Source organism: Hyperolius riggenbachi, chromosome 6, assembly GCF_040937935.1.
Source record: "Hyperolius riggenbachi isolate aHypRig1 chromosome 6, aHypRig1.pri, whole genome shotgun sequence".
In the NCBI taxonomy this organism is placed as follows: domain Eukaryota; kingdom Metazoa; phylum Chordata; class Amphibia; order Anura; family Hyperoliidae; genus Hyperolius; species Hyperolius riggenbachi.
In genome coordinates, this window is record NC_090651.1 from 315,028,993 (window position 1) to 315,173,171 (window position 144,179).

Below are 144,179 nucleotides of genomic sequence, written 5' to 3' on the forward strand. Positions count from 1 at the left end.
TAATTGGCTTCCCCAAAATTGGCCCTAGGCTACAATACATAGACATATGACTATGGTAGGTATTAGATTGTGAGCTCCTCTGAGGGACAGTTAGTGACGAGCCTATACATCAGGGCTGGGCCGAGGCGAGAGAGGCTCCAGGCTCAGGGTGCAGTGTAGGAGGGGAGCGCACAACTCACTCAGCTATCATTCCCCTATTGTGTTTGAAGCAGAGATAAATAAGAAAAAAGGGGATACATGGCAGTGATTGCAAGCCAGATAACTAGAGATTAAGGTGTTGGGGGCCATGGGGCGCCTCTTAGTCTAATAGCTATCAGTGTGTGGGAGGGGTGCACTCTGGTGTCTCAGCCTTGGGTGCTGGCAGACATAATAGCTCTGTAATACTAAAAGGTACTTATCCGTTAGCCGGGCGCATCCAGCAGGTGGCGCTAATTCCATTCATACTTAACGTAACAAAAGGGTTAATGTAAACGATGGTATTTGTCAGGAACCGACCCCGCGGCAAGCCTTCAGATACGGTTCCCGACTGCGGGTTTGACCAGATCGAGAGGGGAAGCAGCCTTAGTCGCGCTAACACAAGGCTGTAACCCCTCAAACACTTCTCACTGCCACCACTAGCTGTAGCTAGACACTTCCACTCTGCTGTCGAGCGATCTGCACGCAATCCGCGTTTTCGTATTCGGATCAGCTTTGCGCTTTAGGCCGAATACGGGAACGCCACGCACACACACTCACAGTACAATCATACAGTAGCAAGGCACAGTCCGGCACTAACTTTTTCACGCAAGTTACACTGCAGACTCTTCTAGGCTATGAGCGTTAGCTTAGTACGGCAGAAGTCAAACTTAATAACGATTTAATATTCCAGAAAAAAAGTGGAACAATGCAGAAAGTAATACATACAAAAGATTTACAAAAACAAAGTAAAAATTACAAAATAAAAAAGTTACACAAGACAAGTTGCATAAAATAAAAACCGGGAACAAACAGAAATTGAAGTTTTATCAGCGCAAATGTCCAACTGTGGAGGGACACAAATTTTCTGATTCTCTCAGGATCATCTGTAGCGATGCACTACCCTCAGGAGAAGATGATTTTTAGGCATCTGGCCCTGCCTTTTATACTGGGAGATATGCCTGGAGGCTGCAATTTCAGTGGGAAATAGAGGAACTAGTTTTAATTAACTTTCCAAACATTTCCCATCTCTCCATAGAGCTAATTTCCACAGGTAAAATTATATTTACATACATCAAAAGACTTTTTGAGTAAGGCTTCCAACTTCCTCAACATTCCAGCCAGCTGTCATATGTAATCTTCAAACATTCCTGTGTTAGCTTCCAACTGTCCAGACTCATTTAATCTGGATTGCATTTTGGCTTGTTTACATATACACAAAGTTCAAAGCAATGTAAGAACCAGGACAGAATAGAGGGTCGTTACCTAATTACCTGTATCCAGAGGAACTGAATGCAAATGTAGGGTCATTGACATACAGGCAATCACATTAGCAGGTCCTGCTCTACTGTTCACAAGCGTTCACCTTCAGATGCAAATGTACTATTCTGGCCTACAGGAGATTAGCAGAGTCCAACTTCCAGAGGAACTGAATACAGAAGCTCAAAGTAGCAGCTTCCTTCAGCCCTACACATGACACAAAATGAAAAATATGGCTTCTATGTTCTGCATATTACCGTACATATCACAAATATCCTCACAGTACTGTCGGTACTTATCCGTTAGCCGGGCGCATCCGGCAGGTGGCGACAAAACTCCACCAGGAGTTACATCTTTCCCTACTATCCATGTCGGCCTGGAAGGGGAATAGTAATTAGCGCCACCTGCCGGATGCGCCCGGCTAACGGATAAGTACCGTATTGTGTTTTAAGTGGCCGTCTCGCTGCGGCCAAATGTATTGTAAACAGTGAGTTAATGGAATTAAAATGAAGCCTCATTTCTGCCTTTCTCCTACAGAACACTGGCAGCCGGGGGGGGGTTTGGGGACACGCATGTCCCCCTACAGTTGTTCGTCGCAAGCAAACAACCAGAACACCCTGCTGCTGCGACGAACGACTCGGGGGGGGGGGGGGGGGGGGGGGGAGAGACGCATGTCTTCACCGGCTGCCAGTATTGTATAGGAGAGAGGCAGGGGGAGGAGAACGAGAGCCGAAACCGGTGACTTCATCTGTTACCTTGCCGCCATTTTCATTTTAATTCCATTAACTCACCGTTTACAATACATTTGGCCACAGCGAGACGGCCTACTTAAAACACAATACCATCGTTTACATTAACACTTTTGTTACGTGAAGTATGAATGGAATTAGCGCAACCTGCCGGATGCGCCCGGCTAACGGATAAGTACCATACTAAATGTTAGTCAATGGGCCGCAGAAAAAAGCCGCATGGGTATGCGTTTTGATTATGGTGATTTTAAAAATCGCTAGTTTTGTTGCATATTATGCATGAACGCATGAAAAACGCACATACTGAAAGTCAATGGAAACGCAATGGTATGCGTTTTTCATGCATTTTTTGGTTAATATTGTTTTGTGATGCATTTCCGCTTCCTGTTGTCTTCCTAGTGATTTGCATAAGACTATAGAAAAACACATGAAAACCGCATAAGCATTTTGTATATGCAAACCGCAAACATTACAACGCATGCAAAACACTTGAAAAATGCATCTGCGGTGAAAAAAAAACGCAAACGCACATAAAACAGGACAAAAATGCAGCCGGTTATGTTATGTGTGTACCTATCCTCAGTGTGTTTGCAGCAGCATCAAGACAAAGCTGGAGGAAATGTATTTGATAATACAAAGACAAGAAATATGTTTACAACTGTATAAAGTACCAAAATGGAATTATTAATCTGTGCAGGGAAACTGCTCAGCCCCACAAAGTTTTATCACTTCAATACTAAGTTTATAAAGCTGCTCTGCCAACTCACCTGAAATCACCTTGACTTTTCCTGAACAATCAGATAATGAGGCAGCAGCTGTTTTTGTTTCAAAATATGTTCCTGGTTAGAACAAGGTCTGTTGCCACCCTTTTTTAAAGAGCAACCATTCAAATAACTCTAAATGCAAATAGTCAGTGGGCGTACACTCACATAACACTTTGCTGTCATAATTGCCATAAATACAGAAACCCGAGGTGGAGGTAAGGCCTCTTTTCCACGGACTGTTGATAGGTAGTGAAATGCCTCTCAAACTCTTGCAACTGCTTGCTGCTGCCTGGTAACTGCTCACTGCTGCCTGGTAACTGCTCACTGCTGCCTAGTAACTGCTTGCTGAGCACGCAGTTCAACAGTCCGTGGAAAAGAGGACAAAACTGCCTGTTCTGACGGATCCCTCTGAAAATGGCACCTGCGAATAATGGCGCACGGTGTTGCCGCTAATCCGTCTGTCGCTTATCGCTATTTAACGTTAAAGCCTTATCGTTATTTAGCGTTAACACACAGAACCCTCTTTGTACCTGTCACTAACCCCCCCCCCCCCCCCCCCCGGTGGTGCTTAACCCTAACCACCGCCCTGGTGGTGCCTAACCCTAACCACCCCCCTGGTGGTGCCTAACCCTAACCACCCCCCTGGTGGTGCCTAAACCTAACCACCCCCCTGGTGGTGCCTAACCCTAACCAATCCCCTGGTGGTGCCTAACCCTAACCACCCCCCTAGAGGTGCCTAACCCTAAGCACCCCCCTGGTGGTTCCTAACCACCACTCTGGTGGTGCCTAACCCTAACCACCCCCCTGGTGGTGCCTTACCCTAACCAACCCCCTGGTGGTGCCTAACCCTAACCACCCCTCTGGAGGTGCCTAACCCTAAGCACCCCCCTGGTGGTGCCTAACCCTAAGCACCCCCCTGGGGGTGCCTAACCCTTAGACTCCCCTGGTGGTGCCTAACCCTAAGACCTCCTTTGTGGTGCCTAACCCTAAGACCTCCTTTGTGGTGCCTAGCCCTAAATCTCCCCTGGTGGTGCCTAACCCTAACCTTGACGTGTTACATTAAATCCATTCACGGTTTTGCAGTTAAATAATGTCTGCAGTCTGTCATAAGTCTGTGGCTTATGTAGGGCGCTATTGATAAATAACGTTACTGTGCGCAATAACGTCTGCTGTTTGGCATATGAATGGCACTATTGATAAATAGCGTTACTGTGTGCCGTTTTTCTTCTTTTTTCCCTGTGCGCCATTATTATGCAGTACTATTGCTAAATAGCGATAAGCGTATCTTTTTAATGCGGCACCATTTTTATGCATAGGCGCTGTGCGCCATTATTCACTGATCCGGTTCTGACTGTCTCCAATGTACATTCATGCAAAGGTTACCCATCCTGAGGTACAGCCAGTACAGATGCTTGCTCAAAAACACAGACATCACATTGCTTATTTGCCAAAAAAGCTGCATAAAGGCCCATTCACACTTTAAGCGCCACCGTTTTGCGCGGGTGATTTTACAGCGATTAGTGCGGTAAAATCACTGTACACTTCCTCGATTCCCAACGATCACGGACAACGCTTGTAAAAGCACTGGGTACTTTTCCATTAACCGGGTGCATCCTCTAGGTGGCGATAAAACTCCACCAGAATTACATCTTACGCTACTATCCATGGCGGCCTGGAGGGGGAATAGTAATTAACGCCACCTAGTGGATGCGCCCGGCTAACGGAAAAGTACCAAGCACTATACCGTGATCACTTGAGAATCGCGGCAAAATGCTGCAGGTAACACTTTTTCGCGATTGCAGTTAATCGTGAAACGCTTGCGTTCAGCGGCAATCGCAAAACGTGTTGCCTGCAGCATTTTGCTGTGATTCCCGAGCGATTGCGGAACAGTGCTTTTACAAGTGATTTTGCGTGGATGCAAACGCTATCGTGGTAAAGCGCCCAATATGAACCAGCCCTAATAGTCCTTCATCTGCAATGCAATTTGATGTCTCAGCTGTGCTATGGCAGAGCAGCTAAGGCCTTGTTCACACTAGGTACGTTTTTGTGCACTTTTCACAGCGCATTGCCCTGTGCGTTCTGCAAGGTATTGAATTTCCCATGTAATTAAATGTGCCTGGTTCACATCTATGCGCTGCGCTGAGCTGCGTTACAAAAAAGTAGTGTTGCATGCATTTCTGAGCTGTAAAGCGCACATCAATGTAAGTGAATGGTGCGCTTTTTTTAGCGCATACAAGCGCATAGATGTGCATGCATTTTTTTACCCCTATTTGGAAAAAATATACATTTACATATGAAAACAAGGCTTTATTGACAACTGCTACAATAAGCAAAACATGATTAGAAAAAGCACAGCACAATCCACTGAAACGTGCAATAAAGTGCACACAAGCGCATGCATTTTTTATCATGCACTTTTAGACGCTTTTCAGCACATCAAATGTGAACGAGGCCTAATGTGTAAACAAAGAATGTTAACAAAATGGCTTCCATGAAAGCAGGAAGTAGACACACAGCAGATTTATTGCAGGACTTGTGTCATCTATAACAAAGAAATGTTTTTCTTTAAAGGAAACCTGTAAGGTTAGGAAAAACCTGCAGACGTCCTGTACCCGCAGCGGGACAAAACGATCCTCCGGTCTCTCACTGCGGAACACTTTAGGTTTGTAAGTCAGCAGGCCACTGCGCATGCACAGACCTGGCCGTGCGCATCGTCACTCCTGCTTGCATCGCTGAGAGCATCCTGCACAGACGCAGTACGGGGCTTGCTCATACTGCGCCTGTGCAGGACGCTCCCAGTGACGGGAGCGAGAATGCGTGAGGCCAGGGCCGTGCAGACGCAGTGTTCACCGGTAACAAAAGTGAACCGCGGCGAGGGACTGGAGAATTGTTTTGCACAGGACGTCTGCAGGGGGCCGGTAGAAGCCCTAGGTAAGTTGAAGGGCTGGTGCACACCAAGAGCGTTTTGAAAACCGCTTGAAAAATGCACAGTATTTCAATGGGATGGTGCACACCAGAGAGATTTGTTTTTTCCCCAAACACAAAGTTGGGTCCTGCAGCATTTTTGTTAATTTCTGAGGCGATTCAGCCTCAATGTTAAGTATAGGAAAGTGGAAAATCGCTTTGAAAAGCTCTAGATCAGTGATTTTTCCATGCGTTTTTGTTACAGAAGCTGTTCAGTTACAGCTGTACTGTAACAAAAAAATCAAAAATACTACACGAAAACGCTCCAAAAATCACTAGGCATGTGTAGAAAGTCGCACCAAACATACCTAGAAGCGCTCTGAAAAATTACTTCAAAAAAGCGATGAGAGTTTGCGATTATGCTGGCGCTTTTTGGTGTGCACTGGGCCGAATGTTTTTGTTTTTTTTCCTTCACCCTACAGGTTTCTTTCAAAGGACAACTGTAACGAGAGAGATATGGAGGCTGCCATATTTATTTCCTTTTAAACAATACCAGGTGACTGGCAGCCCTGATGAACTATTGGGCTGCATTAATTTCTGAATAACACCAGGAACAAGCATGCAGCTAATCTTGTCAGATCTGACAATAATGTCAGAAACAGCTGATCTGCTGCATGCTTGTTCAGGGTCTATGGCTATAAATATTAGAGGAAGCGGATCAGCAGGATAGCCAGGCAACTGGCATTGTTTAAAAGGAAATATATATCAAACACTGTTAATCCAGCGCAGGAGACTTGGGCGCAGCCGGCGCCACCATAGGCCGTAATAGAAATTACGGCTATAGCAGTGCACAGGGAGTAACTTCGGCGCCGTCAGAAAAAAGAGCTGAAGTTGCTTTAAAACACAATAATTTGGCTTCCAGCAATCGCTGGAGGCCAAATTATTTCATTCCCCACCGTCCATGGCGGCCTGGAGGGGGAATAGTATTTAACACGGCCGGGACTTGTGCAGCAGCAGGATCAGCCATATACCGGCTGTACAGGGGCGTAGCAATAGGGGTTGCAGAGGTTGCGACTAGAGTTGGGCCGAACCTCCGATTTTAGGTTCGCGAACCGGGTTCGCGAACTTTCGCGGAAGGTTCGGTTCGCGTTAAAGTTCGCGAACCGCAATAGACTTCAATGGGGATGCGAACTTTGAAAAAAAAAAAAAATTATGCTGGCCACAAAAGTGATGGAAAAGATGTTTCAAGGGGTCTAACACCTGGAGGGGGGCATGGCGGAGTGGGATACACGCCAAAAGTCACCGGGAAAAATCTGGATTTGACGCAAAGCAGCGTTTTAAGGGCAGAAATCACATTGAATGCTAAATGACAGGCCTAAAGTGCTTTAAAACATCTTGCATGTGTATACATCAATCAGGGAGTGTAATTAAGGTACTGCTTCACACTGACACACCAAACTCCACTGAACAGAACAGGTATGCAGTGGCGGGTTCACTGAACAGAACAGGTATGCAGTGGCGGGTCCACTGAACAGGTATACAGTGGCGGGTCCACTGAACAGAACAGGTATGCAGTGGCGGGTTCACTAAACAGGTATACAGTGGCGGGTCCACTGAACAGAACAGGTATGCAGTGGTGGGTTCACAGAACAGGTATGCAGTGGCAGGATCAATGAACAGGTATGCAGTGGCAGGATCACTGAACAGGTATGCAGTGGCAGGATCAATGAACAGGTATGCAGTGGCAGGATCAATGAACAGGTATGCAGTGGCAGGATCAATGAACAGGTATGCAGTGGCAGGATCAATGAACAGGTATGCAGTGGCAGGATCAATGAACAGGTATGCAGCCAGGGACAAGCTAAGGCTAACTAATCTTTCCCTATGAGAGACTGCAGTAGCTCGCCCTACTCTAACTAATGCAGGCACACGAGTGGCCACGGCCGCCGCTGCCTGCCTATATAAGGGGGGGTGGGGCTCCAGGGGCTAGTGTAGCCTAATTGGCTACACTGGGCCTGCTGACTGTGATGTAGAGGGTCAAAGTTGACCCTCAGTGCATTATGGGGCGAACCGCAATGGGGCGAACTTTTCCGCAATAAAGTTCGCGTGCGGTACCCGCACGCGAACCACCTAGGTTCGCGCGAACCAGGTTCGCCGGCGAACCGTTCGGCCCAACTCTAGTTGCGACCGCATCGGGGCCCTTGGGCCAGAGGGGCTCCGAAGGGCCATGCCTCAACTACAGTATTAGCTCTCTATTGGGCCTGTGCTGGTAATAATCACTTCTATAGATACTTTGAATAGTGATAATCATTAACACACTGTTCCCCATCACCTTCTTGCACCTCTGACACTGTAGTTGCCAATGGCAGGTTTTGGTGCGCCGTATCAATTGTTATGTATAGAGTGCTTGGGGGGGCCCCATTGTAAAACTTGCATCGGGGCCCACAGCTCCTTAGCTACGCCACTGCGGCTGTATCCTGCGCCCGGCGCCGATACCTCTTGTACGCACTATATATGGCAGCCTCAATATCCCTTAGTTGTCCTTTAAAGATTATTATTCTGTTGTGAATCTTTTAGAGCAGAGTGGAAGTTCTGAGTTCAGGTCTGCTTTAAAATAACGCAATCCATTACAACACAGTACTTTGAACAGGTCCATAGAATTGTATGGTCACTGAGTTGACATTCAGAATTATTCTGCAACGGAACTGGGATTGTGAATAGAGCAGAAAATAAAGTACCCTGCATGGCAAAGGGTAATCAGACGTTTTTAGAAAAGATCTTAAGGGCTCTTTCACATCTAACAGCACGCGCAGGAGCCGTTCCCCTGCATGCTTTGATCAGCCGGCGACGTGTCGTCGGGATGCTGCAGTGCGACGCAATCAGCGGCGGTAGCTATTAATTCACCTGATGGGAAAACGCCGGCTCCCGACGAATAAAAGCTCCTGGGTGCATTGAACCGCAACGTACCGAAACGCAGCGTCGGGTGTGACAAGTCAAATGAAAGTCTATGGACTTTCATCTTACCTTGGTTAAGGCAAAGTTTCGACTTCGCATCAAAACACAGGAAGCGGGCTGTAATGTGAAAGAGCCCTTATAGCCACCTAGTTACTGTATATAGTCTCCTGGCCCTCGAGTGCAGTAATTATCCACCCTTACAGCCTCACCCCACCCAACACCTTAGTAAACAGTGTGGTCAGTAGTACCTGTAAACTCCCTCCCCCTCCCTTTTCCCAAGTAAGCAGTGAGGACAATATCTGGTACAACTTAGCAAACACTGAGGCTAGCGTCTGTAACATCTCCCTACTCCTTAGTAAGCTGTGCAACCATTTTCTTTGTTCCCTCCTCCCCCTTAGTAAGCAGTCTGGCCAGCCCCTTTGCTCCCCCTCCCCCTCATTAGGAAGCAGTGCTGCCAATCCCTGCCCCCCCCACCTTAGAAAGCAGTGTGACCATTATCTGTAAACTCCCCCCCCCCATCCCCCTTAAGCAGTGAGGACATATCTGTTCCCCCCTAGCAAGCACTGAGGCTAGTATCTGTACCACCAGACCCCCCCCCCCCCCGCCCCCATCCCCTACTCCTTAGTAAACTGTGCAAGCATTTCCTCCCCCGTGTAGCCAGCCTCTGTACCCCCCACCTCCTCATTAGTAAGCAGTGCTGCCAGTCTCTGCACCCCCCCCAGTAACCAGTGCGACCTGTATCTGTAAACTACCCCCCCCCCCCCCAAGTAAGCAGTGTGGACAATCTGTGCCCCCTTTTGCATGCTATTGCTACACAACCATTTTCAGTGTTGTCCCCTATCCCCCCTCCGCCCCTTAGTAAGCAGTGTGGCCGGCCTCTGTGCTCCCCACCCCCATCTCATTAGTAAGCAGTGCTGCTAGCCTCTGCCCCCCCCCCACCCCCAACCTTAGAAAGCAGCGCAGCCAGTGTCTGTAACAACCCCCCATCACCCTTAAATTTAGCATGGGCATTTTGTAATATAGCAAAGAGACCCACCGCTCTCCCTCTATGGCCCAGTGCACACTGAGCGGTTTTAGGTGCGATCCGCCGTCCGCATCCGCTTTGCTAATGTATTTCAATGGGATGATGCACACCGGCGGTTTGAGGTTTGTAGCAAACCGCAAATGTGCCTCCTGCTGCACTTTTGCGGTTTGCAGAAGCGTTTCTGCCTCAATGTATATGTCTATATAAGTAAAGGAAAAACGCAAACAGCTCTGAAAAACGCTACTTCAGAGCGGTTTGCCAGGCGTTTTTGTTACAGAAGCTGTTCAGTAACAGCTTTACTGTAACAATATATGAAATCTGCTACACAAAAACGCTCCCAAAACCGCTAGGTATGTTTAGAAAACCTCTCTAAACATACCTAGAATCGCTCTGAATCTGCTTCAAAAACCTCTAGCATATTGCAGATCTGCTAACGGTTTTGGTGTGCACTGGGCCCATGTGAGTATGCAGAGTGGCTGCAGCAGAACACATATACTTAATATAGCAATGGGTCCTCTTGTTTCTTCTTTACTATGCCTGTTCAGCATGCAGTAGAACCCATTCAGCTCCTGATGCATATCTTGCGAGCTTGGCTATCATTCATAAAAGTGTGTTCGGTAAAAAAATCTGGGCTGGAAAATACCGCATTCGGTATTTTAGACCTTTGTGTGCTAATTAATAAACATTTTCACAGCTGCCTTTGAAGTTTGGTAAATCACCGCAGCCCATTGAGCGGTACAGCAGAAGTGTGACGTTATCTCTCTTTTGTTACAAGCTGTAATTATGGTTCCCTGCACAGACTCGCACAGGCGGACTCGCACAGACTTCGGCTCCCTGCACAGACTCGCACAGACTTCGGCTCCCTGCACAGAGTCGAACAGACTGACTCACACAGACTTCGGCTCCCTGCACAGACTCGCAGAGACTTTGGCTCCCTGCACAGCCTACTTTGCTCTTATCCGCATGCTTATTGCCTCCTCCAAGTAAGCAGTATTCTCTGTCCCAGTACCGCCTGCTCTAATCTTTATGAATTGACATTTAGTGACATGTGTTGAGATAATCACCGCACAAGGCGGTAATTTACCTCACTGCTCGGTAATTTGAGCTTTTCATGCGGTAACAGCTTTTATGAATTTACATTTTGCTAAGTGGTCGGTAAAGTCAGCTGTTTTCAGCATTACCGCATGCGGTAATGCTTTATGAATGATAGCCATTGAGGGCCTTCTGAGAGACACTTATGCATGCTAACTGGCTGCTTTGGAGTGTAGGAGAGGACACAGTGCTGGTATATATACTCCGCTCCGCTGCAGCCACTTTGCATATTCATGTAGAGCGAGAGGTGGTTATAAGTCAGAAATGTAGGTCTAACTCAGGGGTGTAACTAGGTGGGATCAGCCCTGCAGGGATGCCCAGAGTTGTGTCACTGTCAGCATCACAGATTTATGAGACGTTGTATCTCTTGAAATCATTTGTATGTATTATTTAAAATGCCCCTGAGGAAGTGGCTTCTAGCCATGCAACAACTCTGCATTCTGCATACGGAGCTTACATACCATTTCTCGTGTTGTACATATTCAGAAAAATTTGTGAAACAATAAATGTTATGCATTCTGTAAAGTAAAGGGGCCCACACATTTGCCTACCAACCAATCGACCATCCATTTCGATTATTATAATCGATTTGGATGAAAATTGGAGCTGCCAAGTGCATGCCCGACCGACAAAGTGACCTATTTCGGGACCGAAATTGGCATGCTGGAAAATTTCGGGCTGAAGTTGGAGGGTAGGGTGCGCAGCGGTACGGCGGCCGAATTGCGAACGAGCGACGCGACGACAAAACCCCCGCCACTGCCGCCGCAATGTATAAATGTATGTAGTGTGTGTGCATTTATACATTACCTGTCCGGTGTCGGCCTCCACGCGTTTTCCGTCCATCTCGCCGGGTTCCGCATACACGCCGGCGGCACATAGCATCTGACGTCAGAAGCTATGTGCCGCTAGCGTGTATGCGGCTTACCCGGCGAGATGGACGGTCACCGCATGGAGGCCGACACCGGACAGGTAATGTATAAATGCATACACACTGCATACATTTCTACATTGCAGCGGGGCGGACGCGGCAGCTCAGCCGATTCCCTGATGATTTCATGCTGAAATCGGACGGGAATCAGCCTGTAGTGTATTGGCAGATTCGATTAGAGAAAAATGTATCTCTAATCAGATTCGATTAGAGATAAATTTGTCTCTTGGTCGAATCTGCCCATAATCTTCTATAGCAGGGGTCAGGAACTTTTTTGGCTGAGAGAGCCATAAACGCCACATATTTTAAAATGTATTTCGGTGAGAGCCATACAATATGTTTCAAACTGGGACAGTGCGCTTGCGCAGCAGAGGGCCATGTAGCCCTGTTGCCATGGTGATGTGCAAACAGTGGATCCACCGGGCAGCGGAAGTGTCAGACACGTCTTCAGCTTCTCTTGGGTTTCAGCAACATCAGCAATTTCCCCGAGAGCCAGAGTGGAGAAATATCGACTAACAGCTTGTACAATTAGCTATCTGACTTGGGGGTTGATTCACTTTGTAGGACGAGATCCCTGAACTTTAGCCCTATAGGCTGCTTGTCAAGTGACAGCCAGCCTATTGGGCCAATTAAAGTGCGGGGATCTCGTCCTACAAAGTCACTGGACCTGACAGGATCCTGAGTGGGACAATTGGAGCGGCCGTTAGTTTTGGGGTGAGCGCAAGTAAGTTAGTAGTGCATGCTACAGCAGTATTATGCCTACTTTGAAAATGTTACTTGCGCTGCCACACTAAGCTGTGCTGCTTGAACAGTGAAGCTTAGTGAATGAACCCCTAACTGTGAGCCAGATGTAGCCATCAAAAGAGCCACATCTGGCTCCCGAGCCATAGGTTCCCTACTACTGTTCTAATGTATGGGCACCTTAAAGAGAATCTGTACTCTAAAATTTTTACAGCAAAAAGCATACCATTCTATTCATTATGTTCTCCTGGGCCCCTCTGTGCTGTTTCTGCCACTCTCTGCTGCAAACCTGGCTTGCAATTGCCAGTTTTAGGCAGTGTTTACAAAACAAACTAACCAGCTTGTGATAGGCTCACATAAGCAAAGTGTGTGAGTCATACAGAGCCTGCAGGGGGCCTGGAGGGTGTGTGTATAGCTTCTACCAATCACAAGCAGCCCTGCACATTCCACACACTCCAGCCTGAGCCCGACTGTGCTGACAGAAGAAAACAGATTAGATCAGATAACAGAGATAACACAGCCATTGTGTAATTAGTAAAGGCAGCAGTAAGCCAGAGCACATTAGAACAGGCAAAGGAACTTATAGGATAGAAGAACTAAGGCTGAAAATTTTGTTACAGAGTCTCTTTAAAGCGGAATATAACCCTGCATTTCAACTTTGCTCTAAAACATTATTTACAGCATATTATATGCAAAAAGCATTTTTTTTTTACTAGACCAGCATTGGAAGGGTTAAACACAGAGGTTTAAAGTTCCGTGGAGAGATATGCAGAAGTTCAGATTGCTACATTCTATTTAGTTAAATGTATCTATTGAGAAATGTTACACACTCTTTGGCTGTCGTCCAGCTCCTTCTCAGTCAGAGAGAGTGAGTCACATTCAACACTTAGATACATTTATGTAAACAAAATGTATCTATGTCAGCTTCGGATGCGTCTGCAGAAATCTCCAGGAACTTTAAAGCCCTGTGTAACCCTTCCAATGCTGGTCTAGTAAAAAAAACATGCTGGTTGCATATAAAATACTGTAAATAATGTTTTAGAGCAAAGTTGAAATGCAGGGTTATATTCCGCTTTAACCACCTGAGCGGTCTGGACGAGCTCAGCTCGTCCAACACCGCCGGAGGCTGCCGCTCAGGCCCTGCTGGGCCGATTTTAAAGAAATAAAAAGCAGCACACGCAGCCGGCACTTTGCCAGCCACGTGTGCTACCTGATCGCCGCCACAGCGCGGCGATCCGCCGCGTGCAGCGGCGAAAGAGGGTCCCCCCAGCCGCCCAAGCCCAGCGTAGCCGGAACAAACAGTTCTGGCCAGCGCTAAGGGCTGGATCGGAGGCGGCTGCTGTCAGGACGTCGGCTGACGTCCATGACGTCACTCCGCTCGTCGCCATGGTGACGAGGTAAGCGAAACACGGAAGGCCGCTCATTGCGGCCTTCCGTGTTACTTCTGGCCGCCGGAGGCGATCAGAAGAACGCATCCGGAACGCCCTCTAGTGGGCTTTCATGCAGCCAACTTTCAGTTGGCTGCATGGAATAGTTTTTTTTTTATTTAAAAAAAACCCTCCCGCAGCCGCCCTGGCGATCTTATCAGAACGCCAGGGTGGTTAAAGGGAACCATAACTGAACGGGGGGTAAAGAGTTTTACTTACCTGGGGCTATTACCAGCCCCCTGCAGCAGTCCAGCGCCCTCGGCGCCGCTCTGGAATCCTCTGGTCCCCCGCTGTCACTTAGTTTCGTTTTTGACGACTCACCAGTCGCCGGCCGCCATGCGTATTATTGGACGCATTCACCAATGCAATTAGCGCTATTGCGGACCACAACGCGTACAAAAATACGCATTGCCGCATATCTACGTGTGCGGAATGTGGCAACGCGTATTTTTGTACGTGTTGCGGTCCGCAATAGCGCTACTTGCATTTGTGAATGCGTCCAATAATACGCATGGTGGCCGGCGACTGGTGAGTCGTCAAAAATGAAACTAAGTGACAGCGGGGGACCAGAGGATTCAGGACTGCTGCAGGGGGCTGGTAATAGCCCCAGGTAAGTAAAACTCTTTACCCCCCGTTCAGTTAAGGTTCCCTTTAAGGCTATAAAGAAACAAAAAGATAATTGTGCATTCTCACATAAGGCCACTAGATGTCAATGTTGCCCTATAATTACTGAAAGAGAAACCATTTCATTTTTTTCTACTGGAGTTACAGAGTATTATTATTATTTATTATTATTATTTGTTGTATTTTTAAAGCGCCAACATATTACGCAGTGCTGAACATTAATTTAGGTTACAGACAATATTTAGGGGTGACATACAGCAAAATGACAATACCTGAATACAAGAAAGACCAGATCACACAGCACAGTATGAGTAGTACAAGGTAATGCTTAGTCAGTCACTGGATGGAGCATGGAGATTAGGCAAGTTAGGTTCACTCAAGTGCATAGCATGGGTTCACAGTAATAGAGGTGCATGATCAGGTAGGACACAAAAGGAGGAGGACCCTGCCCAAAGGCTTACAATCTAGAAGGAGAGGTAGAGACAAGAAAGGTAGGGACCAGAGTTCAGCTGTGGGTTTAGAGCAATTGTGAGGGGTGGTAGGCCAGAGTGAAAAGGTGAGTTTTGAGGGCCTTCTTGAAGATGTTGAAGGAGGGGGCTGCCCTAATGGGTGGAGGTAGAGTACCCAGCAAGCTCATGGTAAACCAGAACTCCTAGGAGTGCGTAAGGGGCTACAATGACCAAAAAGCCTTGTTACTAAAATACTATGCTTCCTTGAAACATAAAGTATTTGCAATAATTCAGGTTGGAGTGAACTCTCAGTGCATCTCTGCTGAAATATGCAAATCACCCAGTGTTGTCCAGATCCGCTGAATTGCAGTTATGTGTCAGCTTATTCCAGCGGATCTAATATTTTGTACATGAAGACAACTTTGTACCCCTGAAACATTAAAACTCAAGTCATTTGTAAGTAGGAGACTGTCTATACCTAAAATAAATCTTTCAGTTTAGATTGTTTCTGGACACTAGATGGAAGCAATGTATTACTTATGAGTGGGCTTCATCTTTTTTAATGATAATAGAAGAATCATATTAGTTTTGTGCACTAGATAGTGTTGAGTCTAAATTCATTTAATGTGCTTTTTCGGTGTAAATATTCAACTCTGTGTACATTTGTGTAAATGTTATTCATATTTTAAAGCATCTTTATTTCAAAATAATAGTAAATAACTCTGAGTATGAGATCAATAGGCAAGTGAACAAAATTAGTAAATACACCGACTATTAGTCTATGAGAAATAATGATAGTAAATGAAAATCTCCTCATGCACTTTGCCAACAACAATTAATAATTCAGCAACAAAGAAGAGAATTGGCTCTTGGGTGCATGAAAAGATAAATATGGCTTTATTACAAAAAAACATCAAATATATCAAAACCTATAAATACTCAAATAAATAAAAAAAATCCCCCCTTCAAACGCTAAAAACGAGAAGCTACCCCAGCCGGGCATAATGACTTCACCAGATCAAAAAGGGGGCTGCAGTCCTCCAAAAAACTTCCAATGTAGTTCAAAGGCAGTTCAGAAGCCAAATGCTACTAAGGCCAAGTGATGCGACATTCATGAATTGATATCCTTATGGTAAATTCAGCATGTGCAAAGCAAGCCTGTGGCAATTACAGTGGTCATAATGGATTCTTGCAGTATTGGATCATAGATCTATCATAATAAGGATCATCCCATCACAGGGTTACCTAGCCAAAGTTCATAAATTCACACTGCACCAATCTAAATGATACTTTTTGCAAGCACAAAATGGCGTAGTCTGGTTGAAGCAAAGCAATGCCAGCTGTGATGTTTAAGCAACGCCAGCTGAAGGTCCCCCAATCGCAGGGCAAGGATGGTGATCAGCACAGCCACAATGCAGATAAGGTGCAGCAAGCATATGAAGCAAGTCCATGTGAATGGTTAAAGTCACTGTCCATGCAGCTCTATGCCAAACAGGTCCATGCATCAAGATTGTAGTCAAAAGCAATGGAGTCGCATAGTTACCAATCCGGTTAATGAAGTCTTGCCTTAAGGAAGTGAGGAGAATCCGGTGAAGACTCATGTAAAGTGCCCGGAGAAGTGAGCCGGCTGTCAGTCACTGCCTGACATGTTTCGCCGCTCTAGCGGCCTTTTCAAAGGCTAGACAGCAGTAGGATAAACTATGGAGATGCCGTCCATGCGTCTTTTGAATGCCGAGGGTCCCGCCCACCTCGCCGACGCCCGCCCAATACGTCACCACGCACACCCGTCCGAAGCCATAGACGGGCGCGTGCGCAGCGCGTCACTGGAACGCAAATGCGCTCCATACAAGCGGCCCCCGGATGCGCAACCTGCGCTGACTGGGGATGCCGCACGTGACCCAATGCGCAATGGCGAAGGCGCAAGGGGAGGACCCGGCGAGGAAGGGCGGGCCAAGGCATCCAGACATATTTTATAAAAAAGTCAAAAAATGAAAAAAACTAAATAAATGATAAACTAAAACATCCTAAATAAATGATTAAATAAAATATATGAGAAAAAGAAAACAGAAACAAAAACTAAAGAGGGCATAGGTCGATTGCCCGTCCCCACGGGAACCACAGCCAGTAAACAAAGCCAGCCAGGGGCTCCCAGACAGACGGGCAGACGAACATCATGCCCTACAAAAATCATTTGAAATATAAATGGGAAAGGAATGTGTACGTGGCTCCCAATACAATAAATGAACCATAAAGTGGGGTATATAAAACTACAACCCCACATAGTCAAAAAAGGGCCAGAAAATTGCCAACAGTAGAAGGAAGACCCCCTGGTGCAGCAGGGGGAGGAGGAGGAAAGAGGGGGGGGGGGAAGAGGGGGGGAAGAGGGGGGAAGGGGGGGGACGGGAGGGGAGGGAAGGGAGGAACTTGGGAAAAGAGAGGGCAGGGAGGTAGACGCAAGCGGGGGAAGTGGGGAGAGGGGAGGAGGGGGGGAGGGACGGAAGAGTGAAATGGGAGGGGGGGATGGGAAAAGGAGCGAAAAAGTGGGGGGCCCAGGAAGCGGAAAATTATTGGGGTAAGAAAACTCGATAATGAATACTATCATTCAACCCCTTGTCCTCTGTGGCCCTTAAATTATAGATCCACCGAGACTCAAGCTGTAAGAGTGATCTATCCAGATCACCACCTCTCGGATGTAGATGGACCCTATCCAGGCCTATAAACCTAACAAAACTGGCATCCCCTCTGTGTTCCAAATGGACATGTCTAGCAATCGGAGACCTGAAGTTGCAGCCCGTGATGTCGCCCACATGGTTTTTTATTCTTTCTTTGAACGCTCGTGATGTCTTGCCTACATAAAAGCAGCCGCATCGACAATACAGCAGATATATTACACCAGTGGTGTTGCAATTGACAAAATGTTGCAACAGCCATCTTTTGCCATTGGGCAACACCACCGACTTGCCTATCTCCAGGTATCGGCAGTAGACACATCCTCCACAGCTGTACGTGCCAGTTGTGATACAATGTTTATGGGGACCATCTTTACCCCAAAAATGACTAGAAGTAATGGAATTACGTAAAGATTTACTACGTCTATAAGTAACCTGAGGAGTGGGGGAAATAAACTGATTGATCTTAGTATCACTTGTTAACTTAAGACATGGCAATGACGATGGAGAATCCTGTCCACCTCATTTTTCTGATCACTGAATCTAGTAATCAATCGTGATGTCTTTTGACCATCTGAGACCTTACAACTATTCGCAAGTAGCTCCGAACGTTGTGTGGATTTTGCCCGTTTATATGCACTCTTCAACCACAGATCTTTATATCCCCTTTCTCTGAAACGAGAGCATAGTAGCTTTGCCTCTTTCTCAAAGGTAATTTCATCCGTGCAATTTCAACGTACCCTTAAATTTCAAAATGTTATTATTTTTAGAGCAGGGATGCCGAACTTTATTCCACAAAGGCCGTATCTATGCCAGGGTTTAGGATGGACTGAGAAATGGAGAAATGTGCTCTACTTGGTGTACCACACCTATCCTGATTCAGTCACATCAATTCATTTGAGCTGTGCCAAAAATGTGTGAGGACTTGAGGACTGGAGTTTGATATCCCTGCTTTAGAGCAGGGGTGTAAAACTAAATCAGGTAAGGGGCCAAAATCTAAAACATAGTCTAAGTGGAGGACAACATTGTTAATTTAACATTTATTGAACAGTCTCAAATAAAGTGGTGCAACTTAAAGTGAACCAGAGACGAAGCACCCTCATGTATTTCACCATATATATGAGTGGGAACATTAGAGAAAACACCTACCCTGCTCTCTGTTTCATTCTTCACTGCTCAGTCTGCCTGTTATCAGCCCTGATAAAATCCCAGACTGAGCATTCAGTCTGGCTTTGCTCAGGAATCATTATAGCTGAGTCTGTCTTTTCTGATGTCTTTTCAAGCCCAAGCCTGCCCCCTTCTGGCTCTGCTATAATGACTCAGCTATAATGATTCCTGAGCAAAGCCAGACTGAATGCTCAGTGGGGGATTTTATCAGGGCTGATAACAAGCAGGTTGAGCAGTGAAGGTTGAAGCAGAGAGCAGGGTAGGTGTTTTCTCTAATATTCCCACTGATATATATGGTAAAATACATGAGGGTGCTTCGCCTCTGGTTCACTTCGCCTCTGGTAAAACGTATCCGAGATGAAAAACTAACTATAACAAGTACCTTGTCTATATATCTTATCTAAAGTTTAGATTGTTTACACAGCAAATCTAGCTGCAAACAGCTTTAATAGAATATGATTATTTCTTCATGTGATACAATGACAGCAGCCATGTTGTTTGTAAACATTATACAGAGGCAGGCTTATCTGCATCTTGAGCAAAAAAAATCTAATACCTCCTCCCTCCTCCCCTCTGCCTCTGAAATCTCTGGCTAGTAATACCTCCCCCTCCTCCTGCCCAGACTGAGCTCCCATGAGCCCTTGCTACTGTCGGAAAGTGTCTTGGCTCTCTGAAAACCTGTGGGCTTGGCTTGTTTAGTTTATAGGGAATTCGAGTAGTAAAACAAAAACAAAAAAGTATTTGGCTTGAGGAATGCCCTATAAACAATAGGAAACGAACACAATTATGCAATGTGTAAAAGTTAATCTCGGATCCACTTTAAGGGACTGGGGGTAGGGGCTGATCCCCGCTCCTCCCCCTTCTGCAGAGTAGCCCAGTGAAGAATTGTTATGTTTGCCTGCATCAGTGCTGCTTCAGGTCTCCTCTTATCTTCCTGACAGACGCATACTTTACCATGCATACCTCAGGCTCTGGGAAAGGTGTGTGTGTGTGGGGGGGGGGGGGGGGAGGAGGTTGGATCATGCTAATTTCATGGTGGGGGACCCGTGGATTGTTTCTGTACCCAGGCTCCAACTGACTTGTCTCAACCAGAAACACTGTCATCCTCTGGACAGGACAGCAGTGAGTGCTGTTAGTTTACTGCTTGCAATGATGCACGTTTGAAGCTCTTGAGGGCCTCATGAAATGATAAAGAGGGCCACAATCGACCCACGGGCCTTGAGTTTGACACCTGTGTTTTAGAGGAATTAATTTATAGAAATATTTTAAACTCCTTCCACTCAGCATTATTTAATTACTAGCTGGTGGCCCGGCGTTGCCCGGGTATGTATTTGGCTGGTGTTGGCTCCGCCCTGTTTTTTCTAACCCTAACACACAAACACTCAATGACCTAGTGAGTGAGCTTTGCGGTCTTTGGCATCAACAATTTGCATTGAAATATAACACATCTGATTGGCTGTGGCCCCACCTCCTTTTCTGAATTTGAACCCCGTCACCCAATGACCAACTGTAGGTTTAAGGCTTGTGCCATTAACAGTGTAATTGGATATTCCCCTTGAAAATCAATAGGTGAATTTTGATTGGCTTTTGTAGGCCCCACCCACTTTTCTGGATATTAATCCCAGTCACCCAGTGACCAACTGTGCAATGTTTGAGAACCTTGCCATTACCAGTGTAAGAATGGCTGCAGTTTACATTTTCCCAATGAAATTTGTATTTGTCTCCACCCACTTTTTGGTTATGGGAATAAAAAGTATCCTATATGTTATTCCAGGTAATATACTATGTGTGTGCCAAATGTCATTCAAATCTGTTCAGCCATTCTTGCGTGATTGAGTAACAAACATCCAAACTTTCGCATTTATAATATTAGTAAGATAAGATCTTATTGTTTCTGGATCATCTAGCAAATGTGAGGGTGTAGGACAGTACACAAATTTTGGTGCTAATCTACTTTAGGGGAACCAGCAGAAATCCCCCTTGCACCGCACAATCACCAAAATGCACCAATACGACACAATGGAATTGAAAAAAAATTACACCAGCTTGCAGCTGACACATTTCCCTAACAAAATATATATAAAAAAGATACTTACATAGAACGGACTGTCAGAACGGCACAGTTACCTCTTCATCAACCATCTTGCCTTGTCGTTCTGAGCTGTTCCTGCCTCGTGATTGGTTACTTTGTTCCTGAGTTTAAAAAAAGGGGGCGTGGCTTGCGTGGAGACCAAGACGGCAGCCAGATAATGGAGCTCCGTGACCCCCTGCCTAAAGTGGCTCAAAGCAGTGCTATTTAGCAGCCCAACTCGCTCACAGACTTGGAGGAGATGCCCATGGATAAAAAGGTGTCCAAAAAGAGAAAGAAGTCTGACCTGAAGGCACCTGAAGACAGACTTCTTTTCCCTGCGTGCAGGATCAGCTCCCCAAGATCCCACCGGCGCTTCCCACGCATTACCACTACCACCCGAGCAGCAGAACACAGACCACACACAGCTCTCAGAGGAGAGAAACGGCTCTTCAGCCTCACCAGACTCGGCTTCCCCATTCCAGAGCCCAGCTAAGTCTAAGCTGAGAAGGAACGACAGCGACCATCCAGACCACGAGGTATGCCTCTCCCCTCAGCTACACACAGGACATTAAGAGAAAAATGACTTTTCTTAATGTAAGAGGCCTAAACTCGTCATCTAAGAGACATATATTCTGGAGGGAGGTTAAAAGACATGATCCACATATAATATTTGCCCAAGAGACTCATCTGCTTGAAAAAAATATGCACAGATGTAGTAATCCCCTGTACTCTAATATATACTTCAGTTCTTTCACAAAAAAGAAAAGAGGTGTCCTATTGGCCTTTCATAAGGATCTCAAGGTTATACCCAAAGAAGTAACTCTAGACCCATTAGGTCAATTTATTATTTTCGTTGGATCCGTTAATGACCAACTCCTTACCTTAGTCGTAGTATATGCACCTAACACCGGCCCAAAAACTTTTTTTCAGAAAATTTGTGTGAAAATTGAAGCTCTCAAGCAAGGTCTATTAATGTTGGGTGGTGATTTTAATGCGTGCCTTTCTAAACTCGATTCCACTTCCAAAAACCCACGTCACCTCACCCTGATAGATAGGCAGGTCAAGTGGAATAACCTATTTGATCCGTGGAGAATCTTGCATACTAACAAAAGGGATTATTCGCATTGGTCAGCGATCCATAAAACCCATTCTAGAATAGACTATTTCCTGACAGACAAAATACTTCTTCAAGAAGTTGAGAGCACTGAAATAGACACTGCTACATGGTCGGACCATGCTCCGATTCATATCACCATCAGAAACTCAGCTACTATTACTAAGCCTAACCATTGGAGGCTTAAAGAACAAGCGACACCCATGCTAACCTAGAAATAAAAACCACATATATAAAAAGATAAATACTACCTCTACTTACATAACAGATGTATTGTGCTATCCACGTAATGATTCCTGTGAATTTTACAAAGGAAAAGCAGAAAATCCTTTTCTAGGCAGTATTATGCAGGAGAACAAAGGTGCCAAAAGGATAAAAGGAAGCTAAATGAGCTTAAAAACCAAATTCTTGGCAAATAGAGGAGGTAGTGGTGGACTTACCTCCTCCAAGTAGACACACAACGACTGTAGTAAGGACAGTCAATATATTTTATTTATGAATTCCAAATATGCAACGCGTTCCGCAGGTTTGATCCCGCTTCATCAGGCAATAACAACGGAGCAATAACATATGTGGTCAGTAGAAGAGCCAGGCACAGAGTAACCATTTACCAGTACATATTACACTATTGGGGCTCTTGGTGTTCCTTGTTTTTATCTTTTCTAGGCAGTGGCCATCTTGCCAAGCTAATGCTGACATCACATCCTTCCTGACTCTTGTTTTCCCCCCTCCCTTATCTTGTTCATTGTGTATTCATTAGCTGCCCTCCTCCCAGAGTCTTTTCTTATTTATTTACACATCCAATCACTGAGTCACCTCAGCCTTGCTTGTAAACACAAGTGATCAGCTAGGCAGGGAAATAAATGGAAGAGGAGGAATATATTATAGATAAAAAGAACTCCCAACATTCAAAAGAACTCCCAGCATTCAACTTTTTGGCACTGTTTGGCATTAGGGCCAGTGCTCCTATAGTATGTAATAACTCCAAACCATAACAGCAGAAAAAAGTTTTGAATGCAGGATTAGCATCTTTATCGCTTAATACACTCAGATCAGTTGCTGTTGAAATTTGATTTTTATGGTGACAATACCGCTTTAACACAGCGCTCCTAGCAGATACTAAATTCACTGATAAAGCAGAAGCGGAACTAAAAGAATTCTTTAACATCAACTATGGGTCTGTGATTGGCATATCTAGTGTATGGGCTACTCATAAAGTCTTTGTCAGAGGCATTTTGATTGGTCAAGGAGCATATAAAAATAGAGAAAAAAAATAAAGCTTTCAATACACTACTGGAGCAAATCCAGTGTAAAGAACAACTCTATAAACAAAACCAGTGCACAGGAACTCTTCTTTCTTAAGAAAGACTTAAGCGACCTGCTAAGCCACCAATACGATTTCCTTCTATAAAAATGCAATCTAAATTCTTACTCGCAAAATAACAAAGCTAGTAAACATCTGGCAAATCTTATCAAGCACAGACAGAATAAGACAAGAATAGCCGCCCTATTACAAAAAAATCAGTCTCTAACCCCAAATCCATAGCGGACATTTTTAGTGACTACTATAATAAACTCTATAACCTTAAAGTGAACCCGAGGTGAAAATAAACTGATGAGATAAACAATTATATTTATCCTCCTACTCCTAAAAATGACTTTTTAAGACATCCCAGGATTTTATTTTATATTTAAACATTTAGAAAGTCGATTGAATGTTTTGTTGTCTCTGCTCAGTTGCAGTCTATTAAGTGTCCCTAAATGAAAATACATGAACTATATTGACCCTTTCTCTCTCCATCTGCTCTCAGAAATATGTAGAAAATGTGTTTTGTTACAAAAAACTTTTATGGCTGCAATGTGCTTATCAGTGATGTTTACTATATTCCTGACAAGCTTCTGACAAGACAGAAGCTGTCATTTCCAGCCTTAAAAATTAACTATTTCAGGTAGCAAAATAAAACAAGTAAAACTCCCTGGTTATTAATATGTTTAGTACTGTACATACACATGTTTATCTCATCATGTCACATGTCACCTCGGGTACACTTTAAAACAGACCCATCCACTCCCCAACCCTCTGAATCTTTAATTAATCAATTTTTAGAATCCATACAACTACCAAAACTCTCACAAACACATCTATCTGAGCTCAACACGCCCTTCTCAGAAGAAGAAATTCTTAAAACCATAAAAGTCCTCAAACGCAACAAAGCCCCCGGCCCAGACAGGTTTAGCAATGAATATTTAATGTACTTTTCTAAAATATTTACCCCTTTCCTCTCACTACTTTTCAACAATTTTGCATCTACAGGTGTAATTCCACAGGAATTCTTAGCCGCAAACATCACAGTCATTCCCAAAGTAGGGAAAGACCAAAGGGATCCGGCCAACTACAGACCCATCTCGTTATTAAATGCAGATGTTAAACTTTATGCTAAATTAATAGTTAACAGACTAATGCGATTTACCCGCAATTTACTCTCCTAGGATCAAGTAGGTTTCACCAAAGGCAGACAAGCCTCAGACGCACTGGTTAAGTTCGGCTTTTCTTGCTCTATACTATCGGGAATTATGGCCTTATATACTGCTCCTTCTGCCAGAGTCAATGCAGCTGGTTTCCTTTCCAAATCATTCTCCATATCCAATGGCACCAGACAAGGCTGCCCCTATCACCAATTATTTTCGTATTAATAATGGAGACGCTAGCCCAAAAAAATTTGTTCTCACCCTTTCATTTCTGGAATTAAGGTTAAAGATTCATCCCACGTAATAAGCTTATTTGCTGATGACGTAGCTTTAAAGGTGGCCATACACTGGTCGATTTGCCATCAGATTCGACCAACAGATAGATCCCTCTCTGATCGAATCTGATCAGAGAGGGATCGTATGGCCACCTTTACAGCAAACAGATTGTGAACCGATTTCAGCCTGAAACCGTTCACAATCTGTTGTGGTGGTGCTGCTGCTGCTGCCCCCGCCCGCCCGCATACATTACCTGCTCCGCCGGCGCGACTCCAGTCCCCCGGTCACCGCTGCTCTGTCTGCGCTCTGGTCTCCAGGTCCGGCATGCCTCACTTCTTCTAGCCCGGCAGGAAGTTTAAACAGTAGAGGGCGCTCTACTGTTTAAACTTCCTGCCGGGCTAGAAGAAGTGAGGCATGCCGGACCTGGAGACCAGAGCGCAGACAGAGCAGCGGTGCCCGGGAGACTGCAGTCGCGCCGGCGGAGCAGGTAATGTATGCGGGCTCTATTGCGTCGGTCGTCGGGCACTCGAACGCCGCTAGCGACGCGCTCTTTACCCGCGGGCGATCGACGGTTATTTTCCGCACGGCACGATCGACGGGATCGGACGAAATGGATCGAAATTCGGCGTGTAGCGTGAACGATTGGCAGCAGATTCGATCCCAGTGATCGAATCTGCTGTCGAAACGGGCGCAAATCGGGCCAGTGTATGGCCTGCTTAATCATCACAAAACCAGAAATTTCTCCACCTAATCTAGTCAATGAGATAAACCTTCCTTCCCTCCTCCCCTCCGTTCACTGAATTTGAACAGGACGGTAGAGATGGCCTGAACTGTTCGCCGGCGAACGGTTCCCGGCGAATTTGGTGGTTAGCGGTGAACCGCGAACTTTTCCGGAAGTTCAGTTCGCCCCCATAGTGCATCATTAGGGTCAGCTTCGACCCTCTACATCACAGTCAGCAGGCACATTGTAGCCAATCAGGCTACACTCCCTCCTGGAGCCCCCCCACCCCCTTATAAAAGGCAGGCAGTGTCAAGCATTGGACTCACTCGTGCACCTGCAGTAATTAGAGAAGGGAGAGCTGCTGTGCAGAGACCTATAGGGAAAGCTTAGTTAGGCTCTTGTAGGCTTCTTAGCTTGCTCCTTGCTGATTCTTATTGCTAAAAAAGCACCCCTCAACAGCTCTTTTGAGAGCTAATCTTGTTCTTGTGATCTTTTTTTTTTTTGTGTGTGTGTGTGTCCCACAGACACTTGTGTTGCATAGACAACCTTGGTAATTCTTACTGTGTGTGCCACTGCCAGGTCCAGCACATTCAGTGACTACCTGTGTGTGTGACAGGTGCACATTAAAATACCCATCACTGCATATACCTACCTGTTGTTCACTTCAGTGCACCCATCTACCTACGTGAGCAGACACAGTGTCACTGTGCCTATCCGGTACCTGTCTGTGTGTGACAGGTGCACATTGTAATACCCATCACTGCATATATCTACCTGTTGTGTTCAATGCACCCACCTACCTACGTGAGTGCATGCAGTGTGATATACCACTCTGTGCATACCTGTTAACTGCACCTGTGTGACTGCACACTTTATTAGTCAAGTCAGTGCATACCTTTCACTTCATCCCCCAATATGGACAAAACAAAAGGCAGAGGCAGGCCACCTGGCAGGTCTGTTCGATGTCGCGTCGTGATTTCGTGCGGCCCTCGACCAAAGTACAGTGTTCAGAAGAAGGCACGTGCGATCAACCCCCAATATTGTCAGGACGTAGTTAACTAATAACACAGAACACCATATCTTTCTCAGCTTCTGCACGGAAGCGTGACATATCTTCCTCCTCCTGCTCTGATTCTGGCACCCCACTTAACACTCAGTCGGCCGCCACCACCAAAGTGCCATCACCCCAAGGCTCAGCAGTGTGAAAAAAAATGTGTGTGTCTGCCTCAGATGAGAGCAATGCCATCTGTACTCTCTGCCACCGAAAATTGAGTCGTGGAAAGACCAAGACAACTACCTTACGAAGGCACATGATTACAAAGCACAAACTGCAATGGGATGACCACGAGGAAAAGCAGCACACAAAAGCAAAGCCACACACCGCAGTGGAAGATACCAGGCCGCAATTTTTTCTCAAAAAAGGCGATACCTAAACTGTACCATAATGTTGAAAGGCAAGTGGTGACATCCTGGCACACAGCGTTGGGTCAAGAGTCCATCTGACCACGGATGCCTGGTCTGCAAAGCACGCTCAGGCCTGCCCGAAGACTAAGTCAGTCCCCACACACAACATCTCTGCCTGCACGCCGTGTGACTGCCTGCCCCAGAGACGTCTCTGTCATTAGGCAACTATAAATTTTGGCCTAGAGCGCCGTGGGTGAAAGTGGGCGGTCTTTCGCCGCGCTGTGTGGGTGTTTATTTTTTATTTTTTTCACTATCAGGTCGGCGCCGGCTGTGACAGGCAGCTCAGCCTGTGCCTGGTGCCGTCTACTGGTCCGCCCCCTTCCTCTTCCTTCAGAGCGAGCAGCCAGCTGTGACAGGCAGCTCAGCCTGTGCCTGGTGCGGCCTACTGGTCCGCCCCCTTCCTCTCCCTTCAGAGCGAGCAGCCGGCTGTGACAAGCAGCTCAGCCTGTGCCTGGTGCCGCCTACTGGTCCGCCCCCTCTCCCTCTCTGTGCAGAGCGAGCGGCCGCACGCTAGTTTGTCTATACGTGCGGCGCCGCCCTTAACCCTGCCCTCCGCCTGTCACACGTGCTTGAAGGCACCGTGTGACGCACCAGGGACCAGTGCCACCGCCGGCTGGCTACAGGAGTCTTCTGCAGGTGAGTAAATGCTGCCCACATTAGCATAATTTTCTGGTGACCGCTGGCCACATTACGATTATTTCCTGGTGAACGCTGGCCGCATTACGATTATTTCCTGGTGAACGCTGGCCGCATTACGATTATTTCCTGGTGAACGCTGGCCGCATTACGATTATTTCCTGGTGAACGCTGGCCGCATTACGATTATCTCCTGGTGAACGCTGGCCGCATTACGATTATCTCCTGGTGAACGCTGGCTGCATTACGATTATCTCCTGGTAAACGCTGGCCGCATTGCGATTATTTCCTGGTGAACGCTGGCCGCATTACGATTATTTCCTGGTGAATGCTGGCCGCATTACGATTATTTTCTGGTGAACGCTGGCCGCATTACGATTGGCCGCATTACGATTATTTCCTGGTGAATGCTGGCCGCATTACGATTATTTTCTGGTGAACGCTGGCCGCATTACGATTGGCCGCATTACGATTATTTTCTGGTGAACGCTGGTCACATTACAATTATTTTCTGGTGAACGCTGGCCACATTACAATTATTTTCTGGTGAACGCTGGCCACATTACGATTATATTCTGGTGAACGCTGGCCACATTACAATTATTTTCTGGTGAACGCTGGCCACATTACAATTATTTTCTGGTGAACGCAGGCCACATTACGATTATTTTCTGGTGAATGCTGGCCACATTACGATTATTTTCTGGTGAACGCTGGCCACATTACAATTATTTTCTGGTGAACGCTGGCCACATTACGATTATTTTCTGGGGAACGCTGGCCACATTACGATCATTTCCTGGGGAACGCAGGCCACATTACGATCATTTCCTGGGGAACGCTGGCCACATTACGATTATTTCCTGGGGAACGCTGGCCACATTACGATTATTTCCTGGTGAACGCTGGCCACATTACGATTATTTCCTGGGGAACGCTGGCCGCATTACGATTATTTCCTGGTGAACGCTGGCCGCATTACGATTATTTCCTGGGGAACACTGGCCACATTACGATTATTTCCTGGGGAACGCTGGCCACATTACCATTTTTTTATGGTGAATCATTGCTGCATTATAATTATTTTAGGGTGAATCATTGCTGCATTATAATTATTTTAGGGTGAATCATTGCTGCATTATAATTATTTTAGGGTGAATCATTGCTCCGTTATGGTTATTTTCTGGTGAAAGATTGCCGCATTATGATTATTTTAAGTGAATCATTGCTGCGTTATGAATATTTTCTGTTGAAAGACTGCCGCATTACTTTTATCTTATGGTGAAACTTTGCTGCGTTACGATTATTTTCATCAGGGAGGCACCACACAGGGAGGGGGGGTTGCGCCACAGGCTTTCTCGCCTGGAGTGCCAAAATGGCTAGAGACGCCCCTGGCCTGCCCCAAGACTAAGTCGCTCCCCACACAGTATCTCTGCCTGCAGGCCGGTTGACTGCCTTCTTCGCCACCACCAACAGGGTCCGGGACTCCAGGTGGATTCCTGAATTTTTAACGTGCCTGCCTAATTTTTCTGGCTGCACTGCAGCTGCAACAACAAAACAAAAGGCATGCACATGTGCCAATTCCCCTTCGTGATCATTACCTTGCCGCGGTGAAGGGGCTTGCCTATCACAAAGAAGCAATGACCGACGGCTATATGAGTGTCTCGGCGGGGGGGGGGGGGGGGTAATGTCACCCCCAAGATAATAAGGTCATTGCTTCATTGTGGACAGACCAAATTTGATCAGCTGGACAGTCACTATTGTTCTATCATTGAGATACCACAGACCAGCGACCATATGGGCTTGAAAACCGCCACGGCCTGCACTCTCGCCATGGTGCACACCAGTCCAGCACGGCTGTCACTACACAAAAAGCTGTTTGCGGTGCGTTACACATTGAGTTTGGTGTGTCAGTGTGAAGCAGTACTCTAATTACACTCCCTGATTGATGTATACAAATGCAAGATGTTTTAAAGCACTTTAGGCCTGCAATTTAGCATTCAATGTGATTTCTGCCCTTAAAACGATGTCACCCCCAAGATAATAAGGTCATTGCTTCATTGTGGACAGACCAAATTTGATCAGCTGGACAGTCACTGTTGTTCTATCATTGAGCTACCACAGACCAGCGACCATATGGGCTTGAAAACCGCCACGGCCTGCACTCTCGCCATGGTGCGCACCAGTCCAGCACGGCTGTCACTACACAAACAGCTGTTTGCGGTGCATTACACATTGAGTTTGGTGTGTCAGTGTGAAGCAGTACTCTAATTACACTCCCTGATTGATGTATACAAATGCAAAATGTTTTAAAGCACTTTAGGCCTGCAATTTAGCATTCAATGTGATTTCTGCCCTTAAAACGATGCTTTGCGTCAAATCCAGATTTTTCCCCGGGAATTTTGCCGTCTATCCCACTCATCCATGCAAAAACTCAGATGTTCGACCCCTTGAAACATCTTTTCCATCACTTTTGTGGCCAGCATAAGTGTTTCTAGTTTTCAAAGTTCGCCTCCCCATTGAAGTTCGCACGAACCAAACTTTTGCGGAAGTTCGCGAACACGGTTCGCAAACCTAAAATCGGAGGTTTGGGCCATCTCTACAGAATGGCGATCCGTCCTGTTCCGGCCTCTCATAGGCATCAGCCTATGAGAGGATGGCGATCACCGGCCAATAAGAGGCCGGGGATCGCCGATCTCGTACAGCGCTGCCAGAGACCGCAGCGCTGCCAGAGACCTAATCACGGAGCTACGCTCTATAAACGGGCAGGGAACGATCGCGCATGCGCAGCCGTTCCCTGGGAAACTGCAGCTCCAGGAATTGACGCCAATTGGCGTTAGTCGGTCCTGGGGCTGCCGCCGCATTCACGCCCATTGGCGTGACGCAGTCGTTAGGTAGTTATACAATACTAGTGTCCTGCTGATCATTCTGGCTGCAGTACTTTCTGAATCACACACCTGAATCAATCATGCAGCTAATCTTGTCAGATTTGTCATAGACATCTGATCTGCATGCTTGTTCAGGGACTATGGCTTAAAGTATTAACAGGCAGAGGATCAGCAGGAGAGCCAGGCAATTATTTAAAATAAACATGTCTGCCTCCGTATTACTCTCATCTCAGGTTCCCTTTAACACAATATGCAGATATGGAATAAATATAGTTTCCTGTAAGGAATCATTACAGAGTTTTATGGCAATCCATAAAACATTGTATTTATAATATTGCATTCATAACCTTCCATGTTTCAGTTTTGCACATTATATCATTTGCAGTAAAATCAGAACTACAATATATAAAGAGAGATTGCAGGAGCTGTAGTAAACTTGTGGCAAAGAAGGAGTAGCAGCAGCAGCCACATATAGGCCTGGAACCCACTGAAAACAGCAAACGCGAAACGCTACCGCTAGAGCTTTGTCTGAGCGGTTTGCAAGCGGATTCATGCGCGTTTGCGGTCGCGTTTTGCAACATTGTATTTTTTTGCTCAGCGGTTGCGTAGCGTTTTGCGTTTTGCGTTTTTATCCTGATTGGTCCTGTGAATTATTTTTACATTTGTTACAGTGTGCTGAACCGCAAAACGCTAGCAAAACCGCTCAGTTTAGGTTTTGCTGAGCGTTTCCGCTAGCGTTTCAATACTTTACATTGAAGCGCTAACGCTCCCAAAATGTTTCACGTCCTGCGTTTGCGTTTCTGGGAAACGCAAACGCTCCTGTGGAAGTTGCCCCATCCATTAACATTGGCCCAGCGTTTTGGCAAAGTGCTAGCGTATCGCAACGCTGCCAAAACGCTGCCAAAAGCGCTCCTGTGGGTTCCAGCCCAATATGTTTGTTTTCAGTAAGGATCTACTTAGCAAAGCCAATGTAGCAAGACTGAAGAGACAAATGTACTAAGGTTGAAAATGGCAATAATCACCTGACTTTGGGTCAAGTGTTCAATATAAAACAGCAGTACCTGTGCACGGCAGACGCTCCCTTCTTCAACAAAAGCTGCCAAGTTGTGCGCAGTGTTATAAGATACAGGGTGACTGTGGCTGGCAGTAACAAGTTATAATGCTCTTATAAAACTGTATAGGGAGCCTGCCAACATATCAGAGTTCAGCTCTAAAGTGATATCGTAGTGCTGTGCTCCCTCCCCTCCATCAGCACCTGCCAAGTCTTACAACATAGCAAGCATAAACACACACTGAAGCCTCCATTCATTCCACATGGTTCTGCGGACAACTGCTTAGACAGAACATGCTGGTTTTCCCTGACTTACTATCTACAGACAAGTAACACGCTCCTTGATTCCAAATGTGATGATTTGGACACCTGGGAGCTTGCAATATAAATGAGAGACATACAAATATTGAGATCTACTTTTGAATCCATGGGATACCAGCCTACAGTGTATTTGTGCCTTTAACCATTTCAGCCTATCTGAACAAGTATTCTCATCCAAGATAGGCGGCGCTAAAGTCTAACTGGACAAGTATTCTCATATGCAGGCAGAGAAAAGGATGAGAAATGCCGGCACTGCTGTAAACTGCTTATTTATTCATAACACATGGTACAACATCGTGGATTCAATTGTATGCATATTGAGACGTAACATATTGAGACGTAACAGGCAGCCTCCGTAGAAGCGCATTTGCGTGAAACGGCCGTAAGGCTCTCATCCCCCAGCACCCACCGCACAGCTTTACCAGCAAACCGGTATGTTACGTCTCAATATGCATACAATTGAATCCACGATGTTGCACCATGTGTTATGAATAAACAAGCAGTTTACAGCAGTGCCGGCATTTCTCATCCTTTTCTCTGCCTGCATATGATGTCTATCTGAGCCTGGGCACGCTGGTCTATCTGCATCTCACCGGATACCTGGTCTGCACCCCTGCAACGCTCCCTGAACCCCTAGCTGCAGTGCCAGCACCCTTCTATCCTACCTTACAAGTATTCTCATCCAGCGTTTAAGCAGTGGTACCTGCAGGGTCCCCAGCGGTTTTCCACTTCGGCTATTGGCGAAGGGAAGCAAAGCTTCCTGGAACCAATTGCAGTGCCTGGAATGAATGGACATGACCCCGATCAGGGGCCATGTCCATTCATAATAAAGTATGTGAATAAACTACAGAGAAAGAGAAACAGAAACACTTCCTAGTAAACTAGCTAAATTACAATCCAGAGATTATTTTCATTAAAATAAATATGATTATCCCCTTCCAAAGTCCCCCCTTAACCCACTCCCCAGTTACCATGCAGATTAATGAAGGGGGAAAATAAACACAGTAAAAAAAACATGTATAGTTGCCTTAGGGACTCAGCTTTCTTTCTTTCTTTTTTTTTTATATATATGTATGTCATGAGGGTATATTAGTGTTATTTTTGGACATAAGGGTTAACACTTGATGGGACACAAAAAAACTGAAAAAAAAATACACCTTTATTTCCACATAATATATTGATGCCATACATTGTACTAGAACATAATTTAAATGTTGTGCTAGCCGGGACTAATGGGCAAATAAAATGGGTGGGTTATAATTTATTTATAGTAGCATTGCCTATTTTAAAACTATAGGGGATGGAATCAGAGAAATAGTGTGTTTTTCATTTTTTTGTGTGTATTTGCCTATAAAATGCATAGAAAATAAAGTAATTACTGAAAACAAGTATTGCCCACAAAAAACTTAAAACAAGATATAGATTATTTACATGTGATGAGTAGTGATAAAGCTATTGGTGAATAAATGGGAAAAGCACTGACAGGGGAAAATTGCTTCCATCCTGAAGGTGAAAACACCTGTAGGCTGAAATGGTTAAGCCAGGAATAATACATTACTCCTGAAAATGTGAATTATACAACTTTATTCACGAAACGCATCAACATCTAGTATATCTCGGCCACTGTGCATCTATTGCTATTTAAGTACATATGGACACTCTAATCCCAGTGTGACCCCAGAGCCGGGACAAGGTCCTCCAGCACCCAAGGCTGAGACACCAAAGTGCGCCCCTCCATCCCTGCCACCCCAGCCGTCACACACAGATTATTAGACTAAGAGGGCCACAGGGCCCCCAATCCTCCCCAACACCTTAATATCTAGTTATCTGGCTTGCAGTCACTGCCATGTATCCACTTTTCTTATTTCTTTCTGCTTCAAACACAATTAGGAATTACAGCTGAATGAATTCTGCGCCCCTTCCTACACTGCGCCCTGAGGCTGGAGCCTCTCCAGCCTATGCCTCGGCCCGGCCCTGTGTGACCCCACTTTAGTTTATATAGTGGGGGTCACTACTTGGGAGTGAACTCCGTTTGAAAGCCCCCCCATACAGGGCAGCAACCAAAAGATTGTATGATGAACTATTGTTATTGCATGTAACACTTATTACTGTAATAGCTATATCAGATTGTGTCTGTTCTAGCTGTATGTGAATTCTCTTAAATATGTTTTATGTGTTTATAATAAAATATACGTTTTAATTATTAGATGATTAGACTCAAAACTTGTCTCAGTATCTCTGAATACTTTGAAAAGCTGATTGTCCCCAAAAGCCCTATATGCCCATATCAAGATTTGCATTTAAAAGGAACATACCAAGGGGCGTAACAATAGACCCTGCAAGGGATGCAGCCACAGGGGGCCTAGAAGCCACAGGGGGCTCTGTGGGGGGGAGAAGTTTATTTTCCCTGTCCTGAGAGACTGACAACTAAGGGCATGGAGAGAACAGACATTCTGCTCTCTGCACAATTGTTCAAATGACTGCATCTGCTCAGCCACTGATAAGGAATCAAAGTTTTGCAGACAAAGATTTGTAGACAGTCCCTATTCAATGTGCAGCAGACTTTTGTGTACAATGCCCTGCCCCCAACCTCTCTAGCCCTGCCCAAGTGCTCTGTACTGTAGTGATGCTGGAGAAATCTGCAGAGGCAGTTCGGCTCCATCAAAGGTGGACTGAGTAAGTGTAATATGAGGCTGGGGCACACTTGTCTGTCAGTTTTCTGCAAACCATGTGTGTATGCGTGAAACATGCACATTTTATTACAGAAGCTAATGTAATTGATAGAGAAAATGCTCCCAGTGCTTCACTGTTGTCTGTTTTTATCTGCATGGGGAAAACACATTCAAGTGTGCACTAGCCAAATGAATAATATTGGTTCTCAGTTTACCTATTCAGAAAATGAGGGGGGAGGGGATTCATCCAAAGTTTCGCAGGGGGGCCCAGAAATTTCTAATTACGCCCCTGGACATACCTACATGTAACTTCTTTGGATAATATTATTAACCTTGACCTGTTTGGTCCATCTGTACTTAGGGCATTTGAATCAAAGCATAAAGCCAAAATGTGTATGCATTTGTACAGGATCTTCTCAAAAAATTAGCATATTGTGATAAAGTTCATTATTTTCTGTAATGTACTGATAAACATTAGACTGACCATGGTCAGTAAACCATTTACCAGTGGCTTTGGCACTGTGAGCAGGTGCCAGGTCGTGCTGAAAAATGAAATCTTCATCTCCATAAAGCTTTTCAGCAGATGGAAGCATGAACCCACTTTTGAAACAGAAACAGCGGCAGAAGCGCCTGACCTGGGCTACACAGAAGCAGCACTGGACTGTTGATCAGTGGTCCAAAGTACTTTTTTCAGATGAAAGCAACTTTTACATGTCATTCGGAAATCAAGGTGCCAGAGTCTGGAGGAAGACTGGGGAGAGGGAAATGCCAAAATGCCTGAAGTCCAGTGTCAAGAACCCACAGTCAGTGATGGTCTGAGGTGCCATGTCAGCTGCTGGTGTTGGTCCACTGTGTTTTATCAAGGGCAGGGTCAATGCAGCAAGTTATCAGGAGATTTTGGAGCACTTCATGCTTTATGAGCTGTATGCCAAAATCATCAATATTAAAACAATAAAAGGCTTGAACTACTTCAGTTGTGTGTATTTGAATCTAAAATATATGAAAGTCTAATGTTTATCAGTACATTACAGAAAATAATGAACTTTATCACAATATGCTAATTTTTGGAGAAGATCCTGTATATATAAATGCAATAAAAGGCAAACAAACACTTAGGGTCCATTCACACTGGGCATCGCAAAACGCTAAGGAGTATGGCTAGAATTTTGTGCTGGAAATTTTTCATGGTAAATATGTATTTTTTACTGTACAGATTCACGATCAGCGCTTTTTTTTTTTTTTTTTTTTAATAAATTCTCTCAAAAATCACGAAAATCACTGCATGCACCGAGTTTGCGTGTATCGCGAATCGTGGGATCACTGCCATATACTTTACATTACATTAGCGCTTTTAAAAGCACTAGTGATTGCCGGCGATTTGGCGATCGACCTCAGTGTGAATGGGCCCAAAAGGGCAATATTTTAACCATATCTCTCATAAATATGACAAACTAAGAAAAAATGGTAATTTACTACTGCAGTGAGAAAAAGGAATCACCGGTTTGCACATGGAGAGAATAATTTATTTCTCAAGAAAAGTAAACTTGATGTTTAATCTGGCAGCTAAACACAGGCAGACAAGGGTGTAACTATGGGGAGTTGCAGGGGGCACAGACCTGTAGTCAAGGACGGATTTATACTTTTTCCACCTCTAGGCCAAGTATGTTGTAGCCAGGGCTGTGGAGTCGGAGTCGTGGAGTCGGAGTCGTGGAGTCGGGCAATTTTGGGTGCCTGGAGTCGGAGTCGGGAAAAAAATGCACCAACTCCGACTCCTAATGAATTTGTAACTGTAATTAAAATAGAAAATATGATAAAATGTTCTATTTCTCAGATAATAGTCACAGTGGCGTTTCTACCACAGGGCGCAGGGGGGCAGGGCGCACCGGGTGCCAGACAGCCAGGGGGGTGTCGCCACGACCCCCCATAGATGCCGGACTCAGGAGGGGAAGAGCAGCGCTAGGAGGAGGGGTGACAGCAGGGATAGCGGTGGGGAGGGGGGACATATCCCCCCCTCCCTCACCTGGGTACCCTCCTTCTGCCTCTCTTCTCCCCCCTCAAAATGCGGGCAGCGGGCCGGGGGCAGTGGTCAGCGAGCAGGCGAGCGCGGAGAATACTCACTTTACTTCCGCGTATCAGCCTGGAACGCTCCGTCGCCGTCACGTGCCTCTTCTGCGCCTCCAATCATTGGAGGCGCAGTAGAGGCACGTGACGGCGACGCATGTTCCAGGCTGATACGCGGAAGTAACGTGAGTATTCTCCGCGCCTGCCTGCTCGCCCTGTTTGCTGCCCGCTGCCCACATTTTGGGGGGGGGGGGAGAGGCAGAAGCAGAAGGAGGGGACCCAGGTGAGGGAGGGGGGAGATATGTCCCCCCCTCCCCACCGCTATCCCTGCTGTCACCCCTCCTTCTAGCTACACGGGGGGGGGGGTACTACCTAAACTGGGGGCCACTATACTGGGAGCAGCTAAACTGGGGGCCACTATACTACCTAAACTGGGGGCCACTATACTGGGGGCAGCTAAACTGGGGGCCACTATACTACCTAAACTGGGGGCAGCTAAACGGGGGGGCCACTATACTACCTAAACTGGGGCCACTATACTGGGGGCAGCTAAACGGGGGGGGGGGGGGTACTATACTACCTAAACTGGGGGCCACTATACTGGGGGCCACTATACTACCTAAACTGGGGGCCACTATACTGGGGGCCACTATACTACCTAAACTGGGGGCCACTATACTGGGGGCAGCTAAACGGGGGGCCACTATACTACCTAAACTGGGGGCCACTATACTGGGGGCCACTATACTACCTAAACTGGGGGCCACTATACTGGAGGCAGATAAACGGGGGGCCACTATACTACCTAAACTGGGGCCACTATACTACCTAAACTGGGGGCCACTATACTACCTAAACTGGGGGCCACTATACTACCTAAACTGAGGGCCACTATACTACCTAAACTTGGGGCCACTATACTAGCTATACTGGGGCCACTATACTGGGGGCAGCTAAACGGGGGGCCACTATACTAGCTACACTGGGCCTGGGGGGTCACTATACTAGCTATACTGGGGGCCACTATATTACCTATACTGGGGGGGGGGGCACCATACCAGCTACAATGGAGGCTACACTGGGGGCAACTATACTATCTAAACTGTGGGCCACTATACTACCTATACTGGAGGGCAGCTGTACGGGGGGCACTATACTAGCTACACTGGGGGCAGCAACACTACCTACATTGGGGGCAGCAGCTATGCTGCCTATCCTGGGGGCAACTATACTAGCTATATTGGGGCAACTATACTACCTTCACTGGGGGCAACTAGCTACCTATACTGGGGGCAACTGCTAGCTACCTATACTGGGGGCAGTGGCGGCACCGGGGGGGGGGGTGCTTTGGGTGCTGAAGCACCCCCTAAAATTCTCCAAGCACCCCCCAGCGTGAACTGACTTTCGGCATCTAATAGATGCTGTGTCAGTTCACCGCAGTGGCAGAGCAGGGCTATAGTAAAATGTCTGAAGCCCTGCTCTGGAGACTTTAGGAGTTTCAGTTGTTGGCTGCAGAGGATCGTGGGAGCTGCGCACCAGACGGAGGCCGGAACAGGAGCTCTGCTGCAGGTGAGTAAATGTGTTTTGTTTTGTTTTTTATTTATATTAGCAGCCAGGTGTAGCGTTTATGTTCTGGCCAGGTCTGCTACACGATTGAACTGTTTTCTGGACTGGTCTGCCACACGTTTGCATGTATTTTCTGGTCAAATCTGCTACATGATTGCATGTATTTTCTGGTCAAATCTGCTACATGATTGCATGTATTTTCTGGGCAAATCTGCCGACATGATTGCATGTATTTTCTGGGCAAATCTGCCGACATGATTGCATGTATTTTCTGGGCAAATCTGCCGACATGATTCCATGTATTTTCTGGGCAAATCTGCCGACATGATTGAACTTATTCTCTGGGCAAATCTGCCGACATGATTGAACGTATTCTCTGGGCAAATCTGCACACATTACGTTTATTTTCTTGAGAAAACCTGCACAAGTATGTGAATTTTCTGGGGAAAGGGTCACCAAAACTTGGGTCCACTGTCTTTGCGTTGCACTTTTAAAGGGAACCCGAGGTGAGAATAATATTGAGGCTGCCATATTTATCTCCTTTTAAGCAATATCAGTTGCCTGGCTGCCGTGCTGGTCCTCTGCCTCTAATTCCTTTAACCATAGACCCTGAACAAGCATGCTTGTTTCTGGTGTGATTCAGTTCGCTACTGCAGCCAAATAGATCAGCAGGGCAACTAGTATTGTTTAAAAGGAAATAAATATGGCAGCCTCCATATCACTCTCACCCGGGTTCACGTTAAATTACAGTTAGCTCCGCCCTCATCCGGTCATGGCCATTCGCTTCGCACGCCGCATGTTATAGCGCCACCCATTTTTTGCCCCTTTACTTTTTTTTTGGGGGGGGGGGGGGGTCGTATAATACCCAGCACCGGGTGTCAAATGCCTTAGGTACGCCACTGAATAGTCATTAAAAATAATGTATATATACAGTATATATACAGTAATAGCTGTGCTTAGTCCACAAAAATGAAATAAACCAATCAAAATTAGTTACTTGTGCTGCTTCAATAAAGCAGTCCCCATATTTTTAAGGTCAGATATACACATCTGATTGTGACTGTATAGATGATGTGTACACAGCAATCTCTTATATATACTAAATAACATCTATGCTGTAAGAATAAAGCCTGATGTGTAGCTGTGTCACTAATAGAGATGGTCAATGAGATGGAAATAATTCTGTGTTGATGCTGATTTATGCAAATGTATGCACTCCCTTTGCTGATGAAATCAAATAATTTGATATGTTGTTAAAATTTAGTTTGGTGACTACAAATTAAAGGGTACCTGAGATGGATGAAAAGAAGAGTGTTATACATACCTGGGGCTTCCTCCAGCCCCCTTCAGGCTAATCAGTCCCTCGCTGTCCTCCTCCGCCACATGGATCTTCTGCTATGAGTCCTGATAATTCAGCCAGTCAGAGCAGTCTGGCCACATGCCGCTTCCACAGCCAGGAGCATTCTGCACCTGCGCAATAGTGCTGCACAGGTGTAGTATGCTCCTGGCGGTGGAGTGTGTGCATGCGCACTACACCAGACTGGCTCAAGTACCTGGACTCATAGCAGAAGATCCAGGTGGCGAAGGAGGACAGCGAGGAACTGATTAGCCTGAAGGGGGCTGGAGGAAGCCCCAGGTATGTATAAAACTTTAATTTCATCTGTCTCAGGTTTCCTTTGTTACACAGTAGTACTATACTCTACATATGCACTCCCCACAGAGCTGCAGGGAATCCACTGAGAATGTTGTGCACATTGAGCACAGAGGTGTTGTCTATCACCCATAAACCTTGTTCAGATTGTGCATGAAGAATGTGTAATAGAGGAAGAATCTCCTCATTCTCCTGCAGAGTACCTGCACATCACTCTTACATGTACCCACAGTTACATTGCCTAGGGCCTGATCCATGTTCAGATTGTACATGAAGAATGTGTAATAGAGGAAGAATCTCCTCATTCCCCTGCAGAGTACCTGCACATCATTCTTACATGTACCCACACTTACATTGCCTAGGGCCTGATAGATGTTCTTTGTTCCAGTCTGTACCTTTTACAAGTACTCTTACCAAGGACTAGTTTTAGTCTAAAGGGAATAAATATAGTAGTCTACATATTCTTCTCACTTCAGTTGTCTTGTAAAATTCCTAAGCGTTGGCAGTTAAGAGACGAATTTCATGTTACATACTTTTAATCAACAAAATTGTAATATGCAAATTAGAGGAGTCGGAGTCGAGGTCGGTGGAATCCTAAACTGAGGAGTCAGGGTCGGAGTCGGTGGATTTTTGGACCGACTCCAGAGCCCTGGTTGTAGCACCCTTCCATGTACAGCAGCGCCTCCCCCCCTTCATGTGCCGCCCCCTCTTCCATGTGTATCATCCATATACAGCAGCCCATCTTTTTTATGCACGGCTCGCTTGGGCATCAGCTTCCATTTTCAGGTGTTGCTCCCGATTTGCAGCCTTCTCTTTCATATGTAGCAACCCCTATTTCATGTTCAAGTGCCCCCTTAGGCTGCAGTCACCCAAGGCCCAGTCTTTTGTGGCCTTCCCAGAAATCCTGCCCTGGCTGTAGTGGGTTTGCTCCCTACAGGACAGGAGTCAAGCATCCAGATCAGGTGTTGTTGTTATGAACAATTGGTGGAGACCCATCAAAGTGTTGTTGTGGGGGCTCATGATTTCTAGTTATGCCACTGCACACAAACTCAATACAAGAGCCTCAAAGAAAAAAAGACCAGTGTACGGTACATGATAGGGGAAAGAGAAGATGGCAATTGTCAGGTTTATCAGCATGGCTGATGGGTGGAGTTATCTCTAAAGTAAGTTCCCCAGGTTAGAGTAGTCAGCCAGCAGTGTTTGTGGGCATCTATTGGGAGATAATTTGTACTGCTGTCTCACGTCGGTGGGCACCATTAAATTATTTATTATTATTATTGATTTATATAGCACCAGTATCTTCAGGGCCAGGTTTAAGGGGGCCCTTGGCCCTGGGGCAAACTGAAGCGTGGGGGCCCCCTGCCTGAGACGCAACAACCCCCCCCCCCCCCATTACACGACTGCTCCCTGGGTACCTGTGAGTGTAATAGCTCCAGTAATTACTTATCCGTCCCGGCAGGCGGGCGGCGGCTGCACAGTACGTGCTCTCTGAGACACGCTGTCTCCCTCCCACTCTATGACCCGGCATGTGTTTACACATAACGCACCGGGTCATAGTGAAGGAGGCAGACAGCTTTAGAGTGCACGGATTGTGTAACCGCTGCCCACCCGCCAGGACGGATAAGTAATTACTGGAGCTATTACACTCACAGGGACCCGGGGAGCAGTGCCACTGTGAGGGTAGAAGATAATACATTTCAAACGATAATTTACTAAATTACAATTCTCAGAATTAATTTCAATATGTTAAAACAGTTAAAAATTGTAATTTACATTTTAGAGTAGTAATAAATAAAATTATAATTCTCAAAATGAATTTCAAAATGTTAAAACAGTTAAACTGATAATTTACAAAAAAGGATAACTGTGAAAATGAATTTGAAACAATATTTTATAAAGCACTAATTCTCAAAACAAAAAATTCCCCACTATTTAATGGGCGCCCGAATCGTCCAGTTTTGCACCCAATATGAATGGCGGAACCTGATTTGTCCACTTCTTATATGCGCCCGATTTTCCTGCTCCCGTAGGTTGCTATCTCGAAATAAGTTTATTTAGATAGGAAGGACCTAGGATGTGGAGTGCTTTGTAGGCAAGAGTAAGGATTTTAAATTGTAGCTTTTATGTAACCGGCAGCCAGTGAAGGGACTGACAGAGGAGGATTGGCCTGGAGAAGCGGGAGGAGAGGTGGTTGTCCTGCAGCAGAGTTCATAATGGACTGTAGCCGGGCTAAACAGTTCCCAGGTAGGCTAAATGATTGGCAGGGAGGCCACAGAGCAGAGAGTTGCAATAGTCTACTCGTGAAATAATCAGGGCATGCACCAGCTGTTTGGTAGTGTCCTGTGTGAGAAAAGGGCGGAAGCGGGAAATGATTTTCAGGTGGAGGCGACAACAGGAGGATAGTTTGTCAATGTGTGGTTTGAATGAGAGACTTGAGTCCGGTATTACACCTAGGCAGTGAGCCTAGGGGAAAGGTGTTATTGAAGTTGGCTGGCGGTGCATGTGGTGTACAGGCATGCAGGGAGCTGAGTTACAGCACTTCAAATAGACTCAAAGACGTATTCACGTTTAACAGAAAAATTTATTGATACTCTCCACGAATCTTTGCAATGCATTTAGCAGGCATGGCCCTGCTTCATCAAGCAGTGAGATAGGAGCATACAGCAATAGCCATCTAGGTCTGTGCTAAGAACTTGTGCCAAGCACCTCAACAGTACGCCATACAGTACTTTTTCACCTACTTGTTGGTGCTTTTTCAGTTGCAAAGTGCTGAAAAGTTTTTTTAAACAGAAGATGATATGATCTCCTAGGATAAAAAGTGAATTAAATAAAAGCCTGTTTCTATTTATTTTGTATTTTATCAACCCGTTTACTGTTACATTGTGCCTTGCTCAAATTTTAGTCTGGCTTTTAAGACTTAATTTGTGCTACTCCCTAGTGGTTTTGGATGGACAGCTGGATTCTGGATTTTAAAGGAAGGGTTTGCCTGGAAGAGTAATACTTTTTTCGGGATATGTGCTGGAAATGATGACCTGCAAATACCATGTAAATCCTTAATTTTCTGTAAGTGTGGCTTTAACAACAAAACAATAATGCAACTATACAAGGTATGCACGTAGGAAAATTTCATGAATCCAATTCCAAACCCCTTAAGATGCAATACAAATTGAATTTTAATTTATATCTTAATATACAGTAAACATATGCATAGTGGGAAAAATATTGCTGCACATAATCAAATGACATACTAGAGTCATAGAGCAAACTAAGCATAACCTTTATTTAACCTGTTGGCTAATGCCAAGGACCAAAGTCCCACACTTGTATCAGTTACAGAACAATTTAAGAACACTCTAGTAAAAGAGAGGCCCAAATAAATAGGTTGAATGGTAAATAATATTGTGAACATGGGGCAAACTTATAGAGTCTGCTTTTAAAGACAGAATGGAATAGATAAACAATTCTACAATACATTAATACAGCATTTGTGTGTGCTACCGTTGAGGGGAATGTTGGCCCATGCTGACATAATGGCAGCTCTAAGTTTGGTCACATTGGATGGTGGTGTTTCCAAACTTTTAAGTTTATCTTTCAAATTCTTTCTACAAAGGCTCAATAATTGAGGTCAGGGGACTGAGTTGTCCATGGAAGCAGGTTAATCTCTGATTGATGTTCCTTGACCCAATTTGAGACCAATCGAGCACGGTGTCAAGGGCCCACAACAGGCATCTTTTCCTACTTTTCTGTGATACCAAAGACACTCTTGATGGTCTCTTGCTGCTAAAGCCCATCCTTTGTGAAGTCCCTCTTGTTGTGCATTGGGATATGCTTTGTGATGGACCTGCATTGAATTTAGCTGTAATTTGTTGTGTGTTGCCCTTCTGTTGCTGTAGACTATGAGCGCTACTTGTCTTTCACCTCAATTGTTCACCAGCCTTTTTCTAGTCCTTATCGCTTAAAGTTATTTCTTCCCAACCACTCTCTGAACACCCGAGATACTGTTGGAAGAAAAAATCCTAAAAGAGTCGTCCTTTCAGAGATGCTGGCACCAGCTCTTCTTGCACCAACAGTCATCCCACGTTCAAAGAAAACTGAAATCTTTAATCTTACCCATTTTGAAATTAACCTCTGTGATAACTAGTTGTCTGAAGCATTCATTTTGTAAGCAACACACACACACACACACACACACACACACACACACACACACACACACACACACACACACACACACACACACACACACACACACACACACACTTATGAAACATTATAAACAGACTCACCAGATCCTTTGACTCTTAACCACTTCACCTCGAAGGGTTTTTCACCTGTCAGAGTTCCTTCCATTCATTCGCCTATAGCTTTATTACTACTTATCACAACTAAACAATCTATATCTTGGTGTTTTTTTTTGCCACTGATTAGGCTTTCTTTGGGGGTATGTTTTGCTAAGAATTATTTTATTCTAACTCGGTTTTAATAGGAATAATAAGAAAAAAATTTAAACCATAATTAAAACCCACACATTTTATTTGCCCATTCATCCTGGTTATTGCAACGTTTAAAATTTGCATTTTTCAGTTTTGCGTCTATCCCTAATTACAAGACCATAATTTATAAAGTAATTGTAGTATACAGTCTTTACATACATATTACAAAAGTTCAGTCCCTAAGGTAACTATTAATGAATTTTTATTTTATTTTATTTTTGTAAGAAAAAGGTAATTTTAGGGGAGTGTGGGAGGTCAGGGGTAGTGTTGGGCGAACAGTGTTCGCCACTGTTCGGGTTCTGCAGAACATCACCCTGTTCGGGTGATGTTCGAGTTCGGCCGAACACCTGACGGTGCTCGGCCAAACCGTTCGGCCATATGGCCGAACTAAGAGCGCATGGCCGAACGTTCCCCGAACGTTCGGCTAGCGCTGTGATTGGCCGAACGGGTCACGTGGTTCGGACCCGAACGCGCTCTGATTGGCCGAACTGTCACGTGGTTCGGGTAAATAAATACCCGAACCACGTCATATCTCCGCCATTTGTCTGTGGGTTTAGCTTTGGGTAGGCAGGCAGGGTAGTTCGCGCTCCAGCCACGCTAGCCAGGGTCCCCCCCAGTCATTGTGTGTCGCTGCTGGGAATAGTAGTACACCGCTCGCTCAGCATTCTGTTTACTGCCACTCTGTGTACCTCGCTCAGCCACACTATATAGCATTCTGTTTACTGCCACTCTGTGTCTGCTGGGAATAGTAGTACACCGCTTGCACAGCCACACTATATAGCATTCTGTTTACTGCCACTCTGTGTACCTCGCTCAGCCACACTATATAGCATTCTGTTTACTGCCACTCTGTGTCTGCTGGGAATAGTGGTACACCGCTCGCTCAGCCACACTATATAGCATTCTGTTCACTGTTCTGTGTCTGCTTGGAATAGTGGTACACCGCTCGTTCAGCCACACTATATAGCATTCTGTGTACTGTTCTGTGTCTGCTGGGAACAGTAGTACACCGCTCGTTCAGCCACACTATATAGCATTCTGTGTACTGTTCTGTGTCTGCTGGGAACAGTAGTACACCGCTCGCTCAGCCACACTATATAGCATTCTGTTCACTGTTCTGTGTCTGCTGGGAATAGTGGTACACCGCTCGCTCAGCCACACTATATAGCATTCTGTTCACTGTTCTGTGTCTGCTGGGAATAGTGGTACACCGCTCGCTCAGCCACACTATATAGCATTCTGTTCACTGTTCTGTGTCTGCTGGGAATAGTGGTACACCGCTCGCTCAGCCACACTATATAGCATTCTGTTCACTGTTCTGTGTCTGCTGGGAATAGTGGTACACCGCTCGCTCAGCCACACTATATAGCATTCTGTTTACTGTTCTGTGTCTGCTGGGAATAGTGGTACACCGCTCGCTCAGCCACACTATATAGCATTCTGTTCACTGTTCTGTGTCTGCTGGGAATAGTGGTACACCGCTCGCTCAGCCACACTATATAGCATTCTGTTCACTGTTCTGTGTCTGCTGGGAACAGTAGTACACCGCTCGTTCAGCCACACTATATAGCATTCTGTGTACTGTTCTGTGTCTGCTGGGAACAGTAGTACACCGCTCGTTCAGCCACACTATATAGCATTCTGTGTACTGTTCTGTGTCTGCTGGGAACAGTAGTACACCGCTCGTTCAGCCACACTATATAGCATTCTGTTCACTGTTCTGTGTCTGCTGGGAATAGTGGTACACCGCTCGCTCAGCCACACTATATAGCATTCTGTTCACTGTTCTGTGTCTGCTGGGAATAGTGGTACACCGCTCACCCGTCACTGTATAGCATTGTGCTCTGTGTCGCTGCTGGGAATAGTGGTACTGTATAGCATTTCTGTACTGCCACTGTACTGCTGCCAGTCAGCGTGTACTGTAAGGATAAGTGAAATGAGGAAGAAATCCGGTGAAAGAGGGAGGGGCAAGGGAAGAGGTGTTTCCCCTGACGGTTCACGTACAGGCCACAGGGGAGCACCCAAGAAAACCCACTCAATACCACCCATGTTGTCCAGGACAACAACCCTCACAAATCCAAAAGAACAGGACCAGATAATTACTTGGATGACCTCTCAAGCGTCCAGCAGTGGGTTAAGCAGCACCAGCACATCACGCACGAGGTCCGAGTCCTCAGCCAGTTACAAGGAGCCAGTGGGCACAAAGCTGACACAACCGGCAGCGACACCACGCACACAACTGCCAGATAACCAGTCCGATGAATTACCTCAGGACACAATGGGGTATTCGCAGGAGCTATTCCCAGCCCAACAAACTTCCACCTTTCAAAGGTCAATGGAGGAACAGCCAGAAATGTTGTGCCTGGATTCACAACCGTTAACTGTGGGAAATGTACCGCGCACTGAAATACGAGGCGAGTCCGAAGAGGACTCGGAAACCCAAATCCCAGAGCAATTTGGGCAGGAGGGGTTGCAATTGCAGGAGGTCGGCCGACAAGATCTGGAAGACGACGTTGGAGTGTGCTGCGCAGAGGTTGTTGTGGGGAGCTCTACTCCACGGCGGTGGCCCACAATGACATATGACGAGTTTGAGGAGATGGAAGAGGAGGGTATGGACAATGTGGACAGAGACCCAGATTTTGTTTGTGAACGAGAACATCGCCGTCGTAGCAGCAGCACAGATGAGTCTGTTGAAGAACACACTGCTGCACGAGTTCGCCTTGTGCCACAAGGTAGGCGGCGCGCAATTTCAGGCACCACAAGCGTGGAAGTTCAAGTGAGAGGCAAAAGAGGAGCAAACAGAAATCGCCAGCAAGGAGGCAGGTGCTCCAAAGTCTGGGCTTTCTTTGAAGACTGCACTGAGGATGTTACCATGGCGATTTGCAAGGTGTGCAAGACCCGCCTGAGCAGGGGGAAAAATATTAACAACCTCTCCACCACCAGCATGAGCCGTCACATGCTATCCAAACATCCCACTCTTTGGGCAAACGCGTCAGGACAGGGTACCAGAAACAACACTGCCTCCCTTGGGTTCACCAGACCCGCCTCAGCAGCAGCAGTAGCCCAGCCATTGCGTGGTTCACAACATTCACAAACATCAGACGACGCTGACACTGTCACTTTCCGGAGTAGTGCTCTTGAGGTCTCCCAGTGTTCATCAAACACAACAACCAACAGCCCTTCCGTGTGCAGCGCTACGGTTCAGTTGTCTGTGTCGGAGATGTTTGAGCGCAAGAGGAAATTGCCAGCAAATGACCCCCGGGCCGTGGCAGTAACAGCCAGCATAGCCAAGCTTCTGGCCTGCGAAATGCTGCCATATCGATTGGTGGAGACAAACAGCTTCAAGGGCATGATGTCAGTGGCCATCCCACGTTACGTGGTTCCCAGCCGCTACCACTTTGCACGCTCTGCAGTGCCTGAGTTGCATGAGCACGTGGTCAGCAAAATAACCCGAAGCTTGAAGAATGCCGTTGCCTGCAAGGTTCACCTCACCACTGACACCTGGACGAGTGCGTTCGGCCAGGGTCGATACATCTCCCTTACCGCGCACTGGGTGAACCTTGTGGAGCCTGGCAGCGATTCCTCACCTGCTACGGCACGGGTGTTGCCCACGCCACAAACAGCTGCACCGCCGTCCCTCCCACTGGATAACAGCAGCACCTACCTCTCTGACTCCTTCTCCTCCAACGCATCTCAAAGCTGTACCTCATCCGGAAACGCTAACCCAGCAGCAGTAGGATCGTGGAAGCAGTGCAGCACAGCTGTTGGCATGCGTCAGCAAGCGTTGCTGAAGCTAATCTGCCTTGGGGATAAGCAGCACACAGGGGAGGAAATTTGGAGGGGAATAAAGGAACAGACGGATTTGTGGCTGGCACCGCTGGACCTGAAACCGGGCATGGTTGTGTGTGATAATGGGAGTAATCTCATTCGCGCTTTAAGGTTGGCTAAGCTGACACACATCCCTTGCCTGGCGCACGTGATGAACCTAGTAGTTCAGCGGTTCCTGAGGACATACCCAGGCGTGCCCGATCTGCTGTTGAAGGTGCGTCGAGTGTCCAAACATTGTAGAAATTCCAGTACTGCTTCGGGGGCACTCGCCAAGATGCAGGAGCGCTTCAATCTCCCCCACCATCGCTTGCTGTGTGATGTCCCTACGCGCTGGAATTCTACGCTGCACATGCTAGCCCGCTTTTGCGAGCAGAAGAGTGCAGTGGTCCAGTACATGACGGCGCAGTACCGAGGCGCATCCGGCCAGCTGCCAAGCTTCTGTGGATCCGATTGGGCCAACATGTTGGACCTCTGCCAAGTCCTCCAAAATTTTGAGCAATCCACGTTGCTTGTGAGCAGTGACAACTCTTCAGTCAGCATTACCATACCACTGCTGTGTTTACTGAAGAGGTCGATGTTAAAAATCAAGGAAACAGCTGTCATGATGCAACTGGGGGAATCTGAAGGAGAAAACGATCAGCGTGATGGTACCAACATCAGGCCATCCGCCTCAGGGAACGCTGGCCCCAGCAGCTATGACGAAGAAGAGGAGGAGGAACAGCTGGAGTTGGAGCAGGAATTTCATGCCACCACTGACGAGGGCCAGAGCGGTGCACGTTGGACTTCCACAATTCAACGCGAATGGTCAGCAGAAGCAGACCAGGAGGAAGGTGACGACTATGATGCATCACAACAACTATCACAACGCTCACAAGAGGATGATGAGGATTCTGGTAGGACTCTGGCACACATGGCTCAATTCATGCTAGACTGCATTGAACGTGACCCACGCATTGTGCGCATTCTGGACAACACCAATTACTGGGTTTATACCCTTCTGGATCCACGGTACAAACACAATGTTCCAAAACTGCTTGAAGAAAGAGTCAGACAGGTCAAAATGGAAGAATACCAGCAGGCCCTTGTGGAGACTTTAGAGAGGAGATTGACATCCTCCCCCTCCTCTAGCCAGTTGTACGCAGACAGACTGACTTCCGCAAACCCAGGACGACCAGGAGGGCAGCAAACAACGCAAGCCGCAGCTAGTACCCAAAAGGGAATGGTATCGGCAGTGTCCTTGGAGTGGGAAAATTTTCTGACACCCATGCAGCCGCAGCCCACTGAACAGCAAGCGTGCAGATCCACCTCCAACACCGATCGCCTGGAGAAGATGGTCAAGGACTACATGTCAGATGGCGTAGCTGTGTCGAACCATCCATCTGCACCCTTCAACTATTGGGTATCGAAGCTAGACACCTGGCACGAACTGGCAATGTACGCAATAGAGGTGCTGGCTTGCCCGGCAGCCAGCGTTATGTCGGAACGCTGTTTCAGTGCTGCCGGAGGCATCGTCACAGATCGGCGTATCCGCCTCTCTACAGACAATGCAGACCGTCTGACTCAAATTAAAATGAATCAATCCTGGATTGGAAATGACTACGCAACACTCCAGGACCCCAACCAAGTAACATGACCAATGAACATCTGGGATGGTGTTGCGTTTCCGGGCCCTGTTTATTGAACCTCTCATCTGTATTACATTTATGACTGCATGGCGGCAAAAAGCATTGCTGCTATATCCGCACGCTTTTTGTCCACATGCAAGGCCTGGGTTGTTGTGTCTCACAAAGCGTGGCCTTCTCCTCCTGCGCCTGCTCCTGTTCCATCACGTCTGCTGCTGCTGGGTTAGCGTTGCCGCGTGGTCCCTGTTTATTGAACCACTTATCTTTATTACATTTATGACTGCATGGCGGTACAAAGCATGCTATCCGCACGCTTCTTGCCCTCATGCAAGGCCTGGGTTGTTGTGTCTCACAAAGCGTGGCCTTCTCCTCCTGCGCCTGCTCCTGTTCCATCACGTCTGCTGCTGCTGGGTTAGCGTTGCCGCGTGGTCCCTGTTTATTGAACCACTTATCTTTATTACATTTATGACTGCATGGCGGTACAAAGCCTGCTATCCGCACGCTTCTTGCCCTCATGCAAGGCCTGGGTTGTTGTGTCTCACAAAGCGTGGCCTTCTCCTCCTGCGCCTGCTCCTGTTCCATCACGTCTGCTGCTGCTGGGTTAGCGTTGCCGCGTGGTCCCTGTTTATTGAACCACTTATCTTTATTACATTTATGACTGCATGGCGGTACAAAGCCTGCTATCCGCACGCTTCTTGCCCTCATGCAAGGCCGGGGTTGTTGTGTCTCACAAAGCGTGGCCTTCTTCTCCTCCTGCGCCACCCTCCTCCTGTTCCATCACGTGTGCTGCTGCTGGGTTAGCGTTACCGGTCCCTTTTCCTGGAACCTCTTATATGTATTACATTTATGACTGCATGCCGACAAAAAACATGTTACCTGTGCAAAGAAAACAGACATTTCCCGCATTTAAAAGACAGTTTTCCCTTTGAAACTTTAAAATCGATTTTCTCAAAAACTATAAGCTCTTTTTGCTAATTTTTTTTTCCTCTTGTACCCACTCCCAAGGTGCACATACCCTGCAAATTTGGGGTATGTAGCATGTAAGGAGGCTTTACAAACCACAAAAGTTCGGGTCCCCATTGACTTCCATTATGTTCGGAGTTCGGGTCGAACACCCGAACATCGCGGCCATGTTCGGCCTGTTCGGCCCGAACCCGAACATCTAGATGTTCGCCCAACACTAGTCAGGGGTTAATTAAAAAAAACAGGTAACTAGGGATCATTTACTGAAAAAAAAAGGGGGATGTCATATTACAATTTGGCCACAAGATGTCCTCAGTGGTGACTTCAGCTTACCTTACTATAGGTACGGAAACGGAAGCACTGCGTGGACAGGATTTGTGAACGTGCGGCCATTCACAGGGGGACTTAGAATAATTCATGGGATTTGTGTTCCCATTAATTGATCTAGCGGCTAACCATCGGCGGTAATGAGCGGGCGGTACCGAGCGCGGGGAAAGGGGGGTGAGCGGGGGGTTGCGACGGGAGGGACGTAGTAGCTACGCCCCTGCACAGATTTGTGGCATTTTGCAGGGGCGTAGTTATTCATCCTGGGGGAGGGGAAGTGGTTAAGCTAGAGCCAAATCATTTTAACATTGACTTTATTAAAAGGTGTTGTACTATGAGGAGTGTTATTCTCACTTGAGGTATAACGGGTCTATGGGAATGACATATTGTTCCTCTGTAGTGGGGAACACAGTTCATTGTTACACAGGAAGAGGAAGCTTTGGTTCTTGTAAAATACAACGTGACTACAGGGAGACAACCGGACAGCCGAGAAGGGGGCTAAAACCTTTCACAGCACGATTTGGCTCTAGCGTAAGAGTCAAAGGATCTGGTGAGTCTGTTTATAAACATAAGTACATGTGGAGCTGTTCTGAAGTAATCTGAACTACTGGATGCTGTTATAGTATTACGACAGAGTACCCAAGCAGCTCGGGGTGACCCAAACCACTAGGAATGTATAGGGGGATAAAAGAGACCGTAAAGCCCTCCGACTAATAAGCAATGCTTGGTGAAATTTGCCTTCTTAAAACAGAAGGAAATTTGCAATAATTCAGCTATAAGTGAACATTTGTAGTTACCCACAATGCACCACTACTGAATATGCAAATTATCTCTTTTCACCCTCAGAGACTGTTTGTCATCGTGTGGACTGTATGCTGGCGGCACTGTTGCGCGCGCACACACACACGCACGCACACACACACACACACACACTCACACACACACAGTACACACACACACACTACACACGCACACACACAATTTTTTTTTATACAGCACCAAAAAATGGTGCTGTGTAGAGAGAAATAAATCAGAGGAGTTCAATAGCTTCATTTGACTATGAAAGAGCACCTGGCAGAACATAAAAAATATTTAGTATATCCATCTTTTTGCATAAAGAATCCTGGTTTCAGCATCATAAACACTTCTTATTACTATATATCGCTTAAAATAGGTGCATAAATCTGTCCTCCTAGTGATGTTTAGCCTAGGCAATTATCTGTACTCATTCTATTTCAGAAGTTAAGTGTCATCATTGTCTGCCATTATTCATATAGAGAACATATATGCTAATATTTATTACAGGTAATAATCATTATAAATTCTCATCCCAGGGAAACTTCATACAAAAGCCTTGCATTTTGTCTTTGTAGATCTTGTCAAAATACTCATTTAAGGCGATAGTAAAATGGTTCTTCCAGTCTCCAGTAGTTCCTGTTGGGAGGGAAGTAAAGAATTGGAACAGTGTGTAAGTCTTTTTATGTTAGTACATACTGTCCAAAAAATAAAGGCGTCGAATAAGTGAAGAAGAAAAAATATTGCGAATTTCAAGAATTCTTGTAAGTGTCAAATCTAGATTTACAGGCCTTAAAACTCCTGATATCACCCTCCTTTTATTTCTAACCAAAACTCACGTAGTTTGAAACACTGTGTATACCAAGATTCACATGAATTATTTGTATGCTGTATTCACACTTGTCACCCAAAACAAAATTGGTGATCATATTGTGTGACAGTTTAATCTGCTTCATTGCAGGGGCGCCTCTAGGCATAGGCAGTACAGGCCATTGCATCGAGTGCCATTGGTCCTGGGGGGCGCCATGTTGCTGGATTAAGCCCCGCCCCCAACTTAAGCATTAAACTCCATCCCCGTGGGTGTTCTATTACTTGCTTCTGCTGCATCTACTTAGCGTAAGTTGCAGGCAGCTGCTACCTCTGTGCCTTGCGCATCCTTCTTTACCCCTTTGTGCCTTCTTCTATCCCTTTTGTGCCTCCTTCTGTCTCCTTATGCCTCCTTCAGTTCTTTGTGCCATGTCTGACCCACTGTTTTATTCTTCACTCTCCATGTTTATACTTCTATATCCTTCTATCTCCATCCCTTTGTGCCTTCTTCTATCTCCATGTGCCTCCTTCAGTCACCCTGTGCCACCTCTGCCTCCTTCTGTACCCCTTTGTGCCTGATGTGGTGAACATTACGGAAAGTCGTGTGTAATCGCCAACGATTTTCGTATGGTCCAGCACCCTTACTGTCAGTTCTGTGTAAATGTACAATAGATGCCTTTTATCTCTTCTCTTAAAAGCAGAGCCCCTCACCCCCTCCACTTCCTCCAGCTTTTCACACGTAGCTGGTGACACATAGGTGTTACAAGCTAGGACCAAATGTGGCCATGGAGTAGCTTCAGCAGACTCAGCAGATAACAATTAGCCTCTCTCCCAAAAAGCCAGATCGAACTGGCAAGATAAGAGCTCCCTCCTAAACCTTACACTCAGACAAAAGAAACTTTAATGTATTTGTATTTCAAAATAGGCTTGTCACAGAAAGACAAAAATTACATTTTCGGATAACCATAAATCAGTTCTATCATTCACCTGAATAACAGTTCCCCAACTGTCAGGGGTCAGTCAGGAGAATGCTTTATTCAGCCTACGTAGAGTGAATGCGATAGAATAGGCATGTGTAGCCTCATTTGATACAGGGTCGCAGGCTGCTTATGAATATAGCCTCGGATTTGCGATGCGCCAATCTGGGGCGAGGTCACACAGATTATTAATAAATGCTACATTTTCTTGCTCTGAGTCTGGGGGTGGCAACCTAGCTGCCAGGAGATAACCCTGGCCTCCCTCCACCTAGTTTGGAGGTAACCCAGCCACAATTCTAAGATTGTATAAATATGAGGCCAGCAGAGCCCGCCCCTGTCTTTCATAATTTCATCTGCTAAAGAAGAGCTTGGAGCATGGGTTCAAGGAGGACCGAACTCATCCTGTGTTTCAAGGACTCTTAACATTAATGCCTACTTTAAACTGGACTGCTCAGCCATAACTAAGTAAGAACTTTCCGATTTTATTCCTTTTACTTTTAAGCTCTGTGTGTATATGTTAACTGGTGTATATAACTGTATGTAATGCATTTTTGTTATTAAACGTTTTAAAAATCGTTTAGCGGTTATGACCTGTTGCTGAACATACTCAATCATGCCTATTCTCCTGAAACCGCTACCCTGTGTTTAATAGAAGTGTACATTTATAACCCGTATGCGTGAATCCGGCTCAAATAGTCAGAGCTGACCCAGATTCCTGCATACTGCAAAGGGTTAACAGAGCGTTCTCAAAGTATTAGCATAATTACAGTAGCGGGCTGTGTAACCCGCTTGGTGGCAGATCTTTGAATTGTATGTGTGTGGTGAATCCTTTGACGTCCGAACGCTCCCTCCATTAGTCAGTTCATCAAACTGCGAAGTCAGGTTTATGCTTCGTGATGGACAAAATGACAGTGTGAAAGGATTTCTGACTCTGATCGATTGACCCGCCCGCAGACCGGCCTTGCGGTCTGTGACACGTCCTTCTGTCCCCCTATGCCTCCTTATGTCCCCTTTGCCTTTATTTGCCCCCTTGTGCTACCTCTGCCCCCCTGTTCCTCCTTCAGTCCCACTCTGCCTCCTTCTGTCCTCCTGTGCCTCCTTCTGTCTCCATGTGCTTCTTCAGTCCCCATGTACCATTTCTCTCCCCATGCCTTCCTCTGTCCCCCGTGCCTCTGTCCCCCTGTGCCTCTTTGTGCCTTTTTCTGTCTCCCTGTGGCTCTTTCTGTCCCCCTATGCCTCCTGTCTCCATTTATGCCTCCTGTCTCCATGTGCCTCTTCAGTCCGTCATAGCTTCCTCTGTCCCCTTGTGCCTCCTTCTGTGCCATTTGTGCCTTCTTCTGTCTTCCTGCGGCTCTTTCTGTCCCCCTCTGCCTCCTTCTGTCTCCATTTATGCCTCCTGTCTCCATGTGCCTCTTCAGTCCATCATAGCTTCCTCTGTCCCCTTGTGCCTCCTTCTGTGCCATTTGTGCCTTCTTCTGTCTTCCTGCGGCTCTTTCTGTCCCCCTCTGCCTCCTTCTGTCTTCCTGTGCCTCCTTATATCCCCCTCTGCTGTCTTCTGTCCCCCTTTTGTGCCTCCTTCTGTCCTCCTTTGTGCCTCCTTCTGTCCCTTGTGTGCCCCTTCAATCCCCCTGTGCATCCTTCTTTCCTCCTGTGCAACCTTTTTGCGTTTTTATGTACCCCATTTTGCCTTCTTCTGTCCCATTGGTGCTTCCTTCTGTCCCCTGTGTGCCTCCTTCAATCCCCTTGTGCCTCCTTTTGTCCCCCTTTGTTCCTCAATCTGTCCCCATTGTGCCGCCTCCGGACCCACTTTGTGCCTCCTTCTGTCCCCCTGTGTGCCTCCTTCAGTCCCCCTGTGCCACCTTCTGTCCTCTTTTGTGTCTCCTTCTGGTCCCCATGCCTTCTTTTGTCCCCCTGTACCTCCCGTTGCCCCTCTGTGTACCTCCTTCTGTCCTCCTTTGTGTCTCATTCTGTCCCCCATTGTGCCTCATTTGGTCCCCCATTGTGCCGCATTCTGTCCCCCTGTGTGCCTCCTTACTGTTCCACCTCGGAATGGACATTAGTAACATAACAGTAACCCCAGTGGTGTGGTCAGACCATCACATAATACAGTTTACTATTGAACATCACCCTATCAAGCAGCTCCCTAAAGAAACAATCAAAACCCGTCCCCTGAGTAAATTAACACCGGAGAGGATAACTGCCAACCTGGATTTTACAAATCTGCTCCACAGCCAAATGGACCCAAACACTCTAGTAACCCAGTACAACACCACGATATATGAAACACTTGACAGTATTGCCCCATGGCGCACCAAATCAGCAACCAAAAAGCAGAAAGCTAATTGGTTTGACAAAACCATCATGGATCTAAAAAAGAAAGGGCGCAGACTAGAAAGACAGTGGCGTAAATCAGGGACTGAGGAGCACAAATCTAGCCTAGTTCAACACCTCAGACAATACCAACAAGCAATAACCAAGAAAAAATCAGACTTTATCTCGCACAAAATATCTACAGCCAACAACAGAGCTGCTCAACTCTTCCACACAGTGGAATCACTCTGCAATCCTTCCTGCCTAAAAGCCCCAACCACATACTCCAGGGAAAGGTGTGAAGAATTCTCTGCCTTCTTCACAAACAAGGTGTCTACCATCCGTGCCAGCATTACACCAACTACATCAATTGACCACTGGACGTTGCATATGCCTACTACCGTACCACCATGGCAAGTCTTTGACACTCTGAGTGTAGAAGATTTTGGAATTCTCATTCAAAGTCTCCGCCCCACTACCTGCGACCTGGATCCTGGCCCAACTGGATCCTTAATGCAGTGCCCAGAGCTGATCAGGCCAGCACTTCACAAAATCACTCAGTGCTCCTTGCAAAGTGGTCTTTTCCCAGAAGAACTAAAGAAAGCAATCATAAAACCCCTCCTGAAGAAACCATCACTAGATCCTGATTCTGTAACCAACTACAGACCGGTGGCGAACTTACCATTCCTATCAAAAGTTATCGAGAAAGCAGTCGCCAACCAGCTAGAAGCCAGGCTTACAGATAACAACATCTTTGATACTTTTCAGTCAGGATTCAGGAAAAGGCACAGCACTGAAACAGCATTAGTCCGAGTAATGAATGATCTACTTACTGCAAGGGACAAGGGTGATTGCTCAATTCTGATTCTTCTTGACTTGTCAGCAGCATTTGATACTGTGGATCATGAAATTCTTATCCAGCGACTGAAGAATTACTGTGGCCTAAGGGGTACTGTTCTTAGATGGTTTCAGACCTTCCTATCTGGCAGGACACAGCAAGTATGTCTGGGCACACACTACTCTAATCCAGTGCCACTTGCCTATGGAGTTCCACAGGGTTCTGTACTATCACCATTACTCTTTGCAGCCTATATGCTCCCACTGGGCAAAATAATCCAGAACTATGGCCTAGGATACCATTGTTATGCAGATGACACACAACTGTATCTGTCCTTCAAGCCTGGCACCGAAGACCCATCAGCATCCATAAATGCGTGTCTAGTGGATTTACAAAATTGGATGAACACCAGCTGGCTGAGGCTGAACTCTGACAAAACAGAGGTGTTGGTGGTAGGTGGTCCACACATGATGGATAAAGTTCAAAACGCTCACCACCTCAAACTAGCAATTGGGGGAGATACTGTACAGTATAAAGACTCTGTGCGAAACCTTGGGGTGATCCTGGATGGAAATCTAAAACTCAGACAGCAGGTATCAGCTGTCGTCAAGTCTTCCTTCTTCCATCTAAGAAATATAGCGAAAATCAAACACCTTATCCCAGCTGAAGACCTACCTGCCCTGGTTCACGCATTTGTATCCTCCCGCCTAGACTACTGCAACGCCCTGTTCATCGGATCTACAGATAAGGGTCTGCGCCCCTTACAGCTAGTACAGAATGCTGCAGCCAGACTCCTAGCCAATGCCCCCCGCAGCTCACACATCACCCCAGTACTGCAAACTCTTCACTGGTTGCCAGTAAAATGGAGAATCAATTTTAAGATCTGCCTGCTGACATTCAAGGCTCTACACCACATGGGACCCAAATACATAGCGGATCTATTGGAACTTTATGCCCCTTCATGCACCCTCCGCTCTGCCAACAAGATGAAGCTGGTTATTCCCAGGATACACTTAACATTTGGTGCTCGGGCCTTTTCCTACACAGCCCCTACTCTATGGAACTCACTTCCACAATCAGTACGAGAGGCTCCTTCTCTGGACAGCTTTAAAAAAAGGCTAAAAACTCACCTCTTTTCCCGAGCCTTTGAGACTGCATAATGCAGGGTCACAGCGCTTTGAGTCCCCAGGGAGAAAAGCGCTATATAAATATTATTGTTATTGTTGTTCTATCCCCTTGTGCCTCCTTCTGTCCTCCTTTGTGACATCTTCTGACCCTCATGCCTCCCTCTGTCCCCCTTTGTACCTCCTTCTGTCCCCCTTTGTGGCTCATTCTGTCCCCCATTGTGCCTGCTTCTGTCCCCTGTATGCTTCCTTTAGTCCCCCTGTGACTCCTTCTGTCCTCCTTTGTGACTCCTTGTGTCCCCCTTTGTGCCTCCTTCTGACCCTCTTGCAGAGGCGCCTGTTCCACAAGGTCGGCCAGGCGGTCACGAGTGCCGCCCCCCTGCCAGATGGTGTCCCCCCAAGTGGTGAGCTGGCTTGTGGTGTCCCCAGTTCACTTGCCACAGTCCGTAAGCTCACTTCTGCAGGTAAGTAAATGTTTTTTTTCTTATAGGTGCAGGCAGGTATCAGGGCTATTAGGGGAAACTAATGGGAAGGGGGGGGGGAGCCCTGCCTATGTGTATCTTCTGGTGAAACGCTGCCCGCATTGTGTATTTTCTGGTGAAACGCTGCCGCATTTACATGTATTTTCTGGTGAAATTCTGCCGGAATAAGTATAAATGTCAGGTGAAATGCTGCCGCATTACGATTATTTTCTGGGGAAACATTGCCACAATACGATTATTTTCTGGTAAAACGCTGCTGCATTATGATTATTTTCTAGTGAAACGCTGCCACATTACGATTATTTCTTGGTGAAACAATTTTCTGGCATTACGATTATTTTCATGGGGGGGGGCGCTATGGGGGCGGGGGCACCAAAGGTTTTCTAGCCTGGAGTGCAAAAATGGCTAGAGGCGCCCCTGGTTCATTGTACAGATGGGCTGCTCGTTTCTCACGCCAGATTCTACGGAGAAGCGAGGTGGGAGAAAAAGCAGGAGAGGTCAAGACAGGCAGAAAGGGTGCTGGACATTTGGGCGCTGCTGTAGGCTGTAATATGAATTACAGCTGTAGCGGCACTCAGAGGGTAATTTAGGTGCCGGTAAAGGCGGAGCCCAAATTATGGAAAAAATCAGTGCAATTCAGCTGCAGCATGGAGGCCTGGAGTGAGGATAACAATTAACACCACTGGGAACATTTCAATAGCAGGGTGAGACATTTTTACGGCTTCACCCTGCACCCAAATTTCCCGCCGCCCTTTTTGCATGTATGCAGAGAGGTCACTCTGCAGATCTCATTTGGAATTACAAAAGCAGTTAGTAAAGTATTATCTAACTCTAGAGTTCACCAAAGAGCACGTCATCACCGTCGCCTTCGTAAAAAGATTCCTGTATTAAAAAAGATGTGCAATCTTGTGCTACTTAAACACAGGCGTGGTAAAATAATACAAAACTTCAGCCGCTCCTCCTCCCTGGCTGAAGGGATGGACTGTAGTAAAAAGCTAACCTACGGAGCGATCCTCTGTTTACTTTTTATTTATGGGATTTACCCATGACAAGCTGACATAACACTGCTTTCTAGTAAGTGTATTTTTATTCTGCATGTTTTTACAATAAAAGGTTAATACACTACGGAGCGCTCCTTCGTTTTCTTTTTATCTTTTTACTAGGTTCCTGTTTTTTTATTCTAATTTTTCTTTTGTTTTAGCTGAATAGGGAGGAGTTTGAATTTTGGCATAAAAAATTACATTTGACTTTATATTTTTGCAAAATTAAACTGAATTTGCACTTGGTGAAAGTCAGTATTCTCAAGCTCATTAGTCATGCTAGAGCTCAAGGACTTGTGGGTTAATGAAGCCATGTATCTGTTTAGCTGTTTGGCTACCAAACCACACCACAAGTTCTTCCATCAAGCAGCCAGCACCCCTCTGCCCATGCCCTGGCCAATCGCTCACCCGCATGGGAGACAGACTGATGCACAGCAGTGCAGAGGCAACATAAAATGCTGGATGGACTGCGTGTAGGAGAAAACCGCTATGTTTGGCAGACATCAGCCCATCTCTTATGGAGGTGAGTGAGCAGGAAGGGGAAGTGGAAGAAGGTTGCTGGCCAGGGATCAAGAGGTCCACATAACATTCAGTAGGCAAACTTCTTGCAGCATGGCCATCACAACTATACATATGTTTTCATGAATATTCTTATCTTGGGCAGCACTGTGGCACAGTACGGTAGTTAACGCTCTCGCCGTCGGTGCTGAGTCCCCGGTTCAAATCCCAGCCAGGTCAACATCTGCAAGGAGTTTGTATGTTCTCCCCATGTCTGCATGGGTTTCCTCCAGGCACTCCGGCTTCTTTCCACATCCCAAAAACATACAGATAGGTTAATTTGCTTCCCCATAAAATTGGCCCTAGACTACGATACATACACTACACTGGACATATGACTATGGTAGGGATTAGATTGTGAGCTTCTCTGAGGGACAGTTAATGACAAGACTATATTCTCTGTACAGTGCTGTGGAATATGTTGGCACTATATAAATACTAAATAATAATAATAATAATAATCTGTGCAAAAATGTGACACTTTCATAAAATTGTAGTGAAAGGAAAATAACCATATTGCTCATCACTACCTCTAAATTTTAAAACTCACACTTGTGTATAAACTATCTTTGCAGATTTAATCCTTCCTACTCCAGTTGAACTCCACTTTTAGTGCAATAAAAATGGCTACAAACATTCCTATATCAGTGTACAACAGGAGGTATTGGCAGCGCTTCCAAATACAGGCTGCACCCAAGTTGTCCAGCTGCATAGATGTGCAGAGCCCACACACGGGCAGATTACACAACTTGGAGAACGTTAGCTTCCAAAACAGTTTGCGTGCAGATTGTTAAAGGGACACTTAAGTAAAAAAAAAATGAGTTTTACTCACCTAGGGCTTCCAATAGCCCCCTGCAGCTGTCCGGTGCCCTCGCCGTCTCCCTCCGATCCTCCTGGCCCCGCCGGCAGCCACTTCCTGTTTCGGTGACAGGAGCTGACAGGCTGGGGACGCGAGTGATTCTTCGCGTTCCTGGCCACAATAGCGCCATCTCTGCTGCTATAGCATATATCATATACCATATAGCAGCATAGAGGGTGCTAATGTGTCTGGGAACGCGAAAAATCACTCGCGTCCCCAGCCTGTCAGCTCCTGTCACCGAAACAGGAAATGGCTGCCGGCGGGGCCAGGAGGATCGGAGGGAGACGGCGAGGGCACCGGACAGCTGCAGGGGGCTATTGGAAGCCCTAGGTGAGTAAAACTCATTTTTTTTGTTTGACTTAAGTGTCCCTTTAAGTACTAGACTCTTTGACGGCAATGAAGTGCCCTCTTGGAAGAGACCTAACCACTAGCTAACAGTTAAAACATAGTATGAACCTAAGGCTGCTAGCAATAAATGACCTACACATTTTCTAAAGAACAGGGAAAAAATTGTCAGCGCTCCTAATCAGTCTGCAACTGAAATGAAACCAATAGAGGCATGCACCGCCCCCCAGGGACTTAAATACACACCTTGGCCTGTATGCAATTAAGTTTTTCTCCTGAGTTATCTCCTAGGAGATAATTTTTCATCTTGTATTTTAAATAGCTTTTCAGCATTTTGCTAATAAAAAAGTGCCAACAAATTGTTGAAAAACTACTATCAAGATTATTTTACGTATTTTCTTGCTTGCCGATGATTTAAAAGGCATTTTACTTACAAGTTGGGAAAATATCACCTTGGAGAAAACTCAGGTGAAAAAAGGCAATTGCATATGGGTCTTTGAATGCAAATCAGATGCAAAACTATGCACTAAACCCTAATCTAAATAAACTGAATGCAAACTGATACACATGGATGCAGCTAGCCATAAGTAGACTTACATTTTTGTACAACAGGAGACATTGGCAGCGCTTCCAAATACAGGCTGCACCCGAGTTGACCAGCTGCATAGATGTGCAGAGCCCAAAACACGGGCAGATTACACAACATGTATTTAAAACAGATGCAGCAAATGGAGTATTCAAGACAGATGCAGCAAATGGAGGATTCAAAACAGATGCAGCAAATGGAGGATGGCAGCTTCCAAAACAGTTTGTGCACAGATTGTTACGTATTAGACTCTTCCACCGTGATCTCACGGAAGAGTCTAGTACTTTAACTATCTGCACGCTCTATTTTGTAATTCAGTGTGATTCTAGATAGTTGATAGCTATTAGGTCATCTTGACTGTTTAAATTGTTTGCATTTTTTTCTTTGCTTGTTGTAGATCTCACCATTAGCTAGGTCACCCTGACTCCTTTTTAAATTGTTTAATTAAGCCACATGTCATTATTAAATATTTGACAGGAAGCAAATAGTTGTAAAATAATCTCAGACCATATTTACTCATCTCTTATCTTTCTCATTGTTTTGGATAAAATTATGATCAATCAATGCTCAGTCTCCTTTCCGTTATCTGTTTTTCTTTGCCCTGTGAAATTGTATTTAACATTGATCTTCAGAATAAATGGTAAAGATGACTTGATATGAGAACCTTGGGCCTGTCATGGACCTGTCATTTTTCCTACGGGGCAGTCTTGCTTGTAGTCAAGAAGCAAACCTTTTAAAAGAGGGGTGTGTTAATTTTGGAACCAGGATTGCCATTATAAGGATATCATAACTATATTCTCATAACAGTTTAACATCGGTTATTTGCCAGTATTCAACCTCTGACACACATCACTGGGGTAACATCTGTGGCTCTAATAGCGTAATTGGCAGTGCTCACATGACTTTCTGGGACTTGCGGAAGAGCGAGAGGAAGGCAGAGGCCACTGAACACCTAGTGGCTGCAGCAGGAGCGCTGGAGAAACCAGATGGTAGAAAAGGCAAGCTTTATCACTGCCACGGCGCTGATCGGTGGATCTAGAAGAGTGTAGAAAGCCATGAGAGTATGCAATAGGGGGCACTGATGGAGGATAAAGGCAGAAGTCCAGGTCACTTCTTTCCATTGGGCACTAGGCAAAGTTTTCCTGAGGGCCAGTGAAACACAGGTGCACCCCTGGTACTAGTAAAATTGCTGTGCTGCCTGATATATTAAGTAGTATAGACTGTGGCGTAGCAATAGGGGTTGCAGAGGTAGCGACCACATTGGTGCCCTTGGGCCAGAGGGGCCCCATGGGGCCCTTCCTCAACCAAAGTATTAGCTGTTTATTGGTCCTGTGGTGGTAATAATCACTTCTATAGATGCTTTGAATAGTAGCTGTTCCCCATCCCCTTCTTGCACTTCTGACACTGTGGTTGTCCTTGGCAGGTTTTGTTGCTCCATATCAAGTGTTACATATAGAGTGCTTGGGGGGGGGGGGAGGGGGGGCAATGTAAAACTAGCACCGGTGGCCCATAGCTCCATAACTACGCCACTGAGTATAGAATCCACTCTCAGTACTCCTAATAAAGATTCACATGACGTTTCCATCTGTAATGCACAAAACAGGGCTAATACCAGATTGTGCTGCAGAGGTCTGTGAATAATATGAGCTGAAGTGGCCAGAGCTCACCAATGCTGAGGGGCAATGTCTTGTAATCCCAGGCCCATTTATTCTGAGGCTCAGTGTATTCTCATACTAGGTTGCAGCATAATTCTTTTGACGTATGTCTCAATCTTACCAGTGTACACCATCTGCGCATGTAAATTTTTTACAAGTGATTAGTAAATAGACCCCCTTGTCCTGAATGAGGGGTACAGGGACACAAATCAGGGTCAGGAAAGGGCAGAGAGGACACTCCTATAGAGATACACTTTTATTTACATTCAAATCCACATGTAAACAGTCAGTGTACCTAAAAATCAGATTGTTTGCATTCTTAACAGAATCTACAATACCATAATGAAACAAATACCTGGTCCTAGGCCATTAGTTTCCCATCGGTAATTTTCATATTGCTCAAAGACGATACAAAATTGTGATACATTATGTCTAGTAAAGATGCGTACACACCTGTGATTGATGTCGCCCATTAGGGACCCCTTGGGTGACAGCTAGGCTGGCCAGTACAGACACGTGTCAGCTGAGTAGCCCACGAAGTGTACAGTAGCTATGTCGATGGGGACGGAGGGACGACAGAGCGGTGCATGTGATGTCACAAGTGGGTGGGGTATCTGCGTCTTCAAACAAGTTGGTTGCCGATTGCGCGAGTAGATCCACCACGCGGATTGTTTGGGGGTCGGCGGTTGAGTGCTGCTGTACATAACCTTGATTGTCAGCTGAGGCAGTCATTGTCGGCCACCTCAGCTGACTTCAGTCAAGCATTTGAACAAGCCTTTAAGAGCAATCTACACAATACGATTCTATTTACAATTCAATTAAATCCGACATGTCCGATCGGGATTCGTATCGATTCAGTTCGATTTGCCATTGCAAAACAATGGCAAATCGAATTGTATTGAATCGAATCCCGATCAGACATGTCGGATTTAATCGAATCGTAAATAGAATCGTAATTGAATCGTACAAAGAATCGTATCGTGTAGATTGGGCTTTACAATTGTGTGTGTTTGACTTCCTCACCTTTTCTCATGAAAGGGCTTTTCTCTTGGTCCATGTAATTACTGGGCACTAAACTGTAATTAGACATTTGGTTCTCTTTCATGAACTGGAATGAAGTATTCTCTACCACGGAATCCACGGCTTTGTCATCCAACTCCTTGCCAAGAAATTTGCAGATCTTCAGCACTCTTCCCCGAGGGTCCTATGGCAAATCAGCAAAGATCTGTCAGCAATTAATTGTTTTGTTTTTTGTTTTTTTTTCAAAATGCAACTCAACCCAAATTTGTTTTGTTTGAAGGTTTAATGGCCCATACTCACGGGCAACTTTTTGTGCCTGTCGCCAGCACACGTGAGCGTGTGGGCGACAACTCCTCTCCAGGTCCCTCCGCGTACACACGCGGAAGAGGGACCAGCGGCGCGGCGGAAGCTGTCGCCGACGTTCCTCCTCCCCCCGCCGGAAGCTCCGTATACCTCAATGGAGGTTGCTGTCGCTAGTCACGCGGACTAGCGACAGTTGCGGCGGAGTTGCGGCGGCGACTGTCGCCAGGCGATTGACCGCGCCAATCGCCCGGCGACATCAGCGACGAGCGACAGTTCGGGGTGCGCGCCCGTGCAACGGCGCATACTCACGGGCGACCTGTTGCCGCAACACGCGCGCGACAATTGTAGCCCGTGAGTATGGGCCATTACTCTCTGGCCTTTCACAGGTGTCTGCAGCACTATTTATCAGGTGGAGGGAAAAGAGTAGAATATAACTGTGTTAAAAACAGCTAAAAGTGAAAAAAGTGAGATTGCTTACCTCAATGAAGACAAATCCTATAACAAATTAAGAACTTAATTAAGCCAAAGTAAACGTTTTATACATACCTGGGGCTTCCTCTAGCCCCATGTGCATGGATCGCGCCCACGCCGTCGTCCTCAGTCTTCTCCCTCTTTGGTACCGGGTGCCGTCACTTCAACCAGTCGCGGCCAGTCTGACGCAAGTGAAGTGCGCTATTTACGTATATCTCCAGCAGCCGCCGGAGAGATATGTAGAGGGCGCACTTCTCCTGCGTAGATTGGCCCCAACTGGCTGAAGTGACTTACTTCACATCTGCTCTGGTATACTTTAATATGCATAGTCACTTTAATGTGCATATTAAAGTTGTTAATTCGTTATAGGATTTTGTCTTCATTGAGGTAAGCCACTTCACTTTTTTCCCTTGTAGCTGTTTTTTTTTCCTCTTCGTTTAACAAATGGTGTTTATTGAGTATAAAGTACAAATTTCAATACAAGTATACTTATTCATTCAGAAAGGAGATTATACAAAGCATGTATACTACGTAAGACATATAGAAACATTATCATGTGAGTACATGTGTATATTGGCGATAAAATGTCAGAGTAACATATGAGAGAGCAATAAAGAGGAGTATATGCTACAAATGTATAGACCATCAGTAAATTATTTTTTTTTATATCATGTAGCGAGCCTAGGGCTCACTACATGATAGCCGCTGTGCAGCAGCATCCCTCCACCCGCTCCGATCACCTCCGGCGATCGGCAATCAGGAAATCCCGTTCAAAGAAGAGGGCTTTTCGCCGTCGTGACGTCATCGGGAGTCCCGATCCACCCCTCGGCGCTGCCTGGTGCTAATAGGCCAGGCTGCGCAAGGGGTCTGGGGGGGCGGCGCGGCAGTTAGCGGCGAATCGGCGCGGAGCGGCGGCGATCGGTGTGCACACGCAGCTAGCAAAGTGCTAGCTGCGTGTAGCAAAAAAAATTATGCAAATCGTCCCAGCAGGGCCTGAGAAATCCTCCTGCGCGGCTTACCCCGAACGTTACCGCCAGGAGGGTTAATGGATTCCAGTATAAGGGAAGTTCCAGTGGGGGCGATACCTTCAGGGAATTGTGATTTCATAGCGTGATGTAGCTGTAGACACATGAAGTGACACCTCCCAGAGAGAGAAAAACGTGATTGTAATTCAACAAAAGGAAGTAACCTGGAGCTAAATACAATTTGTCCTAAATAGACTATTCCTTTATCTGACCATAGGGAAGTATTTTGTAGTTTTGCAAGTTCTGGCAGTTTAGGGTTATGCCAAAGGGGAGTAAAATGTTCCCAGTACTCAGTAGGGAATAGCTTGAGGGTAGACTGCCATATTTTAGAGGCTTGTTGTACAATGGTGTTTTCTGTATTTGATCGGGTGAGTTGCCACTAAGGAGTGCAAAAGGGATGTTTCTTGTTTTGTCTATCTCTGAAAAGCCTGAAAGGGAAGGGTCATGTAGAGATTGTGATATGAACCATATAATTGTTCTATTGAGAGGCCAGATAATATAAGCGAGGTACGGGTAATGCAAGGCCACCAGATCTTGTTGAGCATTGGAGGATAGTGTATTTCAGTTTAGGTCTCCACTGCCCCCAAACAGTCGATATGAAAAGGGATTTTAGTTTACGAGAGAAGGGCTGTGGAATGTAGACAGGGGAATAATGTAGAAAATATAGGATTTTGGGAAGGAGAACCATCTTTATCAAGTTTACCCTTTCAGCTACTGATAAAGGGAGTTTGATCCAGGAGTTAAACGAACACTTAAGCCCGGAATAAAAAATCAGTTTTACTTTCCGGGGGCTTCTACCAGCCCCCTGCAGCCATCTTGTGCCCTCGTGAAGCCTCCGGTCCCCCGCTGCCAGCCAGTTTAGTTTTCGCCGACAGGCCCCGACAGGGAGTGGGTGAGCTTTCTGCGCACATGCAGGCCTGGCCATGCGTATCCTTCTTACATGTTCCCGCCCTCAATAGCATCCTGCACAGGCACAGGATGCTATTGCGGACAGGAACGTGAAGAAAAATACGCGTGGTCAGGCCTGTGTGTGCGCAGAAAGCTCGCCCACTCCCTGTCAGGGCTTGTCGGCAAAAAATAAACTAGCTGGCAGTGGGGGACCGGAGGCTCCGCGAGTGACTGCGAGGGCATGGGATGGCTGCAGGGGGCTGGTAGAAGCCCCAGGAAAGTAAAACTGATTTTTTATTCCTGGCTTAAGTGTCCCTTTAAGTTTAGTTTGAGTTAGGAGAAGAAGTAGCTTAAAATTATCCTCAAAATATTTTTTGGGGTCTGATTGGACCGTAACACCTAAATATTTGAAATTAGTGACAATTTGGAGGGGACAGGGGAGGGGTTGAGAGGAGACTAAGGGATATGCCCATAATAGCTGATTTGCTCCAGTTTATAGCGAGTCCTGAGTAGTAGCCCAATTCTATTATTACCTCATAAGCCGTTTTAAGAGAGAGATGGGGATCAACTTAAAAGAGAATGGTGTCATCTCATCTGCATACCGGAAGATTTTCTCATGTGCATTTCCAATCCGAAGGCCTTCTATCAAAGGGTTTGATCGAATCATGCTTGCAAGTGGTTCTGCGGAGAGGGCGTATAGAAGGCGGGAGAGAGGGCACCCTTGACAGGTTCCTCTGCCTATGGGAAAAGGGTCTGAAATTATAGCGTTCGTACAGACACCCTTTTAGCTGTTTTTAACACAGTTTTTTCCTACCCTGGGCACATGTCCCCCCCCCCCCCCCCCTTTGTGTTACCCACTCTCCCTTGGGAGGGATATTCTAACTGGTTAGGTGTGTTTCTACCACCCCTATAACCATTTGGAGTTTTTTTTTATCAAGAGAGCGACTGTGTTCAGTCCTTCTGGACACCCGAGTGGAGTCAGCTTTATACACCTCCACCTACCTACAGTGGTCGGTTGCCTGTATGCAACCTCCCTTTGTGAGTATCATAATCCTTATTACCATTTCTCCATTGTTGTCATTTACTGCACCATTGAGGCTCCCGATGTGCCTTTTCTCTCCAGGGTGCTCTCTGATCAGCCTACACACCTGCTATTTAGCAGATGTTTCCCCAAAACAGGAGTGACAGGGTAATGTCCACTTTTCAGTTTCACATCAGAGAGACAGTTGCACAACCTACTGGAGTTCAAGGTGCAGGACCAATGCATCAACATAGAAAAATCCAAGGGGTCAGCACACTCTGTGAAAGTTCAGCGTGACAACATACAATATGTTCATTCCAGTCACCAACGACCGTTTCAGAGCCACGACAGGGTCCCCTTTGTCAGAATGATAACTTTTCATTTTGGCCACTTTTCTCATCTAGAGGAAAAAGGAGCGCTCCTTAGTGCATTACCCAAAGTATACATTTTATTCAAAAAGCAATTTGGTTCTCACAAAAATAGCAGATCTGACGAAGGCGCAGCGCGCCGAAACGCGTCATGACGTCACAAGCATGCTGAATCCAGGCTCCGCCCAGCCCCGGCGAGACGAGCTCCAAGTCTACCGGAGACTGCACTGCTGGCCACATCACGTGTGCACCCACTGCCCCGGAGAGAAGCGGTTGGCCTCATCGATGACATGCGATTTTAACTGCTATTTTTGTGAGTACCAAATTGCTTTGTGAATAAAATGTATACTTATGGTAATGCACTATGGAGCGCTCCTTTTTCCTCTAGATATCCTTGATTTCCCTAAACTGAAGCAGCGCAGTGCATAAAACATAGTATAAGGAGAAGAGTTGTGAAAGTGATTGTGTGTCTCTGGTCTGTGAGCGCAAGGATTATCTTTGCCGTTTTGGATTACACTTTTCTCATCTGCCTATAATATTTCAATATATATCTTATGGGAAAACTCCCTTAGTAGCACTTAAAACAGCTTTACAGTGACTAACATTTATAACAATCCCTTTCTACTGTCCCTGAGAAAATGTTTGTATGTTCACGCTCACTCGCTCAGTGCTGTGCTTTGTTTGCACAAGAAATAACTTCAACACTTAAAGGGGAACTTCAGCCTAAACAAACATACTGTCATCAAGTTACATTAGTTATGTTAATTAGAATAGATAGGTAATATAATCTCTTACCCACCCTGTTTTAAAAGAACAGGCAAATGTTTGTGATTCATGGGGGGCTGCCATCTTTGTCATGGGGGCAGCCGGGCAGCCATCTTTTTGGTTGAAAGGAGGTGACAAGGAGCAGGAGACACAGTTCCAACTGTCCTGATTACCCCTCCCAGCTGCACACGCTAGGCTTCAAATGTCAAATTCAAAATGTAAAAAAAACGAGAACGAGAACAACAACATCAGAAATCCCATCATGCTTTGCACAGCATCAGGGGGAAAAAGCCCGGGCAGTTTTCGTCTGTGCAGCTAAAAAATGAAGCTTGTATAAGAGAAACAAAGTTCTGATGCTGTGAAACTGGGGGCGCTGTATGACTGATATTGTGGTGAAACCCCTCCCACAAGAAGCTCTGAGTACCGAGGTACTTCTGGCAGTTTCCTGTCTGTGAACCTTGTTGCCTTGTGGGAAATAGCTGTTTACAGTGAACCTCCGGACTAAAATTCGACTCAGCAGCACTGAAAAGGCTTGGTGTTTCTTTAAAGGGGCGCTATGGCGACTTACTGTTCAAATTAATGCAGCATAAAATTAAGCCATCATGCAAAAGAAGCTGCAATAAAAAAGCTTTAGTTTCAGAAAAATAAACAGAGCTGCTTGCTCAATCACTTCGGCGGATCGTTGGTAACCAGTCTTATCACCCGAACTATAGTCTGTACACACGTCGGATTTGACGCGAAAACGTCCGAACGACGGAACGTTCAAACGACGAGTCGTTCGCTAAAATCCGACGTGTGTATGGGCCTTTAATGTAATAGAAACAACGTAGACTGTCTATTAGGAAGAGGTAATTGTAGAAGTCTTGAAAAACATATGTAATGAGTATGTTATATATGTGTGTGTGTGTGTGTATATATATATATATATATATATGTATATGTATATGTATATGTATATGTATATGTGTGTGTGTGTGTGTGTGTGTGTGTGTATATACATACTCATAACATATGTTTTTCAAGACTTCTACAATTACCTCTTCCTAATAGACAGTCTACGTTGTTTCTATTACATTTAAGGTAGCCATACACTGGTCGATTTGCCATTAGATCGACCAGCTGACAGATCCCTATCTGATCGAATCTGATCAGAGAGGGATCGTATGGCTGCCTTTACTGCAAACAGATTGTGAATCGATTTCAGCCTGAACCTGAAACCGATCACAATCTGTGGAGCCGCCGCTGCCGCCTGCCCCCACCCCCCCCACCCCCCCCACCCCGCGCATACATTACCTGACGCTGGCTCCCGGGCATCTTCTCCGCATCTTCTCCACACTGCACCCGCTCCATCCCGGCGCTTCCTGTGTCACTCCGTGACCAGGAAGTTCAAATAGAGCGCCCTCTATTTGAACTTCCTGGTCACTGCAGTGACAGGAAGCGCCGGGATGGAGCGGGTGCAGCGCGGAGAAGATGCGGAGAAGACGCCCGGGAGCCAGCGTCAGGTAATGTATACCTGATCGGATCGGCCGCCGCTAGCAACACGCTCCCTACCCGCGGGCGATCGAGGGTAATTTCCCGCACGGCGCGATCGATGGACCGATCCGATTTCGGGAGGAAATCGGATCGACGGGTGCATTTAGCGCGAACGATTGGCAGCAGATTCGATCCCAGGATCAAATCTGCTGTCGAAACGGCCGCGAATCGGGCCAGTGTATGGCCACCTTAAAGAGACACTGAAGCGAAAAAAAAATTATGATATTATGATTTGTATGTGTAGTACAGCTAAGAAATAAAACATTAAGATCAGATACATCAGTCTAATTGTTTCCAGTACAGGAAGAGTTAGGAAACTCCAGTTGTTATCTCTATGCAAAAAAGCAATTAAGCTCTACGACTTTCAAAGTCGTGGAGAGGGCTGTTATCTGACTTGTATTATCTCAAGTGTTATTGAACTATTTACTTTTTCTCTGCCAGAGGAGAGGTAATTAGTTCACAGACTGCTCTGAAAGAATCATTTTGAATGCCGAGTGTTGTGTAATCTGCACATATTATAGAATGATGCAATGTTAGAAAAAACACTATATACCTGAAAATAAAAATATGAGAATATTTTCTTTGCTGCTAAACTTCTAGTAATTATTCATGGTACACAACCAATTCATTATATCATATATTTTTTTTCGCTTCAGTGTCTCTTTAAGGCACTAGTGCTGTACAATATACAGATCTGCCACCTTTGATCTGTACAGCAGATACTACGCAAGTTTGTTAACAACACAGGGGGGGGGGGGGGGGGGGGGGGGCAGATAGATAGCCGAGATAAGGTGGCTGATTTATTGCCTGACAGATCGCAGGGGTCCTTCATGGCTTCAGTATACGCTGTGATGAAGCGCAGCTACAACTGTTTATAGCAGGCTGCTCGGCTGGCTCTTGAGTGCGGACAAACTAAAAACAACCAGGTGACAGGGAGGTGAGATCTGAAAAAAATAAACAGTCATACCAGATGTTCCCCTGTGATTAATGTACTGGTCTGTTTAGTCCGACGCATAACATGCAAATGACGGGCTACTGAAAGCTAAAGTGATTGAGCGAGCAGCTCTGTTTATTTTTCTGAAACTAAAGCTTTTTTATTGCAGCTTCTTTTGCATGATGGCTTAATTTTATGCTGCATTAATTTGAACAGTAAGTCGCCATAGCGCCCCTTTAAAGAAACACCAAGCCTTTTCAGTGCTGCTGAGTCGAATTTTAGACCGGAGGTTCACTGTAAACAGCTATTTCCCACAAGGCAACAAGGTTCACAGACAGGAAACTGCCAGAAGTACCTCGGTACTCAGAGCTTCTTGTGGGAGGGGTTTCACCACAATATCAGTCATACAGCGCCCCCTAATTGTCTGTTTGTGAAAAGCAATAGATTTCTCATGTAAAAGGGGGTATCAGCTACTGATTGGGATTAAGTTTATTTTTTGTTCGGAGTTTCTCTTTAAAGCAAACCTGAAGCAAAAATAAACTTGAGATAATGAATTGTATGTGTTGTATAGCTAAGAAATGGAACATTAGTAGCAAAGTCTCCTATTGTTTTCCTGTACAGGAAGAGTTAAAAAAAAACCTTCAGTTATCTATGCAAAAGAGTATCTCTGAGCTATTCGACCCAGTTGGTCTAATACAGTCCTGTTTTCTGAAGCAATTAAACAGCCAAGAAACAGTGAGAGACAGCTTGAGGTAAGGTTTTACTGCAGCAAAGTTCAAAGGGTCATTATCTCTGCTTTGTTTTATAGCTTAAAAGACAGAGTAGGGTTTCTAAACTGCAAACATGACAGAATGATGAAATTATATAAAAATAAATAAAAATAAAAAGCTATATACCGTATATACTCGCAAGCAAGCCGAATTTTTGACCCCCAAAAGGGGGTCAAAAGTTGGGGGGTCGGCTTGCTTGCGAGTCACCTGTGGTCCGCGCCCCCCCGCCCCGCGGCCGCCGCTATCACCTGAGCTGGCGCCGCATCTTCTATTATTCCCCTCTCCGCTCGTATAGTAATTCACAGCAGCGCGCCCCACGGCGGCTGCTGTGATGATGAAGCAGGAAGCCATAGAGAGAGAGCAGCTTCCTGTAGCTATGGGAACCGCTCTCTCTCTATGGCCTCCTGCCTCGTCATCACAGCAGCCGCCGTGGGGCGCGCTGCTGTGAATAACTATACGAGCGGAGAGGGGAATAAAAGAAGATGCGGCGCCAGCTCAGGTAATATCGGTGGCCGCGGGGCGGGGAGGAGGGGGCATTACCTTTTCTATACTGGGCACTGTACTAGCTATACTGGGGCACTATACTGGGCACTACCTACCTATACTGGGCACTATACTAGCTATACTGGGCGCTATACTGGGCACTACCTACCTATACTGGGCACTATACAGGGCACTATACTAGCTAAACTGGGGCATTACCTACCCATACTGGGCACTACACTAGCTATACTGGGGCACACTGGGGCACTATACTAGCTATACTGGGGCACTATACTAGCTATACTGGGGCACACTGGGGCACTATACTAGCTATACTGGGGCACTATACTAGCTATACTGGGGCACTTCACTAGAAATACTGGGGCACTATACTAGCTATACTGGGCACTATACTAGCTATACTGGGGCACTATACTAGCTATACTGGGCATTTTACTAGCTATACTGGGCACTTTACTAGCTATACTGGGCACTATACTAGCTAAATTAGGGGAACTTCCTACCCATACTGGGCACTATACTAGCTATACTGGGGAACACTGGGGCACTATACTAGCTATACTGGGGCACTATACTAGCTATACTGGGCACTATACTAGCTATACTGGGGCACTATACTAGCTATACTGGGCACTTTACTAGCTATACTGGGCACTTTACTAGCTATACTGAGCACTATAATAGCTATACTGGGGCACTACCTACCCATACTGGGCACTATACTAGCTATACTGGGCACTATACTAGCTATACTGGGCACTTTACTAGCTATACTAGGGCACTACCTACCCATACTGGGCACTATACTAGCTATACTGGGCACTATACTAGCTATACTGGGACACACTGGGGGGATCACGCGGCCAGCATTTCCTACCCCCGGCTTATATGAGGGTCAATCATTTTTCCTGTCTTTTTCAGGTAAAAGTTGGGGGTTGGCTTATATGCGTGTCGGCTTGCTTGCGAGTATATACGGGTAACTGAAAATAAAAATATGAGACTCTTATCTTTGCTACTAATGTTCTATGTGTTATCTGTACTGCACAAACAATTCATTATGCCATAGTTTTGTTTTTGCTTTATACCTAGTTTTTAACTCTTAAAATTAAATTAAAGGAGTTATCAGGGAAAATGAATAAAATAAGTGCTACTTACCGGGGGCTTCCTCCAGCCCCAAGCTCCCAGCATGTCCTTTGCCGCAGCTCTCCCCGCAGCCGTTCGGCGCAGCTCACTCCCGGTCCCCGGCGATGACGTCAGGCCGACCTCCAGGTCGGCCTGTACTGTGCCTGCACGAGCGGCGCAGTCAATCACCGCCATGTGGACCGGAGCGGACTGTGCAGGACCGGGAGTGAGCTGCTGCGAACGGCTGCGGGGAGAGCTGCGGCGAGGGACATGCTGGGAGCTTGTGGCTGTAGGAAGCCCCCAGTAAGTAGCACTTATTTTATTCATTTTTCCCCTGATAACTCCTTTAAGGATCAGGGACTCCAGCAATGTTCTATTTAGGATTAGTCCTACAGATACAGTGAATTATCTTATACATTTATTTTCACTTTAGGTTTGTTTTAAAGGACAACTTAAGTGAGACGTACATGGAGGCTGTCATGTTTATTTCCTTTTAAGCAATACCAGTTGCCAGGCAGTCCTGCTGATCCTATACCTCTAATACTTTTAGCCACAGACCCTGAACAAGCATGCAGCAGATCAGGTGATTCTGACATTATTGTCAGATCTGATAGATTAGCTGCATGCTTGCTACTGGTGTTATTCAGACACTTCCGCAGCCAAACAGACCAGCAGGGCTGCCAGGCAACTGGTATTGTTTAAAAGCAAATAAACATGGAAGCCTCCATAGTCTTCTCACTTCAGTTGCCCTTTAAGACAGGCCACATTATCTATTCAGAGGTAGTTTGCTTTTGTCACAGAACAAAAAACCAAACACCACTATTGGGTTGACATTAATAAAATGTTGAATAATTCTGTATGAACAAATGGCTTACTTTATGGAGATCCTCGTAGGTCTGTACCATGAAGTTATCTTTTCCAAGCATTTCCAGCCACCCCTTTACATGGTCAAACCAGGATCCAAAGGGAACTGAAAAATGTATTTGAATTTAAAAAAAAAAAAAGAGCACAAAGTCAGCCATCAAGATGACTTTACTAACACGAATTACCGTACATACTACTTCAGAGTACTACCAGTTGCCATTAAAACTCCTGACATACAATTCGTTCAACATTAGTTATCTCAATATGTATGGAACCACAAAAAACCTCAAATCAAAATTAGCCTGATGATGAGGCCTAAGAGTGATGGAGGCCTTTCAGTCCCAAATTTGCTTCAATATTTCAAAGCCTCTCAATTGGCTCAACTTCCACTAATTTACGCTGGATTCCATACCATCTTGGGTACATGTCGAAAACCATATTCTAACCCAGGCATGGGCAAACTCGGCCCTCCGGCTGTTACGGAACTACAAGTCCCACAACGCATTTGCCTTTATGAGTCATGACTGTGGCTGTCAGACTCCTGCAATGCATTGTGGGATTTGTAGTTCCTTAACAGCTGGAGGGCCAAGTTTTCCCATGCCTGTTCTAACCCCCTTCTCGCTAGAAGGCCTTCTATGGTCACACAAACCCATCCCACCACAAGTAGTTTCAGTTTCCCCAATCACCTCTCACACCTTACAAGTTTGGAGTAAATCCAGATTTAAAGAGAGTCTGAAGCCATATTAAAAATGGCTTTTTACCTTATATTCAACAGGGGCATGTTTGCCCCTGCTAAAACGCCGCTGAAGCCCCTGATGAATCCATTGGACGAAACGCGTTGGGCGTGACCAGGAGCGCTGACGTCACTGGGATCTAGGTGGAAACGTGGATGGTCAGGAGGCAGGCTGCTACGAGAAGCGGGGAAATCGGGACGCCGACACCGCCAGCATAGGAGCTTTACTGTTGGGCTGAAATGCCCGAGATGCCTGATATCCTCCTATATACCGTACGTGAGTGCGCTGATATTGCGCAGGCCATAACTTTTAGCCAAACTGTTTTACGCTATGTGTGTTTTTATACTATCTCTTACATGTGGAACTAATCATTAAATACGGATTATCTAACTGTGAACAAAGGAGCTGTGGAAGCTGTCATTGGAGTTGGCCGCTCTAAAGGCTAAGTGCTAGACCCACCTGGACTGTGAGGTGGTGTCCATCTGGTGAGCTGCTAGTGTGGAGGGGTTGTAGAGACCACGAGTGATGCACATCTGAGCACATATGCACGTGTGGGGGACTTGTATTCTGTGATTACAGTAATGCACTATGTGCGGTTGTCTATTTTTTGAATTGTAGAAAGGAAGAGGAGCGCTGTCACATCATTACTGACAGTCCCTTGGAAGTATCTATCAGACTATTGCATAGGACATACCTAGTTCCTCTAAGACTTGCTAAAATATATCCCTCACAGTCCTCGCATTGCTTCCGAGGCTGTCCCCTTCCAGGTTTAATGTATCACATATAGTGGGAATGCCCTGTGGTCTCTGGACAAGGATTACATTATTCATTTCCAGAATCTTCCAAGATTCCTTTGGAAACAGTAAATTCGGGCGCCTGAGGCTAGTGGACAAATCGGGCGCCGCCATTCACTCCTATAATAAATATCGTTTAATGGGCGCCCGATAGGAAAAAAGGGCGCCGGAGAAAATTAACGTTTTAAAAGCGGCGCCCGGAGACTTAATGTTTTATTACTGTTTTTCATGATTACACATTTAATGATTTATACATTTTTAAATTTTATTTTTAAACGAAAAACAGTACAATATTTTTTTTCAAACATTATTTTTAAACGAAAAACAGTACATTTTTTTTTTTATAACATTATTTTTAAACAAAAAAACCAACAGGGGGGTCTTAAGTTTAGGCACCAACAGGGGGGTCTTAGGTTTAGGCACCAACAGGGGGTCTTAGGTTTAGGCACCAAAAGGGGGGTCTTAGGTTTAGGCACCAACAGGGGGGTCTTAGGTTTAGGCACCAACAGGGGGTCTTAGGTTTAGGCACCAACAGGGGGGTCTTAGGTTTAGGCACCAACAGGGGGGTCTTAGGTTTAGGCACCAACAGGGGGGTCTTAGGTTTAGGCACCAACAGGGGGGTCTTAGGTTTAGGCACTAACAGGGGGGTCTAGGGGTTAGGGGTAGGTACAGGGAGGGTTACTTAGGCACCAACAGGGGGGGTCTTAGGTTTAGGCATCAACAGGGGGGTCTAGGGGTTAGGGGTAGGTACAGGGAGGGTTACTTAGTAATTTTTTTTTTTAAACGTTATTATACGGTTCACTATTTAAACGAAAGATTAACGTTTTTACAATTGCCGATTTAATGCACATTATTTAATGATTTATAACTTTAAAAACCATTAATTTTAAACGAAAAACAGTACAATATTTTTTTAAACGTTATCCATGCTTATCGTTAAAAACCCGGCGCCCTTTTTTCCCAGCGCCCCTTTTTAACGTACGCGATTCCTTTTACTAAGGATCCTCAGATATTCCTTTTAGGCTACATGCCGAATACAATGCAGCACGCCACCCACAAACTCATTCAGCACATACCGGTAGTTTCATCTGTAAAACTTTATATAGCTTCTCAGTGGAAAAAACCTGATCTACAATTTAAATATATTGACACGCATTGATAAGAAAATGATATATGAACGAATTAACGCCAGAGTCCAAGACACAATGCAGCACTTTGAAAGGGTCTGGAGACCATGGGTAGATTATAGAGGGAATGTCCTCATGTTTAATATTCTAAACGATTAGTTAGACCACCACTCTGCTAAATTGTTGTTAAATTTTTGAATACGCTATTAAGGTTGGATGCACCTATCATGTTTATGTCTGCCTGCTGTGCCCAAAATTACTTTAGTAAACCACAAAGAAAATATATTGTGATGACTGGATGTATTTTATATCTTTGCTTGCTGCCGATTCCCCGTTATGTATCTGTTATAATGTATGCTGTCTCTTTCAAGAGACCTCTATACTTCTGTACTCTAATGTTCTTTTTTTCTTTCTTAAAAGAAATGCCTGTTATGGTTCATTTGCTTATCAATAAAGCCACCTTTTTGAACACTAAAAAAAAGAGCACAAAGTATAAGGGCTCGTTTCCACTTGTGCGGCGTGCGTCTTGCAGACGCACGCCGGCACTGAGCGGGTGGGCGGAATCGCAGGCGAATCCCATCAGCCGTGCCATGCACGGCTATGGGAATCGCAGCCTCCGCTGCGAAATCTGCGGGGGGTTCCGGGCGAATCGCTACCGCAAGCGATTCGACCGGCGGTGCCGTTACACCCTGTGGCAGAGTTTCCCCGTGTGATTTGCCTACGGGGAAACTGCGGATTTGCGGCGGAAACGGGAGCTAAGGGATGAACTTAAAGTGTACCGGAGATGGTACACTATCAATAATTTATACTTATCTGGGGCTTCCTCCAGCCCCATAAGCTTGTAGCTTCCCTTCCTCTTCAGCTCCTCCATTCTGGCACTAGGACTCCCAGTGATCTGGTTAGTCAAGGCCTTCTGCGCATGCGTGGGGGACAGGAGCGTGACGAAGGGTTCGCGAAGGGCAGAGGAGGACGGCGGGGAGGTCATGGTACTTATGGGGCTGGAGGAAGCCCCAGTTAAGTATAAATTAGCACTAATGAACCATCTCTGGTTTACTTTAAGCTATTCATACAAACATAAAATACAAACAGTGAACCTGTTTTACCTGCTAGGTTGTTTATTATTGTATAAAGCCCCTCTTGTGATTTATACATTACATGCAATATAACCAAAGAGGAGGTTATCTGGGCAGCATGGTAGCATAGTGATTAGCACTCTCGCCTTGCAGTGCTGGGTCCCTGGTCCAAATCACATGGAGTTTGTATGTTCTTCCCAATTTTGTGGGGTTTTTGTGTGTACATTTTTGGTCTGGTCCAGCCTTGTCAGTTTTGTATCAGTTTTGCATGTGTTTATGGGTGTGTTGACACATAAAAGGTGTACATTTCTGATTCGGTCCAGTTCTGTATTCGTTATGTATGTGTATTTGAGAATAAAAGCCTCTGGTCCTTAAAGGAAAACTGAAGTGAGAAGAATATGGAGGCTGCCATATTTATTTCCTTTTAAACAATAACAGTTGCCTGGAAGCCCTGCTGATCTATTTGGCTGCAGTAGTATCTGAATAGCACTAGAAACAAGCATGCAGCTAATCATGTCAGATCTGACAATAATGTCAGAAACGTCTGATCTGCTGCATGCCTGTTCAGGGTCTACTGTATGGCTAAAAGTATTTGAGGCAAAGGATCAGCAGGGCTGCCAGGCAGTGATGGGCTTCCGAGTAATTTTGAGTAGCAAGCTACTCAGAACTAATATGGTAATGAGCTGCTGATTACTCAGCTGTGATCGCGGGTGATGGGGGGTTAAATTACCCAGAAGTCTGAGCAATAGTTTTTCAGAATACTTAAAGAGAATCTGTACTCTATTATTCTTACAATAAAAAGCATACCATTCTATTCCTTATTTTCTCCTGTGCCCCTCTGTGCTGTTTCTGCCACTCCCTGCTGCAATCCTGGTTTGTAATGAACAGTTTTAGGCAGTGTTTACAAACAAAAGACTGGCTTCTAACCAGAGTATCATAGGCTGAGAACTAGCTGACTGTGTGACTCATGCAGAGCTTGGAGGGGGTGTGTAAAGCTTTTGCCAATGACAAGCAGTGCTGCACATACCACACATTCCAGCCTCAGCCCGACAGACACCAGAGAGGAAAGGAGATAAGATTTATTACAGAGACAGTGCAACTAGAAAAGGCTGCAGTAAGACAGACCACATTAGAACAGGTATAGGAACTTATAGGATAGAAGAAATAAGGCTTAAAATTTTGTTACAGAGTCTCTTTAACTAAATTAGAGCGTGTATTAATATGTTTCACTGACGTTTCTCTTTAATAAGTGAAAAAAAAAAGTTTTATTTTAATTTTGAAGCTTACTCACTGTCTCCCGTTATAAAATCTTTAACAAACTCATCAAAACCTTCAGGATCTTCATAGAAGGAGGTCATCTTTGCAAAATAGTAAAGAGAGACGGCAACATCTTTGGGATTTCGGACTGTATATATAACCTGAAAAGGTTTTTAAATATGCAATAATATACCGTAAGTATAAAATACAGTGCCAAGGAAAATGTTGGTGCTTTATAAATCAATAATAATAATAATAATACAAATACTAATAATAATAATTATTATATCAATATATAATAAAAACACAATAATTATAACTTGTATAGGTATAGATGTCACTATAAACTCAAGGAGAAAGCCAGTCTATGCTGCTCTTCTTCCATAACCTCGAACAGAAGACAAAGTTAAAGAAAATACGGTAGATAAAATTAAAACATAAAGGTCCTGACTGAGCCCATTAACACAGTTGATTTGCTGCTCAAAGCGGACACAACTATGTTAGTGGGCTCAGAAGAAAAAGAAAGAACAATGATCAAGTCATATCTAAAAAAAAAAAAAAAAAAGGCGTGGTTATGCGGCGATCGCGTCATTCGTGCCGCAATCAGCCGCCGGCAACTGGCTCCGCCCCCTCCTCGTGCTGTAACCCGCCAGCCGTTCGGAAGCGCCGGCGGGTTACTAGCACCCGGATCGCCGCTCACAATGCGTATAATAGGCTTTGTAATGTATACAAAGCCTATTATATAGGCTGCCTCCTGCCCTGGTGGTCCCAGTGTCTGAGGGACCACCAGGGCAGGCTGCAGCCACCCTAGTCTGCACCCAAGCACACTGATTTCCCCCCTTGCCCCCTGATTGCCCACAGCACCCCTCAGACCCCCCCCTGCCCACCCCCCAGACCACTGTTAGCACCCAATCACCCCCCTAATCACCCATCAATCACTCCCTGTCACTTTCTGTCAACGCTATTTTTTTTTAACCCTAAACTGCCCCCTGCTCCCTCCGGATCACCCCCCCACCCCTCAGATTCTCCCCAGACCCCCCCCCCTCCCCGTGTACTGTATGCCTCTATCCCCCCTGTAATAACCCACTGATCACCTGTCAATCACCCATCAATCACCCCCTTTCACTGCCACCCATCAATCAGCCCCTAACCTGCCCCTTGCGGGCAATCTGATCACCCATCCACATCAATAGATCGCCCGCAGATCCGACATCAGATCACCTCCCAAGTGCAGTGTTTACATCTGTTCTCTCCTCTAAACAACCACTAATTACCCATCAATCACCCCCTATTACCACCTGTCACTGTTACCCATCAGATTAGACCGTAATCTGCCCCTTGCGGGCACCCAATCACCCGCCCACACGCTCAGATTGCCCTCAGACCCCCCTTATCAATTCGCCAGTGCATTATTTACATCTGTTCTTCCCTGTAATAACCCTGTCACCTGTCAATCACCTGTCAATCACCTATCAATCACCCCCTGTCACTGCCACCCATCAATCATCCCCTGTCACTGCCACCCATCAATCAGACCCTAACCTGCCCCTTGCGGGCAATCTGATCACCCACCCAGTGCAGTTTCTAGGCTAAAATGCACCCAGGGCGAGGGTGTGAAAATTGCGCCCCCCCCCCGGAGCAAGGATATGGGTGCCCGCAGTATAGGTTAGCCAGGTCTAGTTTCACTTAGTATAGGTCCCCCCAGTATAGGTAGCCAAGAATAGGTACCCCAGTATAGGTAGCCAGGCATAGGTGAGCCAGTATAGTTGCCCCCGCTATAGGTTAGCCAGGTAGGTGCCTCCAGTATAGGTAGCCAGTATAGTTGCCCCCAGTATAGGTTAGATAGGCAGGCGCCCCCGGTATAAGTTAGATAGGTAGGTGCCCCAGTACAGGTTAGCTAGGTGGGTGCCTCTAATATAGGTAGCCAGAATAGTTGCCCCCAGCATAGGTTAGATAGGTAGGTGCCCCCAGTATAGGTCATTTAGGTAGGTGTCTCCAATATAGGTATCCAGTATAGTTGTCACCTGTATAGGCTAGCTAGGTAGGTAGGTGCCCCCAATACAGGTTAGATAAGTGCCCCCAGTATAGGTTAGATAAGTAGCTGCCCCCCCAGTATAGGTTAGATAGGTAGCTGCCCCCCAGTATAGGTTAGATTATAGGTAGGTTCCCCTCAGTATACGTTAGATAGGTAGGTGCCCCCCAGTATAGGTTAGATTAGGTAGCTGCCCCCCCCTTCCAGTATAGGCTAGATTAGACAGGTGCCCCCCAGTATAGGTTAGATAGGTAGCTGCCCCCCAGCATAGGTTAGATTGGGTAGGTGCCCCCCAGTATAGGTTAGATAGGTAGCTGCCCCCCAGTGTAGGTTAGATTAGGTAGGTGCCCCCAGTATAGGTTAGATAGGTAGTTGGCCCCCAGTGAAGGTTAGATTAGGTAAGTGCCCCCCAGTATAGGTTAGATTAGGTAGCTGCCCCCCAGCGTAGGTTAGATTAGGTAGGTGCCCCCCAGGATAGGTAGCTGCCCCCCAGTGTTGGTTAGATGGGTAGCTGCCCCCCAGTGTAGGTTAGATTAGGTAGGTGCCCCCCAGTATAGGTTAGATAGGTAGCTGCACCCCAGTGTAGGTTAGATTAGGTAGCTGCCCCCAGCGTAGGTTAGATTAGGTAGGTGCCCCCCAGGATAGGTTAGATAGGTAGCTGCCCCCCAGAGTAAGTTAGATTAGGTAGGTGCCCCCCAGGATAGGTTAGATAGGTAGCTGCCCCCCAGTGTAGGTTAGATTAGGTAGGTGCCCCCCAGCGTAGATTAGATTAGGTAGGTGCCCCCCAGGATAGGTTAGATAGGTAGCTGCCCCCCAGCGTAGGTTAGATTAGGTAGGTGCCCCCCAGGATGGGTTAGATAGGTAGCTGCCCCCCAGCGTAGGTTAGATTAGGTAGGTGCCCCCCAGGATAGGTTAGATAGGTAGCTGCCCCCCAGCGTAAGTTAGATTAGGTAGGTGCCCCCCAGGATAGGTTAGATAGGTAGCTGCCCCCCAGTGTAGGTTAGATTAGGTAGGTGCCCCCCAGCGTAGATTAGATTAGGTAGGTGCCCCCCAGGATAGGTTAGATAGGTAGCTGCCCCCCAGCGTAGGTTAGATTAGGTAGGTGCCCCCCAGGATAGGTTAGATAGGTAGCTGCCCCCCAGCGTAGGTTAGATTAGGTAGGTGCCCCCCGGGATAGGTTAGATAGGTAGCTGCCCCCCAGCGTAAGTTAGATTAGGTAGGTGCCCCCCAGGATAGGTTAGATAGGTAGCTGCCCCCCAGCGTAGGTTATATTAGGTAGGTGCCCCCCAGGATAGGTTAGATAGGTAGCTGCCCCCCAGCGTAGGTTAGATTAGGTAGGTGCCCCCCAGGATAGGTTAGATAGGTAGCTGCCCCCCATAATGGAGGGGGGAAGCACCGTAGCCGCGGGGAGGGCAACCCGACCTCTCCCGGGCCGCCCTCCGTGCTCCCCCCTCAGATGTATAGTGAGCAGCAGCAGCCAGGGAGGGAGCACTGTATACAACATACCTCCCTGGCTCCAAGCGCTGCTCTCTCGTCACCGGTCTTCTCCCATCTGCCTACACACGTATACATACGCTGCTTCCGGGTAAACAGGAAGCAGCGTGTGTATAAGCGTGTATGCAGAGAGAAGTTGACCGGCGGCGAGAGAGCAGCGCTTGGAGCCAGGGAGGTATGTTGTATACAGCGCTCCCTCCCTGGCTGCTGCTCACTATACATCTGAGGGGGGAGCACGGAGGGCGGCCCGGGAGAGGGAGGGAGAGGTCGGGTTGCCCTCCCCGCGGCTACGGTGCTTCCCCCCTCCATTACAGCGCCCCCCTCCCAACAGCGCCCCGGGCGGTGGCACGCCCCGCACGGGGCTACAAACGGGCATGCACCCACCCACACCATCAGATTGCCCCAGACCTACCCTCAGATCACCTCCAAAGTGCATTGTTTACATCTGTTCTGCCATCTAATCACCCACTGATCACCCATCAATCAGTCCCTGTCACTGATACCCATCAGATTAGACCCCTATCTGCCCCTAGGGCACCCAATCACCCGCCCACACCCTCAGAACGCCCTCAAACCCCAGCCCTGATCACCTCGCCAGTGCATTGCTTGCATCTATTTCCCCCCTCTAATCACACCTTGAGACACCCATCAATCACCTCCTGTCACCACCTGTCACCCCCTAGCACACCTACCCATCAGATCAGGCCCTAATTTTCCCCGTGTGGGCTCTTGATCACTCGGCCAAACCCTCAGATCCCCCTCAGACCCCCTTCCGATCACCTCCCCAGTGCATTGATTGCATCTATTTTCCCCTCTAACCACCCCCTGAGACACCCATCAATCACCTCCTGTCACCCCCCTAGCACTCCTATCCATCAGATCAGGCCCAATACAACCTGTCATCTAAGAGGCCACCCTGCGTATGACCGGTTCCACAAAATTTGCCCCCTCATAGACCACCTGGCATCAAAATTTGCAGATGCTTTTACCCCTGAACAGTCATTTTGAGAAATTTGGTTTCCAGGCTACTCACGGTTTTGGGCCCGTAAAATGCCAGGGCAGTATAGGAACCCCACAAGTGACCCCATTTTAGAAAAAAGACACCCCAAGGTATTCTGTTAGGTGTATGACGAGTTCATAGAAGATTTTATTTTTTGTCAAAAGTTAGCGGAAATTGATTTTTATTGTTTTTTTCACAAAGTGTCATTTTCCACTAACTTGTGACAAAAAATAAAATCTTCTATGAACTCACCATACACCTAACGGAATACCTTGGGGTGTCTTCTTTCTAAAATGGGGTCACTTGTGGGGTTCCTATACTGCCCTGGCATTTTAGGGGCCCTAAACCATGAGCAGTAGTCTAGAAAACAAATGCCTCAAAATGACCTGTGAATAGGACGTTGGGCCCCTTAGCGCACCTAGGCTGCCAAAAAGTGTCACACATGTGGTATCGCCGTACTCAGGAGAAGTAGTATAATGTGTTTTGTGGTGAATTTTTACACATACCCATGCTGGGTGGGAGAAATCTCTCTGTAAATGGACAATTGTGTGTAAAAAAAATCAAAAATGTGTCATTTACAGAGATATTTCTCCCACCCAGCATGGTTATATGTACAAATACACCCCAAAACACATTATACTACTTCTCCTGAGTACGGTGATACCACATGTGTGACACTTTTTTGCAGCCTAACTGTGCTAAGGGGCCCAAAGTCCAATGAGTACCTTTAGAATTTCACAGGTCATTTTGAGACATTTGGGTTCAAGACTACTCCTCACGGTTTAGGGCCCCTAAAATGCCAGGGCAGTATAGGAACCCCACAAGTGACCCCATTTTAGGAAGAAGACACCCCAAGGTATTCTGTTAGGTGTATGATGAGTTCATAGAAGATTTTATTTTTTGTCACAAGTTAGCGGAAATTGATTTGTATTGGGTTTTTTTTCACAAAGTGTCATTTTCCGCTAACTTGTGACAAAAAAAAAATCTTCTATGAACTCACCATACTCCTAACAGAATACCTTGGGGTGTCTTCTTTCTAAAATGGGGTCACTTGTAGGGTTCCAATACTGCCCTGGCATTTTAGGGGCCCTAAACCGTGATGAGTAGTCTAGAATCCAAATGCCTCAAAATGACCTGTGAATAGGACGTTAGGCCCCTTAGCGCACCTAGGTTGCAAAAAAGTGTCACACATGTGGTATCGCCGTACTCAGAAGAAGTAGTATAATGTGTTTTGGGGTGTACTTTTATACATACCCATGCTGGGTGGGAGAAATCTCTCTGTAAATGGACAATTGTGTGTAAAAAAAAATCAAAAAAATGTCATTTACAGAGATATTTCTCCCACCCAGCATCTGTATGTGTAAAAATACACCCCAAAACACATTATACTACTTCTCCTGAGTACGGCGGTACCACATGTGTGGCACTTTTTTGCACCCTAAGTGCGCTAAGGGGCCCAAAGTCCAATGAGTACCTTTAGGATTTTACAGGTCATTTTGCGACATTTGGTTTCAAGACTACTCCTCACAGTGTAGGGCCCCTAAAATGCCAGGGCAGTATAGGAACCCCACAAATGACCCCATTTTAGAAAGAAGATACCCAAAGGTATTCCGTTAGGAGTATGGTGAGTTCATAGAAGATTTTATTTTTTGTCACAAGTTAGCGGAAAATGACACTTTGTGAAAAAAAACAATTACAATTAATTTCCGCTAACTTGTGACAAAAAATAAAAATTACAAAAAAATACAGAAGAAAATGTTTTTTAAACTGTCATTTTTCCTTTTGCATTTTTAAAATTGATTTTCTCAAAATCTACAAAATCTTTTTAAAAAATATATTATTCTGACTTGTTCTCACTATTCCCCTTAATACACTTTTAGTGATGATAGCATGTATGGGCATTTTGCTATTAACCGCGAAAGTCAGCACAAAATTACACAAAAATTACGAATGGATTACACTAAATCAATTGAATGTAAAAATCGTCATTATGTATAGCCGTAATTGAGAAAATGTATGCAAAATTTTGCGTAATCGTAATTAGCAGACTATGATCATCACTAATAAATACAGCAGCTATGCAATAAATTACAATGGCAGCTTTCAGCGCAGATAAACTGTACTTTGGGAACTTGTCATTTGTAAATAGGCAATATTACCATTGCACGAAAGTAAATATGATAACTATATGGAAAACAAAAAGTAGTAAAAAATGGTTTTACAAAATATTATGTTAGAGTTTAATCCCTCTTTAAGTAGAGTTTATATATATATGTCAATAGTCCCTACCTAATTCTGTCTATACTAATGGTGTTCATACTTTGAATGCTGTTCAATCCACTGAGTTACTCTACTGAGTGATCAGCATTAATTATGAGAAAATGTTAATAATTTTTTTTATATGAGTTACCTTAGCTTTTGAACCATCAAAGGATTTTACAAAAAGATGTCTTGGAAGATGACTGGCTATAAGTCGAGGTTGTTCCTCGCTCACTTGCGCCTTGTGAACATGGTTTTCTATCCAGGGTACTCTGTCCCAGTTGGGAACAGTTTTATTCCATGTTGGATCTCCATTCTTTTTAACCACCCTGGCGTTCTGATTAAATCGCCAGGGTGGCTGCGGGAGGGTTTTTTTCAAATAAAAAAAAAACTATTTCATGCAGCCAACTGAAAGTTGGCTGCATGAAAGCCCACTAGAGGGCGCTCCGGAGGCGATCTTCCGATCGCCTCCGGCGCCCAGAATAAACAAGGAAGGCCGCAATGAGCGGCCTTCCTTGTTTTGCTTATATCGTCGCCATAGCGACGAGCGGAGTGACGTCATCGACGTCAGCCGACGTCCTGACGTCAGCCGCCTCCGATCCAGCCCTTAGCGCTGGCCGGAACTTTTTGTTCCGGCTGCGCAGGGCTCAGGCGGCTAGGGGGGCCCTCTTTCGCCGCTGCTCGCGGCGAATCGCCGCAGAGCGGCGGCGATCAGGCAGCACACGCGGCTGGCAAAGTGCCGGCTGCGTGTGCTGCTTTTTATTTGATTAAAATCGGCCCAGCAGGGCCTGAGCGGCGACCTCCGGCGGTGTTGGACGAGCTCAGCTCGTCCAGACCGCTCAGGTGGTTAATGAGGCTCAAAATGTCAGTCATCCATGTTGTCCCTGGAAATCATTCGTTAGCACCAAACAGGGGAAATGTAGATATGAACAGTTAGAAACTATGATTACATTTTGCTATTAACTAGAGAATGCTTTTCATCTATATGACCATATATATGCAGAGCCGGTGCTGCCATAGAGCCAAAAGGGGCAATTTCCCTAGGGCCTCCAACTTCTGCTGGGCCCCCCAGGTGGTCTTTCTGACTGCTCCCATATGCATGCATGTTCAGGTCACCTGCAGTGGCAGGCAGGCCCACACTGGCCAGGGGGGAAGGGGGGCAATCTCCGCCCAGGCCACCTTTCATTCAGTGATTTAGGGCTGGTCTGGTGTATTCAGGTTTGTTGTTGTATGGCAATGTGAAACACTAGGCTAGCTGATAAAAGTGCAATTAGAGGGCAGGCAAGCTGGTAAATATACACAGCATGATACAGAGCTTGCCTGGAGGGTCCGTGGGAAAATATCTGTCTGGTCTCTCCCCTGTGTTATAATGACTGCATGTATGGATAAGGTGTTATACAAGTTGAAAAGTTTTTGACAGTCCCTAGACTCCAGGAGGGCTGCTTTCTGACTTGTGTGAGAGACCAGCAGGGACAGGAGTCCGATTACAGGCAAGTAGCCTCTGTGTGATGTGAGACTGCAATACAGATGAGCGCTCTGCTCCATCTCAGGCTCTGCTCCATCTCAGGCTATTCTCAGTCTCTCTCCACTCCTCCTCTCTCTGGGCTAGTGAACGCCAAAATCACAATAGCAATCGCTAGCAATTTGTGAGTGCGATTTTGTGAAACGATATTCGCAGCTATTTTTTAATGAATCGCTCCAATAAATGCTACCTGCAGCGTGTTTGCGATTTTGATAAAATCACAACGCTGCTGTGAGAACACCCTCATAAGGTAACATTAGCCAAGTGCTTTCCAAACCACTCTCGATTTGAAAAACGCTCAGAAGCCCTCTTGGTGTGCACCAGCCCTCCTTCATTCACCTTTGTCTCCCTCTTCCCCTAGGTGTCTACTTTTCATACTGGAAAGCTAAATAAAAGTGCAATCCTGGTGATTTTTTTTAAATGTCTGAATAGTTGACTGAATAGCGTGTTGGAACATGGCATACATAGCTTTGTGGGACATCCTTGGGCCACTCTTAATTTCTTTACTGATTGATACTGCTGGTATGTCTCTGTTCTGGTCCAAGGGGGGTGTCCACCAACAAATCTCTGCAGAGGGGCCTGATGTAGTTACATCCTACCCAGCTGCCTTGTAATAACTCACCTGTCCCTGCAGCAGCTCCATCCCGTGCTCCCTCTTCAGCCACACTGCCTGCCTCTATGACCCGGTGCATGCTATTTACACATAACGTGCCGGATGGAGGAGACACAGGCAGCAGGGCTGAAGGCAAAGCACAGGAGGGAGCAGCTGATACTGGTGAGTTATTACAAGGCAGCTGAGCTACACAATGTGCGGGGGCCATTGGAGAAGTCTATGCGAGACCACGAGGGGCAGCAGTCGGTTCGGGGGCTGACTTCGCTGGGGGGGTGTAGGAGGGCCCCAGGTTACTTTTGCCCCAGGGCCCCCGTGTGGCTTAAATCGGCCCTGTATATATGCACTATATATCTTAATGGGGTGGTATCTTCTCACTGAAAAATCTGAAGTCTCCTCCTCCCTACTGCAGTCATGACCCATCCCCCACCCACCCCCAAAAAATGAGTCATGACATCTCAATCCCACAAAAAAACTCCATCTCTGCTAGTGGTATAACTGTTTACCACAAAACCCAGAGACTGCAGAAGAGCATGGGAGCGGGGGCCATGGGGGCCTGCCTTCCCCCCCCCCCCTTTCTGCAGAGAAGTGCAGTGGAGCATTACAGTGGGATGCGAAAGTTTGGGCAACCTTGTTAATCGTCATGATTTTTCTGTATAAGTCATTGGTTGTTACGATAAAAAATGTCAGTTAGCCATTTCTGCCGCCCAGACGTGAAGCTCACGTCTGGGCGGCTGCTCTGCTGTGGTGCCGCGCTTCGGCGATCGCGGGCGCACTTCATGTCGTCCCCCGGTAGCCCTGGGATCAGTGAACGGGAACATGGTTCCCGATCACCGATCCGTGTCCCCAGCAGAAAAACCGAAGCGCTCTTACAAGAGGCTTCAGTCTTTCTGCACGTAAAATTTTCCACGTCATCCTTGTGCTTCCGGTTAGCAAGAAGCACAAGGAGGGAAAAAAATGCAAGGTGGCCATCTTGTGGCCAAATAGTAAAACTACATTTACATATTTTTTACATTACAGTTTACACATAACATTAAAAATTAACTGCTTATTTCCCACACCAAAATATTACCCAAATAAAATTTTTAATGGAAAAAAAAATGTACAATAAAAAAATAAATAAATAAATAAATAGTTATCTAAGGGTCTGAACTTTTTAAATATGCATTTGAATGGGGTATACTACAAACATTTTTTAAATTATTATCTTGTAAATCAGGGCTGTGGAGTCGGAGTCGCAGAGTCGGAGTCGGGGCAATTTTGGGTGCCTGGAGTCGGAGTCGGGAAAAAATGCACCGACTCCGACTCCTAATGAATTTAAACTGTAATTAAAATAGAAAATATGATAAAATGTTCTATTTCTCAAATAATAGTCATCATAAATAATTTATACATACAGTAATAGCTGTGCTTAGTCCACAAAAATGAAATAAAACAATCAAAATTAGTTTCTTGTGCTGCTTCAGTAACGCAGTCCCCGTATTTTTAAAGTCAGATATACACATCTGATTGTGACTGTATATATGATGTGTACACAGGAATCTCTTATATATACGAAATAACATCTATGCTGTAAGTATAAAGCCTGATGTGTAGCCGTGTCACTAATAGAGATGGTCAATGAGATGGAAATAATTCTGTGTTAATTCTGATTTATGCAAATGTATGCACTCTCTTTGCTCATGAAATCAAATAATTTGATATGTTGTTAAAATTTGGTTTGGTGACTACGAATTAAATGGTACCTGAGAAGGATGAAAAGAAAAGTTTTATACATACCTGGGGCTTCTTCCAGCCAGTCCTTCGCTGTCCACCTCCACCACCTGGATCTTCTGCTATGAGTCTTGGTAATTCAGCTAGTCAGCGCAGTCCGGCCGCATGTCGTTTCCACAGCCAGGAGCGTTCTGCACCTGCGCAACAGTGCTGCGCAGGTGTAGTACGCTCCCGGCGGCGGAGTGTATGCATGCGCACTACGCCTGACTGGCTAAAGTACCTGGACTCATAGCAGAAGATCCAGGTGGCAGAGGAGGACTTATCAGCCTGAAGGGGGCTGGAGGAAGCCCCAGGTATGTATAAAACTTTAATTTCATCTGTCTCAGGTTTACTTTGTTACACAGTAGTACTATACTCTACATATGCACTCTCCATAGAGCTGCAGGGAATCCACTGAGAATGTTGTGCACATTGAACACAGAGGTGTTGTCTATCACCCATAAACCTCCTTATTCCCCTGCAGAGTACCTGCACATCACTCTTACACCTGCACAGTTACATTGCCTAGGGCCCGATAGATGTTCTTTGTTCCGGCCTGTACTTTTTACAAGTACTCTTACCAAGGACTAGTTTTAGTCTATGACTAAAGGGAATAAATATGGCAGTCTCCATATCCTTCTCACTTCAGTTATCTTTTAAAATTCCTAAGCGTTGGCAGTTATGAGACGAATTTCATGTTACATACTTTCAATCAACAAGATTGTACTATGAAAATTAGAGGAGTCGGAGTTGAGGAGTCGGAGTCGGTGGAATCCTAAACTGAGGAGTCGGAGTCGGTGGATTTTTGTACCGACTCCACAGCCATGTTGTAAATAGTGATGGACGCAAAACGGAAAAAATGCACCTTTATTTCCAAATAAAATATTGGCGCCATACATTGTGTTAGGGACAAAATTTAAATGGTGTCATAACCAAGACAAACGGGCAAATAAAATACATAGGTTTTAATTATGGTAGTGTGGATTAATGGCCGAAAACTGAGAAATAATGAATTTTTTCCATTTTTTTCTCATTAATCCTGTTAAAATGCATTTATAAAAAAATTATTCTTAGCAAAATGTACCACCCAAAGAAAGCCTAATTAGTGGCAGAAAAAACAAGATATAGATTAACCAGTTTACATCCTAACTACAGTATATTAAAGCGGTTTAACACCCAGCATTACAACTTTGCTTTAAAAGATTGCTTACAGCTTACAAACTATTATGCCAGATTTTTTTTTAAGCAGAACTTCACTGAATGGGTTAAACATGACATTTTAGTGTTGGATTTAACTAGGAATCCGCATCCGTTCTTATCTTTAGTTACAAATGTATCTTTATTTGGAATACAAATAGACCTTTGAAAAGCCTGCCGGGGAAGCCCTCTTTGTTCTCTCAGAGCAGTGTTTGTTTATTACTTTGTAAATAGATACATTTGTAACTAAACCTAAGCACGGAGGAGAATTTCTAGGTAAATGCAGCACTAAAATGTCATGTTTCATCCATTCAGTGAATTTCTGCTAAAAAAAAAATCTGGCATAATCGTTTCTAAGCTGTAAGCAATCTTTTAAAGCAAAGTTGAAATGCTGGGTGTTAGACCACTTTAACGTCATAGCAAGTGGCTCCTGAAAGCCACCTGATGTGAATATAAGTCACTTTGATTTAATGAACACAGCGGGCGTGCTAGCACACTTCTGGGCTCATTAACCCCCCTCCCCCTAACTACTCTATACCGGCATCCCTGCCATGGGGTTCGATCTCCCCACCAACTGCCCGATCCCCTGTAATTACCCCCCTCCCTCCCCCTCCATGCTGCGATTGGGCAGGGCAGGATTAAAATGTAACAATCTTTACCTGAACTTGTTCCTGCGGCAATCGCGTTCCTCTCCCTGCAGTACCGCTGTCAGCATCACTATGCTGAATGAATCAGGTCCCGGCTTGATTACGTCATCAAGCCGAGACCCGATCCGGGCAGCATAGTAAGGCTGACAGCAGTACTGCAGGGAGGAGATCGCGATCTCCGGTGGAACAAGGTCAGGTGAGAGATTGTGACTTCTAACGCTTCCCTGCGCCTATCTCTGTGGGAGGGGGGAGACATCTGGCATGTGGGTGGTATTTTAAAGGGCCACACACCTGGTTATCCCCGTGGTGGGGGCACACAGTTTGCAATCCATGGGGGAGGGATACAGGGGCATACACCAGGCTATCTGGGGGGGGAGGGGGAATTAAAAACCACACCTGGCTATTTCCCCAAAGAAATAAATGACATTAACAAAAAACCAACACCCCTACTACACATATTGTTAACTAGCTGATTGCCCGGCGTTGCCCGGGTATGTATTTGGCTAGTGTTGGCTCCGCCCACTTTTTCTAACCCTAACACACAATTACTCAATGACCAAGTTTGTGAGCTTTGCGGTCTTTGGAAACAATAATTTGCATTGAAATGAAAAAAATCTGATTGGCTGTTTGTGGCTCCACCCCTTTTCTGAATTTGAACCCCAGTCACCCAATGACCAACTGTAGCAGGTTTGAGGCCTGTGCCATTAACAGTGCAAGAATGGCAGCAATTAAATATTCCCCTTGAGAAGCAATAGGTGAAGTTTGATTCACTTTTGTAGGCTCCACCCACTTTTCTGAATATTTAACCCAGTCACCCAGTGACCAACTGTGCAAAGTTTGAGAACCCTACCATTAACAGTGTAAGTATGGCTGCAGTTTACATTTTCCCAGTGAAATTTGCATTTGTCTCCACCCACTAATGACGTGGAACTGCCTGTGTATGTATTTGACCGGTTTTGGCTCCGCCCACTTTTTCTAACCCTAATGCACGAACACTCAATGACCAAGTTTGTGAACTTCGGGGTCTTTGGCATCAATAATTTGTATATTCCCATAGAAATTAAACAAATCAGATTGGCTGTCTGTGGCTGCACTCCTCTCCAACATTTGAACCCCAGTCACCCAATGACCAACTATAGCAGGTTTGAGGCATCTGCTACAGCCCCGTTTCTATGGGTGTGTGATACGTGCAATCGCCCGGGGTGCTTTATTGTGCGGCAGGAGGGGGGGCGCCGGAGCGGGGGAACGGACATAATAGTTATAACTCACCTTCTTCATCCGTTCCCCGCAGTTTCAATATCTTTCCTCTCCCGGCGTCCGTCGCCTGGTAACAGCGCCCCCTGTGATGACATACCGCATGTCATCACAGGAAGCACTGTGACTAATGAGATAGATGCCGGGAAAGGAAGGACATTGAAGCAGCGCGGGTTCGGCGGAAGCAGGTGAGTTATTACTATTATGTTCGCTCCCCCCGCTCCTGCGCCCAACTCATACCGCCCATACCAACTAACCTAAACTGTGGGAACCTACCTAACTAACCTAAACTGCAGGAACCTACCTATTTATCCTACACTGCAGGAACCTACCTACCTAACTAACCTATACTGCGGGAACCTACCTAACTAACCTATACTGCGGGAACCTACCTAACTAACCTATACTGCGGGAACCTACCTAACTAACCTATACTGCGGGAACCTACCTAACTAACCTATACTGCGGGAACCTACCTAGCCAAGCTATACTGTAGGAACCTACCTAACTATCCTATACTGCGGGAACCTACCTAACTAACCTATACTGCGGGAACCTACCTAACTAACCTATACTGCGGGAACCTACCTAACTAACCTATACTGCGAGAACCTACCTAGCCAAGCTATACTGTGGGAACCTACCTAACTATCCTATACTGCGGGAACTTACCTAACTAACCTATACTGCGGGAACCTACCTAACTAACCTATACTGCGGGAACCTACCTAGCCAAGCTATACTGCGGGAACCTACCTAACTATCCTAAACTGCAGGAACCTACCTATCTAACCCATACTGGGGGGACCTACCTATCTAACCTATACTGGGGGAACCTACCTATTGAACCTATACTGTGGGAACCTACCGATCTAACCCATACTGGGGGAACCTACCTATCGAACCTATACTGCGGGAACCTACCTATCTAACCTATACTGCGGGCACCTACCTATCTAAACTATACTGGGGGCACCTACCTATCTAACCCACACTGGTGGCAACTATACGGGCTACCCTATACTGGAGGCACCAACGTAGATAACCTATAAAGCAGGCACCTACCTATCTAACCTACACTGGGGGCAACTATGCAGGCTACCCTATACTGGAGGCACCTACGTAGCTAACCTGTTCAACCTGTACTGCGGGCACCTATGCCTGGCTCCATGGGGGTGGGGTGGGGGGCGATTTTTACACCCTCGCCCTGGGTGAAATTTAGCCTAGAAACTGCTCTGATCTGCTAATACCAGTGTAAAAATGGCAGCAATTTAAATATTCCTTTTGAAAATCAACAGGTGAATTTTGACTATTTTGGCTATTTTGGCTATTATAGGCTCCACCCACTTCCCTGAATATTAATCTCAGTCACCCAGTGACCATCTTGGCAAAGTTTGAGATCCCTGCCATTAACAGTGAAGAAGGGCTGCAGTTTACATTTTCCCATTGAAATTTGTTTTTGGCTCCGCCCACTTTTTGTAAACTGGACACACAGTCACTCAATGACCATGTTTGTGAGCTTTGGGTCCTTGGCATCAATAATTTGTATTTTCCCAGTGAAATGAAACATCTGATTGGCTGTTTGTGGCTCTATCACAGGCATGGGCAAACTTGGCCCTCCAGCTGTTAAGGAACTACAAATCCCACAATGCATTTGCCTTTATGAGTCATGACTGTGGCTGTCAGACTCCTGCAATGCATTGTGGGACTTGTAGTTCCTCAACAGCTGGAGGGCCAAGTTTGCCCATGCCTCCTCTATCCCCTTTTCTGAATTTGAACCCCAGTGACCCAATGATCAACTGTACCAGGTTTGAGGCTTGTGCCATTAACAGTGCAAGAATGGCAGCAATTTTAATATTCCCTTTGAAAATCAACAGGTGAATTTTGATTGTTTTTTTTAGGCTCCACCCACTTTTCTGTATAATAATCTGTGCCATTAACAGTGCAAGAATGGCAGCAATGTAAATATTCCCCTTGAAAATCAAAAGATGAATTTTGATTGGCTGCTGTACACTCCACCCACTTTCCTAAATATTAATCCTAGTCACCCAGTGGCCAACTGTGTCAAGTTTGAGAACCCTGCCAATAACAGAATGGCTGAAATCAATCTAACAAATCTGATTGGCTGTTTGTGGCTCCACCGCCTTTAGTGAATTTGGTCCCCAGTCACCCAATTACTGACTGTATCAGGTTTGAGGCCTCTGCCATTAACAGTGTAAGAATGGTAGCAATGTAAATATTCCCCATGAAAATCAATAGCTGAATTTTGATTGGCTGTTGTAGGCTCCACCCACATTTCTGAATAATAATCCCAGGCACCCAGTGGCCAATTGTATCAAGTTTGGGAACCCTGCCATGTAAAAAATTAAGTTTCTGGCACCGCCCACTTTTTGTAACCTTGACATATAGTCACTCAATTACCAAGTTTATCAGCTTTGGGATCCTTGGTATCAATACTTTGTATATCTGATTGGCTGTTTGTGGCTCCGCCCCTTTCTGAATTTGAACCCCAGTCACCCAGTGCCCAGCTGTACCAGGTTTGAGGCATCTGCTATTAACAGTATAAGAATGGTTGCAGTTTAAATATTCCCTTTGACAATCAAAAGTTGAATTTTGATTGGCTGTTGTAGGCTCTACCCACTTCCCAAAATCTTAATCACATTCACTCAATGACCAACTGTGCAAAGTTTGACAACCCTGCCATTAACAGTGTAAGAATGGCTGCAGTTTATATTTTCCCAGTAAAATGTGTTTTTGGCTCCACCCACTTTGTGTAACCTTGTCACACAGTCACTCAATGACCAATTTTGTGAGCTTTCAGGTTCCTGGCATCAAAATTGTGTGAATGGAAGCAGTTTATCCAGCAAAGAAATCTGATTGGCTGTTTGTGGCCCCGCCCCTTTAGTGAATTTGGACCCCAGTCACCTAATGACTGACTGCAGCAAGTCTGAAGCCTCTGCCATAAACAGTGTAAGAATGGCAGCAGTTTAAATATTCCCCTTTAAACGCAATAGGTGAATTTTGATTGGCTGTTGTAGGCTCCACCCACTTTCCAAAATCTTAATCTTATTCACCCAGTGGCGAAGTGTGGCAAGTTTGAGAACCCTGCGATTAACAGTGTAAGAATGGCTGCATTTTTTTCCATTTAAAAGGAATGGCTGAATTTTGATTGGCTGTTTTATGCTCCACCCGCTTTTCCTGGATTTGTAACCGCGGTCACCAAGTGACCAACTGTGCCAAGTGTGGGGACTCTGGCTTGATTACTGTGAGAATGGCAGCCTTTTACATTTTTTCCATTGACTTGAATGGGTGGAATCTGATTTGCTGTTTGTAGCTCCGCCCAGGTGGGCAGGGGGGCCGCGAGACCCCCAGAACCTATCATCCCAGGTAGTAAGGAACCTGTATACCAAGTTTCGTTCAAATCGGTCAAGGGGTTTTCGAGTGATCGCGGCACATACACACACACACACACACATACATCCGATTTTATATATATAGATGGTAGCCCGAAAAACAATTTTTATGAAGTGGTTAGATAAAGACAGTGGGCATGGTGCAGCAAGAACTACACCGACTCTTCATTGTAGATACATTAAATACCTTACAAGCTAAAGATAAAAGAACTAAGGCCTTCTTTAAAGTCTGGAGAAAGTACATTGTCATGCAACTACCAATAGAGGAAAGAATTGCTTTAATGGGGAATTTTAAGTTAACCAAATGGTATCTAACGGAACATATGCATGGTACACTGGGCCCGCTGGAGGTGGGATGACCCACTATTCATACCCATAGATGGGCATTGTCCTACACCCCTTAGAGTTTAGATAAGAATGGTACAAGGAAATTAACAGCTGAGACATGCAGGGGGGGGGGGGAGGGGAGGGAGGGCGAGTAGTGGGAGGTGGAGGGACTTATGGGGGAGGGGGGAGGGAGAAAACTAAAATGGAGTTCGGGGACACCTGATTGAAAGATGTGCTGTTACTGGTAATTTGGCTGCTATATTAAACATGGTGTGATGACTGTGTTGTAAAATGTTACTATGCATGTTATAAAAGTCAAATGTAATGTCAGTGCTGTCTTGGAAATTGATCAATAAAAATATTTACAAAAAAAAACAAAAAAAACCCACACCTGGCCAACTATGGGGGGGGGGGGGGGATAAATGGCTACATCAGGCTAACTCATGTTGGGGGGAGGGGGGTATACAGAGGCACATCTGGCTACCTGGGGCTCGAGAGGGGTACATCTAGCGAACTATGGGAGGGGGGGGATATACAGGAACACATCTGGCTAACTAGGGGTGGTGGGATACAAAAGAGCCACATAATTGCTAGGGATACAAAGTGGAAAAAAGCACCTTTATTTTCAAATCATATATTGTCGCCATACATTGTATTAGGATTATAATTTAAATGTTGTAATAACCAGGACAAACAGGCATATCAAATGTATGGGTTAAATCCACAGTAGCTCTTATTATTTTAAAACTATAATAGTTTAAAACTGAGAAATAATAACTTTTTTTACATTTTTCTCCCGTTATTCCCTTTAAAATGCTTATAAAGTAAAATAATTCTTAGCAAAAAGTATCACCCAAAGAAAGCCTAATTGGTGGCAAAAAAACAAGGTATAGATCATTTATGTGTGATAAGTATTGATAAAGTTATTGGCTAATGAACGTGAGGAGTGTGAAATGCAGAAAATTGCTCTGGTTTTTAAAGGGAAGGTCCAAGCAAAAAAAAAAAAATGAGTTTCACTTACCTGGGGCTTCTACCAGCCCCATGTAGCCATCCTGTGCCCTCGTAGTCACTCACTGCTGCTCCAGTCCCCCGCTGGCAGCTTTCTGACCTCGGAGGTCAGGGCCGCATTGCATACATTTTTACGCATTCCAGCTAGTGCAGGAACAAAAATGTATGCGTTGCACCACTAACGCGTAAAAATGTATATGTTAATGTTCCTGCACTAGCGGGAATGCGTAAAAATGTACGCAATGCGGCCCTGACCTCCGAGGTCAGAAAGCTGCCAGCGGGGGACTGGAGCAGCAGTGAGTGACTATGAGGGCACAGGATGGCTACATGGGGCTGGTAGAAGCCCCAGGTAAGAGAAACTCATTTTTTTTTTTTGCTTGGACCTTCCCTTTAAGGAGGAATAACCCAGGGACGCGAAGTGGTTAATAAATTGTGATAAGTAGTGATAAAGTTATTAGCGAATGAATGGAAGGTGAAAATTGCTTTGATGCATAAGGTGAGAAATCCCCGTGGGCTGAAATGGTTAAATATATCATATAGGAGACACACTTTCGCATCCCACTGTACATTTACAGATGCATGTCACATGACCATGAGCTGTAGGTAAGCAAGTATAGAGAACCCTGCTTCTGGCAGGCCCAGATATACATCACAGGAGCCTATAGGCACAGACGTCCTGCTACCCCTAGACTTTGCCCTCCATGAACCTACAAATACCCACCAAACACACCACAAATGTGCTGGCTGGCCCAGCTGTCACTCTTCTCTCTTAGTTCCCTTGCCCATCATAGGTAGCTACAAGGGCCATTTAGTATTAGGTAGCCAGAGGTTCTCTCAGTATTAAGTAGCAAGAGGTGCCCCCAAGTATTAGGTAGCTAGAGGTGCCCCCAGTTGAATGTAGATCTCATCAGTGGAATGCTGCGAGTCAGGTGAGTAGCCTATCATTTATACTCAACTTGGGCCTCTGCACAGGGTAGAAGAGAGGAGGGCACTCAGGGAGGGGAGTGAGCCACCTTTCCATCATCAAGCGCCTGTAGGCATGTGCCTACAGTGCCTTATGGTAAATCGGGCCCTGGCTTCTGGGAAGAAAAGAGGAGACCCATATAAATACTGGAGGAGCTAAATATAATGCTTTGCTGCATGGTGGGGAGGGGAGCCAGAGGGGGGATAATATCATGGAGAATGGGTTTGGGAGTTATTGCCAAAGCTTTTTTTTTTTGGGGGGGGGGGGGGGTTGATCCTAGGGAGGAGGCCCCATGCCATTCTGTCTATGGGGGCCCTGTAGGTTCTTGTTAAACCCCTGATCTCTGAAGCCACATATGCCCCTCAACCAGGAACATAGCTCTAGCAGCCATAGCAGCTGCAATGGGTCCTGAAGCAGGTGAAAAACAGGAAGTACTTAATCCTTTCACTGGACAAGGTATAGGAGGCGCCCAAAAAGATAGGAAAAAAGTGGCAATTTTTTTTTTAAATGATAAAAAAACGTCACTCTCAAGGAGTTTAAGAAAAAGGGGGTTCAAATTTATTAATACATATACAGCACAAAGACAACGCATTTCCCGGCGTAAGCCGCTTCTTCAGGTCAAATACGTGCTGAACAGATTAAATTCTGTTCTGGTGCGCCTCGCATGCGAATGTTGTTAAATGTGAAAGCTAGGTTCACACTAGATGGCAAATCGTACTGTTTTCTGAAACAGACCACAAGAGACAAACAGACGTGTCAACAGATCTTGTGTTGACTATTTGATCCAGCCTCCGGTGTCCGGAATGGGCGTTCTCTGATTATCTACTATATAAATATTGACACACTGCACTATGGATGCAGCCTCACTAAAGAAGCATCTTTCCATAGCACCCTTTGATGAAGGACCTCTGTTAAAAGCGGCGTTGTCAGGGTAATGGCCTCTGACCTGCAGTCACTCTGCTACATTACACTTGCTGCACAGGCTGCTCCTCTATCTGCTTTCTTGCTATGCTGTACTTGTGCATTTCCCTGCTGCTGTTATTTGCTATGTTACAAGCCTGTCTGTTATAACATTGTGACTACTGCGTACAGGGGTGAGCCTGGGGTGCCTGGCACCTGGGTGCAAGATTTTCTCTGGCGCCTATGGGAGTGGTTAAATTAACCACGCCCAACCACATAACCACACCCATGTCCTTCCTAATCACACCCACACCTTCCACCTCTTTACGCATGCATGTGATACCCCATTTCTACCCCTCTTCCATGGGCTTGCTTCTGGCTGGCTTTGGCTTCCTGCGAGTCTGCTAGTCTCTGGACTGACTCAGGCTGAGAGGCTCTGCGAGTGCGACGCAGTCACACACTGCGTATTTATGGCTGCCTGCGGCCACCCTACTCTCGCTCGCTGACGTCGGCTCCTCCCCCCTGCCAAGCCCAAGGTGGGCTGCCTGTATCGTTCCCGTTGCGCCACACAGCCTGCCAGTGTTGCCAACCTTTCACGTTATTTTTTACTGACAAATACCTAAAAATTTACTGACAAAAGATTATTTTTACTGACAAAAATTCCCCACTAAATGCACATAAGAGACAGCTTTTCCCCATGTAAATGCACATAACGAGAGACTGCTTTTCACCAGCAAATGCACATAACGAGAGACTGCTTTTCACCAGCAAATGCACATAACAAGAGACTGCTTTTCACCAGCAAATGCACATAACAAGAGACTGCTTTTCACCAGCAAATGCACATAACAAGAGACTGCTTTTCACCAGCAAATGCACATAACAAGAGACTGCTTTTCACCAGCAAATGCACATAACAAGAGACTGCTTTTCACCAGCAAATGCACATAACAAGAGACTGCTTTTCACCAGCAAATGCACATAACAAGAGACGGCTTTTCACCAGCAAATGCACATAATGACAAACAGCCAGTGTCCCCAGGATATGAAGCCAGGGGGTATATGTGCCCGGGATAGGTAGCCAGGGGGTATATGTGCCCGGGATAGGTAGCCAGGGGGTATATGTGCCCGGGATAGGTAGCCAGGGGGTATATGTGCCCGGGATAGGTAGCCAGGGGGTATATGTGCCCGGGATAGGTAGCCAGGGGGTATATGTGCCCGGGATAGGTAGCCAGGGGGTATATGTGCCCGGGATAGGTAGCCAGGGGGTATATGTGCCCGGGATAGGTAGCCAGGGGGTATATGTGCCCGGGATAGGTAGCCAGGGGGTATATGTGCCCGGGATAGGTAGCCAGGGGGTATATGTGCCCGGGATAGGTAGCCAGGGGGTATATGTGCCCGGGATAGGTAGCCAGGGGGTATATGTGCCCGGGATAGGTAGCCAGGGGGTATATGTGCCCGGGATAGGTAGCCAGGGGGTATATGTGCCCGGGATAGGTAGCCAGGGGGTATATGTGCCCGGGATAGGTAGCCAGGGGGTATATGTGCCCGGGATAGGTAGCCAGGGGGTATATGTGCCCGGGATAGGTAGCCAGGGGGTATTATGTGCCCAGGATAGGTAGCCAGGGGGTATTATGTGCCCAGGATAGGTAGCCAGGGGGTATTATGTGCCCAGGATAGGTAGCCAGGGGGTATTATGTGCCCAGGATAGGTAGCCAGGGGGTATTATGTGCCCAGGATAGGTAGCCAGGGGGTAATATGTGCCCAGGATAGGTAGCCAGGGGGTAATATGTGCCCAGGATAGGTAGCCAGGGGGTAATATGTGCCCAGGATAGGTAGCCAGGGGGTAATATGTGCCCAGGATAGGTAGCCAGGGGGTAATATGTGCCCAGGATAGGTAGCCAGGGGGTAATATGTGCCCAGGATAGGTAGCCAGGGGGTAATATGTGCCCAGGATAGGTAGCCAGGGGGTAATATGTGCCCAGGATAGGTAGCCAGGGGGTAATATGTGCCCAGGATAGGTAGCCAGGGGGTAATATGTGCCCAGGATAGGTAGCCAGGGGGTAATATGTGCCCAGGATAGGTAGCCAGGGGGTAATATGTGCCCAGGATAGGTAGCCAGGGGGTAATATGTGCCCAGGATAGGTAGCCAGGGGGTATAGGGTCCCCGTTTAGGTAGTGACAGGAGCGCACCCAACCCTCCGCCTCTGCCGCCGCCGCCGCTCCCCCCTCACCTTGCAGCAGCTTCAGACCTCAATCAGCGGGCGACCCGACCAGTAAGAAGGCGCCAGGAGCACCCGCTCTATATGCGGAAGTGATGTCACTTCCGCATATCAGTGCGGCGTGCTAGGTCCTAGCGCCCGCCCGCCTGATCGAGGTCTGACGCGGCGCCGGCGGCTAGAGGGAGGGAGGGAGCGAGCGGTGGCCACAGGGGGAGAGCGGCGGCCGGGCGGCGCCTCTCAGAGGCAGGCGCCTGGGTGCCTTGCACCCGCAGCACCCGCCCAGGCTCGGCCCTGACTGCGTATCCCTGTATCGTGTGCACCAGAGTGTCACTCATTGACACTTGTAAGCTGGTGTTCATTTTGTATCCTGTGCTCCACTAATCTTTACTTGCATGATGTAATAAAAAAGCTGTGTTTGCTCATCTCAATACAAATTTATTGCAAATTCACTGTTGGTGTGCTGGTCAATTGTTTTATATACTGTACATTGACTATTGCATCAGACATGTTCGGACACGTTCATTTTGTCTGTTGCAGTGACAAAGCACAAAGTCCAGTTCTGCAAGACATTTCTGCACACCGGATGCAAGCCGTACATATCATAGATAGCATGCTATCTCTGACATGCCCATTGTAACCGACATCAATTGACACATGAGAATAATGGGAGGGTAACGGGATCGTACATGGGACCTGTTGGTGGTCATCTATTGCACTGCTGTGGTCTAGCATAAACCCAAGAGTCTGAGTTATTCCTGCCAAGTGGCCTTTTTATATAAATCTACACACACGACAGTCAACCCAGGAGCTTTAACCACTTCCCTACAAAAGCAATTTTCAAATAACAATCCTCCCATTCATTTGCCAATAACTTTAGTGCTATTTATCACACCAAAATGATGATCTATTATTGTTTTTGGGTTTTTTTGGACACAAATAAGGCTTTCTTTATTTGGTACGTTTTTCTAAGAATTATTTATTTTTTTATGCATTTTAATCACTTCACTACTGAGGGACATTTCCCCTTCTGCACCAGAGCAATTTTTACCTTTCAGCACTCCTTCCATTCATTTGCCTATAACTTTATTACTACTTATCACAACGAAACAATCTATATCTTATTTTTTTTAACCACCAGTTAGGCTTTCTTTATTTGGTACATTTTGCTAAGAATTATTTTATTCTAAAAGCATTTTAATGGAGAAAATAAGAAAAAGATGGAAAAATTTATTATTTCTCAGTTTTCGGCCATTAGTTTTTCAAAATTATACAAGATACCATAATTAAAACCCACACATTGTATTTGTCCATTTGTCCCGCTTGTTGCAACGTATAAAATATTTCCCTAGTACAATGTATGGCGCCAATATTTTATTTGGAAATAAAGGTGAATTTTTTAGTTTTGCTTCCAAGACTATTTACAAGCCCATATTTTCAAAATGTACAGTAATATACCCTCTTTACATACATATTAAACAATTTCAGTCCCTAAGGTAACTATGTATTTTTTTTTTAATTGTCATTTTTTTTTATTCAAAAATTGTATTTGGGTAATTATGGGATCGTGCGGGGGATAAGGTGTTAATTTTAAATGTATGTGTGGGTCTATTTATTAAAATAAATATATGTAGGTGTAATTTTACTATTTGGCCACAAGATGTCCTCACACATTATTTCCTATTAGCGTACTATAAGTACGTGAACAAGAAGTAATGCGTGGATGTGTTAGTACGTGTTACTTCGGGTAGTTACAATGATCGTGGCATCTAATTTATGCTGAACTGTGTTCCCATTCATTCATCTCCCCTCTGACGAATAGCAGCAAGAACGCACTCAGGAGCAAGCGATAGCAGTTGGATTCAATTGACGATTATCTACAGTACGTCCCTGGGTAGGAATTGTCCTGCAGGATGTAGATAATCCGTCGTAAACCACATAAGTGGTTAAGGAGAATAAGTTTTAGTTTATAGTTTAAAAATGAAAAGTGTTACTGTATGTAAAGCCCACACATTTTATTTACCCACTTGTCCCAGTTATAACAACATTTAAATAATGTTCCTAGTACAATGTATGGCGATAATATTTTTTATTTGGAAATAAAGGTGCACTTTTTCCATTTAGTGTTTTTTATACTATATAAATAATTACAAGTCTATATTTGCAAAAATAACAGTATTATACCCTCATGACATACATATTAAAAATAAATCCCTAGGGTAACTATTTATGTTTTTTTTTATGATGTCACTTTTTTTTTTTTTTTTTTATTTTGGTAACTATGAGGTAGGGGTGAAAGGGGTTAATAACTAATAACATTTTATTTTTATACATATATTATAGTGTATGTGAGTGTATTTTTACTTTTTGTCCACTAGATAGCCCCACACTTTTTCCTGTGTACTGTAAACAGCAAACAGTACACAGAAAGTGCTCTGTATGTGTTTTATACTTTCAGTTTGTGAATAAATACCAGCATCTCACTGATGCCAGCGTTCATTCACTACTGGCACTTTGATCGTATTTGGGAACACACGTTCCCATTCACTAATCACTGACCAGCAGGACTATCTACGCATAGCAGAAATCCACAAGAGGTTAATTACACATGTATCTCTTTTACCTGATTTAGGATATGTGATATTAAAGATATCATCATCTCGGACTTGAAATTCATTTTCTGCGAAAGCAATATCTTCAGCATTGCATCCCATGCAGGGTAAGAGTATCCCTTTGTAATCAAAGAATAGCTTGCTCATTCTGTAAGAGAAAACAATGCACAGTATAACATCCCATCAAACTCAGAAGCAGTACTGCAGCAACTCCCTGGTAATGTTAAGCAAAACAGAAAGGTGCTTTATGCATTTTCATTTCATTGGTAACCTCCATACAATGTCCTTTTCCTCTTTAAAAACCTTAAAAAAAACAACTGTCTTCTTTCTAAATAATTAATGTTGCCTTTAAAGTGGAACAGAAGTATCCTAAAAAAAAAAAAAGTTTCACTTACCTGGGGCTTCTGCCACCCCCCTACAGCCGACCTGTGCCCACGCCGTTTCCAAACAATCCTCTGCTCCCCCGCCGCGGCTTACATTCATTCACCTAGTGAAAGAAAACTTCTAAGTCGACCTCGACTGCACCTTGGCCATGCGTATCCTCATAGGCGTTCCCCTGGCTAGGAGCATCCCGAGCAGGTGCAGTACCAGAAAATCTCTACTGCGCCTGTGCAGAACACTCCTGGAGCGTGAACGAGGACGCGTGGCCCGTGCAGTGGACAACGCCTGCCAGAAGTGAAAGTGAGCTGCAGTGAGGGAACGGAGGATCGTTTGGGAACTTTGAGGGCTGGTCCTGTTATCATGAATAAAGAAATGGATTAACCTACCTGGCGTTCAGTTTCTGCAGGATTTTTGTGCAAATAGTGGTTCAATACATTTTTGTGAAATTTTTGCCTGCAACTTACTAAAATTTGTCTAGCAAGGGTCTAGTATCCATTTCATATACAAAACCATGTAAAAAAATGTAATTCAAATTTCTAAAATAAACTTCTCAATCTCACTAATAATATAAACTAGCTGATGGCCCGGTGTTGCCCGGGTATGTATTTGGCTGGTGTTGGCACCACCCACTTTTTCTAACCCTAATACACAATTACTAAATTACTCAATGACCAAGTTTGTGAGCTTTGTGGTCTTTGTCATCAATAATTTGCATTGAAATGAAACAAATCTGATTGGCTGTTTGAGGCTCCACCTCCTTTCCAGAATTTGAACCCCAGTCACCCAATGACCAACTGTAACAGGTTTGAGGGTTGTGCCATTAATGGCAGCAATTAAATATTCCCCTTGAAAATCAATAGGTGAATTTTGATTGCCTTTTGTAGGCTCCACCCACATTTCTGAATATTAAGCCCAGTCACTCAGTGACCAACTGTGCAAAGTTTAAAAACCCCGCCATTAAAAGTGGAAGAATGGCTTTAGTTTACATTTTCCCAGTGACATTTACAAATTTCACTGGGAAAATTTCACTGCAGCCATTCTTACACTGTTAAAGAGAGTCTGAAGCGAGAATAAATCTCCCTTCAGACCTCATAGTTAGCAGGGGCATGTGTGCCCCTGCTAAAACGCCGCTATCCCGCGGCTTAACAGGGTCCCTTCACCCCCAAATCCCCTCCGTACATCGCGGAATCTCTTCCGCATTGGGACAGGGCTAACCGCCGCAGCCCTGCCTCCCGCGCGTCTATCAGACGCGTACCTCCGCCTCTCCCCCGCCCCTCTCAGTCTTCCTTCACTGAGAGGGGCGGGGGAGAGGCGGCGGCAGGGCTGCAGCCGTTAGCCCTGCCTCCAGGAAGAGCAAAATTTACGACCAATTTGGTCGTTGATTTTGCAGGGGGGGGGGGGGGGGGGGGGGTTTGGGGGTGAAGGGACCCCCGTTTAGCCGCGGAATAGCGGCGTTTTAGCAGGGGCACATGTGGCCCTGCTAACTATGATCTCTGAAGCGAGAAAAATTCAAGTGTAAACTATTCCATTTGACTAACATTGGTTTTCAATTGTAATGTGATTTTGCATGTGAAAAAAAGCATGTGATTTTGACAAGTGTGGTCCCAGCCCAAAGGGCAATTTTAGATATTTGGCAGCTGTCAATGGGCCTGATTCATTAGCAGCACAGCTTAATGTGAAGGAGTGCTTGCTTTGCCTCCCTTACATAGCAGCGTTTGCAGCTATGTAAGGAGCGTGCCTTCCTTACTTACGTGCATTGCTTACATAGCACCGCATGTAACTTTAACTGCGGGAAGTCCTGTGAAGTAGCGTTACCGCGACACTTCACTCGCGGCCTCTACTATGCTAATTTATATAGTTACAACTATATTCGGAAATATGGAAGGGGATGCAGTGAAAACGTCACTTCCGTCACATCGCACCGTACCGCGTTAGTATGAAAGTCCCCATAGACTTTCATTGCCCGGGCGGTAGGGTGCGGTAAAATTATTATTTACCAGTGTGAAAGGCCAAACCCTCCCACCCTTAAAAAAAAACCATTTATACATACCTAGGGATCCTTCAGCCCCCTTAGGCCACTGGCTCCCTCGCTGCCCTCCCAGGCTGCCTCGATCCTCCACTGGCCGTTCAGGTATACTGAATCTTCCAATCACTGCCTTTTGCCACATACTGAGCATGCGCGGGCTGCCCGCACACGTCCCCATGGTGTTCCCATTGCCGGGAGCATTCTGCTCTGTACTACTGCACAATGGGAGTGCACGCATGGCTGAGCTGTGCATGCACAGTATGTGTCCGATTCATAAACAGCTGTGCGATAAAAAAAATCTTGTCGGGAAAATACCGCACTCGGTATTTTCCCGGTCTGTGTGCTAATTCATAAAGATTTCCCCAGCTGCCCTTGGAGGTCGGTAAATTACCGCAGACCATTGAGCGGTAGAGTAGAGCAGTGTCTCGATCCTCTCTTTGCCCTGCAGAAATGAATCACACAGACGGCTCTCTCTGGCTCTCTCCACTGATGACTCAGACAGAGGAGTCACACAGTCTTTCCCTGCCTGCTAAATGACTCACACAGTCGGCTCTCTCCACTGATGACTCAGACAGATGACTCAAAAGAGTTGGGACCAGCACCATGCAAGATAAAAAACAATAATATTAAATATTAATTACGATTAGAATGTGCTAAGGGGAACCAGAAGAGTTATTGAGTCAAAACAGAGAGAGGAGGAACCCCCATAGACAGCACCAGACTAATGAAATGAGAAAATATCAAACTTTATTATATTCCAAAAAACCATCATCAATGATAAAAGCATTTATTAAAAAAGGTCATATACAGATGACCAACCGGGTCTCTCAATCCCAAAAAAGAGAGAACAACAGTATTATACAACCTCCATATAAATGATATTAATTTTCTCTTTTATTTTTCTTTTTCCTGCAATCTAGGTTGTCTATTTACTTGTGGAGGATCTGATACTGTCCTATACAGACAGGAATGTTTCAAAGAGTATATCTGGTATATGGAAGACAAAAGTATACGTTTTGGTTTGGTGATTATATGTGTGTGGGCAACTGTATGTCCTACATGTATACCCTCTTGTTTTGTATGCACTCTCTTATGCATGAAGTTTTTACTTTATATATATTTTTCTTTGATACTTACCTTCCCTTTTTGGAGGAGATATGTGAGTATTTCTCTCTCCTTATTATATTTCTTGGGGATTACACATTTTTTGACACACTTACTTCCTTTCTGATGGATTTGGTCTTTGGGGCACACATGGTGTTACATCTGATGCATTGTGATTACCCAGAATGGCTGTTTTTATATATATATTTTTTTTTATGTAATTTATATATATATATGTATATTAATGGAGGTTATTTTTCTCCCCTCCTCTCTCTCCCCCTCCTTTCCCTCTCGCCTTTCTTCATGTTGTGCCCTTCCCTCTCCTTTCTTCTTTTAGTGGTCATTATATTATGGAACAGATGTTTCCCTTGGAAGAGAGAGAAGATATCTTCGGCGCCTCTTCGCATACAATTCTCATTGACCTTAATATGAAGCTTGGGCAGTGTGTTTGGATGTGTTTTTGATATGTCTGTGCATTCTGTATTTCCTCCACAAGATGGCATATTGCTTAAGTTTTTCTGTATTTTCTTTGATACAATGTTTTATGTCAATCCTCGTTCATGCTCTATTTTCCGTGTAGCTATGATACACTACACTATTAACTATTACAATTTCTTCGTTTATCATATTATTCCTTCAATTATTTTCCTAAATTCCATCTATGTCTTGCCCCTCCCCACCCGTTCGCCGCTTCCATTATCCGGCTCTTCACATTACGGACAGTCAGCTGCGTGGGGTTCCTATGGTTACCCCACGCTAGTCTGGCTGATGACGCGGCCGCGTCATATCCGTTTTTTTGCGGCGACGCACTTCCGTTATTCAGCGTCCATGGAGTATAAGGGCGACAGTTTTTCAGTCTCACTCCAGCCTCCTCTGAAGCGGGTTGAGCCCGCGTGGTGCACTAAGGCTGTCTGACGGGCTTCTCTCCTCCTTCCCTCCTCTGGCGTCTGGTCTGCTGATCCTGGTCTTTTTCATCCCCACGTAAGTCACCCCGGCTCATGCTTTATTCTTTCATCTTTGGGCATTGTGCAATATATAATACTTTCAGTCACAGGCAGGTATTCTACCTTCCCATCTTCCCCCACCCTTTGGTCCCTCCACTGGCTGCCCCCACTATGCACTTTAATGGACTATAGGTCCCATTGCACATACACACTTTGATTAGCACATTGCTAACCCTTACACATAGTGTTATTTCATTACAATTTTGGGTGGGCTTTTACAATATACATACAATAGGTGATCTTTGTACCAGTAACCAGTTGGTGTTATCTAAAAGATATATGTTATTATTTACTATTTTTTGGGATTGAGAGACCTGGTTGGTCATCTGTATATGACCTTTTTTAATAAATGCTTTTATCATTGATGATGGTTTTTTGGAATATAATAAAGTTTGATATTTTCTCATTTCATTAGTCTGGTGCTGTCTATGGGGGTTCCTCCTCTCTCTGTTTTGACTCAGACAGATGAGTCACACAGTCTTTCCCTGCCTGCTGAAATGATTCACACAGAGGGCTCTCTGGCTCTCTCCACAGATGAATCAAACAGACTTCGGCTCTCTGCACTTTGCATTCATCAGAGCTGTCAGAGCTGTCGGTAACTTGTTAAGACCTCACCAGAGGTGTCGGTAACTACCGCCAGGCTTACCGCTTGTTGAAGGCTTTATGAATTGACATTTGCTGACAATTTGTTGACATGTGTTGTCGGTAACTGCAGCCAAGTCGGTAATTTATCTCCCTGGTCGGTAATGTCAGCTTTTCATGCGGTAACAGCCTTTATGAATTGACATTTTGCTAAGTGGATGGTAAAGTCTGCTGTTTTCAGCATTACCGCATGAGGTAATGCTTTATGAATCGAGGCCAATGTGTCCGATTGGTGGCGACTGAAAGATGTATCCGGACAGATAGCAGAGGATCAAGGTGGCCCGGCAGGATTGTGAGGGAGCCAGGGGCCTGAAGGAGTCAGGAGGAAGCTCAGATATGTAGGAATGCTTTTATTTATTTTTTTTGTCTCAGGTACACTTTAAAGGGATCCAAGCAGCTTTTTTTCTGCAGTTTGTCCTGGTTTTTACTAGCTTTCTAATAGCTGTAGGAGCTGCCATTTACCCCTTCCCTTTCACTCTGCCCTCATTTATCGAGGGGAAGGTGTGAATGTAATCAAGTGTGACTTTTCTAAACTATTTCAAGTACAGTGTGATATCCCCGCCCCTGCTGGTGAAAACTTGCTACTGCTAATTACAGCAGTCTTTATCTGCCTATTCTTTCTGTGGGTGGCAGGCCACGGAAGTAGGACAATAAAAATCTCTAACAAGGATTTAAATGTAAAAAAAAAAAAGAGGTAGAATGGAATATGTTTTTAGTAATGAGCCACATTGTTAGCATGCATTTTTGATGTGCTATTGACATGTTCTTGGGGCTAAAAATGCTGCCCAGTTCACTTTGAGTATGAAGATTAAGTGTTCCGATGTCATATTGTCAACTTTTGTCTACATGAGCTGCATGCTTATCACAGGGGTGTGACTGGAACTGCTGATGCCAGAAGATTGGCTTTTTATTTGGGCAATTCATATTTTTTACAACCAGGTCAGCAATGACAGCTTTTAAAGTTTATTGCAGAGAAGAGTGGATCAACACGTGCAGCACTCCCTTTTAATATGAACCGTATCAAGCGAATGAGTAAAATAAACCGATACTCTCATTACTGCTGCACTGACTCTTGACCCGGTTGCTGGACGTGAGCTCTGTTTAGGCCAATAGGAAGAAAGAAATCTTGTCAACAAGTGGAGGTGGAGTGGCGGGCACTGAATGTGGACCAGTGATGGCCGTTTCGGGTCCTCCTAGATGCTTGGTCATGTTGCATAATACAAAAGCGAAACGTGGACATCCGGCACATAATGGGGTTAAGCCCCGCCTCTTCCGGGTGCCACATCTTGAACGTGATTGGAGCCACTAGCGGTGATGTCACATCAAGGAGAATCAAGGAAACTACGGCGGAGCTAGAATGAATTTAGCAGCATTGGAGAGAAGAAACAAACGTCGGCACTGCAAGCAATTCAGGTTATTCTGAGATATAAAGTGATTCAGCAAAATCGTAAGAATGCAAGCCTGTGCAACAGTTCAAAAAGTAGGTGCATATATTGGTCCTGGTGAGCCAGTATGTGCGGGGCTGGGCTGAGGCATAGGCGAAAGAGGCTCCGGCCTCAGGGCGCAGTGTAGGAGGGGGCGCACAACTCACCTCCTTCACGTCCGCCTAACTACCTGTGACCTAGATCCTGGCCCAACACAGTTCATGTTGAACTGCCCCGACCTGTTCGTACCGGTATTCCTAAAAATTGTTAACTGTTCCTTAAAATCAGGGATATTTCCTGCTTTACTGAAGGAAGCAATCATCAGGCCTCTCCTCAAAAAACCCTCCCTGGACCCAGATGCAATGACCAGCTACAGACCTGTCTCTAACCTTCCCTTTCTGGGCAAGCTAATTGAAAAAGCTGTTTACCTCCAGCTAGAAGCCAAAATCCTACAAAACAACAGTTATGACCCATTCCAGTCTGGCTTCAGGAAACACCACAGCACTGAAACGGCCCTCATCCAAATATGCAACCACCTGCTCATGGCAAGAGACAGAGGAGAGTGCTCCATCCTCATACTGCTAGACCTTTCTGCAGCCTTTGATACAGTTGACCATGACATCTTGATAAACAGGCTACAGGAATACTGCGGCATTGATGGCATAGTTCTTCAGTGGTTCCAATCCTTCTTGAGTGGCAGAACCCACAAAGTGTCTATGGGGCCCTCCCTGTCCACCCCTGTATCACTTAGGTATGGGGTGCCCCAGGGCTCAATCCTCTCTCCCCTGCTTTTCACGATTTACATGTTACCGCTGGGAAAACTAATCCAAAAACATGGCCTGACATACCACTGCTATGCAGACGACACTCAACTATATCTTTCCTTCAAGCCTGGTGTGACAGACCCAACTCTAACTATAAACGCCTGCTTACGTGAACTACAGCAATGGATGAATGACAACTGGCTGAAACTAAATGCAGACAAAACTGAAGTCCTTCTGATAGGAGGGCAGAGCATGATAACAAAACAACTTAACTTGCAGTCTTCACCACTGGGAATAGGAGGCACGGATCTGCGCAGCTCTGATCATGTGCGTAGCCTGGGAGTTCTAATTGATTGGGATTTAAACTTCAGAACTCAAATCTCTGCTGTGGTGAAATCATCCTATTTTCACCTGAAGAACATTGCAAAAATCAAGCACCTCATACCCCCAGAAGATCTGCCAACCTTAGTCCACGCCTTCATCACATCCCGACTGGACTACTGCAATGCTCTCTACACTGGCCTTCCAAAAAAGGTCTTGTACCGACTACAGCTGATACAGAATACTGCTGCCAGACTGCTAACCAACCAACCCCGTCACTGCCACATAATGCCAGTCCTGCACTCCCTTCACTGGCTACCTATAGAATGGAGGGTCCTATTCAAGATCGGCCTACTGACATTTAAATCCCTGAATAATTTAGGCCCTGGATACATGAAAGATATGTTGCAGCTGCGTAGCAATCCCCGCATTCTCAGATCAACAGGTTCTAATAATCTAGTCATACCCAGAGTCCACTTGGAAACTTTTGGTCCCAGAGCCTTCTGTCATGCTGCCCCTACGTTTTGGAACTCCTTACCTCAACAGATCAGGACAGCTCCATCCCTGGACGTGTTTAAATCCAGACTGAAAACCCACCTGTTCAGTTTGGCATTTGCAGAAATATAACTTTTGTTGTGTGAATACTTCATCCTACTAATTACTGAATCTGAGAGAGCCTAAGCGCTTTGAGTCCTATGGGAGAAAAGCGCTATAGAAATGTTATTGTATTGTATTATTGTACTTAGCTATCAGTCTCCTATTGTGCTTGAAGCAGAGAGAAATAAGAAAAGGGGATACATGGCAATGACTGCAAGCCAGATAACTAGAGATTAAAGAGGAGCTGTCAGGCATACTATGCCAGGATAAAAAAAACACATATAAGTAGATAAATACTAGCTCTACTTACATGATAGATGTATTGCACTGTCCACGATTTGATTTCAGTTAATTTTATAAAATAAAATAAGGAAATGCAGATAATCCTTTTCCCTGGCAGGGGCCATCTTTAGTCCCTCCAGCGAAGCCAATGCTGGCGTCATTTCCTCCCTTACCCCCCCCCCCCCCCCCAGCAATAGCCAGCGCTACTGTAGTGGCACCCCTGCATCCATGAGAACCCCCCAGCCCTGCTACTATATCAATAGGGATCCCCCTGCATTTACCCTCAACCCTGTAGCATCCATCTTGTCTCGCAGCATAACAGCGCTTAGCAGGGACGAATAAATGCAGCTCTATCGCCTGGAACCATGTTGAGGATAATCTGTCTGCATATATTCTTCCCTGCTAGGCTCTATAATGCTGCGGGCCGAGTGGGGATGTTACAGAGTGGAGGGTTAATGCAGGGGGAATCCCTTTGGAAATAGTAGCAGGGCCGGGGGTCCCCATGGATGCGGAAGTGCCCGCTGCCCCCCCTCCCCGAATAAAGAGACAGAGATGCCTGTCGGGCCTGACTGCGGGGAAGGGGGTGGACATTGGCAGCCAATAAGAAAGGGATAGGCGTGAGTGACACAGGCTGCAGCCAATCAGGCTGAACTAGCTGTGTCTGGGGAGAAAAGGAGAACTCCACCAGCCCCCCCCCCACCCCCCCTCCAGCCTGCACTGCTACTTCTCTTTTGCGGCTAATTGCTGCGTACTTTAGAGCTGGGGACATGAGAATTCATCTGTAATAAAAAAAAGTAAGATCTGTTTTTAAGTTAGGCATTGCCTTTTTAGCATCCTTTTTATCTGTATTGCAGAAGATAGAAATAGGGAATTGATTTTGGTTTTTATTCCTAACAGTTACTCTTTAAGGTGATGGGCACCTCTTAGCACAGGCTTGCACTCTTGCAAATTGCTGATGCACTTTATATCTCGGAATAAACCGAATTGCATGCAGTACCGACTTTCGTTTCTTCTTACCATTGTTGATATTGAACTCTTTAGGTCAGAGCACGCAAGACATGGTAAGCCAGCCGGCCCTGGCTGGTCCAGCTGCAACCCTCCGGATTACGCTGCAGTGCCAACGCTTTGCTCCACTAATCTTGATACTCATGACTAGGCAAATTGCAGTCACTGGTACTGTAGCATTTTATGGGCGATTGCGCTCCAATGCAATAGATAGGAACACTGCAAAATCACTTTTCAGTCACTGTACAAAAGTGATTTTGCAGGGATTTTATTACCCGAACAAGAAAAACATTTTTAAAAAATGGAAATCGCAATCGCTAGCCAAAGCGTCTAGCCTAAGAAGAGTTGTGCGGATCAGTGTACTTTAGTAGTGGATTTAATGTTAAGATTTGTATATAGCTACTTCACACAGATGAGTTCTTTATACATGTCCATGAAAACTGAATGCCTAATTTAAAGTAAATGTAATCTATTAAAAATAAAATTAAATCAGCCAGATACTTACCTAAGGAGAGGGAAGGCTCTGGGTTCTATAGAACCTACTTGCTCCTCCCCCGGTCTGCTCGTTGCGGCACCAGCTCCTCCATTTGAATCCCCCGCTGCAAGGCACTTCGGGGAGCCGAGTCCTCCCGAAGACAGGCGGCTCCATACTGTGTGAGTGCGCAAGAGAGGACGCTTGCACGTGTGCAGTATGGAGTGGTCCGTCTTTGGGAGCACTCAAACTCCCAAAGACTTCCGAAGCCTCCTTTTGGCGGCTGAGACAGCAGTATATGACCAAATTGATTGAATACTGCTACGAAGGAGCCAGCGCTAGAACGGGGAACGAGAGAGGCACAGGAAGGCTCTTTAGGACCCAGAATCTTCCCTCACTTTAGGTAAGTATCTGCTTCATTTTTTTTATCATTGATTCCCAATGACTTTAAAAGGCTGATATGAAGCCAAGTCAAAGAAGCCAAACGGCTACAAAGTTCAGGAGAAAAACTATGTATTACTTACGTATCTTCAGCAAAGTGGTGCCTCTTGCTAAGAAATAAATATGTGACCCGTTCCTTCCTCTGTGAACCACTAGGTCTTTCAGCTCTAAAAAACTAAATCCAATCTGCAATTGTCTTCTTCTAAGAACCACAACTCCTCCCCACCCAGAGATATATCAGATTACACACTTTTTTTTTTACTAGAGTTCAGATCAGACTAGCAATTATATTACAGTATTTATTTCCCACTTCTTTTTCATTGCATATTCCAACAAATTAAATGTTTTTGTATTTCATGAAATGATCTATCAAAAAAAAGCCATATTATTAACTTATTAAACTTGATTGATAAAGTTTTACGCATATTTACACAGATTATGCAGCGATGTACAATAGAGAAGACATTATACAAGGACATCACAATGGTACACAAAATAGTTATGTAACAATGTAGGGATTAGTATAGCATAGGGCAGCAACAGCACGGTGGTGTAGTGGATAGCGCTCTCGCCTTGCAAGCACTGGGTCCCTGGTTCGAATCCCAGCTAGGTCAACATCTGCAAGGAGTCTGTATGTTCTCCCCGTGTCTGCGTGGGTTTCCTAAAGACAAGCCAATTTCCTCCCACATCCCAAAAACATACAGATAGGTTAATTGGCTTCCCCCTAAATCATCCCTAGACTACAATACATACACTACATGATACATACATAGACTATGGTAAGGACTAGATTGTGAGCTTCTCCGAGGGACAGTTAGTGACAAGACTATATATACTCTGTACAGCGGAAGATGTTGGCGCTATATAAATACTAAATAATAATAGTCCATATGGTGGCGGTGAAGAGCTCACTGTGTCCATATGGTGGCGGTGAAGAGCTCAAGGGGAGGAGGGTCCTGCCAAATAGGCTTACAATCTAAGGGGTGGGGTAAGAGCATATAACATCCATGTTAAATACATGTGAATGTGCTAATGGTATATAGGTAGTAATTGGCAAAACATGGGTAGTCAAAGGTATATAAAGTAACTGTGCACAGACTAATGAGGTAGGCTGTAAAGACACCTAAATAAAAGGGTAAGGGTTTTATTAACACTGCTCCTTACTACCTCTTCCCTCCCACTGCCTGAGCTCTACATTCAGAAAGTGGCACTGTATACACCACCCAGGGTGCAATGCCCCATTGACTTCCATGGAATGAGGCTGTGGCACTCTGTAGTCCACTGTGACCAGCAGCCTTAACAAGCTTTGTGCACCGCTCAGCACTGCTGACTATTGATAGAGATCCTAATTTAGGCTATGGTTGTAATGCCTCCTGGATGTTACTTACGCCTCCTGGAGGTGATGCTGCTTGTTTCTTCCTATGAGTATGCAGTCTCCAACTGGCCGCTGGGGATGTAATCCTAGGTACTGACTTCTGATATGTTTGTGGTGCTGGCCAATCAGTGCATAACTGGACACATGGGCAGGCCTGGTTCTAGCAATTATGGGGCAAAACTAACCTGGGGGCCCACCTGACACCTCCCCAGAAGCAAATCCACTCCCAGGGTTGGCTACAGGACCCCACCACCACCCAATTTAATGTGCTCCCTGGAGCCTAGGCGAAGTTTTTGGCAGCGTACCAACTCGCCTATCCTCGTTAGGCAATTGGGCACAGGGTGAGCCAATTGACAGTATTAAATAAGAGGTTTGCACACCCTGAGCATAGTATGAAGCAGATCTGCTGGGTGCTTGGTACAGTAAGACAGACCCGTGGGGAGGTCCTAAATAACAATGTAACTAGAAAAATACCAGCACACCAATTTTGCTTAGTGAATATATATATTGACAAAAGAAAAAAATACAAAAAATACATACAGCATTAGCAGAAAAAGTTGAAGCACACAGCATAGCAGTTAAACTGGAATGACTGAAACCTTATGCAATCCAGTGAGAGCACAAAACAGACGCAGGAAACATATGTACAAAGTTTAGGTTGCTAGACAAGTAGCAGCAAGTGATATGTATAATATAGTATTTGAACAAATGGCTAACAATCCAAAATGTACACACAGTTAACTGCACAGAAAATCACCCTGCATAGTTTACAATGAGAAAAAAGCATCAGAGTTCAAAAAGAGCAAGTAGAGCTACAGGGATGCAGGGGATGCCAAAAAACAAAAAGTGCTCAGAGATCCATTTACCCTGACAGCGCTGTTTCGGAGTGAATACTCCTTCCTCAGAGGGTAGCCAGGTACTGCTGCAGTGAGTGCTGAGAAGCACTCACTGCAGCAGTACCTGGCTACCCTCTGAGGAAGGAGTATTCACTCCGAAACAGCGCTGTCAGGGTAAATGGATCTCTGAGCACTTTTTGTTTTTTGGCATCCCCTGCATCCCTGTAGCTCTACTTGCTCTTTTTGAACTCTGATGCTTTTTTCTCATTGTAAACTATGCAGGGTGATTTTCTGTGCAGTTAACTGTGTGTACATTTTGGATTGTTAGCCATTTGTTCAAATACTATATTATACATATCACTTGCTGCTACTTGTCTAGCAACCTAAACTTTGTACATATGTTTCCTGCGTCTGTTTTGTGCTCTCACTGGATTGCATAAGGTTTCAGTCATTCCAGTTTAACTGCTATGCTGTGTGCTTCAACTTTTTCTGCTAATGCTGTATGTATTTTTTGTATTTTTTTCTTTTGTCAATATATATATTCACTAAGCAAAATTGGTGTGCTGGTATTTTTCTAGTTACATTGAGCCAATTGACAGCTCACCCTGCTGTCGTTGAAATTACGAGTAGCGTTAAATACCATCCCCCCATATTAAATACACTCGAAGTTGTAGCAACTAAGAGGGGACATGTAATTTGGGGTTCTGCTATTGCCGACACCTGAATTATATGTACATGGGTGCAGATGGATGAGTTGCACTGACCTGCTTTGCCTGGCTGGCACCTCTCCATTAGTCTGTGCGCTCTGTTCTACATCCTCACAAGGGCACCTCTTCTTGGTGACCAGGTGCATGTTATCATGTAATGACATGTGCCAGGTCACTGAGAAGATGTGGCCAGCAGAATTGAAGACGGGTGAGATAAGTAAATTGCTATTCGGACAAAAACTTTGTAAGAGCTCCAGGGAGCCCAAGTGGGGGGAGGGAGACCTGGGGGACCTGCCAGCACTCGGGTGCCCTGGGGCAATTGACAAAAATAAAAGCTGTCCCAATGCTCACCCTGCTGATGTTTTCAAACACCAGGAAGTCAACCAGCCTACACCTGGCTCGCACAAGGTGAGAGTGTACAAGGAAATAGATAAAACCTTGGTGTGACTCGATTGGTCCATTTTCAAGCTGCATAAATTTGCCTACAAAATGTACATAATCCTGCAGAAACTCAGAATGAATTGCATCTCATTGGCCATCCCTAGTGTAGAGGAAGAAACTCCAGCATTGCTGATGCTGGCTGCTCTTAACTTTGTGCACAAATCTCTGGGTCATATGACAGACTGTTCCAAAGGGAATTTCTCTGGAGCAGCTGCATCAAATATCACAATTGTAAAAGAATGGCCAAGCACCAGTTGTACATTGTAGGATAATCCCCAGGTATGTAGACTATGGCCTCAATTCACCAGAGGTTACTTACCAGGGGTCTAGTCCTGGGAAAAGAAGTGAGTGGACTCACTCAGAGAATTCCTGCGGGGCGCCAAAAAATGGGCGTGGTCAAGCACACCGTGGGCGTGTTCATGGGTGGGGCCAAATATACATGACCTTAGTAGTAATGTAAAAGGTCTGCCGAGGAAGTTTGAGCTCTGCCGTAGTGTATCCCCCAAAAAAAGATGTAATCTGACAGCATTTCACCAAAAAGACACATAATCTGGTAGAAGTTCCTCCAAAATACAGATAATATGGAAGTGGTTCCCCCAAAATAGACAATGTGGCAGCAGCAGTTCCACCAACATACACATAATTTGGAAGCAGTTCCCCAAAATACGCGAAACCTGACAGCGGATCACCCAAAATACACGTAACACCCAAAGGACATATAATCTGGCAGTAGTGGTCCCCCAAACATACACAATCTGGCAGCAGTTCCCCAAAATACACGTAATCTGGCAGCCGTTCCCCTAACATACACATAATTTGGCAGCTGTTCCCCAAAATACATAACAGCGGTTCCACAAAAATGCAGATAATCTGACAGCAGTTCCCCCAAAATAGGTACCCCCAGGTAGCCAGGTCTATAGGTGTCCACAGTATAAGTAGCCATGAGTATAGTAGTCCCCAGTATATGTAGTCAGGGGTATATGTGCCCAGTATATATAGCCAGGGGTATATGTGCCCAGTATATGTAGCCAGGGGTATATATGCCCAGTATATGTAGGCAGGGGTATATGTGCCCAGTATATGTCGCCAGGGGTATATATGCCCAGCACATGTAGCCAGGGGTATATATGCCCAGTATATGTTGCCAGGGGTATATATGCCCAGTATATGTAGCCAGGGGTATATATGCCCAGTATATGTAGGCAGGGGTATATGTGCCCAGTATATGTAGCCAGGGGTATATATGCCCAGTATATGTAGGCAGGTGTATATGTCCCCAGTATATGTAGGCAGGGGTATATGTCCCCAGTATATGTAGGCAGGGGTATATGTCCCCAGTATATGTAGGCAGGTGTATATGTCCCCAGTATATGTAGGCAGGGGTATATGTGTCCAGGTTACCCAGGTGTGCCCCCACCCGGAGGGAGCAGAGCAGAGAAGGCGAGCTATGGGGACAGCGGGGATGGGCGGACATCTCCCCCCCCCCCCCATCCCTCACCTTTGTTCTCCCCTTCCTGCCTCTCCTCTCCAGCGTTGTTAAGTGTCGGGCCCGGCGGCGAAAGTGTTCGGTGTTCACTCTGAAGAAAAAGTGGGTGAACGCCGTTCACCCGCGTCCACGCAGGACTCGACCCCTGTTACTTACCTATTTATCTCAAGGGAGATAATTTACCTCCTGTGATATGTCCAAATAGCAATTCTCCAGAAGTATAGGGTGAAATATCGACAGAGAGAAATCCATGTGATAAATGTGCGATAAATAGGCGATAGTTAGTCGTTATTTTTTCTCAAAATCACAATTCACCAGGGAAAAAAGGGGGTGTGGCCATTCGTTATTTTTTCATCTATTTATCCCCTGATGGTACCTGGAGATATCTGGTTTTCCTCACAGCTGCTGCAGCTCACTCTGCCGCTAGTTTACTAGCAGCACACAGTAACAGCCTATACTGTACATATTTCAGGCACCAGAGAGCAGCCGATTTACACTATTAAGCATATTAAGTAGTGATGCTCAAATTCAAACTTTGGGTGAATTTGGATAGTTGCTATCCGGATTTCACCCAGATACCTGTGTGGGGTGGGCGGGGGGTTAATCTTACCTGTCTGACGTCTTCTTTGTCCGTCCCTCGGCGCCTCCCACGATGCGCTCCACGCGCGTCACGTGACTACAAACCCTTCCGCCTTCAACCTGGAAGGAGGAAGTGTTTGTAATCACATGACCGCCGCTTGGACTGCATCGTGGGAGGTGCCGAGGGACGGACCGAAGAAGACTTCAGACAGGTAAGCTTGACACCCCCGCCCACCCCGCACAGGTATCTGGGTGAAATCCGGATAGAACTATCCAAATTCACCCAAAGTTCGGATTTGAGCATCACTGATATTAAGCAATTTACAATATTAAGTGGATGGGTGAAACGAAGGAGGAATTTGGATACATTTTTCATCGGGAGTGAGTGAGAAAATGTATCCAAATACCTCCTCCGTTTCACCCATCCACTTAATATTGTAAATGCTTAATATTGCTTAGTATGCTTAATATGCGGAGGGAGTGATTTGTAATGGAAGGAGAGGGTCAAAAAACAGGGAGGGAAACCCTCTGTGGTCACATGCTGGTAATAACCACCTCCTCCTACCCACAATCCTTTACTTCCAGCATCCAGAGGCACAAAGTATCGCATGCAAATCACTAACACCGCATAACTATTGACCGTTTATCGCTCGGTTTTCACATCCATATTGCATCATTATCGCCTGCTACCGAACACTCCTCTCTCTATCCTCTCACAGTGGTAAATTGCAAACTAAGGCCTCAATTCACAGAGCTTTGTCAAACACTTTATCAAACGTTTGATAATTTTCCTTATGGGTAAAATCTAATTTTGAATTCACTAAGGTGTTATAGATTTATTTATCATTTCATCGATAAAACATTCGATAAATCTATAACACCTTAGTGAATTCAAAATTAGATTTTACCCATTAGGTAAATTATCAAACGTTTGATAAAGTGTTTGTTAAAGCTTAGTGAATTGAGGCCTAAGTGTTAAAATACCGCATGAGATAAAATACCGACCTTTTATCTCTTACTAACTCTCCTCTGGTGAATTGAGGCCTATGTATGTACAGTGATATAATTTATCCTCTCACTGTATTCTGTAGAGTGGTATATTCTATGGTAGCCTCCCACTATAATATACACTGTGATATAATCTCATACCCCTCAACTTTTTAGAGATAAGAAATAAGGACCTTTTTGTTAAAGGAGTTATCAGCCTAAATAAAAAAAATGGGCTTTACTTACCTGGGGCTTTCTCCAGCCCTTTGCAGCTGACTGTCCCACGCCGACCGCTCCGCGACGACGTCCCAGTCTTCGAGCACGGTGCGGAGGCCACCCCGAGGTAGTCATCACTGTGCCTCTGCTAACCCCCGACGTCAATCAAGCCCATGTTGTACGCGGCTTACTGCACAGGCGCAGAACTACACTGCGAGCACCGTAAACACAGAGCAGGAGATTTGGGCGCACCCGACACCCCCATAGGCCATAATAGGATTTATGGCTATAGCGGTGCTCAGTGAGTGATTTGGGCGCTGTCAAAAGATGGAGCACAAATTACTTTAAAAACACTGTAATTCGTTCGCCAGCAAAAGCTGAAAGCCGAATTACGTGTTTCCCCCACTATTCATGTGGTTTACCCTCCACTACAGAATACGATATATACACATAGCTCCCAACTGTACCTTTTTTGGAGGGACAGTCCCTCTTTGGGAGCCCTGTCCCTCTTTCGTTCTTATTTGTCCCTCTTTTTGTGTAAATATAATAAATCTCGCTTCAGTGCTTATATTCAGCAGGGGCATGTGTGCCTCTGCTAAAACGCCGCTATCCCGCGGCTGAACGGAGGTCCCTTCACCCCCAAACCAAGACTGAGAGGGGCGGGGGAGAGGCGGAGGTACGTGCTCACAGACGCGCGTGAGGCAGGGCTGCGGCCATTAGCTCTGCCTGAATGCGGAAGTGATCCCCCGCTGCACGGAGGGGATTTAGGAGGTAAGGGACCCCCATTTAGCGGCGCGATAGCGGCGGTTTAGCAGGGGCACACGTGCCCCTGCTGAAAATAAGCACTGAAGCGAGATTTATTCTCGCTTCAGTGTCTCTTTAAGTGTCCCTCTTGCTCATCTCAAAAATGTGGGAGGTAGGTATACATCTAGGCAGACATGCAGATCTAAACTCTGATTGGTCAAGCTTGCTCTACACGTGCTTTACCAGCTTTAATCCCAATTCTCCTGTATACTGTATTACGTCTGCCATGCTGTACGTGCAGATGAGTTAGATGTATGAGGTAGTGTTGTCCGGATCATGAACGATTCGGATCTTTGATCCGAATCTATTTTGTGAGTCGAATCATCCGAATCATCAAAATGAGTGATTCGGATCACAAAAGGGGCGGGGACAGGAGTGACACGCCCCCTCTCAGCGGGCAGCGGGGTGCTGGAAGCAGAGCTGATATGGATCGCTCTGTTGGATGGAAGTCAGACTTGCAGGGAGACAGGTAGATGAGAGAGAGGGGACATGGGTGCCACTGCCAGATATGTGTAGAGCACACATACTGGCTATAACGTGCTGCTCATTATAGGCTGTCTGTTCCGCAGTTGTGCACAGTGAACACATTGGAAGCTTTTGGCTCAGCTCAGCACAGCTCAGTAACTTTGCAGGCACTGTGATTGAAGAGCAATATGATCCTCCTGCACTGCTCTAAACAGCTGCACTTCACTTCTGGGAATGCTTTGGGGAATGCTTTCTTTAACTGTGTGACGTTTGCATTCAAAGTACACAGATGCACATATAGGTGAAATATATGTAAAGCATATGATTGCAGCATGTGGGTATTGTGCGCAAGCAAACATTTCTGCTCTCTGCTCGTCCCTCCTCCCTTCTCTGTCCACTCCCTGCCCTCTGTCCATCTTCGGAGCTAGTCTACTTTAGGGGACCCACCGTAAATCCCCATAGAGAATTGGAGCTGTGCTGAAAACGGAACAAATTTTCCGCTTTCAGCTCTTTTAAACCCCCACAAGCTATATATCTTTGGAAAGGTTAGAATCTGCTCTAACGAATTATGCTAGTTTTGGTGAGCAAAAGGTGCAACTCACCATGTAGGAAGCGCCGGAACGGCCGCGAACGCGGCTTCGTCGGCCATCTTACTTCTGTGCTGCTCATATTTTTCTCCCTCCTCATTGGAGGGATTGTTAGCTGGGGGCGTGCCAGAAACTGCTCTCCCTTCTCCCCGGACAAGACCAACGCAGAACTAGCTACTGACGTTTTTTTTTTTTTCCTCTGGCACGCCCCCAGCTAACAATCCCTCCAATGAGGAGGGAGAACAATATGAGCCAGCACAGATGTAAGATGGCCGACGGAGCCGCGATTGCGGCCTTTCGGCGCCTCGTTCACGGTGAGTTTCAGTTTCTTCTCACCGAAAGTGGCATCATTCGTTAAAGCAGATTCTGAGCTTTCCATACATGTATAACTTGTGGGGGTTTAAAAGAGCTGAAAGCGGAAATTTGTTCCGTTTTCAGCACAGCTCCAATTCTCTATGGGGATTTACGGTGGGTCCCCTAAAGTAGACTAGCTCCCCATCTTCTCCCCTTCTCTGTGTGTCCACCCTCCCTCCCCTTCTCCTGTCCTGCTAGTCATTTCACCCCCGAATGCTTCGGTAGTAAAATGATCCGAGATTCGGATCAAAGATCCGGATCTTTTCAATGATCCGATTCAAATCATCCGGATCATTGAAAAGATCCGAACTTCCCATCTCTAGTATGTGGCACGCTATATGAGGCAGTTCTGTAGCGCGCGCACACACCCAAGTTCCCACCCTTTCCCGGAAGCTATAATCTTCACACGCTGCTCTAGCGCGCAGATGGCCAATGAGAAGAGCGGGCGTGGTCTAAGAGCTGTCAATCGGCGGAACGGAGGCGGCATAAGCAGAGCTTGGGGGCGGGAATTCCACTTAGAGATGGGAAGTTCGGATCCTTTCAATGATCCGGATGATTCGAATCGGATCATTGAAAAGATCCGGATCTTTGATCCGAATCTCGGATCATTTGACTACGGAAGCATTTCGGGGGTGAAATGACTAGCAGGACAGGAGAAGGGGAAGGGGGTGGACACGCAGAGAAGGGGAGAAGATGGACAGAGGGCAGGGAGTGGACAGAGAAAGAAGGAGGGACGAGCAGAGAGCATAAATGTTTGCACACAATACCCACATGCTGCAATCATATGCTTTACATGTATTTCACCTACATGCTCATCTGTGTACTTTGCATGCAAACGTCGCACAGTGAAAGAAGGCATTCCCCAAAGATAAGTGCAGCTGTTTAGGAGGATCATATTGCGCTGCCTGCAATCACAGTGCCTGCAAAGTTACTGAGCTGTGCTGAGCTGAGCCAAAAGCTTCCAATGTGATCACTGTGCAGCACTACGGAACAGCCAGCCTATAATGGGCAGCACATTGCAGCCAGTATGTGTGCTCTACACACATCTGGCAGTGGCACCCATGTCCCCTCCCTCTCATCTACCTGTGGCTGTGCAAGGCTGGCTCCCATCCAACAGAGCGATCCATCTCAGCTCTGCTTCCAGGACCCCGCTGAGAGGGGGCGTGTCGCTTCTGGCCCCGCCCCTTTTACGATCCGAATCACTCATTTTGATGATTCGGATGATTCGACTCACAAAATAGATTCGGATCAAAGATCCGAATCGTTCATGATCCGGACAACACTAATTCCACTCAGAGGGCGGATCAGATGTGGCAGAAGCAGAGCTGGTGGGCGGGACTGCATGTTGACAGAACGCGATAAGCGCCCCGCTGGGCGGGCCAATGAGGGGAGGGGGCGTGGTCTACCCCGTGTCATCGGGAATTCCATTCAGAGCAGAGGGTGGATCGGAGGCGGCAGGAGCAGAGCTGGTGGGCGAGATTGCATCTGACAGAACGCGATGAGCGCTCAGCTGGGCGGGCCAATGAGAGGAGGGGCGTGGTCTACCGCGTGTCATCGGGAATTCCATTCAGCGCAGTAGTGATGGGAATTCCGGCTCTTCTCAGAGAATCGGCTCCCATTAAAGAGCCGGCTCTGAATCGGCTCTTCATTAAATATCACTAGACACCACTCAGAATCGGAGTAAAAGCCCCGCCCCTGTCTCCATGACAACTCCAGACTGCTTCTCTGAATATGGGAATCCCTCCTGCTACTGCTCTGCTCCGCCCCATACACTCCTACAAGCTGGAAAAGGAGGACTACATCTCCCAGCATGCCTCAGCGCCCTTTATTACAGAGCAAAGCGGGGCGGCTGAGGCATCGGCTCTTTTAAAACTGAGAGCCGGCTCTTGTCGTTCGCAGCAAAGAGCCGGCTCCTTCACGAACGACCCATCACTACAGCACAGAGGGCGGATCAGAGGCGGCAGGAGCAGAGCTGGTGGGCGGGATTGCATCTGACAGAACGCGATGAGCGGTAAGAGGAGCTGTTTTCTGAGGATTAACCTGTAATGTGTCTGATCGTGATGCTTGTACGCATGCGCAGTAGGAGCCTGTGCGGCTACATTTCCTGCCGCAATAGACACCCTAGATATCTCCGCTTCCATACCTCCTACATTTCCAAAATTGTCAGAGTAGGAAGGGGAGACCCCGAACTACATCTGTGCCAAATAGCAGCCCCCGAGCTCGGCTGGCTGCGGTGATATTTCGAGGGTATTAAAGTAAAGTTCCCACTGAGCATGTGTGATTGTCAGTGCAGAAACCAGCTTTCGGGCAGCGCGATCTGACAGTACAAGCTCATGGTGAACCAGTGACAGTGAAGTGACTTGAATGACTGGTATTGGTGGGCGTATGAAGAACAGTCCCTCTGTAGATGGTTTATAAAGGTGGCCATACATCATCATGATTAACCATTTCAGCCCATGGATTGTTTTTATCTGGAGGTAGAGGAATTCAGCAATTCTCTTGTTCATTACCCAATAACTTAATACAATACAATAACATTTGTAAAGCACTTTTCTCCCATAGGACTCAAAGCGCATTTATCACTACTTATCACAATTACATAATCTATACATTGTTTTTTTCCGCCACCAATTAGACTTTCTTTGAGTGGTACATTATGAATGCATTTTTATTGGAATAATAAGAAAAAAATCATTATTTCTCAGCCATTTCGGCCATTATAGTTTTAAAATAAAACGTTCTACTGTGGATAAAAGCCGCATATTTTATTTGCCCATTTGTCCCGATTATTGCAACTTTTAAATTATATCCCTAGTACAATGTATGGTGACAATGTTGTATTTGAAAATAAAGGTGCATTTTTTCAGTTTTACATCAATCAGTAATCACATGCCCATAATTTAATAAAAATATACTCTTTTGATATACATATTAAAAAATTGTTAGTCCCTAATGTATGTAGGTGTAATTTTACTATTTGGCCACAAGATGTCCTTGCGCATTATTTCCTGTAAGCGTACAATAGGTACACTTAACAGGAAGCATAGCTCCCAACTGTCCCTTTTTAGGCGGGGAAGTCCCTCTTTGGGAGCCCTGTCCCTCTTTCCTTCCCATTTGTCCCTCTTTCAGGACTTTGTCCCTCTTTCTATGTAAATATATATATATTTATCTACTATAAAAATGTTTGATTGATTCAAAACTTTATTCCCATCCTCTAAATTGATATATTACTAATTTTAAAACATTAATATGAAGGAAAATGAACCAGGATAGAAAGGACCAGTGTGGTTTGAATTATAAAACAACACATTTTTCTTATTAAATCTTTATAGTATGCGTGACTAGGGGTGTGACGGGGGCATGATCAGGGGTGTGGTGGGGGCGTGGCATAAGTGTCCCTCTTTCTCATCTCAAAAAGTTGGGGGGTATGTAGGAAGTAATGTGTAGCTTGTAGGAAGTAATGTGTTACTTGGAAGTGACACAAGCATCTCATTGATGCCTGCAATCATGTGGACCTGAGGGGAGATGAATGAATGGGAAAAAAGTTCCCATTCATTAATCTTATAATTGGCGGCTGAAACGAACAATTGGGAGGCAGAGCAGCGGCAATGATCACTGTTTTTGAACAGAAACAGTGATCATTCTCGGCAAACATGCATGGATTGGCATAGGGGATTTCTGTCCCCTGCCACCAATCCCCCCCTGATGCCGGGACCATCGCGATCGTGGGCTTCTGCCCACACGATCTCATGCACAGCCTCGCAGACTGCCCAGACGTGAGCCTCACATCCCTGCTGCTGCAGCAGCACCTACCGCGGGTGTGAGACTCACGTCCGTGCGGCAGTTATGGTTAATATAAAATTGGATGCAAATCGATGCCCACACAAACAAGCCCTATTGACGATTGGTCGAATGTATCGATTGGACATGCTGGGAAATCTCAGGCAATGTGGTCGATTAAATGCCTGGCGGTAACGGCGTGCGACATCGGGACAGCGACGAACGCGAGCGAATCCCGGCACTGTCTCCCAGATGTAAATGTGCCCGTGCAAGTAAATACTTTACCTGTCTAGTATCACCAGCCATGGTGCCCATCCATCTTCTGGATTTGCGCCTCACTTGCTGCCAGCGTATAGCACGTGGTGCGTGTGACGTCACATGTCCCCCTAGTGCTATATCCCCGCAGTGAGTGAGGCGCAAATGCAGAAGATGGATGCGCACCACAGTGGGCAACAGCGGACAGGTAAAGTATCAATGTGGGAGGGGCACATTTACATTTGAGGGACAGCAGAGGATGAGGCTGATTCCCAAGAGATTTCATGCTGAAATCGATCAGGAATTAGCCTGTGGTGTATGGGCAGCCAACAGATCTGTCTCTTGGTCCAATCTGCCCATACAGCACTAGATGTATGGCCACCTTAACAGGCAGTATTGTCCAAACCAGTTTGAAATCCACTGTAAGGGCTGGTTCAGATGGGCAGCGTTGTTTAACGCTGCAATCGAATGTTTCCCGCATTGATATCAATGGCAGCTTTCATCTCATTGTCAATGCACTTGTGAACATTACGGTTAATTGAAATTCCGTTAATGGCAACCAACGGCAAACACTCCTCTGCGCGGTAGCAGACAATCGTTTAGCATTGGCTAACTGAGCCACTGCCAATTGTCCCTCTGAACCAGCCCTAAGGCCTGGGACTACAGCTCGCACAATCGCTCAGCGTTTTTGCTAGCATTTTGTAATGCGATTTCAGCAGTTATTCCTGTTTTTTTGTTGTAATTTTATTTTAGCACTAGCAATTGCAATTTCATTTTTTTTATGATTTCAACCACTGTTATTAACATAGCGATTTTTGGAATTGCCAGCGATTGTCAGCAATTCCAAATCACTGCTGAAAGCGCTATAGTGGCTCCCAGGCCTAAAAGTCTACTTAAAGGAAAAAAAACATATTTTAGCTTTGGATACTGTGTTGCTGCTGGACCTTTCTAGTTCACCCCACAGAGCTCAAGTGCTTTCTTACTAGTGATGTTAATGAGATGCAAATAGCTGTGAGTTGATGCAGGATTTTGCATGGAAATGTTTGCCCATTTGAAAATAGACCAATTAAATTGTACCTATATTGAAAAAAGTGACCCTAGGGGTACTTGCCTTGGGAGGGAGAAACCTCTGGATCCTAAAGAAGCTTCCTCCATCCTCCTCACTAGAGGGGATCCAGCGCTGGGACTTGTGCAGAAGACCCGTAGAGTGGACAAGACAAGACAAATAACATTTATATTGCGCTTTTCTCCTGGCGGACTCAAAGTGCCAGAGCTGCAGCCACTAGGGCGCGCTCTATAGGCAGTAGCAGTGTTAGGGAAACTTGCGTAAGGTCTCCTACTGAATAGGTGCTGGCTTACTGATCAGGTAGAGCCAAGATTCGAGCCCTGAGGTGCGTACACACATGCGACTGTAGTCGTTTGTAACGATCGTTCCCCGATCTTTACCAACGACGATCGTTACAAAGAACGAACCACCGACTATTAAGGCAAACGATGAACGAGCCAAACCGCTACAAAAGAAAGTTCTGTCTCGGCGGATTTTAACCAACGACGATCGTTTGCAAAAGTAGTACATCGTTGGAAACGGTCGTTCGTACTAGGCTTGACATGCGCATTTCACAATTTCTCCGTGAAACTTCTCATTTTTATGCGCAGGCGCAATAGTTGCTTTACGTGATGTAACGTTAGTTCTAACGATCAGATCGTTACACACCTTTTAAAACTAACTTTACTTAGGTCGTTCTTTCATCAATTAAAAGTTCGTTCGTCGTTCTCATCAGAACGATCGTTGTCGCATGTGTGTACGTAGCACTGGTCTCCTGTGTCAGAGGCAGAGCCCTTAACCATTACACCATCCAGCCAGGACCCGATTGGGCTCAGCTATTTCCACTGGAGCCCAAACGGGAAGCTGATAATGCACCTGTGCAAGGCTCGCAGATGTAAATATTATGGTGGCTTTTCCTCTGGGGGAGCTAATGCTGGATTGGGGGTGCAGAGGAGAACGGGGAAAGCCTCAGGATCCAGAGGCTTTCCTCTCCTAAAGGTAAGTACCCCCCAAGGGGCACTTTTTTCTTTACAGGTTCACTTTAAATGAAGGTTAGGTAGGATTTGATTGGTTTATTTTAAAGCTGCAAAAATTTGCATATAAAATGTGCATAATTCTGCACTGCCCTGCATTTCATTGACCATCCTTACTTCTTACCAGGGGTGCTCCTAGCGTAAGGCAAGCCAGGCAACGGCTTGGAGCGGCAAGGTGGGGGCGAAGCACCGCCGCGGGGGGAAGATTCGGCGCTACTACACACTGTGTGTGACAACTTGGAGCTCGTGGTTTGTTTACATGATGAACCACGAGCTCCGCCGCTGATGCCGCCTCTATGCTCTCCCCCAGCCAATAGGCATGACGCTGGCCAGCTCTGGTCCCACCCTTTTCCTCCTCCTCTAGCCTGGCCAGCCCCCTCTTCATAGCAGCAGCCGGCCAGCCGCATGACCCGGGTCCTCAGATTCTGTTGTGCCCGGCGGCGGCGCCGCCTCTAACTCCGCCCCCCCGCAAGCGTGACTCGCCGCCGGATCCTAATTGCCCTCCTGCTGAGCCCCCTGGCGCTGCTTGTCTGCGGCTCTGCGCAGCATCCTTGGTTCTCCCTGGCTAAGGTGACCAGGCGTAGGCGTCCTCTTTTCCCCGGACAGGTCCTCTTTTTCCAACCTGTCCGGGGTGTCCGGCCGTTTTTTTTTTAAGTCCGGGTGAAATCCCCGCAACCCACTGCGGGGACTGCCTCCCGGAGGCTGAGCAGGGCTACGGCAAGATGGCTGCCGAAGCCGTGCACTGGAGACTATTTGTGTCTCCAGTACAGGGCTTCGGGCGCCATCTTGCCGTAGCCCTGCTCTCTGCCTGTCAGCGCAGGAGATTCACACTGGCTGCCGCTGCAGGAGGATCGTCAGGGGCCGGCCAGGTGAGTGATTTTTTTCTTATTTTACAGGTTTATTTTCTGGTGACTGCTTCCCACATAGCGATTATTTTCTGGTGACTGCTCCCCACATAGCGATTATCTGGTGACTGCTCCCCACATAGCGATTACTTTCTGGTGACTGCTCCCCACATAGCGATTATTATCTGGTGACTGCTCCCACATAGCTATTATTATCTGGTGACTGCTCTCACATTACGATTATTATCTGGTGATTGCTCCCCACATAGCGATTATTATCTGGTGACTGCTGCCCACACAGCGATTATTATCTGGTGACTGCTCCCACATAGCGATTATTTTCTGGTGACTGCTCCCCACATACCGATTATTTTCTGGTGACTGCTCCCCACATAGCGATTATTTTCTGGTGACTGCTCCCCACATAGCGATTATTTTCTGGCGACTGCTCCCCACATAGCGATTATTTTCTGGTGACTGCTCCCCACATAGCGATTATCTGGTGACTGCTCCCCACATAGCGATTATTTTCTGGTGACTGCTCCCCACATAGCGATTATTATCTGGTGACTGCTCCCACATAGTGATTATTTTCTGGTGACTGCTCCCCACATAGCGATTATTATCTGGTGACTGCTCCCCACATAGCGATTATTATCTGGTGACTGCTCCCCACATAGCGATTATTATCTGGTGGCTGCTCCCCACATAGCAATTATCTGGTGACTGCTCCCACATAGCGATTATTTTCTGGTGACTGCTCCCCACATAGCGATTATTTTCTGGTGACTGCTCCCCACATAGCGATTATTTTCTGGTGACTTCTCCCCACATAGCGATTATTATCTGGTGACTGCTCCCCACATAACGATTATTATCTGGTGACTGCTCCCCACATAGCGATTATTATCTGGTGACTGCTCCCACATAACGATTATTTTCTGGTGACTGCTCCCCACATAGCGAATATTATCTGGTGTTTGCTCTCCACATAGCGATTATTATCTGGTGGCTGCTCCCCACATATTTTCTGGTGAAAGATTGCTGTATTACGATTATTTTCTGGTGATAGATTGCTGTATTACGATTATTTTCTGGTGATAGATTGCTGCATTACGATTATTTTCTGGTGAAAGATTGCTGCATTACGATTATTTTATGGTGAAACATTGCTGCATTACGATTATTTTATGGTGATCGATTGCTGCATTACGATTATTTTCTGGTGAAAGATTGCTGCATTACGATTATTTTATGGTGAAAGATTGCTGTATTACGATTATTTTCTGGTAATAGATTGCTGCATTACGATTATTTTATGGTGAAACATTGCTGCATTACGATTATGTTATGGTAAAACATTGCTGCCTTACGATTATTTTCATTGGGGAGGGGGGGGGGGGGGGTGCCACAGGTTTTCTCGCCTGGAGTGACAAAATGGCTGGAGGCGCCCCTGCTTCTTACATTGCATCCCTGGATTCTAGAACCCCCTATAGTGTATTCTACTTTAGTGAATCCTCCTAAGTGTGTCCTCCCAATACACCCATCTTTCTAGCACCCTCCTACTGTGTGACAGCTGCCTAATCTCCCCCATATTGTGCTCCACCACCGCCCTTCCAGTGTAGGCCCTTTACTATGCTGCAGCTTTCTTAATCCCCCATGGTGTGTTGATACATTTTAGAGCCCCCCCCCCCCCCCAATATGTCACATCTCTTTAGTGTCCCCTATATTGGGCCTCAGCTTTCTAGTGCCTCTTATAGTGTCCCCCAGTTTTTCAGTGGCGATCATGGTACTTGTGGGATACTGGCCACTATAATAACAAGAATGCCTATCATACTTGTGGGACACTAACCACTATACTAATAAGGATGCTGATCATGATAGTTGTGGTATACTGACCAGTATAGTAACGAGGATGCTGATCATAATACTTCTGAGATACTGACCACTATACTAACGGGTATGGCGATCATGCTACTTGTGGGATACTGACTGTCATGATATAGCAGCTGTTTGTGATATTGGGATAATACAGAAGCATATTTTTCATTTTTCTGTCTGCTGTGTACTATTTCAGATGTGTATGCATGTCCAGAAGCCGTCTGGCTTTGGGGGTATAATTGTCACCTGGCTGAAGGAAGCTGGTAATTTGATTGTCTGTATGGCCATGTAAAGTACATTAGCATTCATTTTCCTCTGGACACTGCGGCCTCCAGCAAGGAAACAGGTAATTAGGTAACGACCCTCCATTCTGTCCTGAATCTGCTGAAAAGGTGTTTCATTGCTTTGAACTTTGTGTATATGTAAACAGTCAATATACAATCGGACTGACTGAAGTCTGCAAAGTTCAAAAGTGGGACAGGAAACCCCTGAAGTTAACATATCACAGCCAGCAAGGATATGACAAGCGTTCTATGCACCTTCTGAGGAAATTAACTTATATCTAGACATGTACCCTGGGGATACGCTGCTTGCTATATAAGTCAGCAAAAGACATTCACAAGTACAGCTACAGATGATCCTGATCGAATCAGAAATTCGTGTCCTCCCACGACCAAGTTAGACCTCGTACTGGTATTGTTTGATCCCCGTTTTTATTTTTGCAAACTGTCTTGTGTGTCTTTGTAATTTTTACTTTGTTTTGTAACTTTTGTATATATTATTTTCTGCACTGTTCCACTTTTTTCTGGAATATTAAATATTTATTTAATAAGGTTGACTTCTGCTGTACTAGCCAAAACTCATAGTCTGGAGAGACTGCAGTGTAATTAGCATTACAAGTTCAGTGCCTGATTGTGCCTTGCTACTGTGTGATTGTATTGTGTGTGCAGCGTTCCTGTATTTGGCCTAAAGCGCAAAGCTAACCCAAATACAAAAACGCTGCACTGATGAGCGCAGGCCACTCGGCAGCAGAGTGGTAATTGTTGGAGTGTCTAGCAGCAGCTAGTGGTGGCAGTGAGAAGTGTTTTTGAGGGGTGACAGCCTTGTGTTAGCTTGAATAAGGCTGCTTCCCCTCGCGATCTAATCCTACCCCCAGTCGGGGGGGGGGGGGGGCTTGTCGTGGGGCCAGTTCCTGACATTATTGGTGGCAGTGGTGGGATTGTTTAGTACATTAGTACGCAGTTTAGCGCTCTATTCTGAGTACTAAGGGCTAGAAGCTGTTAGAAGCAACTAGCCTACAGAAGTCTACTCAGTGCAGAATCTATATACTTCTTTTTTCACAAAGGTACACACTTGGCATTTTGCTTCCCCTCCCCCCTTTTCTTTTTTTTTGGGCAATACGATGGCTCAGAAAGCAACCAGCTATGCAAGACAAAGCAGAGATATCCTTCTCAACCTGTGCGAGCACCAGGGCCGGATTTCCCATAAGGCACTCTAGGCACGTGCCTACAGGCGCCATATATGGGCAAAGGCGGCCCCTAAATGTCCCCCATGAAGGATCACAGTAAAAAAAAAAAATCTTCAGAGAGCGATAGGACTAACAGCGCCTGTCCGATCCCGCCTGCAGCGCTATACCAGGAGTTCCCTGTAACTCACAGCCGCACAGAGTGTTCCCGGCTGCTGATGCACGTAGGGAGTCAGGACGCAGCTTTGCACCTCACTTTCGTGCAGGCTGCTACGGCGTGGTAGGCAGTGGGGCGGGCGTGCACTCACTGTGTCCCAGCTCTATTATTTTCCAACTCTGGCTGCCGGGGGAGCTACCACGAAGACTGTTGAAGAGGGGAGATAGAGCAGGAGCTAGGCTAAATACATTCCTTCCTTCCTCTCCCTTTTCACATGTGCAGGGCTGGAGATTTAGTACAGGGGAGGAGGGGCGGCATAGAACGCTGTGACCGTCCTCGGGTCTCAGAAGGTTAGCTGCACAGCGTGTGGTGGGCTACAGCTCTGCTCCCCCCCCTCCTGTGTGTCTGTTGGTGCGGCCTGTGCCCGGATCTTTTGAAGATGACAGTGGAGACTGGAGAGCCTGGCGACCATGATCTACTTTGCACGGCCAGCTTGTCTTGCAGTCACACAGAGGAGCTCTGTGGCCATCTACAGTGACAAGTAAGTGACTGATCATCACTAATCCAGAGGCTTGGGACCCTAATTGATCCTCCCTTCTACTTTTCCTAGCAGAGACAATGCTCCCCCCTCTCCCCTCCTTCTGAACAGTGTCGCCTGCTCAGGCAATCCTGTGATGCCTCCCAATGTTTCCATAGGGTGACAGGCAGCTCTGTCCAGCTGTCACCTGACCTGATCAGATGTCATGATATTGCTGTCTTGATCAGGTCAGGTGATAGCTGGTCAGTGACACTGCTGGAAGCCATGTTGTATGTGTCAGATGGGCAGGGGGACCACTTGAAAGAGTAAGAGGAAGCAAAATAGGATTGTATCAGCAAGGGACATAGTTCAGGGTGGTGTATTGTAGTTTTTCAGCTGTAGAAGTGGGCAGATAGGTTAGGGTTAAAGGGAACTTTAACTTCTACCAGCCCCCTGCAGCCGTCCTATGTCTGCGCTGTCACTAAGTGTCCCTCCAGTCCCCCGCAGCGACCCTCTTCCAGTCGGCTGTTTGCATGCGTCCTTGCGCATTTGCGCGCGTCCTTGATCACTCTCTTTGCCGGTAATGCAATGCACATGCTCAGTAGGGATTTTTCATATTACGCATGTGCAGAGTGGATTAGGAGGCGTGTGGACCAGGGCCGCATAGCCAAGTGACAGAGGGTCGCTGTGGGGAACCGAAGGGTCGCTTTGAGATGGAGCGGGCACAGGACGGCTGCAGAGGGCTTTTTATTCAGTTAAGGTTCACTTTAAGGACTGATGAGGCTCCTATTATAATATGTGTCACCTGTAAGGATCAAGCTTATTCCTTCGTGTGACATCAGTTGGGTATACCAGCACAGTGTGCTGTTTCTATGGAGTGGGGAGGAGGCACGACAGAGCAGCTTCCCACTGGCTGGAAGGAGGGAAACAATGCACCAATGTACTGGCTGCCACTAGAATTGACTAATTAGTGTCTGCCTGTCACTAGAAGCGATCACTACCAGCCTGGCCTAATGCTGGGTACACACCGTGCGTTTTCCCGCTCAATCCGCGGGTCGAACGGGATCGATTTGATTATTTCCGACGTGCTCGATTTGGGTTTTCATCGTTCCTGCCGTAGATTTTGCATACTTAACATGCAAATCGACGGCAGGAACAATCGAAATCCGAATTGAGCACGTCGAAACAATTGAATCGATCCCGATCGACCTGCGGATCAAGCGGGAAACCGCATGGTGTGTACCCAGCACTAGGAATGACCAATCACTCCCTGTTTGCCACTTGATTCGACCAACCACTACTAGCCTGGCACTAGGACTGACCGATCACTGCCTGTGTGCCACTAGAATCAACCGATCACTACTAGCCTGGCACTAGGACTGACCGATCAACTACCAGCCTGGCACTAGGATTGACTGATCGCTACCTGTCTGCCTCTAGAATCAACTGATCACTACCAGCCTGGCACTAGGATTGACTGATCACTACCAGCTTGGCAATAGGATTCACTGATCACTGCCTGTCTGCCACTAGAATTGACCGATCATTGCCTGTCTGCCACAAGAATCGACTAATCACTGCCAGCCTGTCACTAGGATTGATCGATTACTACTAGCCTGCCACAACAATCAACTAAACACTGCCATCTTGCCAATATAATCAACTAAGCAGTATCATCCCACCACAAGAATCAACTCCTCGTCCAATAAGGCTTCTTTCAGACCGGCAGCTGATAGGTGGTGAAATTGCTGCCTGTCAGCTGCTCTTCTGCACCGGCCAGGCGCTTGCTAGAACTCGGTACTGGGGCTAGACAGGCCGCCCCCCCATGGTAGCAGATCTGAGTGCGGATGCAGCTATTTCTATTCTCTATTTGTCTTTAGTAATACTGTATCTATGTTACCTTGTGTTAAAAGGGGTGTGGCTTGGGGTGTGGCATGTGCTGTTGGGCGGGGCTTAAAGCGCCAAAACTTCTGTGCCTATAGGCTCCTGAGCTGTAAATCCGGCCCTGGCGAGCACAGAGGCATCAAGACGGCGAGAAGCCAGTCGAAGGAGCAGCTAGTGCTGGCCCTCCAGGAGTATGATGAGGCAGAGCAAGCCCATGCTCCAACACCAGCAGACGCAGCTCATGACACATCAGAGGATGAATCGCTCCCGCCACAGGATGAGAGTGGAGACGACGTCCTGGATGATCGACCGAACATGGAGATGACATCTCTGGAAGCTGACCTACAGCTACTAGGCTCGGCTGATCCCGAACTGCGCCTAAAGCTAATCCTGGAACATCGGCAAGCAGAGAGGGAAATGCGTCAAGCCAAGAGGGAACGAGCTGAACAGCGACACCAGCTGGAGCTGGCTAAACTTCAGCTGCAGAATAGGTGTGCTGCACCCGCAGAACACGAGGGTGAGCGAGTCCACAGAATCCCCCTGGATAAGTTCCCCGCTATGGACAAGGAATCTGACATAGACTAACGAGAATTGCGGTCATGGTACTTGTGGGATACTGACCACTATACTAACCAGGATGCCGATCATGGTACTTGTGGGATACTGACCACTATACTAACGAGGATGCCGACCATAGTACTTGTGGGATACTGACCACTATACTAACGAGGATGCCGATCATGGTACATGTGGGATACTGACCACTATACTAACGAGGATGCTGATCATGGTACTTGTGGGATACTGACCACTATACTAACGAGGATGCTGATCATGATATCATAGTTGTGGGATACTGACCACTATACTAACGAGGATGCTGATCATGGTACTTGTGGGATACTGACCGCTATACTAACGAGAATGCTGATCATGGTACTTGTGGGATACTGACCACTATACTAACGAGGATGCTGATCATGGTACTTGTGGGATACTGACCACTATACTAACGAGGATGCTGTTCATGGTACTTGTGGGATACTGGCCACTATACTAACGAGGATGCTGATCATGGTACTTGTGGGATACTGACCACTATACTAACAAGGATGCTGATCATGGTACATGTGGGATACTGACCACTATAGGATGCTGATCATGGTACATGTGGGATACTGACCACTATAGGATGCTGATCATGGTACTTGTGGGATACTGACCATTATACTAACGAGAATGCTGATCATGATATCATAGTTGTGGGATACTGACCACTATACTAACGAGGATGCTGATCATGGTACTTGTGGGATACTGACTACTACACTAACGAGGATGTCGATCATGGTACTTGTGGGATACTGACCGCTATACTAACGAGGATGCCGATCATGGTACATGTGGGATACTGGCCACTATACTAACGAGGATGCTGATCATGGTACTTATGGGATACTGACCAATATACTAACGAGGATGCTGATTATGGTACTTGTGGGATACTGGCCACTATACTAACGAGGATGCTGATCATGATACTTGTGGGATACTGACCACTATACTAACGAGGATGCTGATCATGGTACATGTGGGATACTGACCACTATACTATCGAGGATGCTGATCATGATATCATAGTTGTGGGATACTGACCACTATACTAACGAGGATGCTACTAAGACGGCTATCCACCTCACCTTTCAAAGTGGAGTGAGCATGTGGGCTATGTCCTGAGGGGATACTTCCGTCCTTCCAAGCCAGTCTGCGCCTGCCTCTTTTCATACCCGGCTAAGTATATCTTCTACTTATTCACTTCCTTGCAGACCCTATAGGCTGCTTCCACTTGGTCATTAGGGACTCTGACAGTATATAAATTGCACTTTTAGTCTGATAGGTTGCACAGTTCAGGTTATTGCATATGCTTAATGGTTGTTTGTGTAAATATAGCACTATATGCACTTTCATGGTTTCAAGTAGGGCTGATATGCACTGCTATACACAGGTTTTTTGCACTTTATAATTCATACTGAACTCGGGTTCGTCCACGAGGGGGCTCATTATCTGAGCCCCCAGTGGTTACAGGTTGTACATCCACTGAGATTGAACATAATAGATTATTATATCTAGCAGGCCCACTATGTTGAACATGGCTGGAAATACAATATTATGCTGTTTTTAGATGTTTTTAATTTTGTGTATCATTGATATGTGTTTACAAAGATTGTAATAAAGATTTTTTTGATTGATACATATGGTCTGCAGTGGTGCTGTTTATAGGGGTATCTTTTCTCTTATAGTATTGAGGATGCTGATCATGGTACATGTGGGATACTGACCACTATACTAACGAGGATGCTGATCATGATACTTGTGGGATACTGACCACTATACTAACGAGGATGCTGATCATGGTACTTGTGGGATACTGACCACTATATTAACGAAGGTGCTGATCATGATACTTGTGGGATACTGACCACTATACTAACGAGGATGCTGATCATGGTACTTGTGGGATACTGGCCACTATACTAACGAGCATGCTGATCATGGTACATGTGGGATACTGACCGCTATACTAACGAGGATGCCGATCATGATACTTGTGGGATACTGACCACTATACTAACGAGGATGCTGATCATGGTACTTGTGGAATACTGGCCACTATACTAACGAGGATGCTGATCATGATACTTGTGGGATACTGACCACTATACTAACGAGGATGCTGATCATGGTACTTGTGAGATACTGACTACTATACTAACGAGGATGCTGATCATGGTACATGTGGGATACTGACCATTATACTAACGAGGATGCTGATCATGGTACATGTGGGATACTGACCACTATACTAACGAGGATGCTGATCATGGTACTTGTGGGATACTGACCACTATACTAACGAGGATGCTGATCATGGTACATGTGGGATACTGGTCACTATACTAACGAGGATGCTGATCATGATACTTGTGGGATACTGACCACTATACTTACGAGGATGCTGATCATGGTACATGTGGGATACTGACCACTATACTAACGAGGATGCCGACCATAGTACTTGTGGGATACTGACCACTATACTAACGAGGATGCCGATCATGGTACATGTGGGATACTGACCACTATACTAACGAGGATGCTGATCATGGTACTTGTGGGATACTGACCACTATAGTAACGAGTATGCTAATCATGGTACATGTGGGATACTGACCACTATACTAACGAGGATGCTGAACATGATATCATAGTTGTGGGATACTGACCACTATACTAACGAGGATGCTGATCATGGTACTTGTGGGATACTGACCACTATACTAACGAGGATGCTGATCATGGTACTTGTGGGATACTGACCACTATACTAACGAGGATGCTGATCATGGTACTTGTGGGATACTGACCACTATACTAACGAGGATGCTGATCATGGTACTTGTGGGATACTGGCCACTATACTAACGAGGATGCTGATCATGGTACTTGTGGGGTACTGACCACTATACTAACAAGGATGCTGATCATGGTACATGTGGGATACTGACCACTATAGGATGCTGATCATGGTACATGTGGGATACTGACCACTATAGGATGCTGATCATGGTACTTGTGGGATACTGACCATTATACTAACGAGAATGCTGATCATGATATCATAGTTGTGGGATACTGACCACTATACTAACGAGGATGCTGATCATGGTACTTGTGGGATACTGACTACTACACTAACGAGGATGCCGATCATGGTACTTGTGGGATACTGACCGCTATGCTAACGAGGATGCCGATCATGGTACATGTGGGATACTGGCCACTATACTAACGAGGATGCTGATCATGGTACTTATGGGATACTGACCACTATACTAACTAGGAGGCCGATCATGGTACTTGTAGGATAATGACCACTACACTAACGAGGATGCTGATCATGGTACTTGTGGAATACTGGCCACTATACTAACGAGGATGCTGATCATGATACTTATGGGATACTGACCACTATACTAACGAGGATGCTGATCATGGTACTTGTGAGATACTGACCACTATACTAACGAGGATGCTGATCATGGTACATGTGGGATACTGACCACTATACTAACGAGGATGCTGATCATGGTACATGTGGGATACTGACCACTATACTAACGAGGATGCTGATCATGGTACTTGTGGGATACTGACCACTATACTAACGAGGATGCTGATCATGGTACATGTGGGATACTGACCACTATACTAACGAGGATGCTGATTATGATACTTGTGGGAAACTGACCACTATACTAACGAGGATGCCGACCATAGTACTTGTGGGATACTGACCACTATACTAACGAGGATGCCGATCATGGTACATGTGGGATACTGACCACTATACTAACGAGGATGCTGATCATGGTACTTGTGGGATACTGACCACTATACTAACGAGTATGCTAATTATGGTACATGTGGGATACTGACCACTATACTAACGAGGATGCTGAACATGATATCATAGTTGTGGGATACTGACCACTATACTAACGAGGATGCTGATCATGGTACTTGTGGGATACTGACCACTATACTAACGAGGATGCTGATCATGGTACTTGTGGGATACTGACCACTATACTAACGAGGATGCTGATCATGGTACTTGTAGGATACTGACCACTATACTAACGAGGATGCTGATCATGGTACTTGTGGGATACTGGCCACTATACTAACGAGGATGCTGATCATGGTACTTGTGGGATACTGACCACTATACTAACAAGGATGCTGATCATGGTACATGTGGGATACTGACCACTATAGGATGCTGATCATGGTACATGTGGGATACTGACCACTATAGAATGCTGATCATGGTACTTGTGGGATACTGACCATTATACTAACGAGAATGCTGATCATGATATCATAGTTGTGGGATACTGACCACTATACTAACGAGGATGCTGATCATGGTACTTGTGGGATACTGGCCACTATACTAACGAGGATGCTGATCATGGTACTTGTGGGATACTGACCACTATACTAACAAGGATGCTGATCATGGTACATGTGGGATACTGACCACTATAGGATGCTGATCATGGTACATGTGGGATACTGACCACTATAGAATGCTGATCATGGTACTTGTGGGATACTGACCATTATACTAACGAGAATGCTGATCATGATATCATAGTTGTGGGATACTGACCACTATACTAACGAGGATGCTGATCATGGTACTTGTGGGATACTGACTACTACACTAACGAGGATGCCGATCATGGTACTTGTGGGATACTGACCGCTATGCTAACGAGGATGCCGATCATGGTACATGTGGGATACTGGCCACTATACTAACGAGGATGCTGATCATGGTACTTATGGGATACTGACCACTATACTAACTAGGAGGCCGATCATGGTACTTGTAGGATAATGACCACTACACTAACGAGGATGCTGATCATGGTACTTGTGGGATACTGACCACTATACTGACGAGGATGCTGATCATGGTACTTGTGGGATACTGACCACTATACTAACGATGCTAATCATGTTACTTGTGTAAAACTGACCACTATACTAACGAGGATTCCGATCATGGTACTTGTGGGATACTGACCACTATACTAACGAGGATGCCGATCATGGTACTTGTGGGATACTGACCACTATACTAACGAGGATGCCAATCATGGTACATGTGGGATACTGACCACTATACTAACGAGGATGCCGATCATGATACTTGTGGGATACTGACCACTATACTAACTGAGGATGCCAATCATGGTACATGTGGGATACTGACCACTATACTAACGAGGATGCCGATCATGATACTTGTGGGATACTGACCACTATACTAACGAGGATGCTGATCATGGTACATGTGGGATACTGACCACTATACTAACGAGGATGCTGATCATGGTACTTATGGGATACTGGCCACTATAGGATGCTGATCATGGTACTTGTGGAATACTGACCACTATACTAACGAGGATGGTGAACATGGTACATGTGGGATACTGACCACTATACTAACGAGGATGCTGATCATGGTACTTATGGGATACTGGCCACTATACTAACGAGGGTGCTGATCATGATCCTTGTGGGATAATGACCACTATACTAACAAGGATGCTGATCATGGTACTTGTGGGATACTGACCACTATACTAACGAGGATGCTTATCATGGTACTTGTGAGATACTGGCCACTATACTAACGAGGATGCTGATCATGATACTTGTGGGATACTGACCACTATACTAACGAGGATGCTGATCATGGTACATGTGGGATACTGACCACTATACTAACGAGGATGCTGATCATGATATCATAGTTGTGGGATACTGACCACTATACTAACGAGGATGCTGATCATGGTACATGTGGGATACTGACCACTATACTAACGAGGATGCTGATCATGATATCATAGTTGTGGGATACTGACCACTATACTAACGAGGATGCTACTAAGACGGCTATCCACCTCACCTTTCAAAGTGGAGTGACGACCGCGGAGCATGTGGGCTATGTCCTGAGGGGATACTTCCGTCCTTCCAAGCCAGTCTGCGCCTGCCTCTTTTCATACCCGGCTAAGTATATCTTCTACTTATTCACTTCCTTGCAGACCCTATAGGCTGCTTCCACTTGGTCATTAGGGACTCTGACAGTATATAAATT

The 144,179-nt window shown here is 45.8% G+C and overlaps 1 protein-coding gene across 1 annotated transcript; it reads right to left on the reverse strand.

The window, feature by feature from the left end:
* Positions 1–52,331: 52,331 nt before the first annotated feature.
* On the reverse strand, positions 52,332–115,893 carry LOC137522857 (sulfotransferase 2B1-like). Its single transcript, XM_068242991.1, has 8 exons — positions 115,824–115,893; positions 105,289–105,425; positions 87,704–87,736; positions 87,004–87,176; positions 80,102–80,228; positions 75,094–75,188; positions 64,518–64,698; positions 52,332–52,552 (listed from the first exon to the last, which is right to left on the reverse strand). The coding sequence occupies exons 2-8, from the start codon at positions 105,422–105,424 to the stop codon at positions 52,434–52,436; spliced, it is 864 nt and encodes a 287-aa protein (XP_068099092.1). The 5' UTR covers position 105,425; positions 115,824–115,893; the 3' UTR covers positions 52,332–52,433.
* Between the last annotated feature and the right edge of the window lie 28,286 nt (positions 115,894–144,179).

What these genes read in the sequence shown, in the direction of transcription:
- LOC137522857 (XM_068242991.1), bottom strand. Translation starts at nt 105,424, where the DNA reads ATGAGCAAGCTATTCTTTGATTACAAAGGGATACTCTTACCCTGCATG. An exon ending in TTGATGGTTCAAAAGCTAAG is followed by an intron (nt 80,229 to 87,003) that starts GTAACTCATATA and finishes AAACCTTTTCAG; the next exon opens with GTTATATATACAGTCCGAAA. An exon ending in AAGCCCTTTCATGAGAAAAG is followed by an intron (nt 52,553 to 64,517) that starts GTGAGGAAGTCA and finishes CCCTCCCAACAG; the next exon opens with GAACTACTGGAGACTGGAAG.